This window comes from Netta rufina (genome assembly GCF_964035555.1).
Source record: "Netta rufina genome assembly, chromosome: 12".
NCBI lineage: Eukaryota > Metazoa > Chordata > Aves > Anseriformes > Anatidae > Netta > Netta rufina.
Window position 1 is genome coordinate 3,247,536 of NC_140135.1, and position 121,896 is coordinate 3,369,431.

Sequence of the window (121,896 nt, forward strand, 5' to 3'; positions counted from 1 at the left end):
AGCAGGCAGCAGAGGAAATAGCAAATTAATTTTCTGTAATTCTCTTCAGCTTGACACACAAATGCAGATGTACCAGCATGTTCACTCAAGCCTCCGTGGTCTCACCCAGGAGCAGCGCGGGTACCACTGCACAGCAGCCACAGCAGGAACTCAAGTTCTCCATAGCACCAGTGGCCTGTACAGCCACGGGGTGTCTTTTACAGTAGGTTACAATTATTTTTGCCAGCAATAAAAGCTTAGTGCAATCTGAAAGAAATAAAGCTGGACTTTACTGAAAAAGCTTATTATAAAGGCAACCTGCGTGGGTGAAAAGGGGAGGAAGGGATAGCTGCCAGCTGAAATGGGCTGGAGAGAAAAATCAAAGAATGGTTGGGATAAATGAAGTGCCACCTCTACTTCACAGAGATTAAATTATTAATTACTCCTGAAGAAAGCCCTGTGTTTACCTCATGTATTTTCAACACCATAACAGCAGCCACCACCAGCGTGGCATTATAACAGCACAGCACACACATAGCTGGAGTGCAGGCTTATTGCATTACAGTGGATTTTAAATACTGCTGCTTCTCAAAGGCAATGATACAGGGTCAAGAACATAATACTCGTTGCAGAGAAATTGATTCCAAAGCTGGGAATGTCTCTTCCCACCCAAAAATGGCTTTAGGTGTTGAAATGAATCCTGAATCACAGCTGAGCTTGGGTCACAGTAGAAAGTCTGACAGATTTATTACTACGTTATCAAGTGACTTCATGGTTTAGGAAAAAAAAATGAATATATATATATTATATATATATATATAATATATAATATATATATATTCTTCTAAAATCCATTTATACAGGGGGAATTCAATGGCTACATGAAGCTTACTGGTCTAACCAAGATTCACTCCTTGCATGGGGGCTCCTGCAGCACCCCACCACCCATCTTTCATTTAACACCACATTCAAGCACTTCCCTTCATGCCTCCACATTCTCAGAAAATTGCTTTTTACCTCAGGTCAGCTTCAGTTTTGACTTTATTTCTTTGGCAAGGTTTTTAATCTGCAGCCGCCCAGGATTCGCAGCCTCATTTTGAAGGGCAGCTCCTGCGGAAGCGAAGGAAGTGGCCCAGGCCTCAGGGCCCTGCAGCAGCCAACTGTGAGGCCCCGAGGAATGCAGACAGGAATGGGGACAGGAATGGGGGGTGCCCAGTTCAGCCTAGGTCCTCCTCAGCCCTGATGTGAAGCGCAAATACTGCTTTATAATGCAGGATTTTAGAACATGCTCATCCATAAGCCCACTGGACTAGTTACTGTCTCAGGGCATTTCACACGTGCAAGCCTGGTGATTAATGAAGGAAGCTAAGAGCCCTTCCACGAGCTAAAGACAGGCCTGGAGAAGGGCAAGCAGCAATCAGCGCTCAGCTATAAAGGTGTTCAGCTGTGCTAGGACATCTGATACAACTTCAAGCACAGACTCATTTGATTCAGGTCACCTCAAAGCCAGCTAAGAGGCTGCAGGCAGCTTCAGAGATCTGGCCCAGCTGTGGTGACACCTCCAGGAGCACTCAGAAAGCACAGGGGAGCAGCAGCGTCTGGCAGAAAGGACTCAGGCCCAGTCACCCTAACTGCTGTGCATCAGCCCCTTACCTTGCTTCAAAGGGTGGTTGTGAGGCGTGTTAGTGTTCACAACATGCTTCTGGGCTGGGCGTGTAATAGTCTTCTGTAAAAGAAAGAACAGTGCTTGTAGGAATAGAAATGTTGTTTTTGCAGAGTTACATTGTTTAGAAGGAGGGAATGTGGTACTGAGATATGCTTACAGTGATAAGAAAATTAAGCAGGCGACCTTGTAAAATGCAGACAACCAGACTCCTTAGGACAATTAGGTGAAAATCACGGTGTCAAGTCAAGTCAGATAAGTGAAGAAACATTACCACTTCAAGCAGTAAAAATGTCAAAAGAAATTTGAAATTTAACAGGCCGGCAACTGAAGGCCATGCATTGTTTGTGAAGCATCAGATAGATTGTGAACCTGGATTACCCACTCAGTGGGGAAACAGGGGAGGGTCCTGCCATCAAAAGGTATATAAACTGTGTTTTGGAACTAGTAGATGCGCTCTCTCCTGCTTGTGGGGCACCCGCCATTGCAATCGCGAATAAATTACTACTTCACTGAGATCCTCGCCTGAGCCTAAGTTATTGGCTATGGAGTGTTTCTCACAGTGCTCAGTTTGGAGAGGCTACCTGCTCTCCCCACCTCTCTTGACCTCACCCACTGGCAGAGCCTATATCCCCTCTTTTAACAGAATTTAATGCTACTTCTGTGTTAGAGACAGAAGAAAGTGGCAACAGTAGAGCAGATGTGGCTCCCAAACGTCTATTTTAACTCCAACCTACTTCCAATAATCTTCTTATATCAGGATGCAACAGACAGCGTTCCTCTTTGTTTCAGATTCATAACAAACAGGTATTTATTGCAAAGAAATAATGCAGAATAAACAGAGATACTAAAAAACCGGTGTTGCATTTAAATGAAGGAAGACTCCAAACATAAAACAACACTGATTAAAAGCACATTACAAAAGAAAATCCTGACAATTGTACAAATGATCAATCACAACCAATGCAAGGATATAGGCTATATACTGAAGTTCTAAAAGTTAAGTACAAAGCTTTTTACATACATATATTGTACTGGTTTTGGTTTCCATGATATATTATTAATGTGGAGGAGCTGATGTTTCATATTTCTTTGTCCACTTCCAATCACAGTGCCAAGTGCACTTATCTGAAGGACATTATTTTAATGAAGTCATTTATGCCCTTAAAAATTAATATGTCAGAGCAGTTAAAGTCTAGTGACTGTAACCAAACCAAATAATGTATAATGGAGAAGTGTAATGAGAAAAAAATACAGCCTGAAGTCAAGGTTAAGTTGTTAACCTTAGGAAAAAAAGTGAGAGGGAAAGAAAAGCCAACACCAATTATATGTTCCCTTGGCATGCCATAAGGGATTCCTTTACGTTGTCATTGCCCCCTTGTATACAGTTGCAAACTGAGAGATTTAACTATCACTGTGCTGTACACTGGGGGCAACAGGATTTTTACTTTCTTTTGAGGAGATAAAAATGATGCTCTTGTGGTCTAGAAACATTTGACCTTAAAAGAGCCCCTTTAGCAGCACAGTACCACAACTTCTCAGAGTCTCAACTGTATCTGCCCTTTTTGCAGTAAAGGAACATGCAAGTAAAGTTTCATGCAAGATCAATATGCTACAAAAATATAATGAAACATTTATTCTTCCTGTTCTTTCAGCTAAGTAATACAGAAACAGCTCTTTAATTCCATCAGCACACAAACACATTTCATTCATCATTTACATAAGGCCATTGCAGACTATTATTGCAGCAACTCCTTAAGTTAGGACAGCTTCAAATCAGGGCTTCCTGTATTTAAATAATTCAGCTTTTCCTGCTTTCAGGAAGCAGGAATAACAGCATGAAAGTTACTCTTCTGTGAAAGGAAAGGAAGGGTTCACACCCAGAGCTGGGGTTCCTCCTCACGAACTCCACCAGATGTGTTGCGTGAACTGGCTGCCCTGCTCATGTAGTGGACAGGATTCCCAGCTAAACACACAGGAAGTCTGAATACATGAAGAGTTACTCCCTTATCCAGACTTCCTGATATCCAACCCAGCCCAGCAAACTGACAGAGTTTTTTTATCCTGCAGAGAATGACTGCATCCAATGGCACACAGCAGTGCATCAATAACCTAATAAATACCAGGGCAGTTCACTTAAGCTACTTAGAATTAGCACATAGAATTGCTTTCTTCATTATTAGCTCCAAGTGTTTCCAGACCAGAAGGCAAACAGTCACATTTGCAGAACCTATCACAGATATTTACATATTTTTCTTCCCAGTCCATAGAGCTTGCTGGTTTGATCAACTTCCTTCCCCTCTCCAACCAGCTGAGCAGCCTCAGAGGTGCCTCTCCAAACTGGGTTAATGTACCTCCAAAACATTCACAAGGTGAAGAAATAATTTGATTTGTGATTGTGTAAACCAGTCATGGAAGCCTCCCAAGAAGCCCAAGTTTTCATTTCTTTCATAGAAGACATTTAATTATATGATAATTACTTACAGCTTGCAGCTCAGCTTCTACTTCTATGAAATATAAATTGCACTTCACTGAAAAGTGCAGGATGAGCATTTAAAAGGCTTCATTAAGTAGGTTTTAAGATTTTCCTGATGACTTTAAGCCATGGAACAGAAAGCAGATGTACCTGTAAACTGAAACTTGCTTCACAGAAGAACAAAGTATAATTGCTAATGTAATACCAAGAAGGATGAGCCTTTACAAAAATATATATAAGCTTTTAACAAACACACTTTTTTTAAAATAACCAACAAAACATTTCCATCAAGTTGCATGATTAAAGGGACCAGGAGGACAGAAGCATGATTGCCAACTCTCAGATATGAAAAAGGCTCTTTATTCCAAATTTCCAGTGCTGAAAACACCTGCACTGGGTCAGACCCACACCGTCATTAAAGACCAAAATATTCAACAGACCAAAACTATTCAACTTGCTTGTAGCATCCCAAAAGCCTAGCAATCAGAAATCATGAAAGTAGAAATGCAAAGACAAGAAAAATAACTTCATCTGAATGTATTTATTGTAATCTTGTAACTGTTCTTAACTCCAGTCTTGGTTTTGGAGCATTAGGAGATAACCTTCTGCTTTGTCCTATCTTCACAGTTCTGCAAGCTTGGACCTAGATAAAAGGAATGAGGATCCAAAAAAAATCAAAGACAGAGCTGCTACAAAACAGCGTACAGGTGTTACTGTTATCTGGTGGCCATACAGATACCATGCAGTGATGATAGGAAGAAGCAGTTTGCTGCAAATCCTGAAGGGAACAGGAAGAGCAGCCTTCTGCTGCAGGATTGTGTCTCTCTCTATCCCAGGCAGGAGTGATGAGCTGCAAAAGCTGTTAAAATACCAACTCTAACTTTCAAACTTCCAACAGGTAAGTTTTTCTTATTTTAATTTAGCAGATGAATATGTCCATACTATTTGCTACATCTGTACATCTGCTACATGATGAATATACTCATGTTTAATGAAATAAGATAATAAAACAAACATACAGGAACAACCTGCAAATTCTAGGAAATACTTGTTCCTTGAGAGAAGACACACTGACCTGCACAAGTACTCTTGTGCAATTACACCAGGCTGCCACAGAGAAGGCCACTGAAATTTGCCTGTGATTCCACATTCCACACAGATTGGGGGAAAAAAAAAAAAAAAAAAGAAAAAAAAAGAGATGCCTATGCTACCTTTTGAAGGCAAGGCATTGAAACATTCATTAGGAACAGAAGCTATTCTAAAATGAAAACTGAATAATTTGTAAAATTCACTAGTCCTGCCCACCAGCAGCTGAATTTTAGTCATCTGCAGTAGCATAAAAAACAGATGTCCCACGTTTGCAGAGTCCAAGTGAAGACATGGCCCATGCCTTCTCCCAGCTCAAGGCCAAGACAACTGCGAGATGTCACTTCTAGAAGCTTGCAGCAGTTTCCACCAGCTAAAACAATCAATCCCAAATGACTGCTGACGTAGACTGAGTTCCTTAACTGAAATGAATCTCACTGTGGCATTACACATCATTAGTAGCTGTTAATGGCATTAGACACAGAAATAAAAATTTGCATTGAAATTATTACATGGCACATCTTCTCCCTAGAATGATGTTGGTCTCCTAGTGACTTTCGCAGGTGCTTCAAATTGATTTGTTTGGAAATAGCTCTAGATAACAACTGTTCAACTGAGATACCAGAGTAAAAACAGGCTGCTGGATTCAGCTGACCTGGGAGACCTATAAATATATGTGCTATTTTGTAGTAGCAGAAAAGCATGTTAAGTAGTTTGGATATGTTAAGCTTAATATTTAAGACACTCTCGAAGTCAAAGCAGTTTTGCAGTTTTGTGTTCTAAATTTAATATTAAACATTTAAAGCATGCTGTCCAGCATCTTACCCTCTCCAGCAAACCTAAAGGCCGAGCTGAAGCTAAGGTCTAGCAGTAAATACCACGAAGAAGTATGGCACAGCCATCCTCTGAGTTAGTGCCAGGGCTGAGGAGAAAAACTACCTCTGAAATGGAAGAACACAAAACCTGGACTTGCCTAGACCAGTGCACTCTTAAGGAAGCTAATCAGATCTGAAAACACAAATTGAAAGGTTCAGTTAAACTGCATTAAGTCCTTGTGTGGACATTCATTCAAAATTAAAATAACCTGAATTCAATTAAGGTTAATTAATCTTCAAGAGAAAAGTGAGCTTACAGAAATGTTAGCCACTTAGGTTCTGAAGAAACAGGTCTACAAAGAATTGGATCATTTTGTTTAAATGATATTTTGGAATAATTTTCTTAATGGCTCGCAGGAGCCAACACACAAATGCGAGGTGTACCTTGTCTGGAACAAGCAGGGAAGTTCATCCTTATTTCATATATTTTACAAAAGGGCATAAAATGCCACATCATTTTCATTCTGAACAGCTTCTTCCACTATCTACTGCAGCACGTAGTACTTAACAGCTAAACAACAGCAAAGGAAGGAAATTAAGAAGCATAGAGGACAGAAAGGTGCTGTATTTCAGCTGAGACGTGAAGCGAATTGAGACAGCGAAAGGCTGCTTCACGTCGGATTGAACATATTCTCCATACACTTAATCACACCAATGCAGTCTGCTGAGGTCAGGCTCTTGCATACCCCCACGTTAGTCAGTAATGTCTCAACCTGGGAAAATCAGCTTAATACTAAAGCAGAATCCAGCTGCTGGGTCACAGCATATAAAAGTTTAGAAATATTTTGTGAGGACAAAAACCTCACTGAAGGGTGACAGAAGCCTAGAAGGGCCTTTCCCACAGGAAAAAAAAAAAGCCACTGAGAGCAGGACCAGCAATGCTTTCAGTCACTTGCATCACCCAGAAAGGGGATGACAAGCTGTAGGAACATGTGTGTGGAGCCCCAAACCCCTGGAGGCCCCCAGGCACGACAGCAAGGCTAAGGGCCGCTGCACAAGGAGGGACCCAAGGGTCACAGCCCCAGGGCCAAAAGCTAAATCCTAAGGCAACAAAAGCATATTACAGTAAGTGCCTCTCCAAAACCACATCTTACTTCTGAGGTAAAGCTGCTACCAACACCAGTACTTTATCCTTCAGGCTTTGTTGTCCTCAACCCAGTATCTCATTCCTCTCACTTACGTCCTCCACAGCTGCTTTCCTGGAAGGTGTCTCATGTCCAGAAAGACAAGAGGTGGGTCAAGGGAGAGGGGGAACATCATGGACTTCTCTGTCCTGGCCTTTCTCCAGTGCTTCCCCAACTACCATAGCCCATACTTTTACAACAAAACAGATCCTTCACTAGGAAGGATTGTTATGTGAACCATTCAGAAGACAGTGGGGAGGTAAAGAGAAGGTATCACACAGCCCCATAAAGGTAAAAGGTTTCTCTTCATCTCAGCTGCTGCAGGTTCCATTAAATCTGGCTGGAATTTTGCATCTGCAACAACTGCAGAATTAAGACTATGGGATATAAAGTAGTAATTTAAGTCAATAATTAAAACAAAACTTCTCAAGAGCTATCTTTTATACTTCCCAATCTGTGCTTCTAACTTTCTATCAGTTCGAGGCATTTTTAAAGCCCATTGCAAGGCATAACGCTGCACCGTTCCTGGGAATTTAAGTGGCAGTGCCTCAGACAACATCTGCGACCAAGCAGGTGCACTTTGTGCTCCACTGAAGAATGTCCCATTTTTCATAGTTGGATACTGCTGGGGAACCTCATTAGAAACCAAATTACTACCTGCATCAGGTTTACACTAATGTATTGACATCTACAGCGCTTGTTAAATGAACCGTAAATCCAATACACTAAAGTCATTTTCAACTGAATCAAATCAGGTTTCAGTCAAAAGAATTACAATTGTTATATACTTAATGTTTGGCACTTTCATGGTGTCTCCAGCTAGATCATTTCAGACACAGAGAGAAAATTGTAAACCTATGAAACAGTGCAAGCTAAATTGGACACACTACAAGCATACTAAACACAGTGCTAGGAGTTTAAAGATGATAATTGGCTCTAATTGACTAGTTGGTAAAGCTATCCAGGCATCCACAGGCGTGCTCCTTATTAATCTGTTTTCAACATGCTATTTCCTTCTTCATAGTTAATTTATACTTTCTTATTATAAAACCACATTGTTTGCATTTCGTAGAATCTTTGCTTTTTAAATCTTTAACTCTTTGTCCCTCAGAAGGATTGGCTTTGTAGGAGGCATGCAAGACATACAGCTGCAAGACAAGGGAGAAGGCAGAGCAGCAGCACTGCATACAGCCATCCTCAGACCTATATTATATCATGTAATTCTCTGATTCCTCAGACTGCTTCAGTCTCAGCAAGAGATGAGATGCTGTCCTGGAGTTGGTAAGCCAATTCACTCACATTTTCTATTCCCCTCACAGCCATAATTAATCATTTTTTAATGCTGATCTAGAAAACCTTGAGTCATGTGGGAGTGAGGACAGCATGAACCCCCCATTTCCTTTTTGCTCAGTGTAGAGGAGCACCTGGTTGTGCCCATACACACTGCACAAATGAGGATGCCAGAAGAGGACAAAACCAATTTCTGTGAGGTAAGCTGGAGGAATGGGACAGCTTGGATAAATATAGACGTTTAAAAGATCTGATTGCAACTCAGTACATCTATGAAAATGAACTAGCAGATTTATCCAGATAGATTTTTCTTCAGTCTCATGCAGTTTCTCTCCTAAAAGGTCTTATATCGGCTTAATTCAGAATTCAAAGACAGTGAGGCAAGATGAAAATTAAAATCAAAAATATACATAAGCCAACTCCTCAATCAGCATAAATCCATCCTTGTACTAGTGAGTTACACAGATACATTGCATTTGAAGAACCAGCTCCCAATCAAGAGTTTAGAGATTAAATTCATTTACCATGCCAGACTCTGAACAACCTTCTCTGGCCTTTTGCTTACTAAATCCCAAGCAGATCATCTGTGCTCACATTCATCTTCCCCTTTGCATTCTTCAGCAAAGAGGTGCTCCTTGGAAGAGGTAGCCATGCGAAGGAATAAAAAGCTACATTACATTTATCAAGCCTGGAAGCAGTTCTGCCAGAAACTAACTGGTGGCTTTCTATTATGTGAAGAAAATATCCATAGAAAGGGTGGAAACTACTTACTTCCACTCATGTGGAGAGTTGTATTGGCTGGAGAGCTGAGGCTGCCCAACTAAACAGTCGTCTCTTCTCTGGCCCTTTCCATCCCTGTTTACCATTTTCCACATAGTCTGTGCTGCTTTTTGGCAGTCCACTACGCTGTTCCCCAGGGACTATGACAGAAAGTCACCCTGCCAATGTACTGAAGGACATTTTTTCAACACACTGCTGCTCATCTGACACATTTAAAGAGCTGACAGTGAAAGAGCGGATCGTTCACTCGGCGCATCCCACTCCCCTGCTGTTGTTCCAGTACCAGACCCGCTCCTGAAGTGGGGCTCCTGAACCTCCCAGGTCAGCCAGCATCAGGGTAGTCGACCTGTCCTCTGAATAGATCTAACCAGCACAGGGGCAGGTCTGCCACCATAAGAAACCAATACAGCTCTGCTGAAGTCAGTGGGCTGCTGCTTCTTTGGTATGTTTTCTATTGAGTGCAGGGCCAGCAACTCATGGAAAAACATGGAAAATGCTGATGAATTCAGGCAAACCAGAGACTCAAGCAGAATGAAGATGGTTAGAGTGGAAGGTCACACTTGGAACAGTTTTGATTTTAACTTTCTTACCTTTATTTCCCAAACACTTTTTTACCCCACTTGGTTTTCCAGCATGTTGTTAGTTGTCTCTCCCCTCTGAACAAACACATCACAGATACAAGTTACACACAGGTTGTTTCCCTGGACTGCCCACAGTTTGCAGCAGCATCTGTCAGGAGGTGGATCACAACAATGTGCTGCTGGGCATGCAGGATCAACTCTCTGCAGCCATCTCTTCACAGAGGTATCTGGGCAGGCTGTGCTCTTCCTGCTGACAAAGAGGTTATTAGTTCACACAGCCACTCCTCCACTTTTTCTACTGTGTGGGTTGTTTTTTTTTCCTCTAGTAAGAGTAGTTACTGCTTTACCAGCTGTAGGGTTGCTTGGCAACCCTACAGAGCCAGCTACAGCATGGTACATACACTGGATGCTTAATAGACAAGTGTTAGTGGGATAACCAGGAGAATTAGGAACTGGAGATCTGTTACTAAATACATAAGCTGCTATAGCACAGGAAAGAATCAAGCCTGACACTTCATTGTAGCTGAGTTTATAACACATACATCATCTGTGAACCCAGACATGGCACACGCATTCTCCAGAGGATTAGGGGACCATAGGACTACATCGGGCTACACTTTACAGATGACAAAAAAGCAGCAGGGCAAGTGGAGAACAGAGTTCAAGGAAAGGCTGGTCCATCTGGAAAGGAGAAAGAGCTTCAAACTACATACCGATGAAAGGGCAACAGCAAGAAATTGAGGTTAGCTCTCAGCCAGCTGCAAAAGCTCAGGAACAGTCCAGAAGTGTCTACAGGAGACTTTAAAAACTAGTTGCAGATCCAAATATCAAAGAACCAAGATGTAAAGGAAACACGAAATCCTAACACAGTAACTGAACAGAAAGATTGTTTACAGATCTCTTCAAATATAACACCACAAACAAGACAGCACGTTAATGGTGTCCTGGAAGAGACAATAGATTTGTTGCAGCGCAACACCCGTGCCCAAATGCAGAGCAAGCCAACTAGCAAATCCAGCCAGAGCCAGCACATCGAGGCCCATAATCAGTACAGTAGATCAAAATACCTTCTTCAAACATCTCTGGTGGAGGCTTCTGCCTGTTGAATTAGCTGCTGTGCTTCAATTTATTACTTTTGATGACTGTATTTTGTCTTCATCCAAACTAATTATGCCTAAATCAATGGCAATAGTAGATTTGGCATTGATCATCCCTGTAGATGCTCTCAGCTTAAATTATGTTTTTGCACAGGGATAATTCCCTTGATATCTCCTGCCAGAGCATTGACACCTGAGTATTTATTTAACTAATTATTTTTATGCAGATGTCATCATGGGCATTTGATATAAACTGCAGGAATTCAAACACCTTCTCTATCCTGTATTGCCCAGAGACATCACGAGATGAATTCCCTTAGCAGTGAGCTTCTGTCCAATGCTCTACTCAGAAATGTGGCCGTGTTCACAAGACAAGGTTCCTCAGCCACAGACTGTGCCAGGCAAGGTGTCCACGCAGAACATGGTGGAGTCTTAGCAGTATGGGACCAAATCTACTGATGCAATAAACTGTGTCTACGTTGACTGCAGTGCCAACAATTCAAAACAGCTGAAAACTGTCAGCATTTCTGGTGATATAAAGACTTCTGTATTGCAGTTGCCTCTCTAATTACCTGTCTACTCATGTCTCCCCTTGCTCAAAAAGGAACAGCAGATTCTGAAAGAGAAGCGAAGCCCCCAGTAACCAGGATGACAGTGGGTGCATCTGCAGGTCCAATCTACCAGAAACTAAACAATATGAAAGGTGCATGGCACTTATGGGCATAACTTTTCTGTCTGCTCCACATTTAAATTAAAAAAAAAAAAAAAAAAGAGAGAGAGAGAGAGAGAGAGAAGCCTGCCTGTATGAATGGAAAGGTTCCTGCATTGTCAGAGAGAAGTACCATTGGCTGTCTTCTTACAGATATTACTCAGAAGTACTGAGTAAGAATTACTCAGATCAAAAGTATTGATTGACTTTACCTACAGAAAAGTATACCCAAATAGATAAAACAAATTCTGACATTTGAAACTCAATGTAAAAATTTTCATAGTCATTCTACATTTGAAATTTGTGTTGGCTTGTAAAACCAGCAGGATTAGTTTCACTGACAGATTAATTTACTTTTTGATATGGACAAAGTACTCCGCAGAATGAACACAAATGCTCCGCAGGCTCCAGAGGATTGCAGCAGCACATTTCACCTCCAGGTCAATGGTTCAAACTTAGTCTGGGGTAGGGACCGAAAAATGTTTAACATCTAATGGTTGCTCAATGGTCCATGAGAAATTAGTTTTGTGGTTGTACCTTTACTCCAAGTAACACTTGGGAGCATCCTAGCAGTGAACCCTCATGCTTCCCAAGAGGATCTTTACTGTAAAGGCAAGTCCACCCTTGAGCTGGCTGTGATACAGTTGTTCAGGATTAAAATAGGGTTTCACGGCATCAGGGCTTATCAGCAGAATTCAATTTAAGTGAACATCCAAGACGGAATTAATAACCAAACAGCTCCTGTTAGAAACAAGACCTGATTTGCTGGTGAATCAGCTATTCCCCTCTGAAAGTTTCTTATTCCCACTCCCACCCCCCTTGCAGATAGTTGAGTTTCTTAGAAGTAATTAGTAGGCCTGAAGCCTGAGAGACTGTTGGCAGTTTTGGAGCACTTCCAGAGGCACCAGACAAAGCACAATGCACCTGGAAAGGTCAGCTGTGGGCAGATGGAAATGAGCAATAAGCCCGTTTTCCTTTATGTAGTCCCACACCACCAGTAATACCGCCCAGAGGCCTCATTCTGTACCTGATCTATGAATACTGAGTCACTTTTATCCCAGTGAGATAATACACTTACTGTTTTTTAAAGGCAGAAGGCTACTGGAGATTTTTGAAATTGGAAAACTCATTTTAAGGCCAGAGCTTGAGATGCTTTGCCTTACTGAGAGAACACCTGCTCCCACAAAGGCTGCTCTGAGGACCTTGGCAAAAATCACTGCGCCGATAAAAGCTTCACAGCCAGGCAAGGAGAACAGCTGTGCTGAATGCAGTGCTCTGCAGAGAAGCTGCATGATCCCACCTTCAGAACTTCCCACACCTGGGCTGCAGACACCCCTGTTCCTCAGGGGAACCAAGAGATGCTTTGAGGCTTTTCTGATTTTCTTCTCCTGCAAAGGGAATGTTTTCAGGGGAACTCCAGCCATACTTCTTCCCCTCCTCTATGCACACTACATGGGAGAGAAGAGAAGCTGTGCTGTACCTCACTTGCAGTAAGTAGAAGAAACAAAATCTGAACTTGCATGTTTGCCAGATCTTGCCCTAATAGAAAAAAACAGCAGATGGGTAAAAAGGTTCTTGCCCCAGGTACCCACCTGTAACAATTTATAGCACCTGATCTGGGGGCATTAACCTGTGCATGCAAATGTGTCCATTCTTATTATTCACTGTAAACATGTCATAAGCATGGAAATATGCCCAGCAAGGCTACTGGTGCAGGTACTGAAATAGAAAACAGCCCATTAAATAGAAGCAGTAAATACTCCAAAATGCAGTAGATCTTGTTCAGTTATATAGCACCAGACAGGCATTAAACTTGGAAAACACTTGGCTCCATCTAAATCCTCTCCTTGCCATCCAACCTAACTCTGCACTGCAAGAAATTGAGGGGAAAACCAGCCAGGTAAAATCCACACAAGGGCTGCAAATACATTAGCACTTCAGTAACTGCTGGCTTCTAGAGCAAACACCTATTGCCATAAGAAACAGGCTCCACTAAAAGGTAAGAGAGGTGCAACACAGACAGGGGTTACTCTGCCAGGCCTCCTTGTCCAGAGCACAGACACATCCTGTGCAGTCCAGGGAGCAGAAACACTAAGCAGAATTCTCTACTGATGATAGGTCGTGGTTTTGTGCTGGAACACAGGACTGTGCAAGAGGCAGAAAGGAAACCATCCAACAAGATAATGGGAAAGGAGGGAGATAGCCCAACTCATACAGAAGTATCAGATGATCCTGAGCAAAGAGACAGATTTTTTTCTTTTTTCTATTTGTTTCTCTGCACTATTCTGGCCTGACTTAAGCACATGGGGGTTTTCTTTGTCAGGCTGAGATGTATATCAAGCCTGCCACATGGAACTGAAGTAAGCTTTTCATTTCAGGGCTCCCCATATGATACAAATACCTTCTCTAAGGATCTGGTATGAAGTTCATAGGCAGATGTTTGCTAAGACATAATGCAGCTTCCTCTGGGTAACCCAGCCTCTGGACCAGCACAGACATGGGGACAGGACAGGTACCAGTGTCTTCCCAGCACCAAAGGGCCCAGACATGCTACCTGACCTGCCTACTGCAGGATGAAACCTGGCCATGCCTCATGGTACCTTGTGCCGTTGTCAGCCCCAGAACCCAGACGCTTTTCTCTACCAAAGACCACAAAACCTCATTTACTCCCCTGATTGCATTAGCCACTATGAAACAAAAGTAATTTTTAATAAAGTGTGCCATGGCAGAGAAAAATTGATACAATCACAGAGCCAGGATAATAGGATTTAATTCTGCTTCAGATGTGCTAGTTTTAATAAAAAAGGATTGAGCAAATCTAAAATAAATTACAGTGAAAGGTCAGGCTTATTGCTTGTACAGTTATGTTAACTCTTCCACAGACACTTTTACAGACTGTATTTATGAGACCTTTTGATTTTCAGAAGAGGTATAAAGTACATCTGCAATTTTCCCATTATTTGCGGCAATGTTTCTTCTACAAGTGTCATTTCCCAGTGCTTCCATACAGATTTCTTTAACCGACATTTATAAGAAATGATGAGTTATTTATGGGGTGTTTTTGTTGAATTAGTGAAACTAATCCCCACTGGAAAGTTAAACCCAACCAGAAAAAAAAAAATTGTTAAGGGAACGATGATTCCCATTTGTGTGCCAGCGATGCTCGTGATTTCTTATTCATTAATCATTCCACTGTCACGGCATTTATTCAATAGGAAACTAATCAATTACCTGTTTTTATACGCAGCGGCATGCATACTGCAGGCACAGCCAGGGACTGACAAGCTCTCCAGCCAGCTGAACTACACCCATCCAGCCCCACTGAGCTGCTCGCCTTTGCCCTGGCTACACGAGTCTACCATGTGCACATGGGTGTTCTTGCATGCTTCTCTGTGTTTTTACACACCTTACATATGGAAGAGGAACCACCTGTTTTACGTCAGACTTGAGATGATGCCAAGACACAACTGGCTCTGCAGTTGCTACCAGGGAAATCCTGCTGATTTTGATCAAAGGAGATATTGGAAAGCAAAGAAAATCTCATCCACTTGTTGGTATCTGTCTGTAGCCATGCTTTCAGGGAACCTAAATACAAACCCATCAGCTGTGAGAACAGACAAAGTAAGCTGGGGCGTGTCATCAAATGTTAAAGTAAAATTAAATCTTGGTTTCTCTGCGAGTTCTGCTCAAGAGCCCAGCATCAGCTAAAAGCAGCTCCAGCAGCACAAGGCTGCACAAAAACACGGCCAGCAGCCACAGGGCAACAAGGACCTGCCACAGGACCAAGGATGGTGCTTGTGAAGCCCCTTGACAACTTTTGCTTAATTTCATCAACATTTCTGCTTTAAACAAACAAAAAAAATCTTCTTTAGACAGAAAAAAAAAAAAAAAAAATGGAGGTAGAATGGTACCAAGAGCACAAACTTGTGTTCAACAAGTAGAAATGATGGACAGGATGTGTGCATTTAGAGGAGCAGTGCCTGAAATAGAGAGGAATTGATTAGCTTTTGAATCTCTCTCTGAAAAAACAGTCAAGGAACACCAGACCAGATCCTGAACTATGGCAGGAGACACAGCACAGAAGGAGCAAAAGACAGTCCCAGTCACAAAATAATAGAGCCAAGGAGATGAAAGAGGTCAAGCAGGAACAAAAGACATCTAGAAGAAGCCAACAGCACTTGTAAGATCATTGGAAGAGAACATGAAACGGATCTCAGTGAACAAGTAAATATCAGCTGTCAAAAAAAAATCACAAAAACAAAGTTGTGTGGTCTTTTTGATGATTATTAGATGACTAGTAAACTGAAACAGGATGTTGTCTTCATTTTTCTATCTGGAAAAATATAGCAACTCTCAGAGATACCCTCCTCGACTTCACTTCAGCAGGTGAAGCATCTACTAAGTTCAGTATTTTGATAGATCCGTTCACATATACTTTTCCTTCTGATGCCACTGACTCTTTGACAAGATATCCGTATCCATTTCTAGCTAGATAAGATACAGACATAAACTACAGCCTTTGCACAGGACCTACTATTTATAACCTGCAGTGACTTCAGAGGATTCACATCAATCACAGCAGATCTCCAGCAAGAATGTGGTCCCCATCTGACAAAACTGACTGTCTTATTTTGTCTTTTATTTTAATAGGTTTCCTGCCAGCTGGATTTTGCCTCCATTTGATCAAGGGTACTAAGTCTTCAATCAACTCTTCTTGTGTTTTTTTTTTTTTTTTTTGCTCTATTTTTGAGAGCATTGACCTAAATCCATAAAAGGCAGTAAAAACAATATTGTTATTTCACAACTTATTACTGAAGCTAATTCCCAGAGAGAACAGTAATTGCTATAACAACCCTCAAAAGGTGGTCTCAAAGCTCTTTAAATCAGAAATAAATTGTGTACATAGGCAAGCTAGCAATGCTGCTGATCTTGTGTTCTAAGCACCTTCCTTTTCTGAGAAAAAACATAAAAAAGCAGGTACGTAATCCACCAGCAGCCTTAGCAAAGCTGTATTTCCTCCAACTCATCCTGCTGGAGTAAGTGCAAGGAAGACTCTCCTTCGCTCTGCTGCACCCCAGCACATCAGGCAGGCTCTGACTGCCAGGTGTTTGGGGTTGCTTCATCTGGTCTAGTCCAGAAACATCTAGGAGCAAGGAAGAAGTGTGATCAATGATGAAAAGTCTTGGAATAACTTAGAGTGCAGTCATTTAATTCCAATCCAAAGGAAAAATATTATTTTCCCAATTGCTGTTTTAGCAGCAGATGTTATTAACTCTGTGTTATTTTAATTTCCTCTGCCAATGAAGCCTTCCTGACCACATGCAGACAGCCTACATTCAACACTGCATCAAGCCCTTTGTGCAGGAAAGGTGCAGGTTTCTGATGAGTGATGCCCTCAGCCCATGTACAGGATTCAAAAGGCAAATACAATGAGTAAGACAGAGGTAAATATGAAGGAAATCAAGTGGGCTCCAGCCAACCAAACATCCTTTTCAAAAGGAGTTCTGTATCTCAAAATAGCAATACCAAACATACAATCCACTGAGACACTTTTTCCACCTGCTATGATTCAGTAGAGCTTAGGGATATGGTTTAGTGGGGACTGTTAGTGTTAGGTCAGAGGCTGGACTCGATGATCTTGAGGTCTCTTCCAACCTAGAAATTCTGTGATTCTGTGTGTGAATAACATCATTGTGCTCCAGTTTTTAGTGAATTACTGCCCATAATCCTTGCTTTCTGCCTCTGCACCCAAGATTGGCTCTGGGGAGACCTTATTAGACATATTTAGTCCATAACAGACATATTTTGGTCATTAGACAGATGACCAAAGTAGAATCAGGATTGTTAAACACAGTGACTGCGGCAAACTGTCAATACACAGAGACCATTAGGAAAATAAAAATAGTAAGTTAACAATGCACAGAACGCTATATATCTTACAGCAGTCCAACAACTGCTGCCTGTGTTCTACCTCCTGCCAGGGATTCGGTCTCTTTATAAAATCATTGTGCCTGCCTTGCCAATTCAAATCACCTTTATTGCTGAAAAGAAACACTGAGCATCAGAAAGGAACAAGATTTGCCACAGCATACAGAACCTGATTCTTTTAATAGCAGAAAAAAAATGATTATGGAACTATGTTCTGTTTTTCAGTTGTTTTTGGCTGATTTCTCACTCATCCAGAGCTGCTGCTTGTAAGGATCTCTGGCAAGAAATTGTGATGCTCATCTGATGGCACAATGAGTCTCATTCCCTCTGCCTGGTAGGGGCTCCAGGTGATGGTAAGGATACCCCCAAATATCTGATAGGCTGTTCTCCAGCACCATTGGCATGAAGTTATCTGCACTTCAGGGTGAGGTGGGTGGCATACCTTAAACAGCCTCCACCACTACTTTGTGCTCAAACACTGGGCCAGGCTTCCTGGCAAGGTGGTTGATGCCCCAGGCCTGGCAGTGTTCAGGAGGTAGTTGGATAATGCTCTTAATGAAAGGCTTTAACTTCTGGTTAGCCCTGAGGTGGTCAGGCAGCTGGACTTGATCTTGCTAGGTCCCTTCCACATGAACTATTCTAATTCTAACTTCTTCCAGTCACAGCTGTATCATTTTATGGAATTGCAGGCATAGTCATCTCCTTCGACCATTATCAATCAGGCCAAGGCATGCCAGTTTGTAAGGCAAGAGCCTGAGCTTGGCCCCATGCTGCTGAATCAGTACAGCATGGCCATGGCTCTACCAGCACCTGCAGTCGAGCACATGCACACAAAAAGCATAAAACCATGCATAAAAGCATTGCACTCGGGATGACTTCCCACTTTTCAGCCCGTCCCACCAAGGACAGGATAGGGACTAGGACCTGTGTTCAGACAGCAAACCCTTACACTACAGTACTCTAAATACACTGCTAAAACCTAAATACACTCCTAAAGCAGGACGCTTGTCAGTGTTTTAACAAAATCCTATTAGCATCCAAGAAATAAGTGGCCTAACATCATTTTAGTGTTTCTGATTCTGCCTCAGGTTCACTACAAAGCAACTTGCAGCTCGATAAACTTTGACATGTTCTCATGTTATAAAAACAAAGTCAAAAACTTATTTATTCACTTTTTATCTCATAAGTCCCAAATCAATAATTGCACCTATTGATCAACAACATAAATTCAAAACATTAATTTACACCGAGTACCGTAACCTAATAAGAATGCAACAACTGTATTTGTGAAATTGATTTTCCTTTTGTTACTAGCAGAAAATCTTCAGGCCCGTACAATAATCAGATACAGCACACAGAGGAGTTAATTAGCACCGAATACCACAAAAAGCAAAAACTAAATTTCTTTTTAAGTACGGAACGGAAATGTTGAGTCTCCAGGGCTGATGTTTAAACAAAAGAAATTTCTTGTACCTCTTCTACATGCGCATTCAAGAAATGTGAATCACAGAAAGGTGAATTTCAGAGCCTGCTAAAATCACTTTGTAACATAAACAAGTGAAATGATTTCAGAGGTACAGACCCACAGAAGCTGTAAAGTAATGCTGAAACATTATTTCAGAAGGGCAGCGTTTTTGTTTGTTTGTTTGTTTTGTTAGTTTGTTTGTTTTTGTTTTGTTTTGTTTTGTTTATTTTTAATTCCAGCAACAGTTTTAACAGTAAGTCACTGAAGCACAATCCAAAGCGGTGCCATGATGTTTATACTGTTTTTTGGCACAGAGGCTCCTACCTTCAAGCATCAATCGAACACAAGTGCATACAGAGCTCAGTCCTTGCAGGCTGGCTCCGAGCTGCTCATGGTATTGTTCTGAGCACTGCATCCATGGGAACTGACAACTGAAACTCTGGCAGAGACCTTTTTAAGTTAAACTTCTACAGTCTTGGGGCAGGAAGGGCTATCCAAGCTCTCCCTCATGTGACCCTTATCCATTCATCCAAGCACTTTGCAGGTACTTTTGGCAAGGAGTGGCAAAATGGGAGGAGACGGCTGGACTACAGCCTTACTGAGATAGAAATCCGGGCAGGAGCATCTCAGCACAGCCATGGCACCAGCCTCACCCACGAGGGAACAGAGCAGCTCCATCCTCACGGTTCCTCCGTTCAGCTCCACCAACATCACCTGGGGTCTGAACAAGAAAAGCATAACAGAGAAGTATAACACTGTTTCTGCAAACTACACTGTCCTGAAACCAAACACACTGCTCCAGCGCCTTCAGAGGCAACTCCACTCACTCAGCAGCAAATTACAGTGGCTTTCCTTTAAATTCCAGTTTATTACCAATAAAAATAGATAGATTTAGCCATCAATCTCCAGATGATTGCACAGAGTTTCCCCAACACAGCTCTTGCCCTAGCTTGGCACAGGCATTTGTTTTGAAGCTCCAACCTTTTCCCTCAGTGTTTCAAACGCTAGCAGAGGAGCCTGCTGAGGGAGCAGCCTTTGCATGATAACCCGGAGTCGTGCCAAGACACCCAATCTGTTCATTTGGACAGGTTTCCAAGGAGCCTCCTCATGAAAATATCCATGATGTCAACTGGCCCAGCAGGATTTGAAATAAGGCCTGGATGCAGAAGCTTCCTCTCAACCAAAAGCTGCATTTATCTTAAGGGCATCTCACACACTTGTGTGACTGTTGGTTACAGGGTTACAGCCCACCCCACTGCCCAAAAACAAAGCTCCAATGTTTAAAACAAGTCACAGTTTGGCTGCCCAAAACCAGGGTCTGGAGAGAGAACAGACTCCAAAGCAGCTCTGAGATGGGTCTGTAGCACCCAGAGATACTCAAACCAGGCAGCTACAGGGCACAGGAGAAGATCAGAGAGGCAATGACCTCCCTTGTGATGGGGCACAAGGTACCCGGTGAAAACACTAATGCATATAGTCAAAATCCTATGGAGGCACTGGGGGTTTCCAAGCTCCAGGAGCAGGTACAAGTGTCACCCCAAGATGGAGGGGACAGTCACCAGCTCAGAGGTCTTCTCCTGTCACCCAGAGCAGAAACCAGGCAAGCACAAAACACATCAGGTTAAGTTTTATAGAAAGGTGATGACTGAAGCTGTGGGTTGATGGCGCACAGTATGTGGGCGAAACACATCCAGCTAAAGCAGCCTTTTAAGTCAAAAACACCCATAAAACACGTATATTTAAATATATATAAATATATATAATAAAATATATAGATATATATAATAGATAAATATATAGGAAAAAATTAACTGTTCAGTGGCACAACTCAAATTATGTACTGAATCAGGGCTCCAGGTTGACCCCTGATTAGTACATTTACCAACACATTGAGTTAGACCCCCAAGTTGTTGAGCAGTATTTAAATACTCATTTAAATACTGAGTATTTAAATGAGTAATAAATGAGTATTTAAATACTCATTTAAATACTCAGCTAGGAAAACATTGGTCTACAAAAGGTGTATCGACCTCTAATGAACAGCTGTTTGGTTTTTGTTTTTGTTTTTGTGTGTGTGTGTGGTGTTGGTTTTGTTTTGTTTTTTTCCCAGAAGAAGACAAGAGCACTTCACTCACAATTTCTATTCAGATATTTTGACTAACTAAAAGACTCCGTATCAGCAAAGAGCTGAAAAACAGCTATTTTTCTCTGATCTTATTGTGCCTACTGCCACACAAGGAGTTCATTTTAAAAAGCAGTAGTCAATGAACAGGTATTTCAGGCAAAAAAAAAAAAAAAAAAAGAGCAATTAGCAAGTTCAAGTTCTATCTGTATGTTTATAAAGGATACAGCTAGTGACACATAATAAATATGAAAAGGACGTTTATGGTTTACCAATACAGTTGCTTACTATATTGCTGACTTTACTATAAGATGATAGAGTTTTATAACCCATTCCTCAAGCCAAATGAGGATTAAATTTTTGTGACAGGAAATTTCTTCAAGAACCTTGAACTGTAATCAAGCTGGTACCTGAACAAACCAATATATTTATTTGGAAACAGGCACTGACCACTTACACCATGGGTATACCCTTGGAATTTTGTAAAAGCTCCATGAAATTCAGAAGCCACAAGAGCGCAACAGTTGGCATGATTTGTGTAAAATCTCAATTGCAGTTTTATTAGTTGAAGGACTATGATGCCTAGGATTACTGCCATAATTTCAAATACTCAGCAGTCAAGCCTTTTTTATTTTCCTAAGTAGAAATCACAAAATAAAAGGCAAAACCAAACCAACCAACCCCATCCCACCCCAAACCACCAAAGAGATAAGAACCTATGTAACTGGAATTTCAGGCCATGTTGAAAAAACGTGAAAGCAAAACTTCTAAGGAAAGAGATAAGAGATTTACTAGACTGCCAACCTTTACCACAAAGCAGTCTCACAAGGAAGGCCCACCTTTAAGTTGGAGAAAGACAACATGTAATTAATGCTAGTTACCAACATTCTGAGCAGATTTTAAGACTTTGTGGCCTTCAGCAGTATCCAACTAATTAACGGAGAAGATAAATGAAGGTGACTTTTCATGCTGCTTCCTATATGCAAGAAACTGCCCTGTAGAAGCCAGAAGGTCTGTTCTCTGTAGGAGCGTCTGTAGTCTGACCTCCCCAGCCCCTCAATGCCTACAGCATGAACGACTTATGCCACCACCACCAGATGCCTCTGCACTTCTGGCGCTTTCCAAGCTAGCAGCAAGAGTTGCCCCTTGCCACAAGTCTCAGTTCCACCGTGCTGTTTTCCAGGTGATTTATTTGCAGTAGTGGATGTACAGTCCCCCAAGAAAGAGATATAACCCAAGAGCAATGCTCTGCAGTTAGCTGGCTAAGTGAACAAATGCACTCCAAGCAAGACATCGAGTTTCTCTGGCTCCCCTGCTTAAGTGGGGCTTCTCCTGTAGGCATTCCCTGTGCCCAAATCCAAGTGTTTGCATAATTCCTGTACAAGCACAGGTCACAAAACAACTGTATTAGTGGAGTGTGACGTGGTTGACAGTCAGCTGAATATGAGCCAGCAGTGTGCTCAGGTGGCCAAGAAGGCCAACAGCATCCTGGCTTGTATCAGAAGCAGTGTGGCCAGCAGGGCTAGGGAGGTGATCGTCCCCCTGTACTCGGCTCTGGTGAGGCCGCACCTCGAGTACTGTGTTCAGTTTTGGGCCCCTCGCTACAAGAAAGACATCGAGGTGCTTGAGCGAGTCCAGAGAAGGGCGACGAAGCTGGTGAGGGGTCTGGAGAACAAGTCCTACGAGGAGCGGCTGAGGGAGCTGGGCTTGTTCAGCCTGGAGAAGAGGAGGCTCAGGGGCGACCTTATCGCTCTCTACAGGTACCTCAAGGGAGGCTGTAGCGAGTGGGGGTTGGTCTGTTCTCCCACGTGCCTGGTGACAGGACGAGGGGGAATGGGCTAAAGTTGCACCAGGGGAGGTTATTCTGCGTCTGGTAGACTTCAGCTTCAAACTATTGTATTTTAGTAACACAACACAGGTATGGGAAAAAAAAAACAGTAATATACTTTAATAAAGCATTAACATACATTGTATCATATCAAGAGACAACACAGGTAAGGCTGTCACAAAAATACAGGCACTACTAGTATTTTATTTAAGATCACAGGAGATGAGAAAGTTTGAAAGCAGATGAGGAACAGCCACACACACCCCTTATATTCAGCTACCATAGCCTGAAAGCTATGAGAGGTACAAGAGCAATACAAACAAATCCAACTACTCTGAACAGTATCCAAGTACGTGGGCCAATTTGTACCAGAAGTATAGTTACCAGAAGACATAAGGTTCATATCAGTTTTTATATGTACAACTTAAGAAACAAATGTAATATTTAAAGAGTTCAGAAGTTAACTTTCAACAACACTATGTAGACTTGAAGGCAGTAAATCTTACTCCTAGTAAGGCTATTTTGAAAGGATGGATATCATGCAAATGCAATCAAAACAATACGTTACATTTCAAAATATGCAAAAGTTCAATTTTAACTTTCAAAAAAAAATATATCAAACATTATAACTGTGATCCACCAAAGCGTTTTACATACATGCTTGAAGCTAAGTACATGGACTAAACTGTCAGAGAGGGTAACGAATACCAAACTTGAGTATCTCAACCAGACCAGAAGTACAGTGATCAGTTCCTTCCAGCATCACCACAAATGCCAATGCCTGCACCAAACATTTGTCATTCAGAGGCTGCTGCTGGCTGCAAAATTCAACGTGCTTTTTCAAGCTGTAAGGCCTGCATAGCTTGTTGTTGGTTGTTTTTTAATAGCTCTGGCATTAATTTGTGATCACTGAATATACTTAACACCTCCAATGAACATGGGGAAGAGGTGTGCACAGAAAGAGCCTGTGGATTGACTGCAGACAGCACACAGCTGGAAGCACATAACAAGTTACTTACATCAGGCATTCAGACAGATTCTCCTTAGCTCCCATACACTGTACCCCTTGCTTATGATCTCAAAGAGAAAAACCATTACCAGCATTAGCACTAAATCTATAAAGCAAGGCCAATTAACAAGAAATAGAATCTTAGTTAATATTTTAGTATAGCGATGCTACTTGTTCAAATGGTATCTAAAGATGGCTTATGTTACCAGCAGGTAGGAAACTTCATTTTTTCTTTAGGTCATTATAATAACTTGAAATTAAGTACAATGAAGATGGCCAGCTGTGTAACTTTTATCACCACTCAAAAATAAAGTGTTGATAACTTGAAAATAAGTAAAGGAAAAATAACACTAGAACCGTTGTGACCTCTCCCAGGATGTTACGTGCACCATGAGAAGTGCTAGACTGCTGCACTACTTTCTTTCTTCAACCCCAATGCTATCATAATCAAATTGTAGTTGTGTACTCCAAAGGAGACAAGTTATTTTCAGTCCTTTAATATCATATTTCTTCAGCTACTATCAAATTGCCTGAAGGTTCGGACTTTTCAGAAGTTCCTCCTATGACATTACATTCAGTGCTTACAAGTTTCTTAGAAGCAGTACTCCTCATCTAAGAAAAATGTAGTTAAAAGTAAGAAGATTCCTTTATTTCAGTCCATCTAATTTTGAGTCACAGCAGCGTATCATTTGGATTCTGCTAGGCACATACTGTGTGGATATGTGCAACATGAAGAACGAAAACGGAAATGAAAGATCCATTTTACTTTAATCCTGACCAGCAGCTGTTAGCAATTTTCTTTAGTTATCACTGTGGGACATGATGGATGGGAAGACTCAATATGCTGAGGAACTAGTATATAGTATACAAGTGCGCTCAAGGACTGTGTTCAACAGCACATTTAGTTTAACTAGGAACTACAGACTGTAAGAGATAACAGATAGTTCCTGGGAGTATCTATCATTCTTCAGAGAAGGTGTCTGATGATCAAGAGGATAATATCTGGAAGAACGACTGCATGATCTTTTGCTACATGGCTAGCATACCATGTCACTGAGGAAGAAAAGTGAATATTAACTCAAGTGGTAATGAAAACCAAGAAATCTGCATAAAAGAACAAGTTGAGATATTACCATTTTAAGTTTACATATACTTTGCAAAGAATACAAAAAACAGATACACAAGAACATGCAAGTGAAACAAAGCTAATCTGCAATAAACAGGAAAACAGAATACACATTCTAATACTTAAGGCATTAAAAAGTTCACTTGATTATGCTAAAGAGTAGCAATGGAATAAGGTCTAGACCTAGCCAATGTAATTAAATAAAAATTCATTTGGCTCTTCCAGCCTTTATTTCCCTCCTCCTTTTTACATGTTTTTATAACTTCAGATCATAAAGTTACCAAGTGACATAGGAGATGAGAAGTAATTGTAAATAAGGCATCTTCCTCTATTAGTAGCAATGCTCCAGAGATTTGTGATTATATAGATGTAGCTGCATAGCCATTTTACAGACCATGATTAGACTAGATGTCCTTCTGTCAAGGATAAAAGAGGATGTCGACTACTCTGATACCAAAGATATTTGAAAAAACATCCTTTTCCAAGTTCACCCTATCCCACCTGGGGTGCATACTCATTTAAAAGCATATTGACACCCATCACTAGCCCTCTGTCTGAAAGATGTACCCCATCATTGTTATTAGGCATACCTCTCAACTCAGATGAATCTCAACAAATAAACAACCTTTTTTTAATCTACAAGCCTTACAAATAAAAGCCCAGTACAAATAATTAATGACTTGGTCCCCAAACAAAAGCTATACACCAAAATACAAAATCCAATTAGTAATCTTTCAAGATGCCAGGCCAAGCCATCACACTCATTTTGCACAAAACCTTAAATGCAAACTATCAAGGAAATCTAGAAATTACTCATCAACCTTATAGAGATTAATCCCAGAACACCTCAGAGCCATTCCAGTAGATTTTAATTGACATGAAACAATGAGGACAGAAGTGTGTCCTAGAATTCATGAGAAGTTTTATGAAACTCAAGAATATTTTATGAAAGCCAATAGTTTTACAAAATTCAGAGAAAGGTAGCCAACACAAGCATGAAATACAAAGCAATTTTATCACCTCAAACCACTCAAGAAGGAAGCAAACTGTACTAGTAGAAATCTACAAGTCGTCTTCAAGGAAAGTACCATGTAAAGCACACTGCATTAATCTAGACTTGACATTATAAGGGCAAGCCTCGCTGTGGCAAGGTCCATACTAAACACCAGATCAGAGACAAAAGATTAAAGTAAAACATTAGATGTCACAGTCACTGTTCTACTGATCTGGGAAAGGCAGAGACTCCAAGGTGAACAGAAACTATGAACCTGCCATTCTTGCAAAGTCAAAAAAAAAAAAAAAACAGTACATCCAACACTTTCATCCCTTCATTAAAATAGAAATACTAAAAAGGAGCACTCCATAACATATCCCCATTGCTTCTGACTGACATTTGGAATCAAAGGTAAAAGCAGAAAGTTAGCAGAGATAATTAGAGCAACAGAGATCTTTTAGCACAAGGCAGCATATCTGAGCAGCCTACCAACCAGGAGATGATGAACTTTGTTTGCTACTTAAAAAAGAAGCTATTAGTCGACTACTTCAGTTCATTAGGCGTATAAAAAGTTTCATCTAGAGGTCATTCCAAAAAACACCTCGCCTTGTGTTTAAGCATATATGCAGCCCAACAGAAACCGGTGATAATAAAGAAAAAAAATCTCAGTATCTGTTGGCTTTCCTTCTGGGTATTTCTGAGGAAAATGTCAATTTAATGCTGACAGCAAACAAGGATGTCAGTCTAATTAGATTTTTTGTTTTGGCATGCTCCTGATCCTATCTATATACTCTGAAGAAAATCTGATTGATGATGAAGGCACAATTATACAAACCTTAACATTCACTCTAGGTGTAGCTATGCAGAAAAGGGTTGGGGGAGGGAGGGGGAGAGGGGGAACAAAGGTGAAGTACATTTCTCTTCAAATAATTTTAATTCAGTTTATTTTCCCACAGCCATATAAATTTAAAATATGAAACAACAATAATACAGCTATAGAATCTAGGTTTCCTTTCAAAGCAGCAGCATATAAAACATATAAAAGCTAAAACTTCAGCATAAGCTTAAAAAAACAAGGACTGAGTGAATTTTGCAGAAGACATGAAATTCACAAAATACAGTACACAAAAATACTGGAATGCATAAAATATAAAGCTACACATTCTAGGTAATGAAAGACATTGTAAATATACAAAATTTGCTAAGTTAAACCAAGGGATTTGTGAGCAAGTACCATGAATACAAAGAAGTTGGCAATTAATACTTGTAGATGAAGACAAGAAAGAGGCAGTTTTATATTTAGCATTCATTTTGCGAGTTCACGACTTCACTTTCTTAGCATCTTTTTTTCCGGAGTTCTCAGTAGCCAAATCTGCTTTTCTCTTCTGTGACTAAAAAGGAAAAGAAAAAAATAATTAATTCCAGCAAATGGTGGCATCATACCACAATGTTTTTAAGTACATTAACTATTTTAAAAGATAAGAAACATTAATACATTCTATTTTTCAATTCAGTTTTCTAGGAGTTAACAGAAGGGTAAACAAAAATCCCAGATTTAGACACTTAAGTCTGCTACCCTTTTTGCTTTCTTGATGTTCTGCATTACGTGGTCTCAATGGTACAAGTACTATGCACATCATGAATGGGATGAGAAGATCAGGACCTTGATTTATTTAGAGTTTTGCTGTTGTAAAAGTGACAAATATTTAAGATAAAAGGAGCACTTCTTACTTCTTCCTCCAGAAACTAGTACATAGTGGAGTAACAACAATTTTAGATTGAAGTCAACACATCACATAAACATGTAGGCAGAAAGAAGAATAGCTGTTTTCTTTAAAAGTGCCTTAGCTACTTACACTAAAGCCTTTTCTCAAAAAAAATAAGTAAGGACCCAAAATACTGTGAATTGGGAACACCTGCATAGAATCTTGGAGAGCTGCGAACAGACAGATATTTGTTTAATCTCTCAACTAATGGTTTATATTTAAACAGTTACTATTACCTTCTTTTTCGTTTCCTAACAAAAATATAATTGAATTCTACCCCCCTGGAAATAAAGTGCTGCTCAACATACCGATGTGACTTTTGATCCTCTTTTCTTCTTTTCAGCTCGTTCTTTTTCCTCAATTTCCATATTCTCTTTTTCTATTAATGATATGAGAGTATTACAGCGTCTCTGAAACTCCTGAGGAAACAGAGAACAACAAATATTATATGCAACATACAAACTCTCTCATTTACAAAAAAAAAAAAAACTTGAATTCCAAAATACTCCGTTTTTCCAGAAGTATTCAATACCCAGACTGGTAAGATGAACTTTGTTATTGCACATCCGTCTTCATCTTAGTGCAACCTTTTCTATAAGGAGAGAAAGGTAAGATATTTACTGAAATATTCGGCTTCCTGACAGTTTTCAGGACTGCCTATATCTTCCAAGCTGATGTTCCTAAAGACTGATGCAATCTTTCATCATGTTTATGTGAAGCAAATAATATCCTGCTGCCAGCATACTATGCCAGATTTTAGGAAGAGGGGTCTTCAGGTACATATTTAAAGCAGGAAGAAATCAAAGCTATCTTCAGCAATATTTTGCGGTGGCACACAGACATTTTGTGACGAAGTAGGACACTTTAAGCTCTCAACTGGCAAAAACCTATCCAGTTTTAAGCCTTGAACACACTGTTGTATGTACCTTCAGTCAAAAAGCACCCAAAAGATAGGAGGCCTTAAATACTTTTAAGCATTAAAACTTCCAAGTCATCTGAAAATGTTCAAGATTAAATAACAAAAATGTCATTTATACATTAAAAAATATTTCCAGTACAATTGTCACAATACTTCCATTGTACTTAATAAGAGTTAGCTTGGTAGCAGAAATCATTTGATTCCTGTATCCCATCTGGAAAAACAGATCTCTTACCAAATACCGAATATGTACTTATTTCTATTATGATTATTGTTTTAAGTATGTTGAAAACAGCAATTCCATGGGCTTCTCTTTCTAGCACAAGGCAGGAAGGTTTCTTCTGATGAAAAAAGCTGGAAAAGAACATCTTATCTATTAAACTCAGTGAAAAAAAATGTGATCTATAAGCTACCCGAAAATAGCCTAGTAGCATAAAGCTCAACCTACAACTGGTCTATTCACCATGAAGTGAACAGGTGACCTTTTTGCCCAGGAATCAGTCTCCATTTTCTTAGTATCTGTAACCTGTATACTGCCTCAGCCATCATGCATGCTTTCTTGATCCTGATCGTTCTGAAACAGACAAGCATATGACTCATTTTGGAGAAGTTCATGTCCTAAGACTAACTATTTTCCTTAAGTTCTCAAGGTGCCACAGATTCCTCTACAAATGGGGCTGCAAGGCCTTGGATGAAAGCTGCATAATCCAGAATGAACACAGAATCCTTCAACCTTTCTTATAAGCAAAGAGAAATATTCAGGAAGTTTTTCTTAACAACTCCCTGCTGGAAAGGTTCCAGTCCCATGCATGTAGTTTTACAGTCATTTCTGCCACATCCATGTAAAAGTAACCCCAAATCCCCCAACCACAACCATAAATATTCTCATGTCAACCAATAAAACTCCTCAAATTTCATGCAAACAACAGCATTCAGATAAAAAGGCAACAAGTTTGAGAAAACTTGGGTGCAAGCCATCCCAAAATGTATTGCATCCCCAAACACAGAACAGAGATCTGTCCCAAAACACTTCACAAATCAATAGAGATGATTGAAAAGAGGCAGAAGCAGAAAAATGATTGCCAGTATGTCAGAAGCATTTTCCATCATTTGAATTTGTGCATGTTACACTGAAAGACAAAGGAGCTGTAGGCAGAGACTGATGACAATCTGGTCCACAAAAGCAAGCAGTTCAACCTTCCTGAGTGTAAAAGAAATTACTTGGTGTTAAATTCAAGACAAACAGTTATCAGAAATGTGCCAAGAAATAACCTCTGACATTTGCCTACAGCACTGAGAAAAGTTCTCATATTTGAAAGGAAAAAAACCACTTGCATAGATGCATATGTTTACTATAATCAAGTGTTCAGGTTGACATTTAGTCTTTCCAGACTGCTACTCCAGAACGTGCAGAGGATGGACTCAAAAACAACTTTCTCAGGAGAATCGCAGAAGCAGTTGACAGTAGCATGTAGTATGCACACAGGTTTCTGCTTCACCTACTGTTACAAAGAGAATCTGCATTATAAATTCTGCGCTGAACTCCTGAAATTTCTGTATGGACTGATCCATCTCATTTCAGTACTATAAAAATACACTTCAAGTTTAAAATGCCCTGCACCTTTAGAGTTGCAATTTCATTCAGTATGGCTGATACTTTTCTCCTTAGGATTGAAAGAGATGAGATGTACTTTGCTCTCCACTTCATAGTTATAAAGACTAGTATTGCAATAAATAAGATGGGAGCACTGAACCATCACCTTCTGCATGACCGAAGGCATAGATGGTGGCTTGATAGAGAAAGTAGAAGTCTGAAGCTCTGTCAACAGGCCTGTACGTTCCTGTATTTACATAATCGTTTCTTACACTGGCTAGGGTTACAGAAAGGTAAAAGAACGTACATAAATTATGCCTAGAAAACAGATATGTGATTCACTACTGCCATGATATTCTGCATTCTTTCTGCATGGACAGAAATAAAAGAATAATTACTAAACCATAAAATTAAGCTTTGGTGCATAGTTTAAAAAAATCATAGTTTTAGGCATTCAAGTTCTGAAAATTTACATTTTGGGTTAAAAAACTGTTAATGTTATAATAAATCACTGAAGCAGAATCTTTGTTTTCCAAAGAGAAACCTTCAGGAGGAAAAGAAACTGAAATAAGAAGATGGAAGGTAAATAAGCTTCTTATACGGAATTCAAGAGACATCTAGTGGTTACTTGAACACAAAGTCTGAGAGCCCAGTAGCAAGTACTTGCCAGAATTACACTGCCCTCCCTTCCTATCCTTTCATGAGTTTGAATGTAATGAAAGGTAATTTTGATGTCACACGAACTTCACTGTTCTAAGAAGGCGTTTTATCCACTTTCACTGAACTTAATATATAAATCTTTATAAAGATTTCTGTTTATACTTAGTGCATTATTCTCATAATCAAATGACTTTCCAACACTTTTCATCATACAAAGCATCAAGACAGTGCAAAATAGACTCACAGAAATGAATACTCCCCAGAAATACCACGGTATTTGTATTCATGAAGTATATCAGATACGGGCAGTTTAAACCATACATATCATGACCATTTGTAACAATTACGAAAATTAATGCATTCATGAAATGAAAGATTACTTTACCTTTGTATTTTCATACCATTATTTCAGCTACATAACAGTAGAAAAATAGTATTAATAGGTAGACTTTTGAGAAAATAAGCCAAAATTCACTGTATTTCCACCCAGTCTCTCCACTTCAGCATTAGATACCACAGAACATGGTTCCACACTTTAGAAAATTATTCCTTTCTCCTTTAAAAAGATTTTTTTAAAGGAACATAATAATTTGAGAGAAGACTGAGAAGATTTAAGTCTACCTCTGACTTAAAAACATCAATTAATCTTAAATGTTGAGCTATATTTTTAATTTCTAGTACTAATTTATATTACATGTATTTCCTTAAGCAGATCCCTCCAAAGACAACTTAAAAGTAACTAAAGTTAATATTGGAGAGGTTTTTATGGTCACAATTTTAAATCCAGTATCTATTCAAACAGACATTTCAGCAAGAAAAGTCTTCAATTATTTTTAATGAAGAACATTTTATGAACATACCCTAATGTTGGAAAACAACAAGTAAAAAGTAATGCACAGTGGCTCTGCAGCTACTGAACTATCCAAAAATGCAGATTTATATACAAAATGGCATGAAAGTTACGTGACCACAACATATCATTTAATAAGAAGTTTGCTTACAAGGCAATGGGAAGTATCTATGAGTGTTGTAGAAGGGACAGGGTGCTCCAGTATTTTGTCAGCCATGCACATATGGTTTTGTGTTCAGTCAAACCAAAAAATAGGTGTTTCTTCTCTTACTCTTTGAAAGTGAGTAAGATTAGATCATTCCAGGTATTATAAGAAAAACTGGGAAGTACATGTTCCCCTTATAAATACATTCACATTCCAATTGCACATACATGTGGCCTTTAAATAAGATACAAACTTACACATTTTATCTGTAAGAAGGAACTTAATCGGGTAAATTTGACCAAAGATTCCAAGTCTGAACTAAGTTTCCTTAGAAGCATCCCATACTCAGAGGCTAGTGCCTACATAGCTTATTATTTGCAGCCACCGACACTCCCATTAGTATTATGTTCTGTTACTTAATTCCTAAATTAAAAAAAGAATGCCTCTGCTCTCCAGAAAAAGGAAAAAATACAGCTAAAAATCAGAGTATTAGTCAACTTACTACCTAGCCAAGTTATTTTTCTGAGTATAAACAAAATCAGCAGAAAAATAAGTAAAAAAATGCACTTAAATACAATAGTCTTTATTCAAAACTAGAAAGTTCATTTTAAACCAATAGTTTTGATGATTAACTCACATGAATCTCTGAAAATTTTCTCATGCTTTTAGAAATTAAGTAGGAATATTAGAAAAGCTGTTCTTTCCTCCAAGTATATAATTCAAATGTTTTGAGCCATTTAGTCCAAAAATTCTGAAGAGCAGTCACGTTCTAGAAAATACTGTTAAAACTTTCAGTTTGCAATAAAAGTAACATTTGTAAGGCTAGTTTATTTTTGCATTAATCCCTTCGGGTAACACACAACTTCAACTTGGCAAGTTTTCTACTCTGTTTGTTTCAGCTGTACTGTGTTGTTTGTTGTACTAAGGGAATAGGTAGTTTTATTAAAAATAAAGAATGAGAATGAAAGCTGAAATTATTTTTGAGAATGAAAGCCAAAATTATTTTTCCGGCACTTATTTCTTACTTTCCAGTATTTTGGCACAAATCCAAATTATGTAATAGGGCTTAAAAGTAACAAAATTCTTCAGATACCTACTTGGTCCATGTAGCTGATACCTACCATTGCAGTTCTAGATTTGATAAACCAGTCAAATCTGAACTGAGGAGCATTGCGCACGCACTGCCGTAGTTCTTCATACACGTTTTCTTTGTCAAAGCCCATCTTGTGTAACATGCATATCAGAAATCTGTCTTCTTCTTCTGTGTAATTTTTCCCTTTGTTTGTTCCATACTGAATACGCAACTGATGGAAAGGTGCTTTATACCGTGCAATCTGAATGCAAAGCAAAAATATTGATATTAAACACAGTGCTACATCATGGATTTATTACGTATTCAGGTGGATTACTGATACATAAAAATAGAATTTCCATCCCCAACTGATCCCTTTCTGAAGGGATGTAAGAGATTACATCCACCTGTAACCACAGAGTTAGCAAGAAGCAGTCACCCTAAAAAAAATTTTAAAAATCCTGCAGTGATTACTTTGGCATCAAGGGCTTTCTTGATACTGATCCTCCGCTGAATTCTTGCCTCTCCTCGTTCAATTTGAGCCATAATCCTCTCAATGTCTTGTAGTTCATTGCAACGTTCCCAGAAAACAGCTAAAAACAAAATTTGTAAAATAAGATCTTTTCCTTTACTGTTTCACCTTTAGTCAACTAAAGCACTCAAGCAAGAAAATGTAATACAGTTTGTAGATCCACAAAACCTTAAGGATTCAGTAATACTTTCTCTTTTACTGTGCTAGCAAAGGAAGCTTGCACAGACCTTCATTCACTGTCTTTAAGTTAACTACAAGCAACAGATAAGTAACAAGTATAAGACTATTTATATCCAATATAAATTGCTGGAGTTAAGTAAAACTGCGAAAAATTACTTTTAAAGGTAGTTAGTTATAACCATGGTTTAATGCTGCTAACTTGTTTCAACATTCTTATTCATGTCAATTTTTTCTTGCTATTTCTGAAGTCAACAGGAACTTAGTGCACGACTTATAAAAAAGACAGTAATGTGTGGCTTCTCCTGATTCTTTGGGTTGGTTAAAAGATGTAAATTCAGCACTTTATACAGAGCTCTTGATGAGCTGTTCTTTTTTTAAGCTAACATGCAAAACATCGCAAGGTTACATTTTATGAAGGATTTTAGGAAAACTAAACATAAGGATGAAACAGGAAGAATTCTGAACAAATTAAAAAGTGTTGTGCAAATTCCAAAGACAAAGACACAGCGCACTAGCTAGAACAGTATATAAACCTATAAAGAATTATGTTGGCACTATAATGCAACTTCATGACTCTACAAGACCACTGTGTCAATGTAAATCAACTACAACGTGTTCTAAATTTCAGCTGAGGAAAAAGGATAGCTCAAGACATGTTTGTGCTGCAAATCTAACCTTTAACACAATTAAATCTGCAGGGGAGAACTACAATATCCTTCCTATACACATCCAAATTCTACATTTTGTAGAAGAACACGTAGCAAAAACAATGGTTATTCGACACGACTAAGAAACATATTTTGAAATATATACAGACCTGAATATTCAATGACCTCCTCGGGTGACTTTCCTTCCACCTCACGGGCAATATTATCTATATCATCACGACCGTATTTCTCATTAGCTTTAATAAACTGATTAAAATCCCTTTTATTCCAGTTTGTAAAACCCTGTAAGCACCAAGAGATCAGGAAGCTATTACTAAGTAGAAAGGAAACATTTTGCAAAATTTTGTCTTATGTATCATTTGCTACAATTGCCAATGCCTCTGCAATGTCACATAATTAGAGTGGATAATGGTCTTTCAGCATTTCCGTAACTTCTATTATTCAGGGCTTATTACTGAGTCATTAGAAGTCTAAAGAGTTATTTTCTTGCACGACTCCACATGCTTTAGTAAGAGCTTTTTACTTTGCCTCCTTTTTAAATCTTTTATGAATTATTTCTCCAAAGAAAGTCTCACCGACAGGTTACTGTAATTTTATTTAAGCAACAAAAAGTCTTTGGAATACAGGAAGCTCCAGGAGGAGTGTCGTTACAAGTTCTTCAAATATTTCAAGTATCTAAAGCAATAGCTGCTACTTAGTACACATACAAACCTTGAACCAACCAAACAGCTGGATGAAAGCTTAAATATATCAAGAAACAATCTCTAGTCCAAAAAGATGCAATCAAATGGAAACTCCATAGCACTGTCAAACAGGAAGTTTAGTGTGTGCTGAAGAAATTAATCCAGAACTGAACAACAGTTAAGTGAGATACAATGCACGGAAACATGACCCAAGAACATGGCACTACATTTTAAAGTCAGTGAAAAGAGAAAGCATCAAGAAAACAAAAGTCACGTCTACAAGGAACTTTGCCAGTTCTCCAGATGAGTAAGATGACTTCTCAATTAGATTGCATCTTTACAAGTTCAACATACACAAATATTTATTTCTAGACATCAACAGACATGCATACCATCAAAAGCTGAAGTATGTTCTCTTCTATAAACACGTGAGGTTAATAGTCAAATTGGGACCTTGCAGGGCTAGGAATACTAACCTGCTTCCTTAAGCAAATTTTCTGAATCTAGAAAATCTCAGTACATCAAGACACGCCTTTCTCTTGAACAATTAACTTTTAATGACCCTAGGGAGCAGGATAATAGTCCCAAGTAGTCAATAAACTAGCCGGTGACATGGAGACAGTCCCAGTAGAAAAGGAACATGCTGAACCAAACTGGGACAGAATTAATGGATGTGACATGCCACCTTATACAGCTGTGTAAAAAACATATGGTAATGGAAGCTTGCCTTCTCTGACTTCAGTCTTGTCTGCTAAACTCAGTAGACAAATGCACATACAAGTAAGTCACTGACTAGATTTCTACATGCATTGCTGGGTAGTGGATTCACTGTACAAGTCTAGGCCTCGAAAACATTGCAGAAATCCAAATAACATGTTTTAGCTGACTAAGACAAACTTAGTCAAGGCCAGGAAAGGGGTCTCAACCAAAAAACAAGCCAAAATCATTACATCTTGCATGCTTACATCTCTATAATATTGATATAGCTTTCCTGTGCATACACGCCATCATTAGTACTACACATTTACAATTCCATACTAGTAAAAAATACACAGTGAAATACTTGACCTATTATTTTACCTGTGTTAGTAGCTTTTCTTTCTCTTCAGTTTCTTCAGGAGTCAGAGGCATAGAATCATCTATCTTCTTTTGTTCTTCTTTTTGTACCTGGGCTGCATTTGGGAGGTCAGGGTTCCTGGGTACCTAAGATCAGAGGTATCAGTAAGCAAAAGTGCTGCAATGTTAAAGACACTTTTCCATGGACCTTGCTTTACAATCTAGAAGTACATGTTAAATTTCACACGAATGACATAGCCCACACCTACTAAACATTTGTTGTCACAGAACAAAACAAAACAAAAAGCATCCCAACCCTGGGCTACTCTAAAGAAATGAAACCATAACAAAAACAAAACAAAAAAAGAGTTGCACAAATATTTTTATACAAAACTATTGCAAAATTTAAAAACATTATCCTTCAAGATAAGGTGATGGATTAAAGATTGTCATTAAGTCACGAATATAAGGTCAAAAATGGTTCACTTCACTTCACACACACTTCACTTCTTTGAAGGGGAAAAAAAACCATTACCTTATATCCTATAGTTTTACGGTAATATAGAATTTCTTTTTCCAGAAGTTCAAACAATCGTGGTGGAAAAAATTGGAAATCCTGAATATTTGGCTGTTTTGGAGGTCGTGGAGCCTTCAAAAATACATGGGTATATTAACATAATGTAAGTTTGACTTCCATGCATTTAAACTGTCATAAATCAGCAGTATTGACAGCATATCACTTTACAAGTACATTATTCTATTACCAGAATAGGGTGAGAGCAGGGGATGCAACATGGGAGAGCAGAAGAGCGAAAACACAACATGAAGACCATTGTTGCCAACATCTTACCTTTGGGACTTTTGGTTCACTAACACGCAGGGCTTCTCTGAAATAAGCATCAACTGCATAATTAGCTTTGCGCTCTCGTTTTGGAGGCTCTATCCATTCCATCATGCTCAGCTACACACAGAATTGAAGAACAATGTATTAAACTAACTGTATTCTTTTCTCAAGTCACAAAATCATGTCTAGCGTGGCGCTGCCAAACAAGTATTTTTTCACACTAAGTATGGTGCTTTAGCTCAACAGTACAGATAATAAATCAGAGCTCAAAAATAAGCCAGAAGTTATAGTTAATTATAACATGTATTTAAGCACATTAAAAATAATACACCAGTAAAGGAAGGCTGTAGTCTTGCAGTGGCATGACTAGACACCTTTACAGTGATCTTTACAGTAATCTACTGACTTCAGTCACCTGAGTGAGGTTGTTTCCATCTGCTCAAATACCATTGAAGGTCTATGGACTTGGGCTTTAAATTCTATTATCTATGATGATAAAATGATACAAATTTACTGTGATATTTATAAGCTCTGCAGAAGCTACAACATTGGTAAAAAAAACATTAGACAGGAGTGAGTTCTCTTACAAAAGGACTTCAGTTAAACTTAAAGCATATTTCGAGGCAATGCTATATTAAAATCCTTACAAAAAGGCAGCTTATCAAGATGAACAGTTCTTATTTACATGTATATACGCACCCATTCTATTCTCACAAAATATTTTATTTTTCTAAGTGTTTCTTCAAAATTGCTAAGAAACCTGCATCAGAAGTGCATCGTGTAGTTAACATGTAAAGAGTTCATATAATTAATTCTAGATAAAACCTTAAGGAAATCTTATGTCCCATACATACTGCAAAAAAACTTCACATGAATGCTTACAACTAAAACCTTCACTGCAGAAAAAATTCCACACACAAAATTCTAAACAGGATTGTTTTTTCTTTTGTTACATGGCAGTAAAACAATACCAGCTGCAGCAGTATAGTAGGATGCAGAGTAGTCTTTTTGCTGCAGAAAGGATAAAATTCGAGCGATTTTATCAGATTTTCCCATTAAGAAAAACAGGACAGGCCTGAAAGCTCGTTTAACACAAATTAACAATCCCAATGGTAGTACAAACCTAAGTGAATTCTTCAGGTCCCTCTTCACTACCTTTGCAGCTATAACATTGCTAGCATAGCCTGTATACTTACACCTCTAACATCTCCAATACTTCTCTTTAAAAAAATTACCTTCTGTTTTTCTCTATAATCTTCACCTTCAAAGTTGTATAAGCTCATCTCTGTGTCCATAGTGAAGTTTCTTAAAGAACTTTCCCCCATTTTCTGCAATCGTTCATTCATTTCAGCTGTCTGAAATAAGAGACATTTTTAGGCTTACTCAAGCTGTTCTATGTTTTCTGCAAAAAAAAAACAGCTTTCATCATTAAATGTATTTCATGTCGTTTTCTGCTTTAAAACTTTACTTACATTTTTCTTATTAAGCAGGATTTGCCCACTGTGCTTTCCAATTTTGAACAAACTAAGGCTTCCCATTATACTGTTTATTAATGGTGTGATGTAGCCCTACAACTATATAACTTTTAGATTAAATGAAATTTGTGCCCAGCACTTCATTTTTTCCACAGCTACCAATTCCCTAATAAAATTCTATAAAGATTTCGTGCCTGTTACAATTGTTGGCATAAAATTTACATGTTTCTAAGAGTTCAAGAAATAAACAATGCTTAAGATACAATGCACTTAGTTTGAACTAGTGAAAGTAATTACAACTCACTACTCCTACTCCTTCTAGGCTTTCATAAGGTTTGAAATATTTATGAACAGTAAAGTAATATGTGGGCATATAAAACAGATTTACATAATAATTAAAGTGTTCTTGTCTTCTTCTATAAAAAGTATTTTGCATATCTATGTTTAATGTTTGACAAATCACAAATTCCATACAAAACTGCTCTCTAACCTTCTTTTCACCTCTTTCTAAGATAGTGGTTATGTCTTCTTCTGTCAGCTCACTGTCCTTAGATGCAAAAACATGTGTAGCTCCATGCCGGATCATCTGCAGCATTTCATCTTTTGCCAGTTTGTTAGACTGTTGGTCTATGAGCCTTCCTGGAATTAGAAGAAATATGTTGAAAGTTGTAATACAAAACTTCCAGTATGAACATGCAAACAGTGGATTTTTTGAGTCCACCAGCAAAACAAGCAAGCAAAAGACAACTATAGGAACAAATTACTCTTCACTCGAACTGAAAATAAACAAACTGGGAACTTCTAGGTAAATACAAAAAATGACTGCGCTACAAGACATAACAAAGAATTTGTTTCACATGAGATAATCCAATTTTATATTTAAGATTTTTTTTTTGCAAAGTCAGCTGGACTTAAGATTAAAATCCTATTTCAAGATGAAAAGTGACAAGATATTATAATCATTAGAAGTATTGAAGATTTTTTAACGCTCACTTTACTGATCTCAATGCATTTCTGAATACTTTCATTTTCCCCAGAACTCTAATTCCTGTCCAAAAATTCCACCAATCCTGTCTCATCTTCATAGACCATCACAATTTTGACAATTATCCATTAAGTAGACCACTCTCAAAAAAAAAAAAAAAAAAAAAAAGTCATATGGCTCAGAACCTACAAAAACTTAGATAGATAACTTCAGGTTTTGACAAACTATTCTTCCCAGAGCTTCTAAACACAGCCACACAAAGCAGTTTTAATGTTCAGAAAATTCAGATGTAGTAAAAAGCACTCCTATATAATTATCTTTCATGGAAGATAGCTTTTTTCTCCTCTTTTTCACTGTCACAAGAAAAAGTAATACCTACTTCAGCAGTACTTTCTTCATTTAGAGTCTTACTTTGAATCTAAGCCCACATCACTCAGGATAATAATTCTCTCAAAAATTAAGCTGAACAACTGAATAACTTATACATTATAATTTAAGTAGCTTTAGCATACTATTATTATACACAAGGCCTGTTTTCTCTCATACTGTATGCTTGTACAGTTATTTAACCCATAATTTAAAGGGACTGAACAATTCTGTTGCAGAAAAACATTTAGAGCAGTTGATACCTTGTTGTATAACTATAGAGTCCAGTCTCAGTTTTATTTCAGCTCTTTCTACAATCCTCTCTTCAACAGTATTATCAGTGATTAGTCGGAACACCCGTACTGGTTTCTTTTGACCAATACGATGCGCACGATCCTAACAAACATAAATCAATGAGTGTTCAGCAGCAAATACTCACAAGCAATATGCAGTTTGCTATATAAGCAGAAACATCAGACCGAAGCTAGCATAAATTCCTTGGCTCCTTCCTTATTCAACAGTATACAAGAGTAATCTACTTATATGTGGCTATTACACCTTTTAAGTCTGGGTCATTCTATTGCAATAAACACATCTACCTCATCATAAATGCAGAAAATGGAATGCCTGTCTGAACTGCTGCTGGTATGTGGAGATACAACTACATATGCAGACAGACCTGCATTGCATTCAGTTCACGTGACAAAAGTAGCGTCCCTTGACACCCCTAGCTTGATAGTACTAATTCCATGTGCAAAGTCATGTAGCTACAGCTTCAATAACAGAGCTGTCCCACATGAGCTATGTTAAAGCATCAGTATGCAGCTCACATTTTACAGGTCTAGTGCACAGCAAATGAAGTTAGAACAAACATACTTTATTTGTTTCTATCAAAACTTGTGGCTCTCTTCTCCAGCGAGCTTATATGAAAATTTGTCCTCAGAAAAGAAAAAGAATAATCGTCCTTCAGACTGCTGGCACCAAAATTGAGTGTCCTCTAAAGAAGAGCTGTTAAATCTTTTACTCTTCTGCGTCATATTCAGTAGCTTCCTGAAAAACCTAAAGCTCACAAATCATCCTGGTCAGTTTCCAGGAATTTAGTACTATTAATATTGGTAATCAGTCTGCATCTCAAACGAAGGCAAAGATATTCACAGTAAATTCTTGATTTGTTTCAGAACATTAGAAGACAGGACCAATAACCTCAAACATGCAAGAAGGCTCATGAGATTTTTTTAATTCCAGAATTATAAACCTTGATTTTAGAAATTAACTAGCAGTCAGAAAGAGAATATAAGGGTTTCTTTTCATAGTTTTGACTTTATTTGCTGGTACATTTATGCAGAAACAAGGTGGTTTGCAAAAGCATAAGCCTTCCAAGAGGGCTGAATGTAATGCTGCAAGCTTTTAATTCTCTACTATTTTGGCAATAGCCAAAGTATTATTATTTCACTCCTTACTTTGTTGGTAATGAAGACAAAAACCAACAAAAATGCAGGTTCTGGAAATACTTACACAAAATTGAACAATCATAACTAATTACCACCATGTATTAGAAAATTAACTCACCATGGCTTGCAGATCTACTTGAGGGTTCCAATCTGAGTCATAGAGAATCACCACATCAGCAGTTGCCAAATTAATTCCTAGACCTCCAGCTCTGGTACTCAGCATGAAAATGAATTTACTGCTGTTGGGAGCATTAAATGTGTCTATTGCTTCCTAAAAGAAAAGCATCATTAATACATCAGAGCTGTTTCCAATATGTTAATTACATTTCAGTCAAACTTCTTGGAAATTTAATTTTCAGAGCAAAAAATCTGTAACAGAGAACTTGGATATTTTCACTTGTGCAAACCTACTCCGAGTTAACAAAATATGCAATTGTTCACTTAGTTGAGGAACACATGAAATCTACTTTACTATGAACTTATGGTTAGAAAAAGTATACAAACTCAGCTGCCTTTTCAAATCATAACATTTTTTGTTTTTAACATATGATTTCTTTTAAGGAAGGATAACATATTTTTAGGAATTATAATCATCTGCAAATAACAGCTTCTTAATTTAATACGTAAAACAGACATATTTTATTTATACATCTGTCCTACCTCTCTTTCTTCATGTGGTGTCTGTCCATCAAGTCGGCAGTACTCATATCCACGCCACATACAATAGTCTTCCAAAATATCCAATAAACGAGTCATCTGGCTAAAAAGTAGAACTCTGGAACCTGACAGAACAACACAGAAGATTTTGTTGTTGATTTTATGTTTTTACATTACTCTCAGTATAGAGCTTACTATTGAACATCAGTAAGAACTCACGTGCAATATTCTGTACTATGCTAACTTAAGTCTTTCTTTTGAAGTTACTTTTCTGGTATTGATTTAACTTCTCCTCAAGGCCCATTGTCTGATAATTTATACATAAGAAATATGCAGCTGAAGAAACAGAACATGTGAAAACATGGTAAGATAAGTAGCTGACAACTGGCGTACACAAACAAACTAATGCTCTCATCAGAAATGCTCTTCAATACAGCAGGTAGACCTTTCCTTTCCTTTCTACTGCATCGTATCACTTCCTCACCATTCCCATAAGACCTCCTTTCCTCTGTGTGTTAGTATCTACTGAAAATAAAATTTCAACAAAAACCTCATTGAAAGTAATGAATGCTCTCACTGGAGGAGAGACAAGAATGAATCATGCAAGTTTTTCAATGCAATTTTACTTATGATGACTATTCAGAGCGTTGTTTATAAGCACTACTCACCTTGCTCTCTGAGTTTTGCTAGCAGTTTATCCAGAACTAACATTTTACCACTGTTAGTGATGAGATGTGTGTCAGTGGTGTAAGGAGGGCCAGGCTCAGCACCATCAAATAGGTAAGGATGATTACAACACTTCCGCAACTGCATCAGAATATTCAGCAGACGCATCTTATCCATTTTCCCAGCTGAATTTAGGATATCAATATCTTTCATCAAGATCCTTGTATACCTGAAGTTTTACAGGCAGTTTTGAATAACCGTTTTCATTTCATATTTAAAACATAAGTGAAACCCTGCAAATCCTGATTACTCATTACTGGAAGTGGGAATTGGTTTTGTTCATACAATAAAATGGTTCATTATTTATAAAACTTGGAGAAAAATTCTGACTGATAAGGATTTATAAATCCATACCTAACATAAACGGCAATTGTCACTGAGTGATAGTGATCTATCATGTACTATGTTTTCTTACCATTTTCTTTTATTTTTTTTTAGGATTATGAAGTCAAATAAGATATCACTGACTCTACTGAAACCGCTACATTGACCTGAGATCTGCATAAAGAAATAGACTGAATTTAAAAAAAAACATGCACACTTCTTTCCTCACTTTTATTCTCGGTATGTGGCTCCTGAGGCCACATTAATTTCAACTTTGAGACTTTTACTGGCACATATATATTTGGATCAAAAAATGAAACTTATTAGGCATACATTCTTTCAAATAAACTTGAGAGGAAAAGAAGATTCTGCTTTATTCCTCCCATCCCTTTTTATTACAGTTTTTGAGCTCTTTGCAACACATGCACCCTTAAAATGCCCCAAAGACAGCTATAAATAGGCTTCTCCATTTGACAGTCTTAATATGCAACTGCAAAAAAAATCAGTATGAAGAGCTGTACTGTTTTTCATCAGAAAAGAATCTTGCTTTAATGAGAATAACTCACCATTCCCTCTGCATTTTGCTGAGTCCAAGATAAATTTTTACTTCCTTCTTTGGAGGCAAACTCTTTTCCACTTCTGCTTTTATGCGACGTAATAAGAATGGCTTCAAAACCTATAAAAATTGAGTTTTTTCAAACATACATTTATTTAAAACTGATTACCTCAAATAAAAGAATAGATTAACTTTTGTGACATTTATCCAAAACTAACCAATATCTATTGCTCTCATGGTGACTCCCTCAGAACAATTGTGCTACAGTCTGAAAAATTAAGTTGTCCACTACTAAGCTGCCAAGTTCATACTTGAAGTGTGTAACGTTACATTAAAATTTTCATACTCATCCTACTTGCTGTACTGAGCAAGGACCAAACCCATGAGCTCATAAAATCTATTTCCCTCTACAGTCTGTTTTATTACCACTAGAAGTGTATACCAAATACACCACTTCAAAGATAAGCAATATACACTGGACTTCCTTATGATTTATTTTATTACCCTATTATCTTGTGCACAGCAAAACAAAGATAAAGACGTGCCTTTTCAGGCTAGCCTAAAAGATGTATCAAGATAATATTCAGGATAATAAATAGTTTTCAAAAGGTCTCAAAATTCTCTTTGTATTTTATGTGCAGACTATCTGCTTCAAACAGTAACATTACAAAAACTAGTGACTGAAAAAAATAAGTTCTGGTATTTCATTCACAAAAATTCAGCTGGGCATTTCTATAAGTAAGTCAGTCCTCCATGTTCATCTCTTCAACTTGGACTTAGATAAATATGTAAATACTCAGTTCTTCTTTGTTGCTGTGTATGCTAATGACAACACTTGATTAAGGCTTTAATTACTTACAGCATGAAGTCTTTCTACAAGCTTCTGATCACCAAGACAATTTTTAGTATCAAACCATGAGTCAAAATCCTGTGGGAAGAAACAGCACAAGTATGACCAGTTTATCGTTTGCCTTTTTAACAGACATACTGACTTTTTTCCTCCAAGAGCAACATAGATCTTGAGAAAAATGACTTCTGTGAGTGAAGGAAAATCAGGCCACAATTCTGTGACAGCTACCCAGCACATCATAACATTTAAGTCAACCAAATAACTCCACTGACAAAATATTATTACTATTCTCCATTTCCCATGTTATCTACGTTCACCAGAGGAATATTCAAGCTCTTATCCTTCTTGCTTGTTTAATGATGGGGCAAGAGTAAATGAGAAAACAAAACCTTACGAGGTAAATGTGATACAAAACATGACAGCAAAAAAACACAGAAGTAATGCATGCATACAAGGGAGCATTAACAGTAAAAGAAGAGAAAGATGACTCAAATTCTAATGAAAAAGGGCTTATGCCTATTTGGATGCTCCATATTCTTCCCTCTGCACTGCCTTCCCAAATTTTCCTTCACTTTGCATAACTCTAGAACTATGCGAAGTATTAGATTTGTTATCACTAGCACTGCACTAACACAACGCATTGTTTTAACTATATAGTGCAAAAAAACAGTCTATATTTTGGCAAGCCACAGAGCTTCAATTGAAACCAGGTCTTTCAAATCTTACATCTCTTATTAGGCCGGCCATTCTCTCCTGCAGAAACCAGCCTAAGAATGAAAATAGCAAAATTTTACTTCCAAACCTCTACTCACATCTGCAGAATTAAAGACATCAGGTAAAAGGAAGTTGAGCAATGCCCACAGCTCATGGAGGTTATTCTGTAAAGGTGTTCCAGTAAGCAGCAATCGGTTCGTTGTCTTGAACTCACGGACAATCTCTGACAGCTAGGAATACAACAAATAGTTATCATCACATATTTGAGTATAACCAATTTTCATCTGTTTCTGAAACCATATGAACTGAATTTATAGACAGTGAGCTACAAGAAAGTCATATCCACAGCCTAACAGCTTACTGCTTATATTTAACACATCACACTTAAAATTTGAAGTTTACTAAAATCAGGTGGAATCTTGTGTCAAAATATCTTAAGGATCAAGTAACTTTAATTTTACCTTAGACTTCTCATTCTTTATTCTGTGGGCTTCATCAATTACCAGGTACCTCCAGTTAAATTTTTTGAAGACTGACTTCTCTTTAATTACCATTTCATATGATGTAACACAAACATCCCATTCACCAGGCATCATAACATCACGGATAAAAGCAGCCTACAGTAGAGCAATTGAATTAATAACATTTATAAATATATACAATGTGTTTGAAATTCAGTAAAACCTACCTCTGCCAACATTAACAAAGTACTAAGTTAGCACACGAAGTCTGAAAAATCTTTTGTATAACCAAATGTTACTGTAACAAAAGCTTTCAATCCTTTGCACTTCAGGCACAGACACCGAAAAAAAAAAAAAAAAAACAACAAATTCTTCTATTTGAAGTTCAGTATTTACTCTCCAGTATTTTTTTCTGTAATTTAAACATAGGAAAAACTACCAATAATGAAAAAACATCTAGACTATCCAGCCCAAAGACACACAATCCACAGCAAAGTGTTTTGAAACAGCCCACCTAGCCCACTCCCTCCTCCTCTCTTTCCTAAAAATCTCTCTCCTCTGTCCCATTTATTGATAGGTATACGATATCCTTCATATGAAAAAGTTACAACACACTGCTCTCCAATAACTTTTTTAGTAGGATGCATATATGACCCTAACTAAAAGGACTGATGCGAAGTGTGTTGCCTTGAAGAACCACCTAATAAGGGAGTTCTCTACAGCACTCTGCACTGACTTGGTAATGGAACTATAAGCTCAGAGAGAGACTGTCTCTAATGTGGCTAAAGTAAAAAAAAAAAAAAAAAAAAAAAGTTTTGACAATACCAGCACAAGATTCTGAAAGCATAGGAAGTATACAGTGAAGGTACATGCTTCCCTTCACCACTATCTTAATTTCATCCCATGGAACTAGCAACAAACACTACTGTGGTACAAGTATTACCAGATTCCAAATTAAAGCGATCTGGAAGAGATCTTTTAAAAAAAGAGAATCTTTTACAATCTGACACTGAAGCACTGGAAGTAACTAAGTCATTAGCATGCCCAACAGTTCCTCTCAGAAACAGGCATCCATGCAATCTGTATGAGGGTACCACAGAATTCACAGGAACCTCCAGGTCATTCCCCCCTTTAAGTAACAAACCACCCTATATCTAACTCAAAGCCTTCAGTTAAGAAAGATGAAAACTCTGTGATAGAATCCTAGTTAAAAGGCAAAGTATGGACATTACATGTAAGTACAGTCAACTAAAAAAAAATGTGAGGAAAGAGACAACTAGGTAAGGACAATAAAGGAAAACTAATAAATGCTGTAATAATGTAAATAGAGAAGAAATAAAAAATAGGTGCAAAAATCAAAGAGGAAGACAACAGAAGAGGTGAGTAAGAGACAGCTGCACCTTGATTCCAATCTATTATTTCACTTACTGATCGGCATTTTGTCCTCACAAGTCTAACGTTTTGCATTTCAATGCTAATATAGTTAAAGATCACTGGAAAGAAAAAAGTGGCTTACTGAGAGTTCCACGTCCCCAAATGCTACTTTCTGACAAATAACATACACTTCATTTCAATGTACAACACTTACCCTGGCATCTTTGTCTCCAATAAGGCAAACAGCACGTAACGATGGTACCCAGCGTTTAAATTCATTCATCCAATTGTGCAAAGTTGATTTTGGAACCAGGACCATGTGTGGCCCAGGAATGTTTCGGTAATGCTTCAGATAGCCTAATAATGCTATTGTTTGCAGAGTCTTACCAAGACCCTACACGGACAAAGAGCAGGAAAAGAAACTTTCTAAAACAAAATGCCATACAGAAATAGTTTCAAACAATTTTCTTAGTATATCATTCTGCCACTAGAGCAGTTTATAGCAAAATACACGCAGCAAGAGTTTGCAATATCTTTGCAGTATCTTTCATTATATTACAGTTCCAGGTGTGAAAATCTACCTGTTATAAAATGATCCATACTACTGCACATACAGTCACTACTGTAGGTAGTTTAATGTTTGAATTTTGCTCAGAGTAACTACTACTACTGAATATTAATATCCATGTTATATACATATCTTGTTTATCTATTCAAAATTACTTTATTTTTTACCAAATAATTTAAAAAATACTTTAAAGATGTATTAAGTTGAACTCCAGATGCAAAGAGAAGACATTATGATATTCATCAAAAGCATCAAAACCTTGGACATCAATCTTGCACACATTCATCCTTCTCAGCAGTGCTGGAGAAAGACATTTGCACACCTGTGTTACATTTGAGCATTAACCACATATACGAAAAAAAAAATGGCAATTATACATTTCCATGTATTTGAAATATACACAGACTCTAAGTTACCATTGACACAACTGGGGCAGTAATTACTTGAATAATTCTACCTTTTCATCTACTTTTTACTATTAAGAGATTGACTTAATGCACAAATGCCATAATTTACATTCACTGTTAAGTAATTGGGCAACTGAAGGTTATACAAATCAGAATCATTTAGGTTGAAGAAGACATCTCAGATCTAGTCCAACCTTTAACCTAGCATTGCGAAGTCCAGTATTAAACCACGTCACTAAAATGAGTGTCAGAAAAGGATGGTTAAGTTCCACAAAAACAAAAAAACAACAACAACAACAACAAAATTGTTGCTTACCATTTCATCTGCCAGAATGCCATTAACACCATTTTCATACAGTGAGATCATCCAGTTCAAACCTCTAACCTGATAATCCCTTAGCGTTCCTCCTTTCACATCTGTAAATGTAAGATTCCTCTAAGTAGAAAAATACAAATTCTGAGTATAAAATTTTCATTGTGTTCTGCTCATCAGCTTGTAACTACATCAAAGCAATCAGCAAGCCATCAGTAGAATACTTACACGAAGGAGACTCCTCGAATCGAATGCACACATTAGATGTTTTCCGACTTTCTGACAACAGCTCTTCATCTTCTTCTTGTTCCGTGCGCCTGTGGCGATAGCTGAAGAACACAAATTGTGTGCACATGAAAATTTCAAACTTTTAAAACTAAATAAGAACTTATAAGAAAACCAAGTAATTTACCTACAATGTGCCTGTACGTTCTAGCACCCTGACCTTTGACTAAAATCACATCCTATTAATTCACTGTTCCTCCTGGCTCATTCCAGCTTTAATTGGAAAGGCTGATGTGAATCTCTCCCCTCCAGAGTCATAGCCATACTCTAACAAGTACCACGAGTTCTCTGAGGCACTATTTAATAAGCAACAGAAATAAAACACCCACATCAGAACTGGCCTTAGAACCAATTACTTGGTAAGTATACTATCCAGAAGATTCACACATTTGATCCCCAAATTATTTTTTAACAATTGATAAGACAGAAAACATCATTTGGTTAACATTCCAGAAATTTGGTGTTAGCTATGACAAGACTCCTCATTAACACTACTTGCAGGGTGTGTCTGGATTAGCGACTAATGTAGAAGGACTTGTGCAGTGAGGCAATTCATGCTGAGGATCCAACACCCACATTACTTGCATGTTTTGTTATTTTAACTTGATTCCACTCTGGTTCAACTGACGTGTCCACTAGCAGCTGGAGCATATCAGGTGCATTCCTGGAGCACATCTTCTGGTTTAGTGTCATGCAAAATAAATTCAATTTATGCCATTCAAAACCACTCCACAATATAGACCAGAATATGGTAAACAGCAATAAACAAGGATTTTAATTTACAAGTGCCCTCTTGATCCAAGCTCATACTAACCTATATGAGCCAGTATACATATATCAACCCATTTTTAATGAAATTGTGATACACCGTTAATAGGAAAAGTTCTGGACTCAAAGCACAATCTCTATGCTATTAAATAAATTTGTGTATTAAACGGCATAATTAGTTTGAAAGCATAGCAAGTCAGAAGTAAGAATAAGACATACTCCCCAGCTGAAATCAAACACTGCTTTTCATCTTTCTTTATCCGTGGCCGTCCCAGCTTGACTTTCAAAGGAGACGTTGGTGATTTTTGTGCCGCAGGTTGGATAAAATGTGCAAAGAGTTCTGTCTGCTTCAGGAGGAACTCAAATCTTTTTGCTCTATCTGCTTTCTGGTTTCCAAAGTGGGAAGAAATATTAAAAAAAAATAATAAAATAAAATCAATGATTTCATTAAAAAATGTATTTTTATTAAGAAACAGAATTGAGACACTCATGAAGGCAACTTATATGAGCAAACACCGGCAAGACCACCTGCTTACTCTTAGCCAACTCAAGAAGGCTACAGGCATCGTGAAATAGCTCTTGAACTGCTTCAGATTTCAGCTTAGCATGAATTGCTTTAGAGCACCCCAAGGTGACTTCTGGTAGTTCAAAAGACCCTTCATGAAAACCAGAGCAATCTGGAAGACAGTCAAGAGCTGATACCCTCCTCCTAGCAACTCATCCCCATTCAAAATCCAAAAATTAGTAAAAACAACTCAAAAAGAGTTTACTCATGTATTCCTTAAGCCTGCAGGGCACATGAGTAACCCTGAGGGCATGTTTAAAGGATTCTGCACAGAAGGTATTTTAAAAGTACAGTTCTGACTTGCGGTAAAAGAAATCCGAGCTTTGCTCATGTCAGTGGTTCCATCGGCTTCAAGGTTATCAGGACTACATCTGAGACAACATTGTGGTACCTCTGGATTTGGAAGTATGACTAAAGTAACAGGGATGGACAAGCTCAACACTGCTTGCACTGAAGTTCATGACTTTGGCTGTCAGATTTCAAAAGGATCTGGTTGATGCTTGCCTGAATGTGAGCCAGCAGTGTGCCAAGGGTGGCCAAGAAGGCCAACGGCATCCTGCCTTGTATCAGGAGTAGTGCAGCCAGCAGGAGCAGGGAGGTGATCGTCCCCCTGTACTTTGCTCCGCTGAGGCCGCCCCTTGAGTGCTAGGCTCAGCTTTGGGCTCCTCGCTACAAGAAGGACACGGAAGCCCTGGAGCGTGTCCAGAGAAGGGCAATGAAGCTGGTGAAGGGCCTGGAGCACAAGTCCTGTGAGGAACAGCTGAGGGGGACTAGGAGTGTTTAGTCTGGAGAAGAGAAGGATCAGGGGACACCTCATTGCTCTCTACAACTCCCTGAAAGGAAGGTGTGGGAAGCTGGGGGTCAGCCTCTTCTCACAGGTAACTGTGATAGGACTAGAGGGAATGGCCTCAAGTTCCACAAGGGGAGGTTCAGGGTGAAAATTAGGAGACATTTCTCCTCAGAAAGAGTGGTCAGGTGTTGGAACAGGTTGCACAGGGAGTTGGTGGCATCACTATCCCGGAGGGTGTTCAAGCAAAGGTTAGGGACGTGGTTTAGTGGGTAACATTGGTAGTAGGGGGACAGCTGGACCAGGTGATTTTGAAGGTTTCTTCCAGCCTTAATGATCCTTTATTACTTATTACATTTGTGACAAGGCATATGCACACATCTATATCACCATACCAAAACACATCATCCCCTGCATACAAAAAACTTGATTTTCAAAGAAAAATAGGGTAAAAGGCAACTGCTACCAGATGAACGTAATTGCTATCAGTCTTTGTGCCATTTCTAAGCATTGTGTAACACTCTACCATTTAAAGCAATTTTCATGTGATCTCATTTTTCTGTCTTGCCATAAGCTATGGAAGCGAAACTAGTTTTGTACCATAACCTTTTTAGAGAAGTGTGAGCAAAGCTTTTCTGTGTGTAACTTACAAGTGTAAGCGCTCTAACAGCTGTAACACCAGAGATAAAGGCATTAAAAATGAACATGCAACGCAACATCTTGCCACATGAGGGCACTGTATTCACAATGCATTTATTTTAAAAGTGGGTGACTTGCGACCAAATAAACGTTATCCAGTTCATTCTCAACAAATGAGTTTGTGTCTTCTGTCTAGACAAAAGAAGTATTAGATCAGGTAGGTAGTAATCTGTGATAATCACACTCTTCCCTGGACCCCAGAAATTCTGCTGGAATTACTAGGCATCCATTTAATGCTAGATCTTTTAAGATAGATGCAGCAGGACACCAATTCCCAGCTTTATTCAAGAACTTCATAGGTGTGTCACTCAAGAACAAAACTTGCAGTGTCCACCTGGTTTCTTCCTTTGTGTAATACAGAAGAGGTCTTCTCTCTTCTCCAGCACTGTAAGCTCCCTAAATTTTGGTCATGGATAGATCCTCTTTTGCATTGTTATGAATCATATCACAAGAAATCTCAATATTTAAACCCTTTTTATTTTTATATGACAAGAAACTGGCAGCTTCAGTACTTCTTTCATTTAAAGAGAACCTTAAGGAAGCCTCTGACATGACTTGTGAGGTCAAAGAACTATCAGATATTCAAAACTGAAACAGTGGTGTCAAGTGTAAAATGCAGTTGACTAGAAACTCCTTACAGAAGTAGGGTCTCAATATTAAATCTACCTAAGAAAAAAAAAAAAGGAAGTGATCAAATCCATGGTGGGAAAAACAAACAAACAAACAAAAAAAAACACTGGCACCTACTGAGTACAAAAACCACAGCCTCCAACTCCAGAAATCAACACAGACAGAAATACTTGTGAGAACTATCACAGAGATAAAGACAGGGAGATCACTCACCAATTACCATCACATTGAAAATAAACTCAGCATAAGGACGAATAATACAGTTTATTGGCATTTGATAATAGACTAGAGCAGTGAAAACAAAAAGCAGCCTAAAAACATCTTCCCACCACACACACTCTTCTAATTCCACTCCCAGGCAGTGCAGAGAAAGGAGGGTTGTAGTCAGACCCCGACATTTCTCTCCACTTCTCCAAGTGGGGTCCTTCCCAAAGGATGCCATCCTTCAGAAACTGATCCCATGTGGGCTGCCCACCAGCAGCAGCTCTTCAAGAGCAGATCCATACGGGGCTGTACCACGAGGCCCCCCGCTGCAGCATGGAGACCTGCTCTGCCATGGGACCCACGGGCTGCAAGGGGACAGCCTGCTCCACCAGGCGCTGCAGGTGAACCTCTGCTCCAACACATGGAGCACCTCCTGCCCTCCCCCTTGGCATCTGCAGGGCTGGTTCTCTCACACTGTCTCACCTCTCTTTCCCAGGTGCTGTTGTACAGCTGTTTCCTCCCCCTTCAACCTGTTCTCAGAGGCACCACCAGCACCACCCATGGTCTCAGCTCTGGTCAGCAGCAGGTGCTTTTCAGAGCCAGCTCTTCTCTGAGAGAGGGCAGCTTCTGGACTCCTTCCAAAGGCCATCACTGCAACACCCCTGTTACCAAAGCCTTACCCCATACACCCGACACATCTGTTTGTTTAACTTTTCTGACACACCCTGCCTGCAGTAATTTTTTGTTACTTGCAATTTTATTGACCTAATTCAAGCAAACAAGTGTCAAAAAAGCTGCAGTATGCTTTGTTGTGAGAACACTTACCATCTTCTCTTCATATTCTGGATCAATTTCTTTTTCAGGCCTAGCCGCCTTTGGAGGAGGCTTGAGTTGAAATGGAGGATCATTTTTCTGAAATTCAAATTGTAAACACTATTAAATATCAGTGTTATTTTTTTATTATTATTATTTTTTAAGAACGCAGAAATATCAGATTTTTAAAAAGGTGATGACTTCAACAGGGAGTGACTGCATTAGTCACATTACTTCACCCAAAAGAGAACCAGTTATCTATGATGTAACTGAAGAATGACCAGATAAAATGTAAATAGAAGGTGAGTCTCATTCTCATGTTTATTTCTGGAAATAGGATCCAAGGTGGAAGAATTGAAGGAAAGCACTAAAAAAGGGCCAAGCTTAGTTTTTCATGGAGAAGTTATTCTCAGCCAAAAAACTCAAAGCATGTTTCTACAAATTCAATTACTACTTGCTTTACCAAAAAAAAAAAATAGCAGAAGTCATAATGCTGGCAGAATATAATTTCTAAAAAAAGTATCATAGGAAAGAATGTTTTGTGCAGTTGCTTTCCCTACCACCACCCAATTCAGCCTTGAAGTATGCCTTTCTACACATCTTCAAGTAAAAATTATTAAATACTTCCATTTTTGAGAGGCACTAAAAGATGCAAAGTGTTTTTGAAACATATTTAACAATTTGAAAGGAACAGGCCAAGCGCATGCCTGCATAAAAGCAGAGTCAGAGGTCGGCAGGCACCTTAAGCATCAGCCCACTATAAAGACAACAAAATGAAATAAACTATACAGGGTCAGGTAGCAAAAACAGACCAAAACAGTACTAAATACATAACAGCTTGTAAAGCAGCATTCTACTTCAACTCCAGAACCGTTACTGATAAATATATATGCCAACTTACTCTTTAAGATAAGGCAGAAGGATACAAATAGGAGGGATGTTTTCTAAAGCTCTAAAATACCTTTTAAGTTTTGGCCTGAAGACCTAAGTCTCAGCAAAGATGAACAGCAGTAAGTGCATAACGAAGCTGTTTGATGATTTAATGATTTTCTAAAAGCCCCAGTTCAATTTTACAAGGTCAAATGATTGTGTCAAGAGCGGGCAGCAACTAAGATTTCCTAGGGTAAGTCACTCAACTTTTTCAAGCATACAGGTAACTAAATGCAACAGCCATGTCTCTGGGACAAAGCCAAACAGTTCAGTGGCTACAAATCCCTTCTGGCTGCAACAAGTTGCTCAAGTAAGATGTAACTTATCTCACTAAGTCCTAGGGCAGATGGCTCCAACAGGGTTTCTGATGTTACATTTCCCCAGAAGGAAACTTCATGGTGGCACACCAAACAAATTTTATTTGTATATTTGTGAACAACACATTTCCTGAGTTAAACAAGTAAACAAACTGACATTAAAAGTTACTGCAGCTACAGTGTTTCAGGTCCTACACCTTGACTCTCAGTGTAAAACATCTGTATCTGTGTCCCTGCTCCCCTCACTGCAGTGAGCTGTGGAACACTGATGGCCCCAAAACATTAGGAAAAAAAAAAAAACCACGAATAGGAGACTACCAAAAACTGATGAAAAGAATGTAAGACACATGCATCCTTTCTCTTCCTGAGAGTTTACAAGGGAAAAGCATATTGTACTTTAATTAAAACACTATTCTTCATTCAAAAGTTACTCCGTGCTGGTGGAGCTGGACACGTAGTAGGAACGAGCATCATCTCTGAACTTGCTTCGGGGTAATATTCTGGGTTATTAAAACCTAGACCTTGCCAATTCTTAAATTCTGATATGAACAACACCGCCTCTTTTACTACCAACAATATCATGTACCTAACATAACCCAGAATCACAGAATATTTTATCAAGTTCATGGGAGTTTTACCCTAAAAACTACAGAATGCATCTTCGTTGCTTAAAGGGCTGATTTAACAGGAAATAGGAAGACCAGCAGAATCCTCACTGCAAACAATTAAAGCAGTAAAAGGGGACTTTTGCTTTTAACTTATTTTGTTCACGGAGCTGGCTAGTAACAGCCTGCTTCTACTGCAGAGAAGTAGAAATAAGAGGCCCCCTGAGAAATGGTGCCATTTAAATCCTCACAACAGACAGGACCGTGCAGCAGCTTCCAAAATATCAGGCCTCGGCTGCTTCAAGGGTCCAAAATACTTCACCTTGAAACCTCTGCCAACCAGCCCAAGCGGAGCTCCCAGCAGGGATGTAACACAGTGAAAGGGGCGAGGAGCTCCAGAGGCTGCACATCAGCACCGTCACCATGCCGGTTCCTAACCCTGCAGCACCCAGCAGCTGTGGCCCAGCTGAGGCGGAATTCCATGGCCTAAGTAAGGACCCCGAGCACTCACCAATACTTTCCCTTAAGAAACACGATGATCAGCATGGCGCAGTAGCACAGCATTGGTAATATTCTGAACCATTAACTGCTTGCAAATGATTTATAGAGAGCCTCTGAACGTTTAACACTCATTCCGTATCAGTTAAGATAAGATCTTGCAGAATAAGCTGCAGGCTGGCATAGAAACCCTTAAACTTTTCCCTCCCATTAACACTGCTACAGCGTATTTCACAGCCCTTCTTGCACCAGGGTAAGGGAATACAGCACTTGGCACCCCTGGGGCAGGCGGTGCCTCCCCCCAGCTGCAATCCCGGCCCCGAGCCCGCACCGCCCGCTCCGCAGCCCCCAGCCCCCGGCCCCAGCCCCGCTCCGCTTCCAAAGACACCCGACCGCGACCCCCGGTGGTCCCGAAGGGCCCCGCCGCGACCCTTCGCCAAAAAAATAAACACAAAACGGGACCGGGAGGAGGCCGGCGGCCGCCCTCGCCCTGCCGAGGGGCTCAGCCCGCGGAGCGGCGCCGAGGGGAGCGGCCCTACCGCCGCCCGGGGCTGCCCCCGACCCCGCAGCGGTACCTCCTCGGAGCCGGGCTCCTGCGCGCCGGAGGTGGAGGTGGAGGTGGAGGTGGAGGGCACCTCGCCGTCCGAGCGGGCGGCCGCAGGAGCGCCAGGGCTGCCGGGGCCGGGGTCCATTTTGTCGCGGCCCCTCCGCCCCCAAAACGCGGCGGCTCCGCCCCGCGCAGGCCTCGCGAGGCTTCCGTGAGAGGGGCCGGGGCCGCCGGGGGGTCCCCGGGGCTCGGTGCGGGGCCCCGGGATGTGCACGGCGGGTCCTGCCTGCGGGTCTCGGGGCTCCTGCCCGAGGCTCTGCCGCAGTGCTGCGGCCCTGTGGGGGCGGCAGGGGTGCGATAAGGGATGCGATAAGGGATGCGATAAGGGATGCGATAAGGGGTGGCCCAGGCCGTGCCCCAGGAGGAGAGCCGCCTCTTCGTGCCTTCAGGGCTAATGCGCGTCCCAAAGTGCGGGCCCTGTGGCAGATGTGGGTTGGGAAAATAAAGATGTGTGTTTCCTGGGGGCCTGCCTCGCTCAGCACTGCGTGTGTCTGCTGCTGGAAGTGGCACTAACGGAGCAGCTCCGGGCGGCTCCTCACGCAGTGTGTCTGTCTGGATTGCTGGCTGCTGAACTGCAGTTTGGTTCGTGCTGCTGAAGGAAACCCAAAACAGCCCTTGGGATGTCACACAGAAAAAAAAAAAAAAAAAAAAAAAAAAAAAAAAAAAAAAAAGAAAGCTTCAAATGGGGTGTTTTACCCAATGACTACTCACAAAGGCAGTACTGCAAGCTTTTTGTCCACAGAAAGATCAAACCCCAGCCCTGTAGGCAGAGTGAGGCGTAATTGTTTTCTCCTTCTAGTAACAAACCCAGCAGCTCATCAAGATCTTCCTGCATAAATCGACAACTGAGCTGAACAAACGGGCTGTGTGGCTCATGCCCTGTGTTTAGACAGACCTCAGCAGTGTCTCTTCTATATATACCTTGATTCCAATCAAAGGTACAATTTGTGAAGCATTGCTCTGAAGTTCTGAACTGATCCCACGACTGCCTGATTATTCTGAAATGGAGCATCTCACCTAAGAGATGGTCCTGCATACACCATTTAAGCCCCAAACTCTCATTCTCCCTGTTGTGAGACATAGAATCATAGAATATCCCGAGTTGGAAGGGACCCATAAGGATCATCAAGTCCAACTCCAGGCACCGCACAGGTCTACCCAAAAGTTCAGGCCATGTGACGAAGTGCACAGTCCAATCTCTTCTTAAATTCAGACAGGCTTGGTGCAGTGACTGCTTCCCTGGGCAGCCTGTTCCAGTGTGCAACCACCCTCTCTGTGAAGAACCTCTTCCTGATGTCCAGCCTAAACTTCCCCTGCCCCAGCTTAACACCGTTCCCACGGGTCCTATCACTGGTGTTTACAGAGAATAGGTCACCTGCCTCTCCACTCCCCCTCACGAGGAAGTTGTAGACCGCGATGAGGTCCCCCCTCAGCCTCCTCTTCTCCAGGCTGAACAGGCCCAGTCCCCTCAGCCACTCCTCGTACATCTTCCCCTCTAGGCCCTTCACCATGTTTGTTGCCCTCCTCTGGACACTCTCCAACAGTTTAATGTCCTTCTTGAACTGCACACAGCACTCTAGGCGAGGCCAGACCAGCGCAGAGCAGAGCGGGACAGTCACCTCCCTTGACCTACTAGCGATGCCGTGCTTGATGCACCCCAGGACACGGTTGGCCCTCCTGGCTGCCAGGGCACACTGCTGGCTCATATTCAACTTGCTGTCAGCCACAACCCCCTGATCCCTCTCTGCGGGGCTGCTCTCCAGCGTCTCATTGCCCAGTCTGTACATATAGCCAGGGTTGCCCCATCCCAGGTGCAGGACCCAGCACTTGCCTTTGTTAAACTTCATGCGGTTGGTGATCGCCCAGCTCTCCAATCTGTCTAGATGTCTCTGCAAGGCCTTTCCACCCTCATCCGAGTCCACAACTCCTCCAAGTTTGGTGTTGTCGGTAAATTTGCTCAGAACACCTTCTAGTCCTACATCCAAATCATTTATAAAAACATTGAAGGGGACTGGCCCTAAAATGGAGCCTTGAGGGACCCCACTAGTGACCATCCGCCAGCCAGATGTGGCCTCATTTACCACAACCCTTTGAGCCCTGCCCATCAGCCAATTGCTCTCCCATTGTATGAAGGTTTTGTTTAGTTGTATGCCACAAAACAATGCTCTTCCAAATTACTTAGCACCCTATTGCCATCTGCCCCTGTTGCATAGTTTGCAACAGGACAAGGCCCACAGCACCTGCAGTTGCCCTTCCATCTGATTAGTTTATAAAGGCTTGGGGAAGTGCATTTTTCTTAGCACAATTGAGACGAGTGACATGACTGGTTTTTAGAGAGTAACCCAAATAGCTTTTCCAAGCAGGGCTCTCTAGAAAATGAAGCTTAACATCAGCTATGCAAAAGGTCTTTAAGGTGGGAAAATTCCAGTCTCTTATGCATTTGTTCTTAGACTTTATAGAAAATAGCCTACTAACTGTTTTTTAATATCTGGCTTTTCTACTGCAGTTTCAAATGCTTGTAGCTTCTGTTTATACAAAACACTCTCAAGTGTTTCTCACAGCTTGCTTTTTACTTGCAATTCACAGGAATATTACATGCTGTACAAAACAGTCAAGCTGCTGCTTTCATGAAAGATCCCCTTTGGATATTTTTTTGCTTGCATGCTTGACATTTGCATTTGGCACTTTGCGTAGATGTGCCTGGTTACTTCTCATAGGTTATGTTGTGTACTCCTGAGGGTCCAGAGGCCATTGTTTGAAAAATCACTTAGTCATACAACAGTATTTTCAAGTGATAATCTCATTAATTATTTAAAATGTACACAAGTGCTTTTTGTATTTATATATTCTTTCTTCTTAGACTTACATGATATCTTTTCTAACATATTTGCAAAATTTCACAGAATTTCTCCTTTTTTTTTTTTTTTTTCTTTCTTTCTGTGGTTGGGAGGCTGGGAGTTAGTAGTTGTGTAAAGCTGTAGATGTGGCTATTAGTTCTTTGCTTTTCCAGCTTTATCCCCCCTTATTTTACAGTCTGCAAACACAAATAGAAAGGCTGAATGCACAGTCCCCTCCACACAGAGGTTTCTTAGCAATGAAGAAGGCCTCCTCTGTCCAACCCAGAAAGATAGCACTCAACATATTGTATGACAAGAACTATGTTTTCTTGTCAGAAACAGGAAGAGCGATTGCGTATCCTTAGGCTCACTGTTGTCCATTTTTACATTTTGGACCCTGCCGAAATATAGAAAGAGTTGATGACGTGCAGATCCGGAGGCATTTTAAGTCCTATCCAGATAAGACTGCAAGACTTCTGAGATCTTGTACTGTGGCAACTCAGCCTCTCCCAGACAGGGACTATTTGTCTTACTGTGCTGAATAAGAGACTAACCGTGATGGTCTTTGTTTTTCTAACACAGATACATTGGTTTGGGGTAAGTTTTAAAAATCAAACCATGCAAGGAAATATGTGTGTGCACAGCATAAGCAGTTATCTGCTACCAGTAGTGAAATCTTGTTTCTCTTAATAGTAGCAGCTTAAATAATAAAAACTGCTGGAAATATTGGTTGTGATTCCTGTCTTCTCTGATGTGAAGCTCTGTAAGGGACAATTGCACTTAGAGCAAGCGGCAGCACCCTGCCCAATGTCACTAGGTGGCAATGATGCTGCGTGGGCTCGAGTGGTGGCTGCAGAGCACTGGCGCCAGGTGACAGGGCGGCCTGTGCAGCATTTCGTGGGAAGCTGCCCAGTCTTAAAGCTGGCCTGATGAAGAAAAGGAACAGGATTATGCAAGTCCGATTTGCAATGCATCCTGCACCTGCTGCTGTTTAGTCATTCCCAGCGCTGCGTTGCGCCAATGCAGCAGTACTGGGCAAACCCAGCACCGCAGGTTGTTGTTAGAAAGGGCTGGGGGCCCTCTCCTCAGATCTGGGGTCTCTTGGCTCCCATGTGCACCATAAAGAGATGCTCCATGGAGCACTGTAGCCTAAAATCCTCATCAACAACGCTAATCATTTCTAGCTCGAATGCATGAGCTATGAGTTCAGACCACAAATGCTGTGCGAGGCCTGTCTGCAACAGCTGATTTGCAAATACATCATTCAGCATTGAAAAATAGGATAAAATAGCTAACACATCCTCTGTATCTGGTTCAAAGGACTGATGGCAGCTGTACAAATACCCATTGCTTTTTCCCACCTTGTACCCAATATTGAATTTTTAGTTCCAGGTTTTAGCAAGCAAAGCTTTGCTGTGATATTGCAAAGGCTTCAAACATGCCTGAACTTCCCAACCACACAGATTTTTGCTAAACCCTTTTGATATCCACTTTTGGGCGGATTTTTATCCATTTGTAAAGGGAGAAGACTGTTATCTCCTCCTGGCCATGACAAGCAATGTTTGTGCGGTCACATTAGAATGTATAAAAAATTTACCAAGCCCCATCAGCAACTTCTTGCAGATACCTTAATTGACTATAAGCATTCCTTTAGCCCTTTGCACTCAGAAATGCAGTGTGGTGGCTCCTTCCCCTGTGCTGTGCCCCCCTCTGCACTCCCCAGCCCTGGAACTGCTGCTGGTGTTCCTGCCGCCAAGCAGTGGGGCTGTACAAGGTCTAAAAATCCAGCCCAACAGGGAGAAATACTGTTTTTTTGTCAGCTCAGCTTAGCAAATCTCTCCAGCTGCCCACTGACACGAGGTAGAATGTGTCCACTTAAGCTGCCATAAACCAGGCTGTAGTAAGCAACAGTACCACTGTGTCTTCTGCCCTGTGAAAGACACTTTAAAAGTGGTTTTTAGATCAAAGCAAAAGCTGTCAAAAAAAAAAAAAAAAAAAAAAAAGAAAATTTCCAGCTGAAATAAATCTGAGTAGTACTTTGCAGTTTGGTGCAATTGCATCCCTTTCTCTCCTAACCTATGCAGTGGTTTTGTAGTATTGAAAACCTATAAATAACCTGCCCAGAACAGAGACAGATGGTATCTCACAACATTTTGAATATTTGTGAGTATCCAGAAAGCAGTTCAGTGCAGTATAGGCTTGAACTCTCTTTAGAGCTACTTGAAATTGTTTCTTCACAGACTCAATGCCCCAAATAAATTATCTTAATTATCTTCAGTGAAAGCTTGTTCCTGGGGTTTGCTTTCACTCTGTCATCCCTAAGCTGATGGCAGGGTATTTGTAAATGTAACAGTTCTTGCTCAGAGGTTTTAGTATGCACCAGGATTTCCTTTAAGTACAGGAAACGTGGAAGGATGCTGCATGCGTATTGCCTCCATCAGCCTTGCAAGCATGGCAGATGCATTGCGTAAGCCAAAAACTACCACTTCATTGCCCTTTTCTTCTGTGGAAGTCCTTTTGCTGCCAACCTTTTCACCTACTTTTATTTGCCAGCACCCACTCACTGTGGAAGACCAGTTCTGCTTAAGAAGCTGGAGTAGCTGTGCTTCACTGATTGCAGCCCACAGAGGATCTGCTTCTGACCCCTGTGCTTTGCTGTGGTGCTTCCCTGCCTGCCTGGCCATCTTTCTTCCTCATCCTGCCATCAGCCTTCCTTTTCTGCAGCAGTCTCAAGCACACAGCTGCCACCAAGTTGTTCTTCCTTCCCTGCACTTACACTCATTACATGGGGCATCCTCTTACACACGGTGTTCAGAAGTCTGAGCTGCCTGAAATGTGGTCTCCTTTCCGCAGTACCCTCTCATAACTACACACAGGAGCGTTTTTTTTTCCCCGGTGTTTTACCATCTTCATGAAAGTCTCTCACAAACCACAGTGTAAGTTAGGTAGGGTTCCTGTAACCGTCAGTAAGGCTTTTACAGAACAACACCAACGACAGAGGCAGGCTGTGTCCCACTCCAATTCTCCTATCTCCGTTTTCCCCTCGCCGTCGGGTTCTCTGGGCTCAGGAGGGACGTGCCAGGAGAGCTTCTCACACATGGGCTGAGCGTTATTTATTATGATATATCAGAAAGGCAGTCGGCTTTTCTTAGCCTCTGCACATAATGCAATTAGGAAAAAAATAAAAGGTTTAGATTCCTGAAAAGAAATCATCCTTCCTCCTGTATGTCCTCCCTCAGCCATGAGTACTAATGGGGCCACTGATAGAATAATATATTTGTGTGGTGAGGACAGGCTACAAGAGGAGAGAAGGGGCTGAACCGTCCCCTGCGACGTGGCTGAATTTGTCCTCGTGAAGGGACAGAGGGCGAAATGTGTTGTTGGCAGCAGGCGCGGGCTGGGAGCTGTCAGAAGCAGCTGGAACATGCAGACTGTGTCCCGGCTTTTCGGGGGCACGGGGCTCTCTGCCTGCTGTGGGAATGCCGCAGCGGCATGCAAGCGTTTTGCTGAGTAAGTGCGGTGCGAGCTCCGTCTGTAAACAGGGCACTGGGGGAGAGAACAGGGCTGCTCGCCCCGGGCTGGGGCTGTCTCTCGCAGGCATCCAACCTTCGTGGCCTCTGTGGGGTTTTGTAAATCGGTGTAGGGCTGGGCTGTTAACTGGACACTTTGGAGTTAGGAGCCAGCTGAAATTGTACATTTGATGGCTATCAGAGAGAGTACAGCGTGGTAAAACACCGTTCCTAACTCTGCATACAACTCCTAGATGCCCCTGTGAGGTTTTTTATGATTATTTTTGTTGTTGTTTTACGAAGAAGACACTATATTATGTACATAGGCAAGAGAATAGGAGCTCAATGGCAATGCAGTCACCTTCAGCACCCAGCTATTCTGTCACAGCCAGCTCTGCAGCTTCAGTGGCCAAAATAACAGAGGTGCTCAGTGCTGAGGGCATGCTAGCTGAAAAAGATAAGGAAGGACAAACAAGAGGCCAGAAAAAAGGTACATGGGCAAAAATGCTCACAACGATGGGTTTCTTCTTTTGTAATATAACACCGGCAAGTACCAAACAGAAAACACAGGTTATGTGACTGGGAGCACATCTTCCTAATCAGTGTCCCAGGAATGTCTTAGTGCTGTTATTTCAGTTGCCTGAAGATGAATTCTTAGAGAAACACAGTGAGAAGCAGAAAACAACAATATTGTTGGTTACAGAGAAGGGTAGAGTAAGAAAGTGCAAGTCGGTTTTAGTGAAACAGTGACCAACGGAGTAGTGGATACCAGCTCCGGGCTCTGCATTCCAAGAGCGAGATGGAAATAGCTGGAGAGAATTTGAAGGGAAAAACATAATATTATTCAGACACCAGTCAACAATCCTCATAAACAGCTGCAAGGGAGCTCAACCCACAGGTTACAGAGGAGAAGGTAAGAGGTGATGTGATCCCTGTATGTGCTTGATATTTATTATGGTGGACGTGTTTAATATACTAAAAGTCACAGAGAAGAGAAAATAACTGCAAGGTTAAATTTAGATAAAATAAAATGTAATTTACTCAATAGACCACTGGAACAAGCTATGAGGAAAGGGTTTTCTCTCATTGTTTGGCTCCTTGAAGATCAGATGAGGTAGCTTTTTAAAAGATATCCTTTAGTCCAGGCTGTGGGAAAACATATTTGCTTGTGGGAATGCCAGCCTAGGTTACTCTGGTGTCTCTTCCTGCTTTGATACCCACAACTTTGTGAACCAAATAAGTCCTCCTGGTCCTTCCTTTCCCCTCCCTCCCTCCTGATTACTCTTCTTTCCACAGGGAGGAAGGATTTTCACTGCTCTCAGCATTCATCATAACCTTATCTGCGCTGCAATAATATGGAAACGGGCAAGTTTAAATAGCACGCTTGCTTCAGTCAGTTGTCTGTAGGGTCATGAAGGAATTTCCCATCAAAATGCAATTAGCCAATTTATTGTCTTCTCTTTTACTAGTAGCCAAGTGCTATTTCTCTCCAAAACATCAGGAGAGGAGCATCACTTTCACAACAAGCAGAGAGCTCTTGGGTACCAGGCTGAGGCGAGCTGCACCCACATGTGGTCAAACTGATTGAGCCCATGCTGGTCTTTGCTAGGGGCACGTGTCAGGTTAGTCTGGTGAGGACTTCAGCACTTTGTTTTCTCTGTCACAATGGCTACTGTTAATATCTACGATGGCTTCTCAACTTATGATTTTATTCTAGGAAGTTTCACTGGAAGAAATAAAATCTCTCAGCAGACTTTGAAGATTTGGTGAGTCAGGTTCTGCTCTTGTACAGGAAAAAAGGAAATTTCATCCTTATTGCAAATTATTTTTTCGTTTTTCCAGTGGTCAGTAATTTTTTTGAGGCTATTTCTGTAGCTCTGCCTACAGCCGATTTGGAGAGGCAGGCACCACTGCCTGGAGGCACCCCCAGCCAGCAGAAGCTGTTCTCTTCCCAGGAAGCACCAGTTGATGTGTAAAATAAAAGCTTCACAAATGAGACAAACGAAGCTAAGCAAACAGCCAAAAATCCTACAATTTCAAGCCTTTCAGCATTGCAATAAAATTAAGAACTTTTTTTTTTTTTTTTTTAATTGGGGTTTGCTAATGATTTCTGCTTGTATACTTGAGACATCCTTGAAATCTCAAACTGAATGCTAATGGACAAGTGCAAAAGCAGGAGCTAACACAGAGCACCCCAAGGGTTCTGCAGGATTGTTCAGCCAAAATTGACTTTCCTCTGGTATTCTTTCCCTTCGCTTTCCACTTGGTTTCCAGCCTCAGCTCGCTCTCTACAAATGCCTTCATTTGGTAAGACTTTTAAAACAAAGACCCTGGCATTCACCATCCTGGTGAAGAGTATGCTTAAGTGAAGGATGTTGTAACTTGCAAGTGGTTGAGAAATTTGTGCACAAAGCAGGGCAAGAGTGAAATCCCTCCTCTTCCAGCAGGGCTAGATACCGCTCATTTTGAAGCCTGCTCTTGTCAGGCACGTACCCGGGTGACACGTTATCGGCACAGTGAAACCTGCCAGGCTAAGAAAATAACTTTGGAGCACAAATACCAAGAAGGCACAACAACGTTACCCCCACATGCTCTGTTTAATTTTGCTTTCTGGCTTCCTGCATTTCCCCCCAGTTTATGGGCATGGTGAGCAACCTGCCGTGGCTTTCATTTACCCTGAACATGCTGGGGAAGTGTGGGCAGGAGCCACCGAGGGAGCAGCCACACGGCCAGCAGGGAGCTGAGCCGCTGTGCTCCTCCTGGGCACCACAACTACTGCCCAGCATGTGTTTTGGGGACAGAAGTGACAATTTAAGCAAGTGTTGATGTCTTTTGACTCCCTGCATCACCCCTTTGGTTGGTCACGCACGAATGCGTGGTAGGCCACGGTGTTCATCGTATCAGGAAACGAGTCTTGATCCTGCTGAAAAAATAACCTTCTTCATTTTGATTGTGGACTTGCTGCGTTCCCCAAAGTCACTTTCCTGGTTCTGTCCATCACCGACCTGTCCTATCCCTCCCCGTCTCTTGCGGCACCGCACGGCGAGAAGCATGGGGGAGCTGGCGGGGCCCCGACCGGTCTGAAAACGATCTGGGGAAAAACGGGTGTTGTTGGGGCACTGCGGGGACAGCACATGAGGCATGCCCCCCTGCCCTGCCCTGCTGAGGCCCCACCGGGAGCGCTGCGTCCTGGGCACGGCAAGGACGAGCGGGTCCAGAGGAGGCCACGAGGATGCTGGAGGGGCTGCGGCAGCGCTGCCGCGGGGGAAGGCGCAGAGAGGGCTGGGGCCGCTCAGCCGGGAGGAGCCCGGGGGGGCCTCGCTGCAGCCTTCCAGCACTTGAAGGGGGCTCGTGGAAGGGACGCGGGCTGCCAACGGCAGGACGCGGGGTTCGGCCGCGGTGCTAGGAGGGGACTCCTCATTCGGGGGGCGGTGAGGCGCTGCCCGGGCTGGCCGCGGCCCCGGGGCTTGACCCGAACCCCCCGGCCCCGGCCCCGGCCCCGCGGGGCCGCCTCGGCGCCGGGCTCCGCGGCGGGGGCGGCGGCCGGGCGGGGCCACCCCGCGGAGCCGCCCGGAGCCGGGGGTGTCGCGGCGGCTCCCCCCGGCCTCCGTCACGTGCCGGGCGAGCCGCGGGGTGGCGGCGGCGGAGGGAGGGCCGGCCGGGCCGGGGATCAATGTCATGACTTCCTCCAGCGCGCCCCGGCCGGGGGAAGCCGCTCGCACAGCGCCGGGGAGGCCGGGAGGCGCGGCCCCGCGCCGGGGGGAAGATGAGCGCCGGGGACGTGGTGTGCACCGGCTGGCTCATTAAGTCGCCCCCCGAGAGGAAGCTGAAGCGCTATGTAAGTGGGACACGGCGGCCCCACGCGGGGACGGGGCGCGGGGGGGAGGGGGGCGGCTCGGGGACGGACCCCTCCCGGTCCCCCCCGTGCCCCCCGAGCGCTGCTCGCGGGATGCGAGGCGCCGGGCTTGGAAACCGCAGCTCGGCTTCGGCCGGCGCTGCCAGCGCGGGCGGCTCCGTAACGGGACTGCGGGCGCGGCTGCTGCGGGGAAGGGCAAGGACATCCATCCCCCTCTTGGGGGAGTAGGGGGGAGAAAAGGGGAAAAAAAAAAGGAGGGGGAGAAAAAAAAAAAAGGAGGGGGAAAGAAAAAAAAAAGGGGGGGAAAAAAGGGAGAAAGGAATAAAAAGGAAGAAAAGGGGGAAAAAGAAAAAAGGGAAAAATAGGGGGGGAAGGAAAAAAAAGGGGGAAAAAGGGGGGAAAAGAAAAAAGAAATAAAAAGAAAAGGGGAAAAAGAAAAAAAAAGGGGGGAAATAGGGAAAATGAAAAAGGGGTAAACAGGGAAAAAGAAAATAAAAAAGAAAAAAGGAAAAAGAAAAGGGAAAGAGGGGAAAAAAGCAAAAAGGGAAAAAAGGGGGAGAAAAAAAGGAAAGAAATGAAAAAAGGGACATTAAAAAAGAAAAAGAAAAAAAAATGAAAAGAAAAGAAAAAAAGGAAGAAAAAGGGACAAAAAGAAAAAAAAAGGAAAAAGAAGAAAGGAAAAAAAAAAACACCCTGATACTTGACATCCTAAGTCCCGGCTTTGTTCCGATGCTCGGCGCTTTCCGTGCCACGGCCGCGCTGCTGTCATGCACCAGCTCGGTGCACGGGGGGGCGGCCACTGGTGCAGAGCGCTGCGGGGGGGCTTGGGGACCCCGGTGGTCCCGCGTGGGTCGCGGTGTCCCCGGGCACGGCCGTGGCCGTGGCCCGCCACCTGCCCCGGCTGGGCTGCGCGCCCTGCGGGGCTGTGCCCACGCGTGGCCCCACCACTGCCCGCAGCGTTCGTCGCGCTCGCTTCTGGTTTATCAGCGTTTTTCCCCGGGCTGCTGATGTTGGCTTTTTGTCGTGGCATGAGGAATAGCCGCCCAGTGAAGAATGCGGTACAGACAGCGCCGGGCCGGGTGCTTTTCCTTTCTGCCTAAGAGCGAGGAGAAGGGCTCGGCTTCTGCTGTCAGCATTGACTTTTAACTTGGTGGAAGGCAGAGTTTCTTCTCTTAGATCATAGCGTGGCATTGAAACGGCTGAATATTGCTTTGTTCCACTAACATTTTCCAGTTCGAAAATAACTACGCTGATGTGTCTCGAGGGAGCTGCAGATAAAATATGGATATCTAATTTTTGTTGTATTTTATAACGAGTGTGCTAATGGCCCTTCAGAGCAGACACCAGACAATGCAAGAGCCACTGATTCACCCAGCTGGTGTCATTAGTAACTCTGTCAGTGAAGCTATTTCTGATGACTCAATATTCATAAAAGGGAGAAGCAGAGAAAACAGAATGTGATAAAAAAAAAAAAAAAAAAGGCTGGGATTTGAAAGCCCCCATTATACGGTTGCGAGAGGACGGCCACAACAGGGGCTCTGCTCAGCCTGCAGGGCTCTGCAGCCTGCTCCGCTCCGATTTTGCACTACAAAACCTGGGGCATTTGGGTCTGTGTTACTCTGCAAACAAGAATCACTGGATTAGCCTGATCTCTGTGTATTAGGCTTTGTTTTCTGGTTAGGGGGATAAACTGCTCTGTAATAAAGCAGAAAGAAATCTGCTGTAAGTGCAGTAGAGGTTAGTGCCCTTTCTCATCTGCCTGGTGACACAGGCGATGCTACAAACCAAGTGCAAATCGCCTTGGACCTGCAGGGAGCTCTGTTTTTCACTTTTTGTGTAGTTTCACCAGCACTGCAGCTCGGGCATCATGCGCAGGGTGGTGGGCAGCCCATGCTGAGCCACCCTGGCAGCTTAAAACCGACACGAGCTTGGAAACAAAGCCTGTGTAAAACGACTTCGGGAGGTGTTGAGCATCAGCTGCTCACAGCAGCCTGGCGTTGGCTCTGCTCCTGAGCAGCCAGCAGGCATAAATCCCCAGCTTTACTCCAGCCCTGGGGCTCAGCTGGCACAGCCCAGGGTCTGGGAGGGAGCTTCAGAGGGGAGCTTGCCCCTGCCCATGGGTGCCCTGCTCCCACCGTGCTCCCCCAGTTGCTCACACTGGGTCATTTTACTTTTCCCTGAGCTCAGCATCAGGCCCGGGGCTTGCTGCCTGATGAACAGATCTGTTTGCAGTCCTCAGGCTCTTGCCATAAAGCCCAGTTAAATTCACTGGGATTTGTGGTGAGGAGACTGGGATCAAATGCTGAATTCAGGCTGGGAGACTGGGAGCTGCAGACAGCCCCCTGAAGCCAGTGGGAATATTTACAGTGCTTATAAAATCAAACCCAAGTGCCTTTGCAAAATGGGACCCCAAAGACTGGAGCATGCCCTGCTTTATGTTTGTTCTCTGATGAAACCAATTAGGTTTTCTACACATAAACAAGGTCGGGATTTGGCTCTAGGTGAGCAGGACGTTGTTTTCCAAACTTTGAGAAACGAAAAGCAGGTGTTAGGAGCCTGTATTTTTCCTGTAATGTCTTACAAAGCTGATGCTCTCAGTAGTGCTATTCTTAGAAGTGTCTTATCATTCCCTAACAAAGGCTGCTCTCTTACATGTGCAGGAAACGAACATGAGATTAATTACCCGCGTGTAACTTTCTGTAAAAACACAGCGCCTGATGCTAAATGCCGAGAATTCATTACAAAGCACAGGGAGCCTCACTCCAGCAGGCAAATATGCCGAGAGTGTTTTCGTAGCATGCAAAATTCTGACACTGGAGACATGAAATCTGCCACGCCAGCCTATCTTGGAGAGGCAGAGGACTCTCCCGGGAGAGCTTTTGGTGTTTGCTGCAGTTCTTTGTCCCCCGCATGTGACCTGAAAGCTGTGCTGCTCTCCTCTCGGCTCCCGGGTTCCTTCTCCCTTGGGGCTAGGGGTACTGGGGGCTCCCCAGGCTTGGGGGAGCTGGGTGTGGGGCGGGCAGGAGGGGAAGAAGCTGCTCCCCAAAACTGGGAAGTGGCGGCAGTGGAGGTGAAGTCTGTCCTGCTCTGACTGAAAATGCGAAGTTTCAGGCACACTCGGCCCTGTGGAAGGAAAACCTGGCCCCGCTGGAGATTTCTGTTATTGGAAATTAGGAAATTGGATGTCGTGGGAGAACCTGCTCCAGGTTTGATGGGTTTCTGAGTGCCCTGTACTAAAGCTAAATACATCCAGCCAGGGGGGCAGGTTAGGCACAAAGAGCCTCGAGGGGAAAAGGCGTTTGTTAAGAAGAAAAATCAGAAGGCTCAGGATGGTGTTGTTCACATGTCCCAGTTCTGTACTGTTAGCCTTGAACGGCAGGTTTTTTGGTGCTTTTCATATTGAGATACAGCTGATCACTGACTGATAATATCTGTTTTCTGCTTAGTGGAGTCAGGGAGAATAGTTTCATGGCCTAGAAGACAAGGGAATTGCTGCAGCCAGTGCAAAATGTCACTACCAGGGGAAATAAAGGCACAGAGAGGGTGCAGAGGATGATGCTTAATGAAGCAGGAGCTCGATGACATGCAGAAGACACGTTGTTCGTGTGCTGATAAGGAGAAGGAGACTGAATTTTTAGCAGGTGGCCAGCTTGAACCTGTCCTCAACTCAGTGTCCTGTTATTCCTTGTGCATGGGAGCAGCAGCAGGAGTAGTCAGCAGCCTGCCCAAACACCCCTGAGTTTGGTGGTTTGCAGGAGCAAAGGGTGATGGACAGATGCTTGCTCAATGTGACTCAGTGCAGCTCCACTGAAGGCAGCACGGCACAGCTGTACCCCAGCTGAAGAGCTATTTTTAATCTGCAGTACTATATGAATTGATGAGGGAAGACCACTTGCTTGAAAAAGACAAGTTTCCCGCTTTACTTCAGGGACTGCATTCTTCAGACTATATTGAAAATCAGAATTACTTCTCAGCATCTCTAGAACAAGAGTCCAAAATGGACTTGGGCAGAAAACTCAATATTGCACTTCTTAACTCTCTGCTCATTGAGGTGCCTGAGCTAGAAGGGCAAACAGAGGGCTTAGCTAGCCCTAAATGAGCTAACTGACCAGGCTGAGAATAATTTATGAGTATGGCATCTATGCAAGGCCATACAGGATGTCTGCAGGGAAGGTTTGGCAACTCAGGCCAAGTTTAAGAAATTAGAGACCCCATACCTCACAGAGGTACTGCTTCTATGGCAAGGTTCACAGAACCCAAATCAGCAACAGCGTAAATTAATGTTTTTGGCTGCAAAAAGGTAGGAAAATGGTGTCCCTGCTGCTGTCTCTGCTGGAAGGGCCATGGGAAGGGCACAGCAGGTAGCAGGAGACAGTCACTCCTGCCTGGGGGATCAGCCATGCCATGACCATGCACCCACTGCCAGGGTTGTACGAGGTAAGAGAATGTAGACGACTTCTCCATTTTTAGCTGAAGTTCTGTTATTTATCAGGAGAACAAACGGGAAGTTACTGGCCACTAAGAAGAAAAAGTAAAGTAGAACTGTGGAAGAGTTTGCTCAAGTAATAGGAACAAGACTCCCCCAGCATGGCGAGGGGTGGGTGGGACGCGGAGCGGCTCTCTGGTCTAGCAAGGGCTGGTGTCAGCAGAGGACACTGCCACCCTCATCTCAGAGAAATCCCCGTGTGCTGTATGAAGTCAAATACTTCTGCTGCTGCTTTGGGATTTGGGGGAATTCTCCAGAAAACAGCTATAAAAGAAAAATCTGAATTTAACTTCTATCCATCAGCCTTTTTATCCAAATGTGTCCTGCAAAGCCTCACCTCTCGTGCTCTGCCCCTCTGAGCAGAGTTATGGCCACCTTTCATACCCTGGTGGAATCAACATCTCCGGCTCACGCTGAAATTACTGAGGTTATTTAACCAATTTATGCTAGTTTGTAACTCTAGTTTATAAGGCGGATGGGAATAAGAGTACCCTGTGATGGAGAAAGATCACAGAGTTATTTATCTGCCTGCAGTTTTAAGCTTTGTACCTATGTTTTTCCTGTTCTTACTTCATTTTAAAGGCCAACATAAATTATCTCTGGCTTGTATATAGAGGAAAAACTGAATTTTGAGAAAACTATATACCAGATGAAGACTTCCTTAGTATAGAAGCTCCTGTGTTGCAGACTCTACATCCCCTTCTTTGTGAAACCCTGAACAAATTGATCTCACTGGTAAAATACCAGCAGAAAATTTATTTTAGGGAGGAGTTTCCATCATTAAACATTTTTAATTAGCTCAGTGCAAATCAGACTGTGCTCCAGCATTTAACCATGTTTTGGTAGGTTAAGTGGGATGTTTATTCTAGACTATTTTCTTCCATTTCAAACATGTTTTGGTAGCTTAAATGCAATGTTTAATGAGATAGGCTGACTTCTAAGAAAAAAATAATTTCTAAAAAACACTGCTGTTCTTGGCAACCTGAGTATCAGAATGTTAAGCAGAATGATTTCCCTTGGACTATTTATTTGGGTGGGGCAGTAATAGCTCTGAAGCCCCAGTTTAATCTTTGCCTACATGTTTTCAGTGCACAGGAATGTCCAGCTATTGGTTTCTATTCAAAACAGAAACCCACAACTTATCAGGTCTTTGCATTCAAAATAGAGACTTTAAAAAAACATGCTTGTTTAAAATAGAGAAGGAAATGTTAGCTTGAGTGGTAATTAAACTTGTGATGCAATCAAACATATATTAGAGGAAAAAAGCATTAAATGTAGCACTTTGGTGAGCCATTTGTTGCAGCATGAAAACTGTAATATGAGTAAACACATTGCTTTTATCAGCAATGCATCAAAATGCTGTGAACGTGCATTATGCCTTTTTTTTATTATTTTTTTAGGGAAGGGGAGAAGTTTACCCTTATAATGTTACTCAGTAGAGAAACAGTCACTCCATTTGCTTGCTCGTCCTTTTCATTTGAGTTGGAAATGAATTAGCAATGAGATAAGACAAGAAAAAAATGCCTTGTTTGAAATAAAATTTGCATGTCAAAACATTATGTGCAGCCAGATAAAATAGATTTTCCTCTTTCTCATTTCTTGTTGAATAAAATTCAAGATTTCAACCTTTTATTATTTTGAACTTTACAATATTCCTTACTTGTTTTAGTTTGTGTTGCATCAGAAAAAAAAAAAAAAAAGCCCTAAACATATAGCCATGCAAAGTTCATTTTTAAAAAACTGCTGCATAATTTAGTACTCGATATTTCTTAAAAGTAAAACAAAACTGATGTCTAGCCTCCGGGCAGCAAAGCACTCTCTTTCCTTTCTGAGGTTAACTCATTAATACCTTTCTAATTGCTAGAATGAAACAACTGTTCTTAGAGATGTTGTTATTCCCTTCCTCTGAAGCAGCTGATGCCAAAAACCCCACCTGAGCCCTGCAGTCAGCACTACCTTGCAGCTTTCTGCCAGAGCCTGGGGAGGTGCATTTCAGCTGCTCGGTATCTGTTCCCATAGAGCATTTTACAAAAAGACAGTAAAATGTCATTATTAGTATGAATTTAAAATTACTTAAATGAAGGTGTTAATTTAAATGGAACTTGGATTGACACCTGAAAGCTTTTGACTCATTTTTGACAATGCATTTTAAAAGACAATAGTTTCTGTGAGCCCCATTAGCGGCAAATATTATTTGCCTTTGAATCCCGAGTCTCGGGGATCATGGGTTATGTGTTCATATTTCTGTTGGGCAGAATAATGGTCATAACGGGGCCCTTTCTGAATGTGCAACTGTTGTAATCTCAGCAGAGAGCACAGTTTGTGAGCAGTCTGTTTTCACATACCAGACTTGCAAACTGTTTGTGGAAGGTCAAGGATCGTGCAGTTGTGAATCCATTTGTTCAGGCTGACAGGAGCTGGTGGTGCCAAGGAGAAGAGGCCAGTAGTACGGAGCAATCATCGGCCATTTGTTACTTGCAGACCTCACGCTCTGGGTGGTAAAGCCACTAAACTCACAGAAGCATTGAGCTGATGCCTTGTGAAATCACTTTCTGTAAAGGCTGGGGAGGCTGGGCGCACACGCCTGTGGATGTGCAGACACTCATCTGCCAGCCAAAAGCTCCGGGCTCTGCTGCTGACCCCAGTGTGGAGCCGCCAGCAGGCGGGGTGGCCATGTGCTGGCCAGACCTCTGGAGACGAGAAGAAGCATCTGACAAGGTGCCAGCGGGGCTTACAGAGGCAGCAAAGCTGTGGTTGCACAAGAGGTCCCACGCTGCTGCGTGAAGTGCTCGCTGCTGCTCCAGCTACCACATCTGCATTGTTTACTAATATTTATAGTGGAAGCTTTGCGATCTTAAGAAGTTTTATTTTTAATAAGTTCAACATTTTGAACCCGTCCTAATAAAATGATTGAGTTCGCACTGAGGACTTAGATTAAAAATAAGAAGCACTTAAGCAGCTGAGGGAACTCCTTTTCTGAGATACTTAGGCGTCATGCTCCCACTGAGGTAGGATTTGCAGAATGTTCTCAGGCGGTACCCCTCTGATGTGAGGGGTGTTTTAAAGCTCTCCACTCACTGTCCCTGTAGTGGGATTTGGACTGCTAAATGTTGGCTGTTAATGGGACTCTTGACTCCTATTTCACTTGGATGCTTTCTGTAATGTCCCTTCTGGACAGATAACCCTGAGCATCGTATCGCCCTGAGCAGTGGATCATATGATAATGGGAAACTGTTTCTGAAAAGTGAGGGGAGAACACCAAATACATTCCAGCATTATTTCAGTATCCTCCCCAAACTCCCGCTTTCGTCTCTGCTGAGCCTGAGAAATGTTCAGGCTGAAACATCATTAGGACAAGCAAACAAGAAGGTCAGAGGCGAGTTGGACTTGCATAACAAGGAGCCTCATGGTGGTGACACTGCCTGCTTCCCTTGGGCATCTCTGCGCTGGGTTTGCGGAGTGGAAACCTCATAATACTGGCTTGTGAAAGGGAAAAAGCATTTACTGAAGTGTTACTAGACTGCAAGGCTTTAGCAGTTTGGTTATGAAAAACATGTTCTTTTTTTTTTTTCCTTTTCTTTTTTCAAATTCACAACTGAAAGTACTGTTGCTATGTTACTGCAATGGTGTGTAGGCTGCTAAATAAATAGAGGCAGTTTAGTCCATGCCAGAAATAGAAAGCCAGGTCAGAGGTGACATTTGGGACATGTTGAGAAAAAAAGAATATATAATTATTTCTTTCCTTCCTATCATTCTCTTCAGTCTCATTAACCCCGGACTTACTTAGAAGGAAATTACAACAGAATTTTGGGGCATGTGAGAGTACTCAAAAATGACACCTCTGGAGTTTCACTGGGGCTTTTGGTTTTGTTTCTTGCGCGATCAAATTTGGAAGGGAAACTGGTGGAACCATGGCACCTCACGCGCTTCTGTACTGCATGGCTGCTCCGGGGTACCCGAGGGCACTGCCGAGAAGTCCCTCCGAAAAGGTGTGCTCGGGAGGGAAAATGCAACAAAGAGAGCAAGCATTGAGAAAACATGCTGCCGTGAAGCCAGAAACAGGAAATCTGAATCCATTGTCCTTTTTGGGACAGCCTGGCGGGTGACCAAGGCCCAGGCACACAAAAACATGCGTAGGCCCTTATGCAAGCGCCCCTGGGTGCCTGCCGGAACCCTTGGCCCTCTCAGCTCCGCTGTAGGCTCCAAATCACACACCAGCTCTGGGTTTCACTCACCCAGAGCCACCTCTGGTGGCACCCCCAGCCTGTGGTCATAACGCAGCCACCAAGGGGGTCTCCGGGGGCAGGACTCCCCCCCGGGCCTGCTCTGGCAGTGAGCCACCAGGCCTTGCCCTGCCAGGGGGCGCGGGGTAGAGCACTCTGCTCCTCTGTTGGTCAGTGGAGCGGCTTTGTGATTAATCTGGAAGATTATATATACATACATACATAATTTACAAATACATATCTTCAACTGTAAACAAATTATTGATGTGGCACAAGAGGCGTCCGGTTTCTTTGGGAAATAGGGGAGAAGCCCACAGCCGTAACCTAAAGCAGGTTGGTGCAGGCAACCCCTTAAAGGTTTCTTTGCGGTGTTTTTGTCGTTCCACAGATCTGCTGCTTTCCTACCAACCAAAAATGTAAACGTACCTCCGATCCAAGAGAGCTTTGGATCCAAAGGGGGAATCTGAGGCATTTCAGAAAATGCCACATTGACCATAAAACTTAAAGAGGATAACTAAATTAGAGGGTAAAACAAGAACCAATGATGCTAAGTACAGGTTTCCGTGCTCCAAAATTGCAGGGCTTTTGTAATTCTCTTTTTATTTGTTAGCATATATTGAATGGAGGGCTGGAATTTCAATGGCTAGGGATATTTCCTTACAAGATGGATTTGAATAGCTGATTTAATAAGAAACTTTTCCTGATTTTTGGCTACAATCCAACTCCTGGGTGCCTTTAGACCCTGAGCCACAGAACCTTGATGAGTTTCTGTGTCAGCACATGAATGAGTTGTTCAGGACCATCAGGTTTTTTTTTTATTTTTTTTTATTTACATGAAGAATTTGTTGTTGCTGTGATTGGAGACATTTGCTTTTTCTAGCACAGCCAGTATTCAACCTTGGGCTGAAGGAGCGGGGTGTCAGAGGCTTTCTTGTCCCCCGTGGAGTTCAAGCTCTGGTTTGGGCTCTCTCAAATCCGTTACCCTTGCCAGAGTTTGCATTTATCTCAGACTCTAAGGAGCAATTACTATGATTTATCTGTCTTTGGAGTGAAAAAGATTTTACCAGGCATTTCCTACACAGAAATCTCCAGCCGGGAGAATTGCAACCTACAGCCCGTCCTTTCCAGAGCTCTGTTGCCCACGCTCAGCGAATTGCCCAGCCTTCACCACCACCAGCAGCATTGCTAAATGGAAAGGAGGATGAATTACACCCTCTGCAGCTCTGTTATGTTATCCTCCTAAAGGACCTATTTGTCTCTTATTGTATTTCCAGCTCCTCTGTGCTTGACACGGTCTTCTAAACTCTAAGTAAATTTGGTGTACCAGCTTGGTGAGTTAAAGCTGTCTGCCCATTAGAACATTCCTTGTGGGCTGCAATGATGTTTTCCAGTTCTCTTTGCTGGGGCTAGGAGCTTTAATGAAAACTCATGTCAACCAGAAGATGTCTGACGTGGCCAGGTTTCGGATGTGCTATAGATAGCCAGGTGAAGTGTAAGTTTGTTTACACTGCTGCTTTAAGTCCCGAAGGGCTCCCCTTACCGTGGCGCTTACCTCATGTTGGCTTCAGAGAGGCTTTGGTGAAACCTGCCACCCGAGAGCAGGGGATGCAAGCTGGGAGGTGAAGAGCCAGGCAAAGCTTTCTTGAAGCTGTCATTGTACTGACCTTTCCAGAACAGGGATGGAGAGGGAGAGTCACAGAGATGCGCTTGGGTGCTATGTCTCAAGAACATTTCCAGGCAAACGATTTGCGTGCAGTTTAGCAGCCTGAGCTAGGTGAAGATTTCAGCAGTGTTGGCCCTAATTCTCAATGTTCAAAACTTACTGTGCACCCACAGGCAAGTATCTGTTTGACTCGTTCCTCAAGGGCTTACTGGATTTGGAAATTGAACTGGGATCTCTGTATGAGCAAAACAATGTAGATTTTCATTCAGGGATTGTTGTGTTTTTGTTGTTGTTTGTTTGTTTGTTTGTTTTGAAGAAAGGAAGTGTTTTACACACCATCCATGCGTAGGAATAAAAGATAAGGAGCAGAGGAAGGCAAACTCAGATATAAGACCCTGTCCAATTAATAGCCATGGCACCCAGGACCACTGTGTTGCAGGATGGCTGGTCACTGCTGGCATGAATCTAGCATTGCTGTGGTCAAGGCGCTTGCTTGGGTTGGAGAGTCACTCAGGGTCTGGTTCACAGTCTCAGTGTAGGGCAGGATCGTCATGCGTCCTTGCTGGGACTGGCAAGAAAAGGCAAACGATGCTGCAGAGCAACAGCAGCAAATAGGTACAGTGATGTAGCACAACTGAGTCTAGACTGTCAAGCAAGAAACCTTTGCTTTGCTGAAAAAAGTGCACCTATAATGGACAGAAAGACCAAGTAAGCATTGTCTTTAATAAACTGCTGGAATTGGGCAGGTCTGCGGTCATGCTGGAACATTAGATCTGAAGCTTTCATTTGCATTTATCGGCTTGCACGAAGCTGTCTGAAATACCTTTTTGTCCTCTCTGGAAGGAGTTCAGGTAAAAAGTACTGGGCTCATCAGAAAAAAAGTCCTGAAATAGAAATGGCACCTCACATTCTATAGAAATACCAGTGCTTCAGAAGAAACCAGAAGCCAAAAAATGAAACAGTCTCAAATTCTAACCCATTATGACCACATTTCTGGGCAACATTTAAATAAGCTGAGCTGTCTCCCCCACATACTCCTCACAACTGAGAGCAGTACCTTATGACTGCTGATATCTTGTCTTCATTAAACACTGAAGCTGAAGATGAGAGTTGAGAGCCAGGCTTCTCTCTGCAGTGGGTTATCAGCTTTTGTACCAATTGGCTGGGCAGAGATCAAGGACACAGCTGTGGTCCTCAGCAGCAAGGGGATGGGGAAAGGAGGGCCCTGCCTCCAGGTAGGAACCCTCACCTCTGCCATTATCCTGGTATCTCCAGTGTAGCTGGAAGAAATGGTATGAGATATGGGAACTGTGGCATTTATTAGCTGGTAATTGGAAATGGAAGATAATGAATGGATAAGTTAAAATTCAGAGTTTCAGTTGATTTTGTGTTACATCCTTCATGCAGAACATTTCCACTCAAAGAGACTACAGCCAGACAGAATTATGGCGAAAAATAAAAGCAGAGTTACACAGAAATGGGTAACTTCTTCAAAAGAGTAAACTGTCACTGAAAAAATCTCACTTTCTATTTGAGAGATACAATCTATGCACAGCACAGCCATTTTTGCTTTGCATGGCGTAAGATTTGCATGACTCACAGCCAGCAGCATGCCAAGGACCCAGAAGCAATGCATAATACAGAAGCAGGTGCTGGCTGCTGGCTGGGGGATTCCCGTTGGTTCTGTGAAATGGTGATGCTGTTTGGTGGGGCAGCACCAGTCTGTAGCTTTGGGACGACATCTTCAGCCTCGCTCTGCCCTCGACCTCAGCTGCTGGGCAATAGGAATGCCTCCGCTTTGGGCTATAGAGCAGCTCTCTGCGTGTTTTGGGTTTATTTCCTACAGTTCCAGCTCCTCCAGCAGTGAAGTCCAGTGGCCTGAGAGACTTCATTGACCCCCTGTGCGACTTGCACCTTCCCTAATGACTGCAGCCCTTTGGGAACTCTGGGGAAATACTCGTCCACTTCAGAAAATCTCTGAAAATCCATTCTTTGTTTAAAAACCGACCAGACTGCATCTCTCTTCCTCCAGGATATCTGCTTGTTGTGTCTGTGGTTATTGGGCTCCATTTGCAGCTATGCCATTAGAGCTAGATTCTGGAAAAAGCATCTACAGCACTAATAGCCCACAGCAGCTGTTGCCACCTTGCAGTCACATTGCATTGCCACGCACCATTGAGGCTGTTAGGAGCTGCTTATTTTTTCCGATGCCTGTCTAACAAACCCCTGTTAATCCAGAGCAATATATTCCTTTGGGAAATTCCAATAATACAAGCTTGGTAATAGAGCAAAATTCTGTCTTGCTAACCAGTTTATGTCTACTGCTGGTGAAACAACCACCGCTCTGTTGTTTCAAGAAGCTCCATTTCCAATGTAGGCATATAATCTAGTGGAAGGTTATATACATGCATGCTGATGCATGGATTTAAATCAATATAATTAGTCTCATAAATGTCTTACTCATATGTTCTTGGTCTGAGTGACATGTTTTTCCTTTATCTTAAGCCACTTCCAAGGCAATATAAACTAAACCAGGAAAAATGCTCTTTTTTTCCCACTATCAGTGGTGTAGTTATGCCAACAGATACATGGCAGCTGTGCTGTGCTAGTAAAACTACAGACAAGCCCTTGGATTCAAACAGCAAGACACAAGCAGTCATAATCCCTGCTTCTCCACACACCATCTCGACAAAATTCCTTTTATTATCTTGTGTCTTAAGACCACAGTTCAGTTTTGGTGGCTCTTTTGCCTTTGCTGTATTGGACTGTGAATAAAAAAATCCTCGAATCCCTCCTGGGAGCCCCCAGCCAGGGTGCTTGGACATGGTGGTGCACCAACATTGTCAGCCGAGGATATTTCGATATTTCAGTACTGGACCTTTAAAGGGTGCTTAGCAGGGAGCCTGCTATGTTCTGGGGATTCTCAGGAAAATGTTTTTGTTGTTGTTGTTGTTGTTTTCCAGAAAATCATGGCAAAATAATGATCTTCCATAATTACGTTCCATACGCACAGCAGCTAAACAACAACAAAAAAAATCCAGGTCTGTATTCGCTGTTGGTATAATAATACTCTCCAGAGTATCTGTCAGCATAAGGACTGTGAGTCAAAGTGGAGGGTTTTGTGTAAGTAAAGGAAAAATTAAACATCATCCCCTGTCTTTCTGTAAAGAAGCAGAAGGATGTGAAAAAAATACGTTATTCTGGCTCACATTTGTTCTGCATAAAGTGAATTTTCGGGACACCGTACAAGCTTGCTGCAAAACAGTTAAATAGGAAATAGTGAAATCCAGCATGAATTTTACATAACTCTGTCTTTCATAACATACTTGGGCAACAGAAGAGTCAGTGCAATAATCTGACCATGGCTTTTCCATGCTTGATCATTGGTGACTGTCTGGAAAAGTACATGAAGTACGTGCAACGTGTGTTTAGTGAATTGTCTGAGCAAGAAAGCCCCTTCCAAAGAAACTTAAACTTGTTTTATTTGCTTGGGTAAGGTGGCTTGTGCTGAGAAGGAACATAACAAGGTAAAAAAAAATCAGTTTGCTGCCGGTCCTAGTTGTAGATGGTACCGGGAGCTCTCACTGTGCTCAGACCCAGCTGCCTGGCTTGTCGTGGGGCTGCCCTCATGGGGCTGGGGGCTGCTGTAAAGGCACCGGAGAAGCCTCCAGGGCAGCAAATGGAAACACCCAAGTGCTGGAAAAACAGCAACCTTCTTCAGGAAGAGAGCAGCCTGAAGAAACCCCATCGGTTTGAATCCCCCAAGCCAGGCTTGCTGCCCTTAGTCCCAGTGTGAGCCATCCTGTGACTGCGAGAAGATCTGCGGAGCTATTTTCTCCTCTTCACTCCAGTGTGGACATTATCAGCCTGTTTTCCTCCCTTCTGCTTTCGGAGGGGGTCTGGAGGGCGAGAGGAGAGGCTGATGGCTGCTGACAAGGGCTCTGCCATCGCAGATACCCCTTCTGCTTGTGCTTCTAATTGCAGCTCGACAGCTCCCTGGAGGAGCGCTGGCCGGGGCGGGCAGTTATCGCCCTGCTGGCGCAGGGTGGTGCCTCCCCTCTTCCCAGTACCCGCACGCTGCCGGTGCCTCTTCTGGGAAGGGGCTGCGGGCACCGCTAGCCAAGCGGCATCCGCCGACAGGAGGCCCAGGCAGCTTCACCCCCTCTGCTTTTGCAACCTGTCTGGCGATGTCACAGATCCTGTTTATCCTGGATTTGCTCAGCTTTTTGGTGAGATTGTCATTAATTACTAATTTGGAATGAGAAAGGCTCAATTGGCGTATGCATATTGCATTTGGTAGTTCAGTTCGTAACTGCGTTTTACTGAATACAGTGTCTTTGGGAAAACTCTTAGTTTCACGGTATCAAACCATTAATTAGCCAAGGACCAAGCCAGAAGCTTGGTGAAGATCCTCAGCTATCCCAAATCACTGACAGCAACTGTCGGTGGATCTGGTGGTTGGCTGCCGATGGGGATGCGCCTCGCTGCTGTGTGCTCCCCTGGCTGCAAGTGCAGTGAGTACTCAGTACCCCAAATTCCTTAAAACTCCATATATAAAATACATGTCAATATGTATATTGACATATACGTAATGATTTACAGGGAAAATAAAATAAAGGAGCGTGGAGCTAACTTCCTGGCAGCAGTAGTGCAATAATATAACAATAGCACACTATATGTGCTGTAAGGCTCAACTTCCTTTAAGTATTAACACTGTCATAGGATAGAATATGAACATAATGTGATGGGTTTAAAAAATGAATTCAAACAATCAGCAATACCAGAAGCTCTGTAAGTGCCTCATTATTGTTGCAGAAGTATTCTCTTTTATCTGTGGCTCATAATTTCCAAGAAACAAATAAAAAATGTAAACACTTCCAAGCATTCGTCCCTTTGGGCATAGGGTGTGTTAAGCAAAAAATAGAAAGAAAAAAAGAAAAAAAAATTCTTCATGGACAGAAAAGAATTGTTGGCCAGGGCATTTCAGACAGAAGCCAACAATGGCTAACCTAGCAGACAAGAAAGAAATTTGCAAATGGTTTTATCACCTGATTCATGGAAATTCACCATTCTTGTCAGCCTTAAAATGAATTCTTCTTCAAGTTTAAAAAAACAAATAGGAACTTTTTTCTGTAGTAGATTTCAATGCATGAGCTGGTTGTGGTAATTACTGGTAAGCAAATAGTAAATAGTCTGAGAGGTAGAAACCACAGAGCTGGAAATCAGGCCTCAGCTAAGCTGGGTCAGATTCTGTGCCTGATTACACCGTATGAATACATTATTGGAGGGCACATTTCCAGCTTTCAGAAGTGAGAAAATAAATTTTTGCAAAGCAGACCAGAAATTGCAGAAGAAGACGGCGTTATTACTTTTCTGCACTACTTGTTTAGAGGTGCCCTTTTAGTAATACAGGTAAAAATATCCTCATGCTTCCAGGGTGCATTGTAAGAGCTGTAAGATTGTATGAGTTGTTTAAGTTTCTCAGTCCATTTTGTTTCCCATGTCAGCTCTTTAACGGTGGTTTGTTCCCACAACAAAAAGTAAAACAGTACATCAAAGATAGGGTGAACGAAAATTGGCAGCACCCAGCCTTTTGTTGATATGAACATTAACTGGGGGCACGAGGAGAGGACCGTTTCATCTAACCCAAGGAGCAGATAGGAGCACCATAAAAATTAGTAAGGTTGTTTTTTCTTTAAGACCTCTTGGAAGCCAGCTGAGCAAACATTGCAGCTCGGGAAGGATCAAAGGCGGAGCAAAATTCTTTGTGTTGTACCTGGCATAGACTAAGACCATCAGAAACCACAACTGGCAGCTGGTGGTGGGCACAAAACCAGAAAGTGGCCGGGGCTTTTCTGCCTGTTGCAGTCTTTGAAATGCCCCCAGTCAAATCCTTGCTGTGCAAGGATTTGTGTTGTTAAAATCTTCCTTGGCTTCTTTGGAAGCTTTTTCAGTTTTCCTCTGTGACTCAAGGTGAATCCATCAGCTCTCTGGAAAGAGTAGTTATCAGAATAATTCCACAGCTTGAGATACTACGATGTATTGTTTACCTTTGTCTTGCACAGTATGTGTTTCTTTTTTTTTTTATGTGTCTAATTGCTCTCATAACTTGTTGAGATCAGATAAGGAGTTCTCCCATTTTCCCCAAGGCCAGGGTGCCGTTCATAGCCTTCCAGTGCGATGCTGTTTTCTCCCTCCCTGGTTTTCCCTCTGAACCAGATCTTGCTGAGAGTAGAAGAGACAATTCCCTTGGGGAACTCCTGGGAAGCAGCTCCCTAGGATTTTGCAATGGCTTTTAAGGCACCAGAGAAGACAGCATCACCATATGATTCTTCCTGAGCCTTATAAACAATTTAAAAATATTTTCTGCTTAGGGAAGGCTTTTCTATCCACAGCAGGATCAGATCAATCATTAAATTTTCTCACAAGTTCACATATATCCTCGACTCTTACCGTATCTCTTCGCCTGTCCTTTAAAAGCCTCCTAAATCCCTCAGCACCACATCGTTATCCTCCAAATGGCCAGCATCCATGTTGCAGCTACATTTACTGCTTGGCTGAAAAACTTGCATGAATTTCTATTTCAGAATCCGCTTACTTTGGGCTGATTTAGCATTGCACACTTTGGTAACACAGGTCTTCGTTCTCACCAGGGGGTTCTCTACCTCCCAGCTGGTTTTATTTGAATCGAGTAGTTTAGTCTGGAGATTTTAGGAACTGCATTTGCAACACTCAACCTGGTTCATTTAACTCACATTACTTGTACGCTGCATCCTAACAAGTCACATTTACAAACTGCTTCTCTGAAAAACACGGTAAGAAAGAGTCAGAAGCGAGGAGAAGAGTAGGAGTAATCCCGCGTTCAGATCTAAATTTGAGTGAAGTGTAGGATGCAGTTTAAAATAAGAAAAGATAATAGTTGGGGTTCTGTTGTTTCTTTCCACCTCTTTCAAAAGTCAATTTTGATAATACTCCTTACCTCTTAGAAAAAAGTAAATACAAGTGACGGACCTTTGCTGAAGTGTTTCATGAGTTAAAATTAACCTCAGAAGTTTGCACACTCTGTTCTTTGAACTGCGTTTATTTCTATTTTATTTGTTCATATCTGACCAGAAATGGGTAGCATGCAAATGTCTCCTCGTGGTTTAAACAAATAAGCCATGAAGTCTAAAAATGGAAAGCAGTTACTGCTTTCTGTGTACAACCACTGCTTTCAGATGTCTTTTGTAGCTGCTAGTGCTTGTGACTATGGCTCCAGTTTTACTCAAAAACACGCAGTCTTCTGAGTTGCTGGGGGAGGAGGGATCCAAGGAAGGGATTTCACTGCTCTGGTTTTCTCCTTGAAAGAGGGCTCCTGCGGTATCCCTGCCCTGGCAAGGACAGCAATCAGCAAAGACCGAGGATGAACCTTGCCTTGCCCTGCAGAACAAGATTTGTTATTCAAAATGTCAGCTAATCCCCAGCAAAAAGCTGCAAAGGTCTCAGATGTGGTGCCCATCCCTGAATTCCCCTGCCAACGTCCGTTGTTTTACAACCGTCCTGTCCTTCTGACACGCTGCTCTCGGCACTGTTGCTGTGTGCAACACCCAGACAACGCGGGCAATGCCATAAAAAACCCTGTATTCTCAGCAGGGCCACCCTTCTGGGACACCACGTGCAGGAATTATCTCAGCCTTTGCAGGACAGAATTTCTCTCTTCCTTGCAACTTGGCTCCCAGTCTGTAGACAGCATTTTGCATTGGCACATTTTAATGAAATGCAGAAGAAAAAAACTAACTTTTTCCTTTTCCTCTTTAATATATCAGTTTATTTTTGTCAATTTTGAGCTTTTGGATTGAGTTTAGTTTAGACTTGTCAGTTAGGATGAGACACATGGCTGTAGTGAATTGGGAACTCTCAGTGCGTTAGCTTTGCTCCTGTACTTTCTCGATCATTGCTCTGCTGGAAGGTTTGATGGAGGGTTTTTATAGAGAACAAATAAACCAGAAACACAAATAAAGGCCTGATGGCCATTCTCTTTGCTTACAATATATATTATTCTTTATATTCAGAGTCATTAGGCATTCTTGGCACTTTGAGAGGTCTCCACAGATTAGATCAGCCCTTTATGGAAATAGGTGTTAAACATGCTGAAGTTCAAACCACTTTGTTCTTCATTTGTGATTGATCTGGTTTCTCACATTGCACTTCAGCCTTTGCTTTGCATTCTCGGGAAGTATTTGGTTACTGAGCTCTCTTTCTTTGTAAAACCTTTAAAAAATCAAAATCTATGGTAAATTTTGACTCTTAGAGAGGGAGGAGTTGAAGAAATCCATTGTGCCAAAGCAGCAGTGCAAGGCAGGGGCTTCCATATGGAAATGCATTTTGGTTAAAAACAAAAGGTAGTGGTTTTGAGGCCCAAAGTAAATTGACAGCTTTCTGCTTCTTTTAGAAGAGCCTGCCCCTTCGAACTGCTGACCCAGCTGACAGCAAACTGGCTGCTGCTATGGGCACGGGAAGGCAGGGAGGGGAGAGGTGGTCTAGAGCTTGAATGGGATCTTTCCCATAAGAGCAGCGCAAAGCCCTGTAAGGAGCTCTCTGAAACATAGGGATTGTGGGTATACAGATGAAGAAGGATGAATTTACAACCTTCATTAACCTCTAATGGATTTACAAAGCATGTCCAATGATATTCTGGTAGGGGTTGCCCGTTGTTTCAAGGCAGCTGTGCAGGGGCTCTGTGGGCAGCATCTCCCATGGATGGAGCGAGCATCTGACGGCACCTGCACACAGATCGACCTGCTGAAGGTGTTGAGCTAGAAGATGGCTGCTAGGAGATAGTGGCTACAAGGTGTACTACTGCCTTGTTATCGGGGCTTAAATTCCTCTTCATAACTATAGGTAAAAAACAAGAGTGTGATTCACAGTTTGGCTTCAGCTGACCCATGGGCCCAACTGTTGTTGTTTGTTGCTGTAATTTCTATAGTTACACTGGAAGCACTCTGGGCTCTAGGTATTCTGACTGCTGAAAGCCAGAAATAACTAGTTGGAATAAAAGTGTTAATAGCCTGATGGCTGTGTGAGTCATAGTCACAGTGGCCTTTGAGACAAAAGAGATTGCTCTGAGCACAGCAGTGGAGAAAGCCCTTCCTCTATGCGGCCTTATTGCAGGTCAGATTTAAACTTCCTTACTCAGAGCACAAACAGCTCTTCTATTTATCCAGTCCAAGCTCCCGTACCCCAGGATCCCATTCAGCCAGAGCAAACGAGGAGACCATTGCAAGGCCTGCAGAGGCAAACCCCGCCTGGTGCTCACTGCAGAGCACTGGGGAGATGTCTTCCAGGCAGCTGCCGGGCAGGGAGAGGTTTTGCACAGCCCACTGGCAACTCCGAATTATGGAGCATCCAATGTTCAGCACTCAGGAGGATTCCCACATGGCTCACACACATTCATGTATGGTGCTTACTTGCATCTCCATGGTGCATTCTGCTGGCTTTTGCACGAGAAGTGGAAGTGTCCTCTCAGTTTCACGACCCCATGCACAACATCTATGTTTTAAATGAATACTGTAAGATTGCATTTTTGGGGAAGAAAACCTTTACTGTCTTCAAAGTGAGGAGGTGGTTAAATGGGAGCTTGGCGGTTGGTTGGTGTCAGGGTTCTCACTTCATCTTGCCAGGCACTGTTCAGGCTCCAGGTAGAAAATGGCAGGGAGAACTTGGACTACAGCCCAAATGAGTGTGGGCTCAATTCCTCAAAGCATTTTAGTTTAACTGAGGTCAAAAGACTGTTCTGAGCTTGCTGCAAAGTGCATGCCCTAGGAGCTTCTGGATCTAAACTGCGAAAGCAAGTGATTTGGTTATAAATGGTTTGGCCTTTTTGGTACATTCGGGAACCAGGCTGCAAGGAAAGAGTTTCTGTCAAGTTGAATTTGGGAGGTTATATAGTGCATTTATCCTTTTGGACTTAGGAGAGAGGTACGACCTTTCTACTGGTAGTAACCATCCTGAAGCTGCAGGACCAAAATGCTGTAGGGCGTTTGTTTGTTTGCCCTGTATTCAAAGCGCCCTTATCTCACATCACGCTTTGTGGGATCCAGTTAGCAAAAACAGCGACTGTGAGCTTCACACTTCTGCTTAGAGCTCCTGACACGATCGCTGCTTTGTGCGCTCTGCAGATGGAGCAGATCGTGTTGAGTTTTGCTGTTGTGAAGATACAGTAGCAGGGGCACAGCTTCCTGCTCTGTGGCCAAGCCTGGAACTAGGTCAAGTGGCAAAAGCAAATTGCGAAGTGTGAGATGTGTGTCTTCAGGAATGGGAAGGGGAGCTCTCAGCTCTGTTGCCAAACTGCAGGCCAGTTTCTGCAGAGACTTCGAGGAACTTCATTGGAACACGTGCTGGAATTCAGGACAACCTAACATTTTTGCTGACACCACATTTGCCTGTTACCCTGAAAGTTCTCTTGATGCCAAAGGATCACACAAGTGGCATGCTGTGGGATGCCTGTCTGGGTTTGTGTCCAAGGACTGAGAGCTTTGGATGGAAAACAATAGCAAATCCTAGGATGCTTTGTGACGAGCAGCAAAACTGTACAGAAAGGGAGCTGATGTCTGAAGGAAGCATGAGGAACAGACTCTCTGTTCTGGGGCTTTGTTTTGCCAGTTTAGTAGAGAATTAGCCTGAGTCTGTAGAGAGTGAGCTGCAGTGTTTTGAATCTTTATTAGTGTTTTCTATTTGGGGGATCTGTGGTTGGTGTAGGTCTGGTGAGAGCTCTCACACCTACACACTGAGTGACATTATACCTAGACAGACGCCGCATTGCCGGACTACTTCACACGTGCTTACCGAAGTGTGAACTATTACATACATGCGATGGGCTGGTCCTTTCAGGATAAAAGCAGTATCAGGCTTTATTGCATATTGGCCCTTAAATACAGTGCAAGGTGTGTCTGCAGTCACCAGCTCAGTGTCTGCTAACAGGGCGGGAGGAAAAAACCCACGCATATGAGAAAGTCAAAAGAATCTGTCAAAGTGCATTGTTCTCATGTATATGTGGATATATGGTACCTACAAGTATGTATGTATATAGAGATATACGGTGGTTTCTGACCTCCGAGAAGCAAAAGCAGTGGTCAAATTTTGAGAGTTAAGGTGTGATGAGGACTAATTACTCAACCCTCAGATACCTTTCAAGCTGCAGGTGACTAGATGCTCCACGCTGTGACAATCCCTCGCTGTGTTTTTCGCATTAGTGACAGAGGGTAGAAAAAGAGGACAGTATGCACCACCATGCATCACGGGCTTTAGCCTCTGATTTTCAGACTGTTAGCAGTAGTAGTTTTATTTTTATTTTCAACTGCTCGCCTCACAATACTTCCCTAAACTACTCTAATCCCCTTGAGAACGTTTCCCTATATAGAGCCTTAGTTGATGTTGACCAGTGGTATTGCAGATTTCAATCCGGATTTAAATGAGAGGGTCAAAATCTTTGAATTAAATTAACATTTGTTAATGCCATTTTCTCCATAGGTACTTTTATTTATTTTTTTTCATTGAGATATGCTTTCATTAGTTGCTCTCTAATGATTTACCACTAAATGTAGTTTTTAGAATGAATGTGGCACTTACTCTCACTAACAAGGATACTCTGTACCTGTCCATGACTATCTCAGCATTTGTGTAGCTTAGTATACAATTACTCACACTTTTTGTGTTATCATTTTGATATTAAAGAGGTAGCATTGTGCAAAGCTTTACTCCCTCAGCAGGGATTATTTTATATGATTTGAAACAAGCTGCATTTGAATGAAATTGGAATTCAGTAAAAATGCACAAAAGCATTTTAAAAAACTTCTTAAAGCATTTAAAATTACTTATTTATGTGAAGTTAATAAGCAGATGAGCTGGGTTGTTTTTATGCATTAAATCACCCCCTCCTCTTTGGTTGCACTTCTTTTCTTTGTCTTCAAACCAATTTGCATACAAAATTTCAGTTTCTTTGACACTGCCTGTTTAGAAAGCAGTAAGTGGAAGAGACATCGGAGTCAGAACTGGAGTGCAGGCTGTGAAACAGAGGAGTCAAGAACCGCTTCCTTTGGCTGTTTAAGAGAACTGCTGTGCGCTGCAGCTCAGAGCCATATTACAAAATCATGCCATAAATCTACGCTGACACATATCAGTAACGCTCCTGAATTCCCTTGAAGCTGAAAACCTGTGACGGGCGTCCATGCATGGAAGTGCTAAGTATGCTGGACGTTTTAGTGCTTACTTTGAAAACAAACATGACGTGGCTTTGAGATAGATTTGCTTTTGCTCGGTAAGCCAATTTATCCTCTGCAAGACATGCTTGCAGCAGGGAAGGCACAAACACAACCTCCAGCTGCAGGCACAGGGAGAGCCCTTGACCCAGGCAGGGAGACCCTGGCAGCAAATACCTGCAGAGCCCACAGGGGAGCAGACAGGACTGGCAGCTTGGGTAGCCTGCATGAGGCATCCCCAGCTAGCTCTACTTGGAGACTGATGGCCAGGGGAGTGCTAACCTGCCTTTTTCAGCCCAGGATTCAGCCCACCTGGTGACAGTATGCTCACTTGTTCAAAGGAATATCAGTAAAAGGCAAAGATCGTTCCTACTCCAAATTTCAGGGAGGCAGAAGCAGCCAGCCTGCCGGGTGAGTCACGCAGGAAAATACTACCACACATGACTTGTTCACGGTGATTTTGCCTACTGATGAGCAAAATACAAGAAACAACGAAAAGCTGGCTTTGAAAAGACTTCGTTTAAAGTACACATTTCCTTAATTCCCTGGGAGTTCTCGGCAGCTCAGCCAAACAACAAGAGGCTATCAAGGTTTGGCCCTGCCTTTCCCAGCAATGGCACAGCGTGGGAATAGGACAGTGATAGCAGCTCAGGCGCTGAACTCTTACCTACAGTCTTTTCCTAGGGCTCAAGCTGGAGCTGGCTAGCCCTTGTTTACCTGGGAGCAGCAGAGCTCTTGCAAGTGCCATTACAAGCTGCAGTGCTGTGACTGTAAACTCCTTGGGTCAGAAGCCAACTGTTTTGGGTTTCGTATTTTTATCTAGTACAACAGAATGATGGATGAAGACCATTAAGGTGTACGGTACAAGGCTTCCACTTAGTCTTTTAGATTCCTGAGGATGCACGGGTTTACCAGACTGAAGGCATTAGCTTCCTTCATGGTCCAGCCTCCCTCCGGATACCCCCCACTGGTGCCAGAGCCACCAGCCCAGCACAGGTGATGAGACTTCGCCTCCTCAGCCAAACTGCTCTGCTGAAAACATCAGACCTGGCAATGCCACTGTTAAAGTCAGGCAGGGATGTAAGGAAAAGATGCACGCAGCTGCTAAAGGTGCACTGAGAGCAGAGCAGAGCAGAGCAGCCCTCAGCCTCAGCCTCGGCCCCAGCCCAGCCGCACGGACAGCTGGGGGAAAGCTGGAGGAGGAGGGCAGGCTTGCACAGCAACATTCTGCTCTCAGCATCCCAAAGGATCGATTCTCAGGCCATTATCTACATTCCCACATGTGCAAACACACGTGCCTTAGTGATCCAGGGAGGATCTGTGAGTTACCACCCGAGGAACAACCATCCCTGTAGGATAACATTTGCTCAAGGGGTTGCCAGTGGCTGCCCAGGCCCCGCTGCCCCACCACAGACAACACACAGTGCTGCCAGCTTATTTTTCTCTGGGGCACATACAGTGTCTTTGGGATCTTTTAAATCTGTCTTCAGCCCAGCCGCAGGGCCGAGGCTTTCTCCGTTCCTACGCCAGCCCGACAGACACAGCTATCTAGCAAGTCAGACTAGCCCTCCGCAGCACAATCGCAGGAAGTTATTCCAAGCCTCAGACAAATCCCATTTCTATCTCTGGAAGAGTAAAAGGTCAAAAAACACCAGGCTGTAGCGGTGCCAGCAGCCGGAGCAAGCCGCGTCCCCGTGGGGCAGGGCTGAGGCGTGAGGGGCGCTGGGGGGCTCGGTCATGGCCGGCCTGGGCCCACAGGAGGGGAGGCCTGGCTGGGGACAGGGAGGTGGCGTCCTGGGGAGCTCACACAGCTCTGGGCCCACCCGCCCCGCTGCTGGCTCCCAGCCACCTCCCTGTCCTCTGCCGGCGATCGGCAGCGTAATTAGCACAAGTCCTGATTAGCTCCTGCCCTCCCCTTGCAGCATGCTAGCAAAACAGGAGGTGTCTGGGGCTCGGGGCCATTCTTCAGCAGCGGCTGTGGTGTCCTGAGGCGCCCAGGCCCGGGCAGGCTGTGCTGTGGCCACAGGCACACCAGGGACGTGGGGACGTCTCTTGTCATTCCCTGCTGTCCTCCCAGGACTTCAGGAATGTCCCCTTCCCTCCTGTCACGTTGCTTTCCTTTCTGCTTGGCCCTAGTGAGAAGGAACCCCCAACACCGGCCAGGCAGGGCACTGCCACCGGCCCTGCGGCTCCTGGCTGGGGACCCAGCAGTTCCTTGCCCAGGTTTTCCATCCCTGCCGACGAGTCCATTCATTTTATGTTTGTCCTTCAGCTTTCCTGCTCCTCCCATTCCTGCCCGTCCAAGTTTCTTGCCAGCTGGGGCTCCCCTGCTATCCCCCAAGCTCTTGCTTTAGCTCCTCTGGTGAAACCTCTCGCCATCACCTTCTCCTGCTCTGCTGCTAGGACATGAACCCCTGAACCACCCGTTTAAACACAGCCCTCATCCCTCCTCACGCTGCTACCTGCTGTCACTGTTCAGTTATCTGATACAAACACGGCCTGTCACAACAGAGGTGCTTTGAGACTTGCAGTGTCCACATGCAGAGCGACGGGCTGAGGCACACTTTGGTCACTGGCTGAAAGCTCCCACAGCTCCACTCCTGCCCACACTGGCTCACGTCCTCTCCCCGGGGTGCTGAGCCCTTACAAAAAGGGCTGAAAGACTCCACACGGCTCCAGAGCACCCAATTTAAGTGAGGGCAGCAGCAGGGAAAGTCTTGTTTGTTTTTCTCGAATAGCCTGCACACAGTGGGATCAGCCCCAAGCAAAGGCCTTTTCATACGGTCTCTTTGTGGTGAGTCTGCCTCCACACCCTCCCTCAGACGAATGCTCTGAGCGGTGGTTTCTTTGTCACTGCCACAGCACAGACTGTCAAGGGTCTGCGCTCTTGGAAGCAAGCTCACAGCAAAGGGTTGGGCAGGGACCATCAGTAATTTAACCATTTTGCAGCAGGAGCACTGCTGTTTGGAGGAGTGGGAGAGGCCGGGCTGTGCAGGGCAGATGGGCTCTGCTCTCCGCTTGGCTGAGCAGGGTCTGGTGATGTCCTCAGAGCACTGCACTGGGAGGTTTGTGCAGCTGCTGCGTCCTTTGAGCAGATCTCAATGTATGGGGCTGCCTCAGCATTGCTGCCGTTGGTTTCCCTTTCTTCATGGATCTCTCCCATGGGGTTAGAAGCAACAAAAAGCACTTTAAAAATGAAAATGAGGTTCTGCGATTTAAAAAATTAGCAGAGGAACTCCAAGCTAGGCTGAATTTCACTTCAGCTCCTGTTTTGCAGTTCAGGTTGACAGTGTCACATTAGCAGCAGCAGCAGCCACGCTTACATTCACTTCCTTCTGAAGCACATGCAAGCGCTGCAGACTGTACAGTGGACTGTGCTCCTTTGGTTTTGAGGATTTATGAATTTTGGGCTGGGTTCAATAGAAGGGAACGGCTTTAAGATCAGTAATAAGACCAGTGACAAAGCTTTCCCATCAGAGGAAAGCGAAGATGGTGAGGCCACGCTCAGGTGTGCTTCAGGTGCCCCATTTTGGGGGCAGGGGGAAAGAAGACACATTCCTGACAGTGCTGGTGGCAACCTCACCCTCTGTGATCATCTGAGACCATCTGTGACTGGCTCACAGGGCGTGCCAAGGCACCTCTCCCTGCTGCAGTGGCAGGGGCATCCTCCAGGCTCAATGCTTCCTTGTCCCCCGTGCCTCCAGGGCATCCAGCGGGACAGTGCTAGCAGCACCCAAGCAGAAAGCATCCTTATCCCAAGTGCTGCCCGGTGACCTCATCTTCTGGGTGTAGCTCGGCGTGCAAAACCCACGAGAAAGAGATAGGGAAGGGAGGAGAAGAGAGAGAGAAGTTTCAGAAAAGCAGAAATAAATGCTGCCGTTTTGAAAATGACTGTGGAAAAACCCAGCTGGCTCATTGTCCTCACTTTTGTAACAGTAACATTGATCCTATTTCACCATCCCACGAGCACATTCTCGGCGACAGTTTTATGGTTTAAAGGAGATGATCTGGGTAAGCTGCACACCACCACTGCCTGCCACCGAGTTTACCTGTTTCCATTTGGTCAGGCTCTGGCTTTTGGTGTTTTAATAGATCAGTGCTCTGACAGGCTGAAAAATGATGGAAAGGGAGCTATTACCCTTCTCCCACATTGCTCATGTTTGAGATATTGCTGAGTACATTAATTGCACGTTGTTCCCAATAGATCAAGCTGAACTTTTGTTTCTGAAATCTGTTTTTACTCCCAAACCGTTTCCACTCTTTGCGGAGTTTGGCAGAGATTTTTACTCCTGCTGCACTCGCAAAGAGTCTGCGTTACAAAATACTGACAACTGGCCGAATGTAACCCCAAAGGGAAGGCACCTGCTCAGGAAAGCCGGCCCATCCTCTGGAGGCTGGAGCAGGGAGGTTTGGGCCCTGTCGGTTTAGTGCCACGTTGAATTTTGCCTTTCCACACTGCAAAGAGAGCGGGACAGCAGCCACTGCTAGGGCAGGCACACAGCTGAAGGGCACCGACCTGCTGCCCTCGGGCCAGGGGTAAGCGGCTGGTTTGGGGCATCCTGAACTCATCGCCTGGGCTGGGCACTGCTGCGGGCACCCAAAACACAGGCTTCCAGGCAAGGCTAGTACTTGGCAAGTCCGGGGATTTCCTAGGAAATGGATTATGGCATGCAGTTGTTTTCAGTGCTGCTGTGATCGAGTGCAAATCCACAACACGAAGGGGCTCCAGAATTCGGAACGTTGAGGCAAAAGCGCGCAACGTGCCAAATGCGATTGTTTTCCTCTTGCAGCCCGTTATATTCAGATGTTGAGGAAATGATTTAATATTTCTGAACATGTTGTGATTTCATCGGTGGGTCCAGCAAGGGAAGTTTGAGAAGTCATGCAAATTAAGATAAACATTAAGCACGCTGTTGGTGCTAGCTTTGCCATGCTGTTTTCTGGCTGTGAGGCTCAGGAGGTGGAAACAAATAGCAGTGCTGCACCAGGCATGCCAGCCGAGGGCACAGAGATGTCTTCACGACAATGGCAGAAGCTGCAGCATTAACAAGGGACTGGAAAAGCTTAATGAATCTGTGGGTCACAGCTTGAAGGTCCCATTTTAGGAGGGCAGAAGAGAAAGGTGTGAGGATGAACAATGCAGCTGGGGAGCGGCGCCAGCTCTGCTCCTCACTCCATCTCTGCTGGAGCACCTTGCCCCTGGTGCTGGTGTGAAGTCAGCAGGGCATGAAGTAGCACAGTGAGAAAAACTGCGCGGATCTGCAGAATTTCACAGGCAGGGTGAAGAAATGTGCGGCTGCCCCCGAAGCATGGGAAGTTTACTTGATGGGTGTTTGGATACTCGAGCTGACTTTAGCCAGCTGAGCTTGTGAAATGCGCCTCAAGTGCGGAGGGAAGCGGAGCTCGCGGGGTGTTAGCCCTTCAAGCCTCACCCTGAGAGCCCTGCTTCCTTGGATGAGATGCAGGACGCAGCAGCAAAAACTCTGAAAAAAACTCCAGAAAAATTCTGGCAACTCAGAGAGGATTCTTAAACAAACAAAAGAAAACCTGGCATGGGGAGCGTTGTTTATATTTTTCCTAACATTTATGTACTTTAAAATAAAAAATGACGGGCAAGAGATGCTGTATATTAGGAGCCGTATGAGTGATGACCACTTTTCCACAAACTAAGGAGAATGAAAGTATAATTCTAAAAACGTCTAAAAACCAGCTCAGTCTCCTGTGCAGTGTAAAGCAGAGAAGATTAATTTAGGAGAGCTTTTAAAGAAGAAGGAGAACTGGTTCTTAAAATGTACCACTGCCTAGCAGGATACTTACAGGCAAAGCAACCCAATGCATTGGTGAAAAGGCAGTCCAAAGCAGCAGAACTACAATCAAAATAGATGCATAAACTCCTTAGCACAGCTGCTTTTCTAATATTGTACTTCAAAATGAGCAGGTGGTTGTGAACGCAGCCACTTAGCACTTCCAGCCTCCTTCGGTGCTGTGGGGCTCGGTGTGGCCACACTCACCCCACCTGTGTACCTGCAGCCATCCCGACCAGTTCAAGGGAGCTCACTCAAAGTATTTCACCATATATTTCAGTCTGTCTTTCCCACACTCCTAGTGTACTCTTAATTGCAATTCTGATATTTACTGAAATGGCCGGGCAGGTAGCACCCAGTGGCAGGGAGGGCCTGTGTCCCCCCAAAATGGGGTCTCGTGCCTGAGATCACCAGAAGACACTCGCTGTCTGGCTGGAGAAAAGTCAGGGCTGAGGACAGCCTGGGAGTAACCCACAAACCCCAGGCTAGACCCGTGAAGGGTGAGTTCATCGTCTGGTGTGGTAGATAGAAAGGCTGCTCATTTGTCTAAGGCAGATTTTCTCGATTCAGATGATTCCTTCGGCATGTGTTTCCATTTTTGGGAATCTCTGCATTTCTCAGAGCTTCCTGTCGAGAGGAGGACCTGGCCTTCTCCAAGCAAGTGGGAGCTTTGCCATTTACTTCAATAGAGTCTAAATGTCACCGTGAAGGCCGGGTGGCTCCCGTGGGACGGCTTGCGAGCCAGCACATCGATCCCAGCAGAGATCTTCAGCATCTGCACAGCAGGGAGCACGCCGAGCCCTCCGAAACCAGTGCCCCCTCCACACACCTGGATCCCGAGCTCTTCTGGACATGTGGCGGTTGCTGTTGTGACATTGGGCCTCTCTCTTTTTTCCTTCCTATCTCCGTACATGTGTCCAGAAAGGTTGGTTCTTGTTTTCAACACACTTGGCCTGCTCTGCAAGACAAGCCCTCCCACGCATGTGCACCTCCTCCCCGCTCTGCTGCCTGCCTCCCGCACACTTCCTTTCTCCAGGCAATTTTAGGAGAGAAAATGAAGTGCAAAGGTCGAAGCGCTTGCAGCCTACGGCAGGGAATTGGACGCGGGTGGACAAAAAGACGGCTGAGATTTGGCCCACGGTGGCTGTGGGGGATGCATCTGATACCAGCTCGTTCCCTGCACACGGGGCGATGAGCCCAGCTTCTGAGCACAACCCGGAAAGTGGGGTCATTTCGCTGCATCGAGCACATTGTTATCATCAGGCTGAAGTGTCACAGCGTAAACATCTGTGGCTTTTTTTTTTTTTTTTTCTGATCGTGCTGGCTACTCTGCTTTTCTTCATCAGATCCAGCAGTGTGTTGTTAAAAAGTTTAGCTACTGAAAAAGAAAAAAAAAATGGTGTTGTGGTCCCCTACTAAAAGAGTCACTTTGCCCAATTTCCTGTTTATGTTCCTTCTCTTCGGAGCCGTAGCATCATGTGAGCTCAGACAGTTATAGATAGGCTGCGTGACTGTTGCTGACCTCACACCACATGTTCAGTTAACAAGGTGAAACAGCAAAATTTGTTCTGTTGGTGTAAAAATACTGAGAAAACTGCCAGTTCCCAGTAACACAGAGGAGAGGGACTCCAGATAGCCTGAGGCAGGGCGCAATCTTCAGGCTTGAGAAACCTGCAGTTCCTTCTGGTCTTTAACTACTTCGCACATCTGTATTTACATCTTGTTGGGGAGCTGCAAGGAAGGGGATTAGCCCCAACTCGATTTCTTCCCTTAGCAGGGGAGGTTTGGAGTCCTTCCATAAAAGCTATTAGTTTAGCGAATTTGCTCAAAATTTGTCCAAACTTCGGTCCCTTTAGTGTATACATTTTCCTGTGTTTGCTTCCAAAAATAACTGCAAACTCCTTTGACTTGAATAGCTTCGGCCATCCAGCAGATGCTGATACCCAGCTTTCATGGTTGAGAGCTGCTGCTCAAACAACCTGCAGGCAGCCTCGCTTTAGGGGGATCTCAAGGATCTGCATGGAGCCTTTTAAAAATCCTTTAGGATTATGCAAGAGTTTTGGATGAAAGCTTCCAAGAACTTGGAATTTACCTCTAGTCAAGATTTTATCTTATTACTGTGTTGGTGTTAAAGAATTTATTGTGGACAAGTCAGAAAAGCCCTAAAGGTTTCCAGGCTGTCTTACACAAGTAGTTTTCATGCAACTGTCGGGATCCCTGCCGTGCTGCATGAGGTTTCAGTGGCCCCTTTCCCACTGATAGAAAATGAAATTATGTTGTCAAATCCAGGAGAGCCTGAGCAGTGTGTTGGTTTCACCCTGGTTTTAACTCATTTCTGCAAAAAGCACAGTCCTGAGAAGTGGGGCTTTCATTTTGTAGCTGACAAAGGGGTGGCACCAAGCCAGACCGGGGGGTTTCTACCCATTTTCCTCTGCCACATCACACAGGGAAATGAGGATTTGGGATGGAAGAGACCAGCCAAAGCCAAAGGCATGAGCACCCTGGCCATGGGGAGCATGGCACGGTGTCGGCAGCAGGTGTACCCCGGGGCAGGTGAACCACTCACCGCATATGTGGCGTGTAACAGGCGTGTACCAGCTGCCAAGTGCTGCAGGACTTCAGGGGAAAGAAAGCACTGGAGAAATCCAAGCTGCGTTCAGGACGGTAATAATAATGTCACTTGAGATACTGCACATAAGCATGCTGCGAGGGAATATGGAACTAAAACTCTTGGCTAGCTGGTGAGGCTGTAAACATCCTCATGTGAAGAGCCCTGCCTGTAAGTCTTCACTGTCAAGGAGCGTAGCTGCCTGCAGAAATGTAGCAGCAGCCAGAAGGTGTCAGCTGGGGGGCAGTGGGAAGGCATTCATGCTTCGCAGTGCCTGCCCTCGGGAAGGAAAACGTGTGCCCCAGCAGTGAGGAGGGGGTTGCTGGGAGGAGATCTTTCAGTGGCTCCAAACCAAGCCCTTTGCCTGATGGTTTTGGGGCTGTCTTCTGTTGCTGGTATGTCTCCCCTGAACTGTCCTTAAACAGACGAAAGAGAAAGGAGAGTACAAGGATGCTGAAGGCATGAGGCCACATCCCCTTGACGTGCTGGTGGGACAGGGTCCAACAGCCTGCCATGGGGCAAAGCAGGCTGCCCAGCGCCAGCATCCCTCTGCACGGGGCTTTTGCAGGCCTCTCGTGATGAGTGGTCCACCAGGACGGCTGGCAGGCTGCTGGAAGTGGTGGCAGCTCAGGTTCAATCCCACCTGGAGGCACAGAAATTTCTGTCACGTCCTGAAAGCACCTGAGTCCGTCTTCACTGCCTTGTTCATCCCAGGGATGTGTGGCCAGACACACTGGGAGAATTACTTGTTGCATTTATTGGTGGTGTCATTTTTAATTCTGCTTTCAGAACTCATTTGCTTATCTCCTGCAAGGTTTCTAAGAACTTAAACCTCCCAAGTTTCTAGGTCGCTATGACTTTGACCCGCTGTGCCCAAATGGACCCGTTAGCTTTACAAAGAATCTGCATGTTTATTAAATAGCAGTGACTCAGTCGGTTGCAGATGTTTGTATATGTAAAGCACCATAAATATGGATTGGGATGTGGAGCAGGCAGTGGGAATGCGTGTAGGTTAGCAGACAACAGTTGAGTCCGGGTCTTTTTCTTTCTTTCTTTCTTTCTTTTTTTTCATAGTGTGTGTCATTTATTTCTACACAAACCACAGGTTGCTTTTTGTGAGAAGCAGAAACAAAGGAAAGCTCCCTGGTTCTAAAGGACGTCACCTTAGATGCTTTATTACAAAGCTTTTGCTGCACATAGAGTGCAGGAAATTTTTAGGGTAGCATTTTTAGTCAATCTTTGTATCTATATCACCTTGCAAAGAAGAAGGTATTTCCCCTTCCCCTGCATCTCCTCCGAGGAAGGCTCATGCTGACTTTCCTGAAATAAGATTCATTTAGACTCATACTGAAACCACCACAGGCAGATAGACAAGTGACTCAGTCAGTGACTCACGACTTAGCAGATGGAAATAGGGTGTTAGACAGTAGCCTGTCCCGAAATCATCGTACTGTGGTCCTCTGCGCGGGATGCGCAGAGCAGCTGTACGAGGCTGTGCTGAACGCGGCTTGCTGTGGGCATGCTGGTGTCCTTCAGAGCCTTTCCCCTTGAGAAAACAGAGCTGCAAGGGCAGGAGAAGATTCATTGACTTTTCTTTCCCAGCCGTAAGCCTCTTCAGCCTCTCGCTGCTGAAGTTTGTGAGATCTGAGCAGAAAATACGAGAAGCTGGGCGCAAGGGAGGCAAAACAAGGCGGGCAGAGTGCTAAAGCCAGGGGTGATAGGCAGCGAGCTCCGCTGTCCCCCAGAAAAGGGACACGAAGGCAGCCTCGTTAAGGAGATTTATTATGCAGAGTTGATGGGAGCTGCAACCCTACAGCCAGGACTGAGACAGCAAAGCCATCATTGCAGCTGGGGGAAGGTTTAAGAGGTCTTTTTCTTCTCTGATTTCCACAAGTGAGTTAATCGAGCCTGAATGCACAACCAGGTGGGCAGAGAGCAGGAGGCAGGAGCCCTCCTGCGAGGGGCTGGCCCGTTGCTCCTGCAAAGCATGAGCTGCTCCCTACAGCACCCTTGGGCTCTGTGAGCACGAGGACGCAGGTGGGAGCTGACCCCCTCCTGGCGCATCGCCCTGCGGCTGGCAGCTCTGAACCGCCGCGCTGTCGACAGGCCGAGACACCAGCTGCTCACAGGGCTGCCCAGTATGAATTCAAACTTCCTCTTAGAAATCATTTATAGGAAACGCTATAAAGTTCTGCCTCTTCTTTTTTTTTTTTTTTTTTCCCTAAAATAAGACGTTTTAAAGTGGTTCTTCGAAAACTTTGGTCTCAAATGCCAGCACAGCTGCAGGACGATCGCCCTGTGGCTCTGCCGGTACCCAAAACCACTCCGCGGCTCGGGCAGCCGAAGGAGGAGCACGGCGCGCACTGGAACACCCAGCCCCAGGTCAGCCCCTCTGCTATGGCACCCGCTGCACCCCTTCCTCCCAGCACTGAGCTCGCGGCCTCTCCTTTCCCTGCCGGGCCTCCCCACAGCGGCCAGCACGCTGCCGGGCCTCCAGGCGAGCGAGGAGCTGGCACGCCTTGTCCTGCTTCCCCTTGGCTTCACTGTGCCTGGTGAAGATTATCCTCGCGGGGGAGTCATGAGCATTAATTCAGCTGGTAAAGAATGTCAAGCCTTTTGGCCATCCCCTGGTTTGTTATTAACAGCAGAAAAAAATCAAACCTCACAGGATAAATCCTATTCCAGGCCAATTCACCTCATGGAGCTTGTGTGTGCTGCAGTTAATTATTTAGATCTCACATGCTGGGTTTGTTTCTCACAGACAAAACCCAACACATGCTCCCAGGCAGAAGGTAAGCGGTTACAGTCCCTGGCTAAAACCTTCCCATGCAGGCTCCCAACATGTTTACTAGTCAGCTACATTTTCAGCACCTGACTGGTTTGTTTGTGGCCTTTTTTATCTGGTGTTGGCACTGACACTCCCGGTGCAGCAGTCGCCCATGTGCAATAGCAGCCCTGCTTCAGCCTCCCATCGTCCCAAAGTCCCCATCACCACCCCCTTGCACCCGCACTGATTTCGTTATTTCCACCCAGCCCTGTGCTCTGGCTGCCCGGGCGTGATAACCAGGGCTTCCCACAGCCTCAGTGCCTCCTCCTCTCCCATCGTGGACCACCAGCACCAGGCACCTCCCGCTCTCCTTGCAAGAAGCCTGGTGGGGCTGCCTGCCCGCAGGGAGGGTCATGGGGCAGCTCCTGAGCTTGTGCCAGCTTGCAAAGCACAGCTGAGGGTTTCTGCTCTCCTCTCACCAGCTGCCCAGGTTCTCCTGAAGCCCACAGATCCCGTTAGGCTCGTTAAAGTCAAAATGCTGAAGAAATGGGGACAGATGCTGTACTGTCCAGCCTGACCCAGAGACACCCACCTCCTCCTCCCTCACCGTGCTCCCGTGCAGGTGATTTCCACCCGCTCTTCATCAGGAGCCAAATTTAAGCTGCAGGCCCAGCAGCCTGAGGGCAGTGGCAGTGCCCTGGGGGAGCTCAGGTGGTTCCTGCTGGCTGCTTTAGCAGCCAGCTTCCTTGGAGGGCAAAGGAGATATTTTTTGGCTTATTCCTCCCAAGGCATTTCTCTTCTTGCTGCCTGGGCTGTGTGCGTTAGGGGAGCTGAGCTGCCAATCCTGCTGCACCAGCAGGCTGTGCATCAGGCATGCGTGGAGCTTGGGCTGCAGGTGGTGGCATGGCCCTGTCCAGGGCTATGCAATGCAAGATGACTCTGCTCTACTACTGAAATTTGCTACTCAGGGAGCTGTTTTCTCCTTTAAAAGCTTCATTTTTGCTTTAATTTGATTTGGGGAGGGTGTGTGTGTCACTTTCTTCCTTGGTTCCTACACAATCCAACTTCTCTGCAAGATCTCAGTGATCTGATGTTGCCTCTAGCTGCTTCTAACAGAGACCAAATCACTTTCAAACCTTGACAGGTCGTATAGGTGACCCTGAATTTTCTTTGTGCAATACTTGGCACCTCACCTCTGCTTTGCATCCGTTCCTGATGCGGCCCTGCTTTGAGAGCCACTCCTGTACATCAGCTGCTGCGTGTTAGTCAGCCTTGCAAGAGCTCCCTCTAAAGTACTGCAGTCTCTGGTCCCTCTTTGTTATTTATGACTAGTCTATTGCTTTCAAAATAGATTAAAGTACTGCCAGGCTGAGTAGATTCATCTCTAGATAAAATATCAGATGAGTATGGAAAGGCAAAAGCTTTGCACTGTGAGGAAACCTCTGTTAAGTGCGGGGGGAAAATAAATCAAACACCTCCTAACAAAGGATTGCTATTTTTTTGTTGGTTGCTTTCACTGTTGCTGTACTCACAGGAACTGTCGGTGAAATCTGTAGTGCCTGTACTGAGCCCCAAGTGTCCCGGTAAGGATTTGTACGATGTAGTGACAGCATCCTGCCATCAGTTACTTTGCACCAAGGCCAGCAGGTTGGGTGTCAGTCCGACAGCCGCCCTGCGAAAGGAGCACTGTGGTGAACCCAAGTGCAAGCGATTGCCCAGGTTCACATTGTGATGAGTCGCTTTGCGGTGAGCACTTGCGTAATGCTTAGGCAGGGGGTGGTTGTTAGATGTTTCATTGCTAAACTTTTAACTGATGAAGGCAATTAGAGCATCTGGGGCTCTATGGGGCTGTGTACCGGGGCATTGTGCAAGCCCCTTTGCCCCCACGGGGCTGCCGTCAGAGCTGGTTTTATCCAAACGCTATTTGCAAGGAGTTTGCTGAAGGGAAGCTCCCAACACCTTGCTTCAGCTTTCCTCTGCGGAGCAGAGCTCAGGGTGGATTCCTCTTGGCCCTTGAAGTAAGCGTGCTGGTGACAGCTGTAATCAGCGCAGGGGCTCTCGTGCTGCTGCTGAACTGCAGCAGCTGCTGGAGGAGCGGAAAATGTTATTTTGTTCCTAGAAACTTGCGTGCAGCTTAACGAAGTGATGCGGCATCTCAGTCTTCGTTTTAGCCTGTGTGGGTCCCGTGCCTTCAGCCATGTGGGCCCAGGAGATGCCGGTGCTGACAGGGGTTGGTGCAGGTTGCGGCGTCCCTGGAAGCAGAGTCTGGGTAAACAGATGTTCTGCAGCGCTGGGGAGGTTCCCGCTTAACTTCTTAGCACTACAGCTCCCTCAGGGTTTGCTCTGGGCTTCCAGAAGTAGCTGGCAGCTCATTAACAGCTTTTTTCCTGGCCCGGGAAGCTGTGCGGGTCATCCGGAGGCCTCGCTTTGGGCAGGAGGTGCGTGCTGCCAGGTGTTAGCTCACGTGCTGCAGCACACGGTGTGGTCCCAGCTGAAAGGAAAACGTGTTACAATCTCTTCTGGGTTCACCCGCTGTAGCTAAAGGCAGGTGAAGCATCAGAGCCATCGCACCATGCTGGCAGGCTGAGGGCGAGAGGAGAGAGAAGCCGTGTTCCCTGTGCTCCCCCAGGTGACAGCCCTTCTCCTCATCCTGCCCCAAACGCAAGCTGAGAGCAAACACTTCGGGTCCAAGTCCCATTCCCACAGGTTTATTAACAAGCCCTAACGCCAAAAAGTGCTGCTGGCTGTGTCGCGAGGCTGACGGGCCCTGTCTGTGCCACCCGCAGGCATGGAGGAAGCGCTGGTTCGTGCTGCGCCGAGGCCGCATGAGCGGGAACCCCGACGTGCTGGAGTACTACAGGAACAACCACTCCAAAAAGCCCATCCGCATCATCGACCTCAACGAGTGCGAAGTGCTGAAGCACTCGGGGCCCAACTTCATCAGGAAAGAGTTTCAGAACAACTTTGTCTTCATCGTGAGAACCACCTACCGCACCTTTTACCTGGTGGCCAAAACCGAGGAGGAGATGCAGATCTGGGTGCACAACATCAGCCAGATCTGCAACTTCGGGCATCTGGAAGATGGCACAGGTAGGATCGTGCTATCTTGGGGCTTGGGGCTGGCTTGAGGTTGGGGTTTTCCATAGCATTGCTCGGGGCAAAAGGAAGCATGGGGCTCGTTGGGGTGGCAAGGGATGTGGGACTTAACATCTCCTACAGCTCCACGTGGTCCTGAGGCGGTGCAGACCCTGCTCTGAAGGTTACTGGGGGGCTGGCTTCTGCTGGGCGGAAATAAGAGCTGGCCGCTTGGTCTCACGTCGATGAAGCAATCGCTGCTAGAATAAACAGCAGGTCCTTAATAAGAAAAGGTACTGTTTATGTGAAAAGCTGATTGAGTGTTATCTTCTGGGGTTGTTTATTTCATTACACGGCCCATGTTTATTTAGTTTGGCTTAACGTAAGACACCTGTTCCAGGAAAGTGTTCTGCAAAACTCGCGTTTTCTCAAGCTTTGTTGAACGTGGAATGTGCGCAGATCTGGGTGTATGTGCACACATAAATCAATGACGAAAATGGTGAACTATCCTAGCCTATTAGTGAGAAGAAAAATAAAGCAAAGGCAGAGGACAGGAGAGAGCTAGGGGTGTCTGTCTAGGCTAAAGCGATGGTCCTCCAGTGCAGCACGAAGCCGGCCTGTTCTGCCAGCCCCACACCTGCGGGCAGTCAGCGGGGTGAGTTTCCTGGAGAGCTTCCAGGAGCTAACCACTCCAAGAGGGATCTAGCCAGGAATTAAAGCCAGGACCCATGTCATCATCAACTTACCTTTCAAATGAGAAAATCAGGCTCAGATAACAGCCATCTGTCTTTCCCTTGACATTTCCAATGGGCAGATACAGCAGCAGTTTCAGAGCTTTGTAGGAAGTGAGTCAGGGCTAAGCCCTTCGTGGTGATAAAAGCCAGCCTGAGGGCAGAAAAGGGTGGTGATGGAGGGACTCGGCCCCACCAGGGGACTCAAAGGGCAGCAAGATGTTTAGGGGCGGTCTATCCTGCCATGGTCGGTGTGCTGCTGTGCTCCCACTGCTGCGTGGGCATACCCTTACCTGGCAGAGAGGAAGCAAAAGGCCATGAGATGTTTGGTTTTAACCTATCCCAGTTCCTCGCCTTCTTTAATCATCTTTTCAGTAGTTTATTCTGAGGGGAAATGGGAGTGGAAGAGCTCTGCAGCGTTCCTGTTATGAATCTGATGTCTGCCGTTTTCATGTTGGCTCTAGAGAGCACCAGGAAAACTTGCTGGCACATGTTCTTGTGCCAGTACACACTGCCCATGGGTACAGCTTGAAGAGTTGAGCTTTGGGGGATGGCAGTCATCCCCCAAGTCCATCGGAGTTTGGGGTAATTAGGGACTGTCCAGTGACCCGCTCCCTGCTGGTTGGCCCTTGCTGAAATGGAGCTGTCGCCCTTGTGCTGCTGCTCTCGCTGCGGTGCTGCATCGGATGCAGCTTTACCAATCAGCCTGACACGAAGCTGTCTTCCCTCGCAAGACAAAGAACCAAATGTATTTCTTTGTCTTTCCAATGTACGTGTAGGCTTCTGGCACTGCATTGAGGACGTGCCCAAGGAGGTGTGATCTGAGGCAGAGGAGCCAAGGCACTCCCCAGGAAAGATGCATTATTACTAGAAACCTCTGTTGTACTGCTCGAGTGTAGTGTGGCTTGTATGTGGGCAGCACTGGCAGAATCCTACGGGTGTTTCCCAGCCAAGACCACCAGTGTAGATGCTGATGGATGAGAAGTGACAGCTCTTGCTGTGGCAGGCTGAAGAGCTGACATCCCAGCTTTCTGCTCTGTTCCTCGAGGCAAATATCCCCTGCAGTGCAGAGCATTTGTCTGGGTTCAGTGTAAAGTCTGGCAGCTGAGCCTGCAGTCTGCATCGCGGGCAGTGTAAGCTGAGCTTCCAGCCATGCACTTGCTACATCCCTCCTGGCAAATAACACCTCCTATTTAGCCCGCAGCTCCTGCCAGTGTGGTCGGGTCTGGTGTGGATTTGGCTCAGGCTGCAGGGCATGTTCAGCTTCTGTTCCTGCCCTCTGATTTCAGCCTGCACAGTTGCACAGCTTGCACGGCACGTTTCAAATACCGATAAATTGCTTCAGCTTTCTGGGAGCACAGAAATCCCCCAAGAGGTTGGAGGTTTAAACAAATTACTCCTAAAAATTAGCATAAGAAAAGCCCTATTAAATGCAGCACGCTTTTTTAATGTGAACGCTACCGCTACAAGGCACGGTCCCTGCAATGAATCACCGCAAGGAAGGCACATGCAGAGCAGGAAACCTTACCGAGCTGCTCCGCATTGAGGTGACTCTCACAGCCAATACCACAGTGGGAAATCAATCGCTTACAATCCTGGCATCTCTCTGAGAATTCACGGTAGCTTTGAGGCCAAACCCCGAACCAGTGAACCCCCGAACTGATGCTCTGTGGGCACAGACAGCGCGGTCGTGGCTCTGTGCCGTGGCTCAGCCCCTGACAGCCACGACGAAGCCAAGCTCACAGCCGGCTCCTCCTCACCAGAGGCCTCGGGTTCGACATTTAGGCAGCTCGGAGCTGGCCCCGTCAGGCCAACGTTTTAGTCAACAGGAGGGGCCGGCTGGCCGGGGGAGGGGAAGCGCGAGCTCCAGCAGATGTCAGGAAGCACCTGGGCGGGCGGCAGGCGGGACGGGCTGGCCACCAGCCACCGGCCACCCTCGCCCCATGGCACTCGGCTGCCACAAGGAACTGTGCCCGTGGCTGTGCTGAAGGCACGGGAGCTGCTGGGGGAGGAAGAGGTTCCCTCTTGGGCTCCCTCTTGGGCTCTTCCAGGTATTGCTCCTCACCCCGTGTAAATGCCTTGCTTCCTCCCCATGCAGCCCCTACTGATCCCCGCCTGTCTCCATCACCCCCCTGTACCTCCACCTTCTCCCCCAGCACGATGGAGCCTGACACCCAGGATGTCACCGCTGTCACCTGAAGCAACCGGTCACCCGTGGTCCCTCCTGGCTGCGGGAAGCTGGACAGGAGCCCTCTGCTCCTGCACTCCATCCACCCCTCCCTCACTTCCCCACAGCTCCGGTCACTCCTGCTCGCACCCATCCTGGGACTTTCTCCCTTCCTGCTCCTTTCTGATGGTTTCTTTGCTGCTTTTAATGCATGTTTTTTGTTTTTAAACCTTGCTGAGAAGTGGTTTGACACCCTGGGAGCTCGCTGCAGCCCCCCTGAGGACACCTCTGGCAGCCAGGGCAGCGCGCTGGGACGCGGGGAGCCAGGAGCCCCGTTCCTGCAGGAACCCTGCTGTCCCCACTCGGGGCGTCCCCTTCGTGTCCCCGCTGAGCAGCAGGCCTGCTGGTGGCAGCGCCCGGCCCATGTGTGGGAGTCAGGGGAAGTGTGAGGGCTCCTCCCAGCCCTCCTCGGGAGGAAATCCCTCCCTGCACTCCTCAAGGCTGCTCTTTCATGTCAGCCTCTGGCAGCGTCTCCACCTCCCTGCAGCCCGGTGTGGTGGGGGGGAGCTGCAGGCAGGGACCCCCGCTTTCACCCATTGTGCCATTGCACAAGGACAGTTTTGGAGCTGGGGTCTGTAGCAGGAGGGAGAAGCCTTCTGGTTTTCCAAGACCTACATTGACAGGGAAAGTTGATGGGGCATCCTCCATGGTGAGTCTTCCCGTCAGTGCAGGGCAGAGGTTTTGGGGTTAGTACCCACCAAAACAGCTATTTTGCCAGCCGAAGCGCTGTGCTCAGCCTTGCTGGCAAACGGGAGGACAGAGGGGGAGAGGCACGGAACCTATTTTCTGCCTGCTCTCCCTTGAAAATGGCCATGCATAATTCATTCTCCCCAGCTGCCGCCGCAGCACGACTTTAATGCACGCCTGATGCGGTTCCCAGCAGAGCTGGTGGGAACTGGGATGGGGGGCCAGGAGCTGGCTCTGGGTAGCCACGTCCCCAAAGGCTAAAGAAGGGCAGCCACGGCGAGCGGCAGGGACGGGGACGGTGCAGACCTGCCATGTGTTGTGCAGCTCACAGCCCTTCCTGATGGGATAATCTGAGGCTAAACCCTGCGAGTAGCAGATGGAGCTCAGGCCTGTTCAGTCTCTGTGCTAGTAATCCACAATGTCATTTATTTTTCTTGTGCACTGTGTTGGTTTTGTTATTTCTTTAAATACGTGGTCAGATGGTGATGTTCACATGCTCGCTGAGGTCTCTGTGGAGTTAGCCTGGTGCATATTTGATCCCCCTCAGCTTGCAAGCCAGCTCCGAGTCCAGGCTCTGCAGGCTGAGCCAGTGCCTGAGCCAGCAGGATGGAAAAGAGAAGTTATTTTTCAGCTGGGAAGGCTTCAGCCGTCAGCCCTGCTTCACGAGCCTGAAAGCCTGGAAAAGCTGTTCCCTTCAGATGATCGCTGGGGCCAAGAGGGCCGCTGCAGTCCTGCTGCTCCAGGCACCTGCTGAAAATTAAGCAAACGCTTTGCTGAATAAGCTCGAGTTGAAGCACGCGTGCGAGTGCTCTGCAACCTGGGGTTTGCTGCAGTACTGCAAATCCAAGCTATCAGGAGGAAACAGCTGGTAGAGAAGGAAGGAGATGGCTCCCCCTGCTTGAAAGGGGCAAGCCACGGGGTAGGGCGAGGAAGAATTTGGCTTTTTTCCTGCTTCTTTTGGCTCAGAGGGGGAAGGAGCCGGGGGGAAGCCTGCCGGGGCTGATGTGGAGGTGTGGTGTCACCGGAGGGGTGGGTTCCTCGCTGGTGGTGCCCTCCCCATACGCCCCGGGGCTGAGGGGTGACCACGGCAGCCAGCACGGTGCAGGCACTGAGGGCTGGCTCGGCCTGCTGGGGCCCTCGCATCTCACCCTGTGGGACAGGGCCCAGCCCACACAGCCCTGCTCCCCGCAACGCCTCCTCGCCTCGCCCCGCTGTGGCTCAGCTGGGGCCATCGCTTCTCCCTGCAGGTTCGGTGGAGAGCCTGTCCCACACCACCTCGTCCCCGCAGCCCTCGCCAGCCGCCTCCACCCACGCCTCCCGCATCGCCGACCCCTCCTTCTCGGTCGAGCAGGCCGCTGCCGACGCTTCTGCCACAGAGGAGACCCCCAGCGAGTCGGAGTCGGTCTTCCTCCCCGACTACCTCTTCCTCTCCAACTGCGAGTCGGGCAAGCTCAGCCACACCAGGTAACTCCGGGCTCCACCGCACACCTCGGGCTGCAGCCACCCCGGCGTGCCCCTGGGAAGCTGGGGCAAACTGGTCCTGGAGTCTTGCAGCTCCCGAGCCCGATGGGACCCTCAGAAAGCCATTTCTCGGGGGGCTTTCTGTAGAGGAGGTGAGCGGTCAAGCGTCAGCTGTCAGTCCTGGCCCGTGCAGTCTCCCTCCAGGTGCTCTTTCCGCCTGCTGCTGCCCCAGGTGCTCAAAGTGCCCCATGCTCAGGTCGGGGGGACCCTCCATGGCCACAGGGAGGGGACAGATCTGGGCTCAGACTGTGCTTTTTGTCACACGCTGTCACTCGGGAGGAAAGAATGGGTGAAGCCTCGGCAGGACAGTGCTAGTGCTCCTCTCCTTCCTTCTCTGAAAGTCCCCCTGGTTTTTAACTTGGGTTCCTGCAGCACAACAGATGCCTCGCTTGGCGAGCACGCAGCTTTGGGAGCCACTTCTCCACTTGCCTGGTAACCAGACAGGGAAATAGGGGTTGTAGCAAACGCTGCAGCGTGGAGGTTGAAATTTGAGGTGTGGTGGTGTGAGGACTCCTCACGCGGAGGGCTCAGCCTTACAGGGCTGGTGGAGGAGCATCGCTGCTGGCCACGCTGCCCTGGGGGTGAGGACAGGGCCTGGACAGTGCCCTGAGGGTGTGCAGGGCCAAGTGCCAGCAGAAAGAAAACCACAAAGTGGTCAGTGGGCATTTTCCAAGCTGGGAGTGCAAAGCGGCCCATGGAGCCGCTCCCAGCAGGTTTTACCCCCCAGCCCCGCACGCTCACCCGGCTGCAGGCAGGAGAAGAGGCAAGCAGCAGCCCTGCTCTCTGCCCCGTGCAGGTGTGACAGCTGGTCCAACTCGGACAGATCCCTGGAGCAGACCTCATCGGATGACGTGTTTGTCGACTCACTGCAGTCCCAGCCCTCGCTGTACCTCGTGCAGCCCTGCGGTGCCGTGCACCAGGACACGGCCCTGCTGGCAAACCCCGGCGCCGTGCCCAGGAGTGCCGATGTGAGCGGGACACCCAGTGACTTTTCCTCCTCCTCTCTACTGCTGGGGACGCCGCTGACGCCAACCTTTCAGACTGAGCAGAGCCAAAGCGCGCTGCCCTACGGCGTGAGCCAGCTGGATGTGCTCTCCAACACGCCCCCCCCGCGGCCCCCCAAGCCCACCCACTTCTTGGACAGGCGAGGGGACGAGGCGGGCGGCAGGGTGCTGCAGAACGGCCACGCGGGGACCTGCCGGGCTCCAGTGGCGCTGGTGCCCAGGAGGATCTCCCTGTCCAGCCTGGACAACGTCAGGAACTGGAAAGGTGAGCGTGTCTCGGAGCTGCTGGCACTGGGAGGGGTGGGAGGGTGCCCACTGCCTGCTCTCCCGCTGTGATACTTCATGGCAGCCCCAAAATGGTGCGAGCAGGGTTTGGACCTGTCCATCACTTGCATTCAGCTCCTACCCCTCTGTTTCTGAAGGTCAAAGCGTGGGCTTGCCCAGGGGAAGTGCCTTTGTGGCTCTGCACAGAGTCCTCTCCGTAACAGCAGTGTTTCTTTTCTCATGCTTAAAGGACAGGACGCCAGGGAGGTGCTGGGGATGGGATGTAATCCTGGGTGAGCTGGGGACTTGATGTCCTTCAGCAAATCCCCCTCTGTCCTGGCATTTCCTCCTGGCTAGCCTGAAAACCTGCTGCAGAGGGAGACGGCTGCAAAGCAAGCCCTGCTCCCAGCGGGGGTGCCTTTTTGGTTCTTGAAAACCATCTCAGACCAAATAATGGTTGAAAACCAGGAACATCCAGGTGACAAAATCCAGTGTACACAGTAGGTGCGAGTTTTATGTTGTGAAGCCACAGAACAGAGGGAAGCAGCTGGCTGGAAAGCATCAAATATTTTGCAGAGACGTGTCAGTTTTGATGAGGAGACAAGGCAGGGTTTTATGGGTGAGCATCCTTCAGGCCCCTGTAGTCTGAATGGGCTCTCAGTGTCTGGGGCCGTTAGATCTTGCCCTCCAAGCTCAGGCAGCAGAGCAAGGAGAGCTCTGCCCGGGCTGTTTATCAGTCTACAAACAATTCTTGGAAGGTTTCTGCAGAAACACCCATCGGTGGAAATGCTCTTCTTCATTATCAGTTACGCCTGCTTGCTCCCTGAAAAACACTGCTTTTGCTTCCACGTATATGCTGCTCCAGCCCTGCTGGCACGCGTGAGGTGGTTAATGTTTCTCCATCCCAATTTACACCAAAGGGTTCTTAAGAGGATTAAGTGTCCAAATGTCATGTTCTGCTGCTGTGCTGCAAGGTTATCTCTGCCTGACAGGGGGCAGCAATGAATTAATAAGTGCTGCTGTTTTTTTTTTCTCTTCCCCCAAGTGCAGCTGAAACTATTTGAAAGGTTAAACTCTGAATTAAAATGTGCTTCACAAAGGACGGTCTGAAAAAGAAACAGGGAGGAAGCAGCTGCAGCTCGTGGGCTCCTGCAGTGAGCCCACTTGAGTTTAGTTCTTTTTTTTTTTTGCCCTTAGCAATGTGTAAAAGCTGCATGGCTGTGAATTGACCTGCTGCAAAGGTAGTATGGGCTGGTAAAGCACCTGTACCCTGGCACCTACCGGTGTGCCTGACTGCTTTTGTGCCAAACGAAGGAAGTGTATCCATCGCAGGACGCCTGCCCACCCCGATGCATGTGCACCCGCACCAGCAGCGCTGCGTCCTTCTCCTCCGCACTGCTGCGCTCAGCCCCGAGCTGCGGTGCAGCACAGGCATCTCCCCGGCCACAGCAGGGTGCAGGGCAAACCGTGCTCCTACCTGGGGGCCCTGAGAGCACGGAAAAGCACTTTTTTGATCAGAAAGTCATTTTCCAGAAAAGGGTGGTGGTTGTAAGCAGGGGTAGAAATGTCTGTAACCGTACACGTCTGTGTGTGTGCCCGTATACGCGCCCATGTGGTAGGAGTGACAGCAGTTCTGTTTCCTCCGATTCCCCCAGTTCCTTTTTCTGCCTTCCTTGAAAACAAACTGTAACAGCCTTCCATTATCCACAGTAAAATCAGACAGAAACATTCCAGCAGCTACCACTGCTGATCTAGGGATTGAAAGCCATTTTTCAATTTTTGTTGCCTTTTCCTTCAACAAACAAGTTGACCTACACCAAGAGGAGGCCAGCCTGCACAAGGGAACCTTCCCTCTGGCGGTTTGTCCCCCAGCAGCTCAAGCCACGTGCCTTGTGTCAGCATTTCTGGGCTGCAAAGAGAAGAATTTCCCCCCTTCGTTAGGCTTGCTCATGCACCCTTGCTAGAACAACATGTGTTTCCCAGGCACCCCGCATCCCAGGCACCCAAATGCTTTCCAAACAGCAAAATAACCTTCCCTACGTCCCTGTGGTGCAATTCTGTATCTGAGAGATGGGAAACAGAGGGACTAGAGCAGATACTGGGTTCAGATGTTAGTCTGCTTGCTTGCTTGCTCTCTGTACCACACCAGTCTTTCTCCCCATCTGCTTGTGAGTATGGGAAGTCTCAGTTACAGCAGGGTTACACGATCCTGTTCCTTGGCTTCATCACACTTAAAATAGCCGAAATTGCTCTTGAAACACTACCAAGTTGGTTCTGGTCTTGTGTGTCATTGGGTTTCCTCATTCAGGGTACATACCAGGAGTTTGGGAATCTCTGTAACATTCCAGTTTGTTTAGGGCCATGTGCTTTACTCCAGCATTGTTCCACCAGGTTGGACTACCTTGCACATTTTTAATCGCTTTTTTCTGTGCAGCAGACATGGAAGGCAGTTCTTTAAGAAGTCGGGACAAGAGGCTTAGCTTGAATTTGGTGAGTACTCTGCTTGCGTAAACTTAAACACTGATGCATGCGGGCTTCAGCAAGTGACTCATTTCACATTCTGGTAGTCAGTCATCTGCTGGACTCAGCAAAAAAAAATAATTAAAAAGTAGGAAGAAGCAGCCCTTGGCTTCAGACAACTTCTGTACTGCTTCTCTGTGGCCATGGGAAGAGGGAGGCCACAACATGGAGCCCCTGGTTTTAAAGCAGACAAAGGCAGGTCTGCTGTGAAGGACTCCAGTAACTTCAAGAATGAAACTGTTGACCACAGGCACCTGAGAAAGCCGCTTCCCTCTTGGGGAAAAAAGAGGTTTAAAGAAGCCTATTTCTTCCTGATCCTGAGGGCTATCTCCTCCTCAGGATGTAGGAAAGGCTGTGAGCAAAGCCCCTGTGATTCAGCACTGTGTCAGCCCAAAGCTCCTGGCCCAGCTTGCACAGATGTGGGTTACGTGTGGCACCACCAGGCACCACGCAACCAGCCTGCTGTCTGGCACTGAGCGCTGCTTTCTGTGGGGGAGCTCCTTTGCTGCTTGTATGCAAGCCTTGGTGGTGTGCAGCTTGTGTTCCTCTCCTCTGGAAGCTTGCAGGGTTGGTGATCAACCTTTAGTGGTTATGTTCAGCTATCAGAAGTAACTCATCTGCCTGTATCTCTGCTCTCTCGGCTTCTACATGTGCAAAAACCCAGTTGTTCTCCTTTCAGAAGTTGTTTGTGTGAAAGGACTTCCTTCATCCTGTAGGTCAGAATTGCTGCTGGGAGAGGCAGACCTACTTCAGTCACCCCTAGGTTTGGTCCTAGCGTCCAGCAGCAAGGCGCTGAGCTCCTCCCAAGCTGGCACGAGCACCCGAACCGAGTGTGTCTCCCGTCCTTGCGTGTCATGGCAAGGTCCCAGCAGGACCTCCCGAGCCACTCGGGGCGAGCTGTTTGTTCACCACCGTTTCTTTCTCCTTTCCTCCCTTGCTGCCGAAGCCCTGCCGGTTCTCCCCGCTCTACTCGACGGCCGCGGATGGCGCGGAGGACAGTTACGTGCCCATGCGCCCCAGCACCTCTCCCTCGGCGCCCGGCTCCGACTGCTCACCCGACGGCTACATCCCCATGAGCCCCAGCTCGGCCACCTTCACCTTCCCCGTCGTCAGCACTGAAAAACTCACCAGCCCCTTGCCCGAGCTGCCCTCCGACCTGGAGCCGCCTCCGGTGAACCGAGACCTCAAGCCTCGCAGGAAATGTAAGGCCAGACCTAAAGAGCGTCTAGGCTGCGGGCGGCCGTGGCGCGTTTCAAGGCTTTTTCCCTCTCTAGAAGGGGCTGAATCCCTGTGTAGGAGCCTTGAGGACTGTGGCGTAGCGGGGTGCATCCAGGGGGCTGCTTGCAAGCAGAGGAAAAGTGTCTGTGTGTCTGTGGCCACTTCTGCAGCCACGTCAGCGTGGGGCAGGGGTGTGGACCCACTCTGTAGCAAAACAGGAGGCTAACCCTGCGTGCTGCTGCCTCCCAGGAACGGGGCATCCAAACACTCAAATCCTCCACTTGGCGTGTGGGCTGTTGGCTAAACCTCTGCTGGCTGGGTGCAGCTGCCTTGGGTTCACCAGGAATTTCCTGCAGATACTGTTACTTTCCATTCCAGCTTCTCATAGCACTTCCAAAATTTGGGTTGATGATATACTGGTGACGAAATATGGCTATGCAGAAAAAAAATTGCCAAAGCCTAGCCTGTGGTAAAGCTGTTTGGGCTACAGAGCCACAGGGGTACTCAGGAATGGGTTGAGGAAATGCTACGTGAAGCAGGGGGAGAAATGCAGAGCACTGCCAGGAAGCAAAGCAAGCTCAGGTCCTTGCTTGGAGGGTTTTGAGAACTGAAAGGAAAACGTGTGGAGGTGCAAGGAGAGACTGCCACGTGTAGGACCTTTGGGTTGAGGAGAGAGCCCAAAGCCTGCCATGACCTGAAGCTGACCTGTCCATTGCAGGCAGCATGGGCTGGGCTGCGCTGAGACAAGGGTCAGGCATAGATCTTGCAGGGCGTTTGCTCTCCTGGTGCCCGATGTATTTATCCTGCTGGTTCTGAGTAAACGAGGGACTTTGCTTTCCGGCACTGCCTGAAGTGGTCACCTGTTACTGACTCCTATCTCGGCTGTATCAGTTACGTTCTGTGAAATACTCTATTGCTTGCATTTTTCTGATCAGTTCCTGCTTTTCTTGAGCCCTGCTTTTGCAAATGCCGTTCCCTTTGTGTCTCCCTGCAGCACGGCCACCTCCTCTGGACCTGAGGAACCTCTCCACAATCCGTGAGCACGCTGCCGTGACCAGGATGTGGACCGTGCCTTAGTAAGTCGCCAGGAAACCCACCCTTGCAATCTTTCAAATGTTAACGTTGTGGGATGGAGGTAAAAGTAACTTCTCACATTCCACACGATGCAGCTTCCTGGTGAAGGCCACATACCAGAATTCCCCAGGGCTCCTTCCAGCACCCACCAGGCTTTTGCTGTCTCTAAAAAGCAAGGCTCCCCTTCGAGACTGGCAGCTCCAGTGAGCTGAGCATCACCCGGTGCTGTCAGGAGGGATGTGTTCTGGGTATCTTGCAAATTGGGGTTTGCAGGAAACTCCATCTCTTGTGAAGGTTCCTTTGGGAAAGGCCAGAGCTAGTCTGCTCTGGTGTGGCTGCCGTGATGGCCAAAAGCTTCACATGCCTCAATTTTATTTTTTTTCTGGAGTGATGGCATCATTTTTGTTTCTGAAAACTGAGATAGAAGAGAACTAGTTAAGATCAAGATCTGCCTGACTTGCAGCCTGGGTGCAGGCTTCTGTGCTGCCACGTGGAAACTGAGGTTTGCTCTGCCGATGTGACCTTGTGGCCCTGGAAGCAAGCTGTGGGGAAAAAGAAACGCCTTTGTTCACACAGGCAGTGCGAACGGGTGGTGCTGTCGGGCTCCAGCTGCACAGAGATTCAACCTGAGGGAGCTCGAGAGGAGGGGAGGACACAGCGAGATGCTTGCGGGAGAGCTTGGTGGCTGCGGAGCCCTGTCCCAGCCCATCCTTTCCGAAGCAGTTAACCCCACGGGCTGCCTGGGAGGGCAACCCAGCAGCCTGCCTCCCCAGCGCCCTGCCAGAGCGCCGCGGTTAATTAGTGCTGACACAGTGCGGAGTCCTGAAGGATAACGAGCTCAGGGGGGTGTTTGCACATTTCACGTTAACAAAACTAAAAAGCAGGCTGCCCGGAACTAATAAAGCAGAAGGAATTACGCCGTTCATGCTGCACCAAGTAGCCGCCCAGTTTCCTACTAACTAACCCCCCTGTGCCAGCCTGCAGTCATTCACTCGTGATGCAGATTTCCTCGAACAAGGGCCGAGCTGCAGCCATCTCCACGGCACAGACAGCCTGTGTTTACACAGGGTTTGGAGCCAGCCAGCTCCTCCGTGTGCCCCTCCAGTAGCTGTTTAATTCGTGTCAGTCCCCATAAAGGGGTGCCCATGTAGCTAGCTGCCCCAGCGGCGCTCGTTACCCTAATGAGTGCTGTCTGTGCCCCTCGCTGGAGAATGGCTCCAACGCTTTATGCTTTCTGTCATGCCAGAGATGGCAAACTTTCATAAATCCTCCCCTAAAATAAAAAGACACTTGGAGGAACGTAACACTTTCTGGAACTAAGGAATGTTTTTGGACATCCTCTCCATAAAGGCTGCAGCGTTAGTGCGAGTTTATTCCCCATATGGACTGTGTCAGGCTTTGGCTTCATTTCAGAGCATCTGTAAGATGCTTCCTTAACCTCTCCTGTGTTTTTCTTCATAGCAATCGAATGAGCTTTATCTCACCAGAAAGAGACGGTATTAATTCAGCAAGAATATTTGCCAATTCAGTTTCCGGAGAAGAGGAAGAAAGTTACATTCATATGGTAATCTTCATTTTCACACAGCCATCCTTTGCTTTATTCTGCTCTGTCACATTGATGGAGAATGCAGAAGTTTGTTTTCTAAGAAAAAATGTTGAGGAGGTTTGTCCTTTGCCTTCTGTTTGAACAAAAAATGATGAAATGGTTTTAAACCCAAGACAGTGGGACCGATTTACAGAGAGATAAGGGGAGCCCTTCTTCTGCTCCGCAGAACTCAGCTGTTCACCCACGAATGTTGCTGAGCAGTTCCAAGAGAGCACAGGGATCAGCCATATTTACATGAGAACTCATTAAGGCGAAGGCAACTGAAATCTTTTCACCTTTCAGAAGTGTGCCCTGCAGAAATCTCCTAGGAAATGACAGAAAGCCGTTAGCGCACTTCCTAAAGAAACACACCAAATATTGTGCAGAAACAGAACGCCCATTGCCGGCTCCTATTGCTTCTGCTTTGGCTGGTGGCACTAACCCCACTTCCCATCCCACGAGAGAAGAACATCTGGCTTTGTGGCTTCCTTTTCTTCATTCACTCTCTAGCCATATCTTGCAAAAGACCAGAGCCTCGGTTTCCTTTGAGTTTTAGGTGGAAATTGGCTCAGACCAAGAGACTTGAGACCCATGTCTGCCGATCTGGCCCCGCAGCAGTGGCCATACAAATGCATTGCGAAACTGACCACAGCCTCCTTAAACAATCGTCCCAAATTTCAACCCACACCGTTCCCAGACCAAAATCTGCTTGGTAGGGCAGTTCCAGTTGTAACTGCTGCCTGTTTGACTTTCTGGTCAATTAAAACCTCCCACGTGCTTGTGGTCGCCTTGATTTCCCTGGCACTAGATGCGGACAGACACTACCACGACAGCTCCACGGGCACCCCTGTGAACCTGAGCCTTCCAGGGGCAGGGGCGAGGAGCTGGGCTCCTGCCTCGGGATCTTGTCCAGATCAGAATGAGATTCAGCAGGGTGTGCTGGTTTTGCCATAACGACCAGGAGAAAAAGGCACTCTCCATTTCCTTGTGGTACCCAGCTAGTCAGCTTTACCCCACCGGTCGTCACCAAAGGCTGTCCCGTGGGTGCTGGCCGGCCTCACTCGTGCTGCCGGGAGAGTCTCCTGCTCCCGGTGCCGTCCTGCTTCCTCCTGGGATGGTGTTTTAAGAGCATTAAAAGTTTCTCTTCTTTCCTGACAGGAACACAGACAGGCAACATCTCCATACAGTGGTGCTTTTCCATGGACAAGGAAATCTAACCTTGATTACTTAGCATTGGATTTTAATTCTGCTTCCCCATCCCCTGTACAGAAGGTATGAGTCCCCTGTGCAAAAAAAAACAAACCTCCTTTCTTTGTGTCTGCTGGGAGGAAAAGACCCAGAACCATGCTCTGTTAGGTACCAGTCCTGTTTCCAGTGGCAAGATTAACCCCATAAAAGCAGAATTAGGGTGATGGCAGGGTGTCCTTAGCTTGCCTTGTAGGGCTGCCATTAACTTGAGCTCAGCAGAGGGCAGGAGGCTCCACTGGGACATGCAGCAGAGGGGCCCGTGGGTGAGCTTGTTGGTGCTTGAAGGGTCTCGGCATGCTCTTCCATTTTCATAGTCTCCCTTTCCTACTGGTTTTCCCCCCAGTCTCTCTGCAGTAACAAGTATTACAACCCACGATAAATTCATTAGGTAAAAACTGTACCATCTCTCATAACACAGCAAGATGTGCACTTTTGTTCTGGCATCTCCAAAAGCATTTTAATTTCTTTAGCAACGCTGAGAAACTGCAAACCCTGTTCCAAAGAGCTTCCAGCCTGCCCAGGCACTGAGCAGGTACCGCAGCAAAGCCAAGACTGTTGTCTGCTGGGGAAGTTTTGTGTCCTGTACAGCTTTTTATCCAGTCCTCCTGAAGGCAAAAGCCTTGGGACACCAAAGCTTTCTTAAAAGCAAACCATTCTCTGGTTAAAAGCAGGCAGGTTATCCCCAGCAGGATGTGACAAGGCAGTGATGATCTGCAGGGGCAGAAGAGCCAGGGCAGTGTCCTCGCTTGGCAAAGCAAGCGGGGCTGAGCACCGGGGCGCCGGGTGGGTGGCTGCAGCTCTGGCAGGCTGCAGAGCAATGCTGCTGGCAGCTGGTGGCACTGGGAGCTTCGAGGTGAAGCGAGGCAAGCAGGGAATGAGGGGTAACAGAAAATGAAGGCAGGTTTCGCTCACCTCCCTTTTCACAGCCTAACTAAATGTGTTGTTTTTTGTCTCTCACAGAAACCATTTCTTTCTGAGGAGCAGAGAGTGGACTACGTGCAGGTGGATGAACAGAAGACTCAAGCTTTACAGAACACTAAGCAGGAATGGACAGACGAGAGGCAATCAAAAGTCTAAAGGAAGAAGGTTGGGATCTGGAGGAGATTTTTTTTATTTTTTTTTGCACTGGAACCACAACGTTAATGAAGCAGCTATCACAGAGCTCAAAGGCGGAGCTGTAAGATGCTTACGATCTCCCGAGGAGTGGCATTTTTACCGGAAACCTTTGATTTTGGCTGGAAATAGTATGTCGAATGAGTGAGTGGTTCACTGGTGATCGCATTACCCTTTTTACTGCCCTTACTGGTAAGCTACATGGTACCATTTTCTGTCATGATTCTGGGACGAGTTGTCCACCTAACCTTAACAAACCCACTACACATCGCATTAATCTAGGTAGCCCTGTCTTCTCCCTCTGTTGTGTAATTCCTAGTTGCTAAAGCTATTTTTTGATGTTCCTACGGACACTGCGGGTGCTCGGGCTGCTTCTGGCAGCAGGCACCTGGCAGGTAGCGGTGACTAATCAACTAAGGGCTAAATACTGAAACAATAAAAAGAACTTTTTATATAGCGCTCAAGCAAAGAGAACTTGGGGAAATAGCTTTTTTTCCCCTGGGATTAAAAAGCCTGACTCCGAGCTGCTGCTGTCAGAAGCTCCAAACAGGAGTATGGACCCGGGACTGGGACGCGCGGTTGCTGACCCTCCGGCTGACGGTCATCGTGTGAAGCTTCTGCTCTCTGTTGTGGCTCGTGCTTGTCGCCTCTCTGTCTGATTACTACTGATGTTTTCTTCCTATCTCGAGGAGTGTCCTCAGCACAGCACAGCTGCTCCTCTAGCAGGAGGCTGCTGACACACAGCTCTTGGCCGGCCAAAAAATAGAAAGGGAAGCTGTGAGCCTGTTTCTGCAAGTCTTGGGAGACCTGGCAAAGGATCAAGAATGCTTTCATCCGAGCTGCGAAGAAATGCAATTGGAATTGCTGGTAGCAGTCATCAAACTGATTGTTTCATCAGACCCACCCCAAAAAAAAAAAAGGAGAATTAGGAAGCGCAGCACGGTCCGCGAGAGGCTGGCGAGCCTGCCAAACGCAAACAACAATGCGCTCGGGCGGCGCGAGGACCTCTGCCTTCAGGAAGCTTATCTACCTTGGGACTTGTTAGGGGCGCTATCTCAGGATCACATATGTGTATAGTTTATGACATATTTAACTTTGCAAAGCTTGGCTGCGACCTGTGTTTAAGGTGGCGCACAGCCACTCGAGCACGGGCAGCGTGGCCCGTGCTGGATCGGCCCTGGCAGGCTCTGCTCCTGCAGGTAGGTCCCGCTGGCCGGCGAGGTGTGATCCAGCCGGCGAGGACAGCCAGCCAGGGCCCTTACGGAAGATTTCCCCTTTGACAGGGCCAAATCACTGGCCTCCCTCGTGTGCCTGTTGTACCGCCATCATCTGACCTCCCCGAAATGCTTGCAGACTGAGCAGAGGCTGTAGGAACATTGCTGCAGACGTCGCTGGCGCTGGAGGTCCCTCCTTGCTCTTCTCCCTTCTGCCTGCAGCCCCTGAGCTCTCGCAGGGTGGGAGACGTGGCCAGGTTGCACGGCCTGCTGGCAGGGGCAGCCTTGAGAGCAGAAACACCGTTTTCCTCCTACCTCAAGAGAGCTGAAGTGCTCGCAGGCCTCGCCATCTCTTTAGAGCAGATGCAGAGCTGGGAGCTCCATGGTGAGCACCCTGTAAGAGCGAGGTTCGCCAGCAGCTTGGCTGACTGGGCGCTTGGCCCCATCCCAGAAATTGTCCTGGGTTAGAAAACAAGCTGGTTGAAAGCAGGGGGTTATGCTGCAATGAAAGCTGATGCTTGGAAAAGCTGTGAAAATAATCCAAGCTTTTCAGTGTAAATCTGGTGTGAAGTTTAGTTTTTGAACCCCTTTTTTTTGGTCCTAAGACTGATGTAGGCGAGCGCTGTGGGTGTAGCCATGGGAGAGAGGAAGTGGGCTCAGGGTGGGGCTGTGGGGATCCACACCTCTGCAGGGCTGTGCCAGGGAGGGCTGCAGTTAGAAACACATCTGCCTCTGCTCAGAAGTGCCACTGCAAGGCGTGCAAATAACAAATGTCCCTGAAAGCTTTCAGTATGCAGAAAGCTGCATTGTGGAGTTGCATGTCTGGACGAGATGTGTATTGCATCAGGGGACCATCACGCTCAGGAGCCTTGCAAAGCACAGAAAGCATCTGCAAAGGGTGAGCACAATGATGCTGAGCTGCTGCAGAGCCCCAGCTGCAGAGGGAGGGCATGCCAACCTCCCAGTCAGGCTGCAGGAGAGTGCAAATCAGCTCGTGTTTTACCGGAGTGTTTCTTTCCATGCTGTCAGAAAACCTTCTGAAGTGGAAAAATACCAAGCTATCAGGAACAACTGTCACGCTCGTTATTCTAGTTTGTTGTAAAACTATTTAAACTTGGACAGACGTGGCTGCTGGGTCATTCAGAAGTTTAGGAAAGAGCAACTCTTTTGGTTTTATTTTCCTAAAAATATATAAATGTTCAGCTTGGAGGTGGCTGTCCTTAGCTCAGTCTCCCCCTTAAACTTCCGCATGTCTCCTTCCTGCCCCGGAGCTATCTTATCTCCATCGAACACAGCTTACTGGCTTCTAACTTTCACTTCTAAACTAAGAGCTAAGTATGGGGTTTTGTTCAGATTTCTCATTTAAGGTCCCACTCCAGGGTCTGTGACATGTATTCCTGTGCAAGTACAATGCACAGAACAGGAGCGAATAAAATGCAGAAGTTTAAAAGCAGAGCAGGCCTCCCCAAATGCTTTTTGTCCCCTCCACATAGCCAAATTGTGCAATACTCCGAAGAGGGTATATAAAAGGAGGGTGGTGTGAGGATGGCAAAGGCTGACTGCAGAGGTCACCCCCATCGCTAGGGATTTCAGTCTGAAATGGAGCCACCACCTCGCCATGGGCCACCAGTGACGTACCCGCATGCTGCTGTCAGCATCCCTGCAACCTGCGGGCAGGAGGAGAGATGCTGCAGTGCTCAGTAAATTCTGCTCGCTGGCCAAAGAGGAAAGAAAAACTGTGAAAGCACCTGAAAACCGAAAGAGCTTTTGACAGCACCATGTCTGAAAACGTAGTTGAGGCGGGATGCCAGGCATGCCTCTGGTAGCCTCCTCTGTTTGCTGCAGGGCTGTTGTTTCGTTATTTGTTTGTATTTTGTAAAAATATCAGGGGAGTCAGTGCAGAGGGAGGCTCTGCGCCTTTATGAGCGTGGCACGGCCAGCAGCCCCTCGTGAAGCTCCTGTCTCCTGGGGAGCTGGCTTTGCCCTGCTGGGACCTGTAGTGCCTTCTCCAGCTCCGCTGGGGGTTCTTGGTCAAAGCGCAGAAGCGTTAACCACGCGGAGTGGGCTTTGTGGAATTAGCAGCGGCGCCGCGCGGGGATTGCAGGTGCAGCTGGACTGCGTGACGAGGCGGAGGGCAGGCGGACGGCACTGGTGCTGTGGGTGCTGTGCGAGGCCCGCAAGGAGGCCGTGGGGCCCAGCTGGCTCCTGCAGCGCCGGCAGCGTGGGGTGCTGGCCCGGCACGGCACAGGCAGGAGGAGGTCGGGGCCGGTACGGGGCTCCGCTGCCAAATCATCTGCAGCCAGCGGGTGCAAGAACACCTGCTGGAAGTAAATCTGATGGAATGGAAAGGGATTAAACTGCTCTGGACTTCTTGCCTGAGGAGAGCAGGA

At 44.8% G+C, this 121,896-nt stretch overlaps 2 protein-coding genes across 3 annotated transcripts; one reads left to right on the plus strand and one right to left on the minus strand.

Moving 5' to 3' along the window:
• Positions 1-23,096: 23,096 nt before the first annotated feature.
• On the minus strand, positions 23,097-56,136 carry SMARCA1 (SNF2 related chromatin remodeling ATPase 1). Its single transcript, XM_084294141.1, has 24 exons — positions 56,005-56,136; positions 53,092-53,178; positions 49,601-49,767; positions 48,557-48,657; positions 48,332-48,432; positions 47,255-47,434; positions 45,667-45,822; positions 45,304-45,435; positions 44,501-44,569; positions 43,652-43,761; positions 42,704-42,930; positions 42,039-42,160; positions 41,497-41,649; positions 40,191-40,323; positions 39,067-39,215; positions 38,337-38,456; positions 37,108-37,218; positions 36,793-36,906; positions 36,282-36,404; positions 34,668-34,800; positions 33,613-33,731; positions 33,188-33,400; positions 28,207-28,317; positions 23,097-27,523 (listed from the first exon to the last, which is right to left on the minus strand). Exons 1-24 carry the CDS (start codon positions 56,119-56,121, stop codon positions 27,452-27,454), a joined length of 3,120 nt encoding a protein of 1,039 aa, XP_084150267.1. The 5' UTR covers positions 56,122-56,136; the 3' UTR covers positions 23,097-27,451.
• Positions 56,137-66,083: 9,947 nt separating this feature from the next.
• Positions 66,084-120,154, plus strand: GAB3 (GRB2 associated binding protein 3). Of its 2 annotated transcripts, none has more exons than XM_084294240.1 (10): positions 66,084-66,220; positions 102,812-103,115; positions 107,993-108,209; positions 109,063-109,535; positions 111,969-112,024; positions 113,001-113,256; positions 114,267-114,348; positions 115,808-115,910; positions 117,090-117,203; positions 118,140-120,154. In XM_084294240.1, exons 1-10 carry the CDS (start codon positions 66,149-66,151, stop codon positions 118,254-118,256), a joined length of 1,794 nt encoding a protein of 597 aa, XP_084150366.1. In that variant the 5' UTR covers positions 66,084-66,148; the 3' UTR covers positions 118,257-120,154. The 2 variants fall into 2 exon arrangements, with proteins under 2 accessions (XP_084150366.1, XP_084150367.1); XM_084294241.1 differs by having other exon boundaries at positions 111,972-112,024.
• Positions 120,155-121,896: the final 1,742 nt, after the last annotated feature.

What these genes read in the sequence shown, in the direction of transcription:
- SMARCA1 (XM_084294141.1), bottom strand. Translation starts at nt 56,121, where the DNA reads ATGGACCCCGGCCCCGGCAGCCCTGGCGCTCCTGCGGCCGCCCGCTCG. An exon ending in CAGAATATGAAGAGAAGATG is followed by an intron (nt 49,768 to 53,091) that starts GTAAGTGTTCTC and finishes TTTGGAAACCAG; the next exon opens with AAAGCAGATAGAGCAAAAAG. An exon ending in GGAGGTCATTGAATATTCAG is followed by an intron (nt 33,732 to 34,667) that starts GTCTGTATATAT and finishes TTTTGTTTTTAG; the next exon opens with CTGTTTTCTGGGAACGTTGC.
- GAB3 (XM_084294240.1), top strand. Translation starts at nt 66,149, where the DNA reads ATGAGCGCCGGGGACGTGGTGTGCACCGGCTGGCTCATTAAGTCGCCC. An exon ending in AGAGGAAGCTGAAGCGCTAT is followed by an intron (nt 66,221 to 102,811) that starts GTAAGTGGGACA and finishes TGCCACCCGCAG; the next exon opens with GCATGGAGGAAGCGCTGGTT. An exon ending in CCTCAAGCCTCGCAGGAAAT is followed by an intron (nt 113,257 to 114,266) that starts GTAAGGCCAGAC and finishes GTCTCCCTGCAG; the next exon opens with CACGGCCACCTCCTCTGGAC.